The following is a 143503-nucleotide window of genomic DNA, read 5'->3' as shown; positions in this document are numbered from 1 at the left end:
GTCCAATAGCGTTGCCTTGAGGTACTCCTGCTGGAGCTGCATGTTCGATATACGCCTCCCTTTGTTTTCCTACTCGCATTATGAGTGAATTTTGCATTAACTGGGTTGGTTGGTCGTACGCGCCAAGAATATGAAAGTAGTAGTGTACGCCGCGCTTTACTGAGATTTACGCCAATTTCCGCCGCTAGATGGCGCCACCAGAAATGTTCCCGATTTTTCGCGCGTTTTTTTTTTTTTTTTTAGCCGGACTTCGAACCGGATTACCTGTCCGATATATTTCGAACCAGACTACCTGTCGACCGTGTTTATTTTCAAAATGGCGGTATTTTTTATGTCGCTGTCGAGACGTTATCTTGACCATGGGATGTTGTCTGTGGTTATCAACTAATTCCCGATAATTACTACACGCTCATTGGAGTTCAAATCCAAAGTAAAACTAAAAGGGGTATGGGGTCATAGCGTTATCTTGACCAAGGGATGTTGTCTGTGGTTATCAACTAATTCCCGATAATTACTACACGCTCTTTGGAGTTCAAATCCAAAGTAAAACTAAAAGGGGCGCTATATATAACCCCCGACAGCAAGGAAAGACCATCATTCTTAGTTTCAAGCTCGATCGAGATGGATTCCGCTGCAATCTTTGACGAAAACCCATTACCTAGTGATATTGACTTAAAGGCCAGTCGCGGTCCAGGCTCTGTCCCTGATGGGATGTAAGCCATTTACCCAGAAGGGTTGGACCACGCTGGGGGAGGGCCAGCCACGCCGGGCCGGAGGGCCCGGAAATCAAGCCCCCCGGCCCGGCGTCTCCGACCCTCGAATTCTAAGGTTGGTGCTCCAGGCCGTAAGCAGGCCAAGAGGCCCGGCCCTCTTACACCCACTGCCCGGAGCAGTCTTATCCCACAGCTCCCCCCCTCCCGGGCACACCCCGGAGGACCCCACAAACCCAGCAGCCGTCGACGACCCCCCCACCCACACCCTTTTTTTATTTTTCCTTATTTAAAAAATATACAGGATATACAAATGTACACGTTCTCTTCTACACTTGGCAGACCGCTCGCAGCGCGACAGGTGCCCAAGTGGGCGCGGTCTGTTTACAGAGTGCAGCCACTGGTCCGAGACAAAATACAAAGTTTGGACCGCTCATCGCGACATTTGCCCAAGTGGGCACGGACTTATTACAGAGTGCAGCCACTGATCCGAGACAGAACACAAATTTGGACCGCTCATCGCGACATTCGCCCTTGTTGGGCGCGGTTTTGACATTGTAGTTGATCTGCCATCGAAAGAGAGTTTGTGGGGATTTCGATACCTCTGATATGTGACTAGCTAGCCCAGAGGGCTGGGCCACTTCACTTTCAGAGAGTGTCTCTGGAGTTCGTTGATATGTGGTCAGTTCATGAGCTGGGCCGCTTGATTCTCAGTTGAAGTCTCTGGTGTCCATTGGTGTGGGGCCAGCCTATGCTGGGCCACACTTCGTTGAGTTAGATGGCTCTGATGTCCTGCTGATATGTCGTGGTCCGACCAAGCGCTGGGCCACTCTACGTTCAGATAGCTGGCTCTGGTGTTCTGCAGATTGTGATATGACATGACTAGCCCAGGTACTTGGCCGCCATGTTTACGTTTATATGATGCTCTGTCTTAGACCTTTCAAATGAGATGTCTGAAATACTCCCCAGTTTCAAGGGGAACAATTTGTTCGAGGCTCTGTGAAGGATTTCTCTGTGCATGGTGCAGGGCAGAGCCATTACTATATACATTTGTTTTGTGTATACATTGGTTTTGTTTGCGACTGTACGTCAGTGCTGTCAGAGGCTCAGTAAGCTGCCCGCCCTGTTCTTCTTTGCTGTGGGGTGTTAGTCTACATTGTTGCGCGTACAACTGCGCGTCACCATTTGAAGCGTTCTTCCTCTCCGTGGGGGTGGAGCAGTCAGGGATGGTTCATGTTCTGAATCGTCTGAGTCCATCGATGGGGATCTTCTTGTTCTTATCAGTTGCCGTCTTCGCTCGCTTGGAATGAATAGTTCTTGTTGTTGTTCAAGCCTGTCCACCATTAGGTTGATTTTCTTGGTGCAGGCTGTGGATTCCAGCAGTCTCTGAGGGGGCTCCAAAGTGGGGGATATTTATGAGCGGGCATTCGGTTGCGTAATGTATTGGAGATCCTATTTTTCCACATTTGCAGGATGTGCTGCCAATGATCTTAAACCTTTCCAGGTAGGTTGGGAATGGCCCATGTTCTGTGAAGAAGAGGGTCATTCCCCTGGACCAGTTCTGGTTTTCTATTTTCACCTTCGGGAGGAGCTGATGGATTTTCCTCCCTGTTTTCCCCCGGTCCCATCTGCCTTGCCATTTCTGCACCATTTCCCTCTTGAACCTAGCTTTTACCCAGGAGTTGGGGAACGGGAGGTGGACGTCTATTGCCTGGCGCTTTGTGGTTTGTTTAGCCAGCATGTCGGCCTCCTCGTTTCCCCGAGTTCCATCGTGGGCTTTGACCCAAGATAATCTGATCTCGTGGTGGTCACAAAGTAGTGCTCTTATCTCTCTTGCTACTGCTGATTTGGTCAGTGGGTTCAGTATGGCATACAGTGAGGAAAGAGAGTCAGTCTGTATCCTGACTGCGTCATCTCTGAGTGTGGTTACTTTCTTGACTGCTTCCTGTATGGCGTGGAGTTCAGCTTGGAAGACTGTAGACTCATTGTTAATCTTCGCAGACCATTTGTCAGTTATTGTGTTGTGTTCTAAGACTACGTATGCTGCTGCAATACCATCTTCCATTTTAGAGCCGTCGGTGAAGATCTCTATGCCTTCAGGTTTTTTGGTTTGTGTCAAGGATTAGTGATATTGACTGGGATCTAGAGGAAGAGGTATGTTTTCGATACACTTGTCTTTCTCGCTTTATTTTTCATGCCTTTTTTTATACCAATGTGTATCCAATGTATTTTATTTTTTGAGCGAGTTTTTTTATTTTTTCTAGAATGCGTTAATCTTCGGATCGGATTTCCATATTGATGATGTGGAGTGGATTATGGCCGAGAACCCTTTCTCTCAAGAAATCAATTGGACCCAGGTCGAAAAGGTTGGTTCAATTTTGTTTTAAAATTATTTAATATCTCATTTCATTTGTCTCCTTCGATTATTTAATATTGTTTCTTTTCCACAGGATGCCATAGAACAGATAGGTGGTGGTGGTGATGATCCGGGCGAGGGAACTTCGAATTCCGTAAGCATTATTTAATTTATTAATTATGTGTTTTTTTTGTTTTTTTCAACGCTCATTCTATTTTTTTTCTTTTATAGACCCGACGTCCATACGTGCTGCAGGAGCAGTCCCGCAAGCTGAACAAGAAGTTCAATGCTGAGCAAATCACTTATGCTGCCCGTATACGAACCGAAGCCCTAGTGGACCCGTCAACTCGCCTGATAGCTGCCATGGCTTTCTTGAGATCAATGTTGAGGCAGTTGATAGACGAGACGACCAATGGGCTGCACCCCGAAGACCGCATTCGGTAAATATTTATTGGATATTCAGAGTGATTTGAATAATTTTTTTGAATTGAATTAATTTTTTTTTTCTTCAGGATTGTCATGACGTCCGATAATTTCGACAGGCCCATTTCGACATCTCTTGTTCCCGTGGCCTCACTCACTATCGAATCACTCCTGGCTGTGATACTGAAGGTTCTACAGAGCAAGAACGCCATACCCCTGGACGACCCATCTCTCAGGTTTGATGTCATTACGATCCGACTACCACGAGGCGGTGGCAGATGCAAAATCGTCAACATATCGACTGACCGGCTGACAAAAAAATCAGTTACACGTATACCCGAGGACGGACTGTGTTGCAGTCGTGCCATAGTTGTTGGACACGCCATCCTAGACAAGCATCCGAGACTCTCAATGGTAAAAGATGGGCGGATAAATCTGCAAAAAGATATGGCTTTGGCATTACATCGAGTGACTGGAGTTCCTGCTGGACCCTGTGGATTCGATGCTATCACCAAGTTTGCCGAGGTTCTAGACGTCCAAATATTCGTCAAGTCTTCGGAAGAATTTTATCGGGTAATTTATATTATTCACAGATATTTTTTTTAGTCAGGAAGAATTTTTTTGTTTAATCACTTGATATTTAGTATTCTAACTTTTTCAGGTGGTGTTCAAGACACCCAGGAAAGAGAAAAAAATATTTTTGTTGTTTCATAATGGACACTATGACCTCATCACATCTCCCAAGGGATTTCACGGCACTAATTTCTACTGTCCGGACTGCGATAAGGCCTACGACCATGTCCAGTATCACAAATGCACAGTCCGTTGCAACACCTGCTTTGATGAGTCATGCACCCTTGTCACCCCCCAACCATGCGATGACTGCCATAGGACATGCAGATCTGGATTGGATTTTCAATTTATTGGCGCAAGGACCAATTTGGTCAAACTGCGCCAAAGCAAGACATAAAAATGAGAAAAATGTCATTCTGTCATGTCAAAAAACTAAAACATATAAAACGGAACATGAAACGTAAAACAATGACATAAATTGTAAAAACTATAATTTGTCGTATAAACCAATGGCTTTGATGAATTTAAAAATGCGAGATGCATCGCTATTGTCATTTAAAATGTCATGAAGTGAAAGATGACTATGACCAAAAGCGGTCGTAAAATGATGACGATGATGTGAACAAGTAAAAGCATGGGCAATGGTAAATGGACTTTGACAATGGAGGCACTGCGGTTGACTCTCTCGTAGTAAAATATATGATTGTGTGATGCGACTGTGTCCTATGCGTAACCGGGCAAGCAGAACTTCCTCCTTTCGGTTGGTCCTGCAGCTCGAACGCCAGTGTCCAAGTGTGGGCTTAATGGCATGAAGTTTATTATTAGTTTGATTGTTCCAATGATCCTGCCAGCGGCGATGCATCACTTCCCGGAGGATTGAGGAGTGGTCACTGGCAGGTACCAAAAGGCTATTGTCAATGTTAATTGTTGTTCGAGCTGCGTTGTCTGCTTTTTCGTTGCCCGGTATTCCTACATGACTTGGTACCCAGTAAAATTTTACTGTGGTACCGTGATGAATGAGGTGATGCAGTTCATGAAAAATGGCATGAATAAATGGATGAATGTGAAAAGTAAAAGAACACAATGCTTGCAATGAGCTAAGAGAGTCGCTATAAATGATGCATCGTCGGTGGTGTTTGCGTCGTATATGACGTAGAGCCTGAAGGATTGCGTACAGCTCTGCCGAGTAAATAGAAAATATGTCGGGAAGTTTGAAAGATGTCTCCTCACAGCAGATGTAGGCACAACCGACATGCCCAGGGCTCTTAGAGCCGTCGGTATATATGGGAAAGTACCTGTTGTACCTACCCCTGTGCCTAAAGAATATCTGTCGATATATGACATCTGCTGTGGTGGCTCTAGAGTATGATGATAATGAAAGAGAGACATCTGGCAGAGACTGCTCCCATGGTGCCAGTTGCCAAGCAACTGGGGCCACACGACTGATGTCTATTTGTAGTTCTTCCACAAGTGCCCTCATACGAAGACCGTAAGATGGAACACATGAAGGGCGAGCAGCAAATAGTCTATGAAATGAGGGATTAAAAATTACACGATGAAGTGGATGATCTGGTAAAGACTTCATTTTGAAATAATATTTCAAGGAAAGTTGCTGGCGTCTTGATGTCAGTGATGGCTCGTTGCATTCGACATAGAGGCTTTCCATGGGAGAAGTTCGGAAAGCTCCAGAGCAAATGCGGAGAGCGAGATGATGAATTGGGTCGAGCACACTCAGATAACTCCGAGGTGCTGACCCGTATACAATGGAGCCGTAGTCAAGCTTTGATCTTATTAGAGCTTTATACAAGTGAATGAGTGACTTACGGTCTGCTCCCCACGATGTAGACGAGATGACCTTCAAGAGGTTCATCGTCTTCATGCAACGAGCTCTTAATTGCGCAATTTGAGGTTTGAAAGTGAGTTTCTTGTCAAATGTGATGCCGAGGAATTTAGTATTTTCTACAATAGGTATTAGATTGTTATTGAGAAACAATTGTGGGTCATCATGTAGGTCTCGACGCCGACAAAAGTGCATAGCAACAGTCTTGTCAGCGGAGAATGAAAAGCCGTTATTATGAGCCCACATGCTAATCTTGTTGAGAGCGGTTTGTAATTGTCTCTCGGCTGACCTCATATTCACTGATTGGTAAGATATCAACAGATCATCCACGTAGAGTGCGCCAGTGACAGACAACGGGAGTTGGTTCAACACCCCGTTGAGTCTTAAAATAAAAAGTGTTACACTTAAAATGCTACCTTGAGGTACACCTTGTTCTTGAATTTGGGGAGCTGATAATGTGCTTCCGATCCGTACCTGGAAGATGCGGCGAGCGAGAAAGTTCTTAATGAAAATGGGCAAGTTGCCCCGCAAGCCGCTATTATAGAGGTCGGAAAGAATTCCGTGCCTCCAAGTACGGTCGTAGGCCTTTTCTATGTCGAAAAATATGGCTAGCATATGCTCCCTCTTTACAAATGCTTGTCTTATTGATGTCTCAAGGCGTAACATATTGCATGTTGTGGACCTGAACCGTCTAAAGCCGCTTTGATGTTTCGATAAAATATTGTTAACCTCAAGGTAGTGCATAAGGCGATAGTTGACCATGCGTTCCATGAGCTTACATAGACAACTGGTCAAAGCAATAGGTCTGTAACTGTTAGGTTGCTGAGGATTTTTGCCAGGCTTCGGGAATGCAAGAACAATGGCTGCTCGCCAGGTGTCAGGAAATGAATGGCTGACCCAGATCCGATTGAATAATATGAGTAAATGTGAGAGTGATTCTGGTGATAGATGCCGAATCATGGAATAATGAATAGCATCGGGCCCTACAGCTGAGTCAGGACTTCGCTGCAAGGCCGTCGTCAGTTCATGAAGGGTGAACAATGAATTGTACCCCTCCGGTGTAAAAGGCCGGAAGGTGTACGATGTACGTTCGGCTGATGATTTAATGGGATGAAACGATGGGGGATAATTCGCATCACTGGAAACAGCGGCGAAATGAGCGGCGATGGTATCCGCAATATCCCTCACATCGCTGATGATAGTGCCATTGGTGTTTAAAATGGTAAGTGGATGAGACTGATAATGACCATTGATTTTTCGGATCCGGTCCCAAATGATTTTGGATGAAGTTGATGAATTGATTCCCGTCGTAAACTTTTGCCAGGACTCGCGTTGAGCCTGGCGCCTGGTTCTTCTCGCCATCGCCTTTGCTTTTAAAAATGCCAACTTGTTGTCATGGGTAGGATACCGCCGGAACCTACTCCATGCTTTCTTTTGTGCTTTAATAGTCAGATTACATTCGTGGTTCCACCAAGGTTTAGGAAATTTAGGAAGTTTCGAGGAGACTTTGGGTATTGATTCATTTGCTGCAGAGATGACACAACTGGTGACAAGGTCGACACAGTGGTCGATGTCGGGTTGCGAAACCATATCCTCCGTGATTTCTGCCTTGACCGTGAAGTCTGCCCATCGGGCGGCCACAAGCTTCCACCGAGGAGGACCCTCAGGTATGCTATGGCTTCGATCAAGGCACTTAACCACTAGAGGAAAATGATTGCTCCCGTGGAGGTCCGGATCAACCGACCAGGACCAGTTGGGCAAGAGTGAAGGTGAGCATAACGATAAATCTATTGCAGTGAAACTATTGTTTGGGGCATGGAAATGAGTGAAACTGCCATCATTCATGATGGCAAGGTCCATGTCATCTAACAGTCGTTCAACCATTTCCCCACGTGGATTGGATTGGATTGGATTTTGAATTTATTGGCGCAAGGACCAATTTGGTCAAACTGCGCCAAAGCAAGACATAAAAATAAGAAAGATGTCCTTTTGTCATGTCAAAAAACTAAAACATAAAAAGGAACATGAAACATAAAACAATGACACGAATTGTAAAAACTATAATTTGTCATAAAAACCAATGGCCCTGATGAATTTAAAAATGCGAGATGCATCGCTATGGTCATTTAAAATGTCATGAAGTGAAAGATGACTATGACCAAACGCGGTCGTAAAATGATGACGATGGTGTGAACAAGTAAAAGCATGAGCAATGGTCAATGGACTTTGACAATGAGGGCACTCTGGTTGACTCTCTCGTAATAACAAATATGATTGTGTGAGGCGACTGTGTCCTATGCGCAACCGGGCAAGCAGAACTTCCTCCTTTCGGTTAGTTCTGCAGCTCGAACGCCAATGGCCAAGTGTGGGCTTGATGGCATGAAGTTTATTATTTATCTGATGATTCCAATGATCCTGCCAGCGGTGATGCATCACTTCCCGGAGGATTGAGAAGTGGTCACTGGCAGGTACCAAAAGGTTATTGTCAATGTTAGTTGTTGTTCGAGCTGCGGTGTCTGCTTTTTCGTTGCCCGGTATTCCTACATGACCTGGTACCCAGTAAAATTTTACTGTGGTACCATGATGAATGAGGTAATGCAGTTCATGAAAAATGGCATGAATGAATGGATGAGTGTGAAACGTACAGGAACACAGTGCTTGTAATGCGCTGAGAGAGTCGCTATAGATGATGCATCGTCGGTGGCGTTTGCGTCGTATATGACGTAGAGCCTGAAGGATTGCGTACAGTTCTGCCGAATATATAGTGAATGTGTCCGGAAGTTTGAAAGATGTCTCCTCACAGCAGATGTAGGCACAACCGACATGCCCAGGGCTCTTGGAGTCGTCGGTATATATGGGGAAGTACCTGTTGTACCTACCCCTGTGCCTAAAGAATATCTGTCGATATATGACATCTGCTGTGGTGGCTCTAGGGTATAATGATAATGAAAGAGAGACATCTGGCAGAGACTGCTCCCATGGTGCCAGTTGCCAAGCAACTGGGGCCACACGACTGATGTCTAATTCTAGTTCTTCCACAAGTGCCCTCATACGAAGACCGTAAGATGGAACACATGAAGGTCGAGCAGCAAATAGTCTATGAAATGACGGATTAAAAATGTTACGATGAAGTGGATGATCTGGAAAAGACTTCATCTTGATATAATATTTCAAAGAAAGTTGCTGGCGTCTTGATGTCAGTGATGGCTCGTTGCATTCGACATAGAGGCTTTCCATGGGAGAAGTTCGGAAAGCTCCAGAGCAAATGCGGAGAGCGAGATGATGAATTGGGTCGAGTACACTCAGATAACTCCGAGGTGCTGACCCGTATACAATGGAGCCGTAGTCAAGCTTTGATCTTATTAGAGCTTTATACAAGTGAATGAGTGACTTACGGTCTGCTCCCCACGATGTAGACGAGATGACCTTCAAGAGGTTCATCGTCTTCATGCAACGAGCTCTTAATTGCGCAATTTGAGGTTTGAAAGTGAGTTTCTTGTCAAATGTGATGCCGAGGAATTTAGTATTTTCTACAATAGGTATTAGATTGTTATTGAGAAACAATTGTGGGTCATCATGTAGGTCTCGACGCCGACAAAAGTGCATAGCAACAGTCTTGTCAGCGGAGAATGAAAAGCCGTTATTATGAGCCCACATGCTAATCTTGTTGAGAGCGGTTTGTAATTGTCTCTCGGCTGACCTCATATTCACTGATTGGTAAGATATCAACAGATCATCCACGTAGAGTGCGCCAGTGACAGACAACGGGAGTTGGTTCAACACCCCGTTGAGTCTTAAAATAAAAAGTGTTACACTTAAAATGCTACCTTGAGGTACACCTTGTTCTTGAATTTGGGGAGCTGATAACGTGCTTCCGATCCGTACCTGAAAGATGCGGCGAGCAAGAAAGTTCTTAATGAAAATGGGCAAGTTGCCCCGCAAGCCGCTATTATGGAGGTCGGAAAGAATTCCGTGCCTCCAAGTACGGTCGTAGGCCTTTTCTATGTCGAAAAATATGGCTAGCATATGCTCCCTCTTCACAAATGCTTGTCTTATTGATGTCTCAAGGCGTAACAAATTGCATGTTGTGGACCTGAACCGTCTAAAGCCGCTTTGATGTTTAGATAAAATATTGTTAACCTCAAGGTAGTGCATAAGGCGATAGTTGACCATGCGTTCCATGAGCTTACATAGACAACTGGTCAAAGCAATAGGTCTGTAACTGTTAGGTTGCAGAGGATTTTTGCCGGGCTTCGGGAATGCAAGAACAATGGCTGCTCGCCAGGTGTCAGGAAATGAGTGATTGACCCAGATCCGATTAAATAAAATGAGTAAATGTGAGAGTGATTCTGGTGAGAGATGCCGAATCATGGAATAATGAATGGCATCGGGCCCTACAGCTGAGTCAGGACTTCGCTGCAAGGCCGTCGTCAGTTCATGAAGGGTGAACAATGAGTTGTATCCCTCCGGTGTAAAAGGCCGGAAGGTGTACGATGTACGTTCGGCCGATGATTTAATGGGATGAAACGATGGGGGATAATTCGCATCACTGGAGACAGTGGCGAAATGGGCGGCGATGGTATCCGCAATATCCCTCACATCGCTGATGATAGTGCCATTGGTGTTTAAAATGGTGATTGGATGAGACTGATAATGACCATTGATTTTTCGGATCCGGTCCCAAATGACTTTCGATGAAGTAGATGAATTGATTCCCGTCGTAAACTTTTGCCAGGACTCGCGTTGAGCCTGGCGCCTGGTTCTTCTCGCTATCGCCTTTGCTTTTAAAAACGCCAACTTGTTGTCATGGGTAGGATACCGCCGGAACCTACTCCACGCTTTCTTTTGTGCTTTAATCGTAAGATTACATTCGTGGTTCCACCAAGGTTTAGGAAATTTAGGAAGTTTCGAGGAGACTTTGGGTATTGTTTCATTTGCTGCAGAGATGATACAACTGGTCACAAGGTCGACACAGTGGTCGACGTCGGGTTGCGAAACCATATCCTCCGTGATTTCTGCCTTGACCGTGAAGTCTGCCCATCGGGCGGCCACAAGATTCCACCGAGGAGGACCCTCAGGTATGCTATGGCTTCGATCAAGGCACTTAACCACCAGAGGAAAATGATTGCTCCCGTGGAGGTCCGGATCAACCGACCAGGACCAGTTGGGCAAGAGTGAGGGTGAACATAAGGATAGATCTATTGCAGTGAAACTATTGTTTGGGGCATGAAAATGAGTGAAACTGCCATCATTCATGATGGCGAGGTCCATGTCTTCTAACAGCCGTTCAACCATTTCGCCACGTGGGGTGTTGCTGTTAGAACCCCATATCAGGTTATGTGCATTGAAGTCTCCAAGAAGAAAAAATGGTGGAGGTAATTGATCAATCAGATCTTCTAGATCTCTCTGTAAGATGGTGTCATTTGGTGGCAAATAAATAGAACAGATGGTAATTCTTAGGCCTGTAGAGATTTCCACCGCGATGGCTTGCAGGTTCGTGCGCAGCGTTAGAACGCGCGACGACACATGATGTGGAACCAGCAGAGCAACACCGCGGCAGGCTCTACTCCCGTCATCGTAGTCAATACGGAACAGGGAATGTCGCCTTATGTTCCATGTCTCCGAGGGCTTCGTGAAAGTTTCCTGGAGTGCCACGCAAACAGGATGATAACGATTGATCAAATCCTTGAGATCTTCGTAATTGGATCTAAGACCACGAATGTTCCATTGAATTATGTTGGCCATAAATTTAAATTTCAAATAGAAGTAGACGGTTCAAGGTCCTTAAATTTATTCCGGTCAATCTTGCGGCGGGTAGTACCGGATTCTGTAGTATTGTCAAGATCCATGTCACCAATCGATGTCTCATCGATAAGTGACAAATTTTTAACGGTGGGATGTGTCAAAGCTCTCTGTATGGCTTTTTTGGAATACCCCGTCTTGAAAGGTTTCTTTTTTGTTTTATTTCCAGAACTAATTTTCGGTTTGGTACCAGTAGATATTTTGAATGTGTTTGCTGTTGCTTTTCCCGCTTCTTCTTCGGAGGTAGTGGACTCCCTCCGGAATCCAGCGGAGCAACAGCAGCCACAACTATTGCATGGTTGATTGGATGAAGTTTGAGTGGATGTGTTAGCAATTGGTTCGGTCTGAGTTGTAATAGAAACTTTTGTTACACTGTTAATCTTGTTAGTAGTCGGTGATTGTGAAGTCGTATTTGCGTATGATTTACCAACTATTGGAGCTTGGTTAGATGTTATGCGACGACGTGCTTCGATATACGAGATGTTATTAAGGACCTTGATCTTCTGGATCTCTTTTTCTTCATTCCATTTCGGACACTTCCTGTCAAATGCGGGGTGAATGCCACCGCAATTGACGCACTTGAATGATGTTGAAGTGCAGTTGTCCGAAATGTGGTCCTTCTCACCGCATTTCGCGCAGGTGGGTTGACTTCGGCACGCCGTTCGTGAGTGACCGAATTTCTGGCAGTTGAAACATCTTACGGGGTTAGGTATGTATGGGCGGATTTTGAGACTATAATAGCCTATCTTAATATCTTTCGGCAATGTCGGTGATGAGAATGTCAGAATTATGTTACGTGATGGAGCTGGATTGCCATCTTTGCGGCTCATGATATGTTTGGCAGATGTTACGCCTTGAGACGCCAGCTCCTCTGTTAGTAGTTCTTCATCCATATTAATCAAGTTAGTATCTGAAATCACACCACGTGAATAATTCAACGTGGGATGGATTTTGACTATTATTGGAATGTCTCCGAGAGATGTGAGCTTTTGAACGAGTTCGGATTGTTTAGGTGTGTTAGTTTCAATGAGAAGGTCTCCTGAACGAAGAGCCTTCACTGATTTTAATGTGCCTATTGCGCCATAGAGAGCTTTGTCTATTATGAATGGTGACACTTTGGCCAGTGGTTTATCAGTGTCAGTACAATGCAGGAAGAAAAATGAAACAGTAGGAGCAGGATCAGTGACAATAGTTTCGCTCATAGCAGTTCTTTGACGTTTTGGTGCATTTTGATTTTTCCCCATTTTGGAGATAATGTGTTCGGCCCCTACCGACCATGCCCACCATGGAGCCCTACAAGGGGACGCGCACACGTAACCGATGAAGGTTAGTAGCAACGCCAGGTTAGGTAGGAGCTATACACCACCGAAGCAGGCGAGCAGACGCGTTCAAGATCCAAGATCGCCGTGAAGCAGCACCAACAAACCTCAACGACGTCCGGCAGGCCCGGCCCCTCTACCTGCCCAGTAGTGTAACCCCTTTAGCCACCGAGGCGACCAGCCGATTGACCCAGACGGGGCTAATCCAGGCCTCCCGTTTCGGCTGAATCCGAGGCCAAAGCTAGCGCATCAGGCTAACCAGGATCCCCATCTCCAGCCTTACGGGTCTCCACGCACGGCAAACACGCAGGTAGACAGCGTCCCGGATGGAGCATACGCTAGAAGCAATGCCCCATCCGGGAGGACCCCTCCCCGCCTGAGCGGGGCCCACAATGAGGGGTTGGACACAAAAGACAAAAACATGTACAGGACAAAACGAGACGCAAGACATGTACTGCAAGATGTGTCGAAATAAACATGTAATTTGGGCTATTGAAGGTGAAGTATATGAGCACAAAAAGCGATGACAATGACGTGTGATAGATTTGGCGTTACCCAGGGTGCACCACGAGGAGGCCTATCACATTACACCCCTTTCCCCACGTGGGGTGTTGCTGTTAGAACCCCATATCATGTTATGTGCATTGAAGTCTCCAAGAAGAAAAAATGGTGGAGGTAATTGATCAATCAGATCTTCTAGATCTCTCTGTAAGATGGTGTCATTTGGTGGCAAATAAATGGAACAGATGGTAATTCTTAGGCCAGTAGAAATTTCCACCGCGATGGCTTGCAGGTTCGTGCGCAGCGTTAGAACGCGCGACGACACGCGATGTGGAACCAGCAGAGCAACACCGCGGCAAGCTCTACTCCCGTCATCGTAATTGATACGGAACAGGGAATGTCGCCTGATGTTCCATGTCTCCGAGGGCTTCGTGAAAGTTTCCTGGAGTGCCACGCAAACAGGATGATAGTGATTGATCAAATCCTTGAGATCTTCGTAATTGGATCTAAGACCACGAATGTTCCATTGAATTATGTTGGCCATAAATTAAGTAGAAGTAGACGGTTCAAGATCTTTAAATTTATTCCGGTCTAGTTTACGGCGAGTAGTACCGGAATCTGATCTATTGTCAAGGTCCATGTCACCAATTGATGTGTCATCAATTAATGACACATTCTTCATGGATGGACATTTGAGCGCTCTCTGTACAGCTTTTCGTGAATATCCGGTCTTGAATGGTTTCTTTTTCGATTTGTTTGCAGAGTTGATTTTTGGTTTAGTATCTGTAGTTATTTTGAATGTGTTAGCCGTTGCTTTTCCCACTTCTTCTTCGGAGGTAGTGGACTCCCTCCGGAAACCAGCGGAGCAACAGCAGCCACAACTATTACACGGTTGGTTAGATGATGATGTTTGAGTTGATGTATCAGCTATTGGTTCAGTCTGAGTTGTTACGGATGCTTTGGTGACATTGTTAGTCATATTAGCTGATGATGGATTTGTTACCATATTAGAATATGATCTATTACCTATTGGAGTTTGGTTAGAGGTTATACGACGGCGTGCTTCGATATATGAGATGTTATTGAGGACCTTGATCTTCTGGATCTCTTTTTCTTCATTCCATTTCGGACACTTTCTGTCAAATGCGGGGTGGTCGCCACCGCAATTGACGCACTTGAATGGTGAATTAGTGCAGTTGTCCGAAATGTGGTCCTTCTCACCGCATTTTGCGCAGGTGGGTTGGCTGCGGCACGCCGTTCGTGAGTGGCCGTATTTTTGGCAGTTAAAGCATCGAACAGGGTTAGGAATGTATGGCCGGATTTTGAGGTTATAATAACCTATTTTGATATCTTTCGGCAATGTTGGTGATGAGAATGTGAGAATTATGTTTCGTGTGGGAGCTGGATTGCCATCTTTGCGGCTCATAATATGTTTGGCAGATGTTACGCCTTGAGACGCCAGCTCTTGTGTTAGTTCTTCTTCATCCATGTTAATTAAGTTATTATCTGAAATGACACCACGTGAATAATTCAACGTGGGATGGATTTTGACTGTTATTGGAATGTCTCCGAGAGATGTGAGCTTTTGAATGAGTTTGGATGTGTTAGTTTTGATGAGAAGGTCTCCTGAACGAAGAGCCTTCACCGATTTTAAGGTACCAACTGTGCCATAGAGAGCTTTATCTATTACAAATGGTGATACTTTGGCCAGCGGTTTTTCGTTATCTGAAGAGTGCAGAAAGAAAAATGAGACAGTTGATGAAATTGAAGCAGTTACAGTGACATGTGTTTGGTTTGAAGCAGTTCTTTGACGTTTTGGTGCATTTTGATTTTTTCCCATATTTGAATGGGTATTGTTCCACTCCCACCCACCATGCCCACCATGGAGCCCTACGAGGGGACGCGCACACGTAACCGGTGAAGGTTAGTAGCAACGTCAGGTTAGGTGGGAGCTATACACCACCAAAGCAGGCGAGCAGACGCGTTCAAGATCCAAGATCGTCGTGAAGCAGCACCAACAAACCTCAACGACGTCCGGCAGGCCCGGCCCCTCTACCTGCCCAGTAGTGTAACCCCTTCAGCCACCGAGGCGACCACAGCCGATTGACCTGGACGGGGCTAATCCAAGCCTCCCGTTTCGGCTGAATCCGAGGCCAAAGCTAGCGCATCAGGCTAACCAGGATCCCCATCTCCAGCCTTACGGGTCTCCACGCACGGCAAACACGCAGGTAGACAGCGTCCCAGACAGAGCATACGCTAGAAGCAACGCCCCGTCTGGGAGGACCCCTCCCCGCCTAAGCGGGGTCCACAATGAGGGGTTGGACACAAGACATAAACATATACAGGACAAAACAAGACGCAAGACAAGTACTGTAAGTTGTGTAGAAAAAACATGTAATCTTGGCTATTGAAAGTGAAGGATATGAGCACAAATAAGCGATGACAATGACGTGTGATAGATTTAGCATTACCCAGGGTGCACCACGAGGAGGCCTATCACATTACACCCCGACATGCAGATCTGTCGAATGTTTTGCAAGGCATAAGAGTCTCGGAGGCAAGAACAGAACATACTGCCAGCAATTCTACGAGTGTCCGACATGCAAGAAATTTCTTGTAGAAAAAGAGCGATCCCGAGACAAACACGTTTGCGGGGAAAAGTATTGCAGCAACTGCAAAAATTTTCATCAAGATGAACATCATCTCTGCTCCCTCAAAAAGAAGAAGGTGAAGACCCCCTCCGACAAGCTCGTTTTCTTCGATTTCGAGACGGATCAATCAACGGGGGAGCACGTGATCAACTTTGCAGTTGCTCAGTACTCGGACGGAACTGAATTCGTCTTTCGAGGGTATAACGCCCTCAACGAATTCTGCGCCTGGCTCTTCCGCAAAGAACATAAGGGGTACACTGCCATCGCACACAACATGAAGGGGTTCGATGGCCAGTTCCTGCTCAAGTAAGTTTTTTTTTGAAAAAAAATAGCATGTTACTGTTTTATTATGCATGCATTTTGTAATTTTATAACACATGTGTTATTTTTTCTTTACAGATATATCCTAGAGCAAGGAATAAAGCCTTCTGTGGTGCCGTGTGGATCCAAAATAATGGCTTTGCGTCTAGACACCATCAACATCCGGGTTATCGATAGTCTTAACTTTCTCCCGATGGCTCTGTCCAAACTGCCGAAAACATTCGGTTTAGAAGAGTTGAAAAAGGGTTTTTTTCCTCATCTCTTCAACCGATCGGAAAACCAAGACTACAATGGGCCCCTCCCTTCCAAGAACTTCTTTAATCCGGAAGCTTTCACCGTCGAAACGAAGGCGAAATTCGACAAGTGGTACGAGCAGAGGAAAAACGAAAGTTTCGTCTTCCAAGACGAAATGTACGAATACTGCAAGTAAGTTGTTTTCTCCTCCTTTATTAAATATTTTATTCATTGTTGTTTTTTCCATTCTTTTAACATTTCTACACTATGTTCTTAATTTTTAGGTCAGACGTCGATATTCTACGTCGATGCTGCTTGCAGTTTCGGAAAGAGTTCTTGGGATTAACCGGCGTCGACCCATTCCAGTACCTCACCATAGCCTCGGCCTGTATGGCGACCTACACGTCGAAATACATCGACGATGGTGTCATTGGTATGGTGCCTGCCAACGGTTACGTCAACAACACCAATAGCAGTCGCCTAAGTATTGAATGGCTGTCATACCTAGGACTGAACATTCAACATTCCAGAAACGGGATGGGTGAAAAGAGAGTGCTTGGTCTCAGCGTGGACGGGTTTTGTGAGGAAACAAACACCGTGTTTTTATTTGATGGTAAGTAATATTAATTAATTTTATTACTTTGTTTGCTTTACTACATATGTTTCATTTTATTTATATATGCTTTGTTTCTTTTCAGGATGTTATTGGCACGGGTGTCCACAGTGCTTCGAGAAAGACATGGTGAACCCCTGCACCCAGACATGCATGTGGGAGCTCCACAGGAAGACACTAGAGCAAGAACAAAAGATCCGTCAAGGCGGTTTCAATCTTGAAGTCATGTGGGAACATGATTTCAATGCTCTGAAGAAAACTGACGCTGCCCTGAAAAGTTTTCTGGTGGACTTTCACTATGTCGATAGGCTCAATCCAAGGGATGCTTTCTATGGTGGACGAACTAATGCCACTAAACTTTTCTATCAAGGCACCGCAAAATACATCGACTTTACGTCTTTGTACCCGTGGGTCAATAAATACTGCAAGTGAGTGCTTTAAAATCTATATAACTTAACAAATATGGCTACCTTTACTTTTTTAAAAATTTTTTTTCTTTCATTGCAGATATCCGGTTGGACATCCCCAAGTAATTACTGAGAACTTTGGAGACCTGGGGTCGTATTTTGGCATCATTAAATGCAAAGTTCTGCCACCAAGAGCATTATATCTGCCCGTTCTCCCTTACAGGTATTATTATAATTTTTTTATAACGTGATCTTCACGTATTCCCAATCTAACATATTTTTTTCATAAAGTTTTTATTATTTTTATCATAAAATATTTCATTTTTTATAGATCCGGTGGAAAATTGACCTTTCCCCTGTGTCGTTCGTGTGTGGAAACAAACTTTTCTTCCTCCGCCGCAATCTTAAACACTCTACTCGGGATATCAGACTTCTCTGTTACCAAACTTATATATCCCCCGTCCTCTCCTACGCCGCTGAAATCTGGGACCCTTACACCTCCAGTAATATAGACAAACTTGAATCTATTCAAAATAAATCCGCCCGATTTGTTCACGACTGCTGGTCATCTTTCATTTCTGTGTCCGAACTTAAAAATGAACTTCATCTCCTCCCTCTCTCTACTCTTCGTTTCATCTCTCGATTAACATTGCTTTATAAAATTTTCCATGGTCAGTTCAACATGGATACTTCTGGTATCTTAGCCAAACCATCCTACATCTCTAGAAGACTCGACCATTCCCTTAAAATAAAACCTATTTTTGCTTCCACTGACTGCTTTAAATACAGCTTCTTTCCTCATACCATTGGTGAATGGAACAAACTCCCAAGCTCTATTGTTGAATCTCCCTCTATCACTAGTTTTTTATCCAACATCAAACAATATCTTTGTCATTCTCAATCGCATCCTCTTGTATAGGCCCAAGGGCCAACAATATTGTATAAATAAATAAATAAATAAACACGCATCAAAGAATGCCAACACAACGACGAGGAAAGATGTATCACGGGCACTTGGGTTACTGAAGAGCTCAAGAAGGCTATCGAGAAAGGATATATCGTGAAGAAGATATACGAGGTATTTTTTTTTCTAACCCATAATTATTTTTGATGTTTTCTACGATTATTTTTGTTTTTAATTAGGATTGTTTTTTTACTAGATTTATCATTTCGCTGAATCTAGAGAGGGTCTATTCGCCCCCTACATCAACGCCTTCCTCAAGATCAAGCAAGAGTCCTCTGGATGGCCGTCAAACTGCGTCACGAATAATGACAAAGACTCGTACCTGAAGCAGTATCAGCAAATTGAAGGCATAAAATTGGAGCCTGGAAATATCCAAGTCAATCCAGGTCGACGTCAAGTGGCGAAACTTTGTCTGAATAGGTAATTATCATTTTTAACGATTGAAAATTTTTGAAAACCATGCTTTTTTTATGATGAAATAATCATTTCTTTTTTTTTCAGCTTCTGGGGTCGCTGGGGCATGCAGGAGAACAAGACGCAACTGTCGTACGTGACAAAAACAGCCGATTTTCACAAAATGATGAACGATCCTTCTATTGAGGTACTTTTTTATTTTTAATTATTATTATTTTTTAAGATATTTGATTTCATCAAACTAAAAAACAATTTATTTTTTTTCAGGTCAAGGATTTGTATCTCCCCAGTGACAACATAGCTGCAATAGAATGGCACTACAAAACAGATTTTATACCACAGACCGACCGGACAAATGTCTTTTTGGCTGCCTTCACGACAACGTGGGCCCGTTTGAAGTTGTATTCCGAGATGGAAAAACTAGGCGATGCGTTGCTCTATTTTGACACCGACTCGTAAGTTCGCAGAAAATTTTTTTTGTTTCATTTAATTTTTCAATGTTTTATCACTTGACTTATTGGTTTTTTAAATTTCAGAATCATCTATGCTAGCAATGGGACCAACGATCCACCACTGGGCGACTTCTTGGGCCAATTCACAGATGAGCTCGATGGTCATCACATTACGGAGTTTGTGTCAGGTATTTTTCTCATTCTCGTTATCAAACTTTAATTCATACTTTAATTTCACAGGTTGAGACGTTTGTCATTATATATATATTTGTTTTTGAAAAAATGCTTATTTTCAGGTGGAGCCAAGAATTATGCCTATAGGAGGTCAGATGGCAGGACATTCTGTAAAATTCGGGGCTTCACACTCAACTTCAAAAACTCGCTAGAGCTCAACTACGACACGATGAAGGCCCTGGTCCAGTCCATGGATTTTGCAACGAAGATCGCTATCGTCGATACCCACAAGATAGTGAGGGAGGCTAAGAGAAGGCGGATACTGACCAGACGAGAGGAGAAAAAATACGGTCTTGTGTACGACAAGAGGGTTCTTCTGCCCGATTTCACGACGCTGCCTTATGGGTATTAATTTTTTTTCACGTCAGAACATGTTTCTTACCGCAAAGTCCCTTATGTAAATACGCCTATTTCATGAATAAATTATTTATTTATGTTATAGATTTGTTTCTCTCGTGTGTTTTTTGGTATTTAATGTTATGCAAACAGGCTTAACTGTCATTTGCGATGGAGGAGCTAAAGCTTAAACATCCTTTTGGATGTATAGTGTCTGGACCGACTTCTTCGGGAAAAACTCGGTTTGTTTCGAGACTCATAGCCGAAAAAATGATTGATCCATTTCCTACGGAAATTGTCTGGTTCTATGGTATTTATCAATCGTTTTATGAACAGATTTCAGGTGTCACATTCGTAGAAGGTTTACCTACAGATTACGAATCTTACATAGGTTCGCGAACGTTATTTGTTATCGATGACCTGATGTCGGAGCTAGGCAACGACAAGCGATTAACTAATTTGTTTATTCGCGGAAGCCACCACAGAAACCTTTCCGTGATATTCATCGTTCAAAATTTCTTTCATAAAGGCAGTCAGATGCGAGAAATATCTTTGAATGCGCATTATCTCGTCTTGTTCAAAAATCCGCGAGATAGAAGCCAAGTTCAACATTTAGCTAGGCAGATGTATCCGGGTAGACAGGCATTTTTTCAAGAGGTTTTTAACGATGCCTGTAAACCCGCTTATGGATACCTATTGATAGACTTGAAACCGAACACGGAAGAACAATTACGCCTGAGAACCGGTTTTTTCCAAAATGATACATATTACGCTTACCAACCCAGATAAATTCATTTCGTGTCAAGCAGTCGAAGAGGTCACATCATGGAAGGGGGTCTTATCATAGACTTTGAAGGTTTCCAATGTACTTCGAGAGGTTTTATAGTTAAAGAACTGGCCTACTTTTCGTTAGATGGCAGTAGTTACGGGACTTATACTTTTCAACCACCTTATGACTGGTTCGAACTGAGCGGTAAAGAAAGGGCGTCTGCTACGTGGGTGATGTCTAATCTACACCACATTTCATGGGAGGGCGGCAACATGCCTTATGAAAAATGTTCAGAAATTCTCTCATTGTTGTCGGATTCATATTCTGAAATTTATTGCAAAGGACTTGAAAAATGCAAATTCATTGGGCAGATGACGGGGAAGATCTGCCACGATCTCATTGGCTATCCTACATCCCCCTCTTTACCAAATCCCAAAGTCCGCTGTTTCAAACACGGCTTTAATTTTCCCCATTGCGCACTGATCAAGGCCGTCAAATACGGTATGTATATACGAGAAAGAGGTTTCGACTGTCAGTGACGATCAAGATGTCGAGGTATGCACAACGAAATTTAGAGACTCTTAAAGAGCTCACCTGTTGTAGAGGCAAGAAGCGTACTGATCTGATAAAGAAAAGTAGCAACAGTGTCATACGGGCTCTATGTGAAGTGTGTCTTAACGTGTTAAAAGGCAACGTTCCCGTCACGAAATCTCAGAAAGCGAAACTCAGTCGTCATAAGAGGAGTCTGAGAAATTTGTCTAAGAAGAATCTCCCACTATATAAAAAACGGCGTATTTTAGTCCAGAGAGGTGACGGATTTCTCAGTCTACTTTTACCAGCCGCAATATCCGTTATCTCCTCCCTCATAAATGGAGCACGCTAAAAAATACGTCATCGTTCCGGCAGATAGACATTTGAACGCTGTAGAACAACAGCTAAGCAAGTTAGATGGTGATATCAACATTGTCCTCAAGAGAAAAGGTCAGAGACGATGAAAAAGCGAAACAGTATTTGCAGGTATTGCAAAGGTACCTAGCGCTCACAGAAAATTCGAATACTGAAATTTTAGGAGAAAAGAAAGAAGATGATATAAGACCCGATTTCGAGAACATGATCATACGAAAAGCTGCTCCGAGTCACAAGAAAAGAGCTAGAGAACTGGTTGACACCATGAAAGTGAACAACAGACAGCTGTTTTGGAATGAGGACGGCGAACTTGTTCAAGATGGCGTTGTGGTCCCGGGAACCAATATCGTGGAACTCATAAGACATAATCTGAGAAAGAAGAAATTTGGAAAAGTACCTAGAGGAAACGAAGCATTTAAAAATTCCGTTGAACAAATAATGTCTCCTCAATGGTTATGCCTGTAACTTTTTTCAGAAGCAATAAAGAATGTGAAAATTTAAAAACCTGTGTTATTTTTTCTAGTATATATTCTCACACAATATAATTATACTCTCATTTGCTAATGAACAGAGCTAAGAAACAGGTGTGTTTTAGCGATAACGTATCAATATTCGTAGTTGGAGGCGAGGATAGAAGAGGGTTTTGGCTCGAGGATGCGATAAGATTTAGGAAGAAAATATCCGATTCTGAAAAAATATGGACAAATATACAAGTCCCTCCGAACCGGCCAGTTTTGGCGGAATCAACGCGTTTCACAGGCGTCTTAGAGAAACCGGAAAAAACGTAACTTTGAAAGATGTCAAAGAATTATTGCAGGGTAACGAAGCATATACATTGCACAAACCATCCAGAAAGAATTTTAAGAGAAATCGGGTGATAGTGGGTGGTATAAACGAGCAATTTCAAGCCGATTTGGTAGACATGCAGGCCCTGAAGAAGGAAAACAAAGGTATCAAATACATACTTACCTGCATCGATGTTTTATCAAAGTTCGCTTGGGCCATACCGTTGAAAGATAAAACTGGAAAAGAAGTTACCGAAGCGTTCAGAAAAATTTTCAGAGGCCGCGTATGCAAGTATTTGCAGACTGATAAAGGTACAGAGTTCAAAAATAAAACTCTACAAACTTATCTAAAATCGATGAATGTCATGCATTTTTCAACAGAAAGCGAGAAAAAAGCCTCTGTTGTCGAGAGGTTCAACAGAACTCTTAAACAAAAAATGTTCAAATATTTCACACATAAAAATACGCACAAATACATAGACGTGTTAAGCGAACTAATGCATAGTTACAACAACACATGGCACCGCAGTATAAAGACTAAACCCGTTCTTGTTACCGAAGGGAATCAATCGGTCGTTTGGAATGAACTGTATAAGGATATCTTGAAACCCGTGAAGACAAAGTTCAAGTTTGACATCGGAGATACGGTCCGCATAAGTCGCGCAAAAATGGTTTTCGAGAAAGGATTTGAACATAACTGGACTCGTGAAATTTTCACTATTAAAGAGAGACTCGAGCGCTTACCTCCAGTGTACAGGATAGCCGACTCTGGTGGCGAGAATGTCCATGGTACTTTTTACGAATCTGAATTGCAGAAAGTGAAGCGGAGCGAGTATTACCAAGTAGAAAAAATTCTAAAGAGACGCAAGGTAAGAGGTAGGATGGAGTATTACGTAAAATTTAAAGGCTACGACAGCAAGTTCAACGTATGGGTTAGTCATCTCAAGCGCATATAAGTGACAGTGTTCACACAATTATCGGTCATTCAACAAGATGTCGTTCTATGTAACACTTCCCAGCGACAGTTCAGGGTCATACTATCCTGAAAATACTATATCTCATTTTGTCACAAGATTGCCATTTCCAATAAGTTTGACTGGCGAATGGGAGTGTGCGCTTTCGGAGATTGTTTATTCTCACACGTGGTACAACATAACCGAAAAAAATAATCTGTTCGGGTTCGATCTTGGTGATGATAAATTGCAGGGAAGAAACGTACCAGTCGGATATTACAAGACAGTTCCAGATCTCTTGAATGGCTTGAAGATACCAGCTTTAAGAAACAAAATATTGTTCAATTACAATGAAAACACCAGGAAAGTGAAAATAACACTAAAAGATGGGGCAAAACTTCTGTTAAAAACTGGCATTCGAGCCAACGCTGATCGAAGAAACTACCGAAAGTCCTTACGTTGCTGACACAAACGTGTTTTTTCCAGTTTTGTACATCTATTCCGATATTGTGCAGCCTCGGGTTGTGGGAGATGTGCAAGCTCCTCTATTGAGAGTCGTTCGCGTGAAAGGAAAAGATAACGAGGTTATAAGCTCTCATTATGATAGACCTCACTATCTCCCTATAGCTCGAAAAGAATTCCAGACTATAGAAATAGAAATTCGAGATAGTTCGGGAAATCACATACCTTTCAGTAGAGGAAAGTCGATTCTGATTCTTCACTTCCGCATGAGACAGTTCTTATAAAAACACTGGTCTTATCGATCCGTTGTCATTTACGAACTAGATACGAAAGATGAAGGTTCCATACCACTGTTGCACTAAACAGTTTGAGGACTACTATGTCCAACAAGCAGGACAAGGCCTGCCGTATTATTCGGGTGCTGTAATGCAGAGAGGATACGGTCTAGGTAGTATATTCGGAAGTCTTTTTAGAGTAGCCATGCCTTTTCTTAAAAAGAGTGCTAAAACTGTTGGTAGACAGATTTTGCGCTCTGGCGCTGATATAGTTGATGACGTAATGAAAGGTGAAAACGTTAAAAGAGCAGCGAAAAGACGAATGGGTGAAGCTGGAAAGATACTGACAGAAAAAGCAGTGGCCAAAACTCGGTCCATGTTTGGATTGGATTGGATTGGATTTTGGGTTTATTGGCGCAAGGACCAGTTTGGTCAAACTGCGCCAAACAAATATAAAAATAAGAAAAATGTCCTTTTGTCATGTAAAAAACTAAAACTGTGCATGACAAAAAGCAATATGAAACAATGACATGAATTGTAAAAACTATAATTTGTCATAAAAACCAATGGCTTTGATGAATTTAAAAATGCGAGATGCATCGCAATGGTCTGATAAAATGTTACGAAGTGAAAGATGATTCTGACCAAAAGCGGTCGTAAAATGATGACGATGGTGCGAACAAGTAAAAGCATGGGCAATGGTCAATGGACTTTGACAATGAGGGCACTGCGGTTGACTCTCTCGTAGTAAAAGATATGATTGTGTGATGCGACTGTGTCCTATGCGTAACCGGGCAAGCAGAACTTCTTCCTTTCGGTTGGTCCTGCAGCTCGAATGCCAATGACCAAGTGTGGGCTTGATGGCATGAAGTTTATTATTAGTTTGATTGTTCCAATGATCCTGCCAGCGGCGATGCATCACTTCCCGGAGGATTGAGAAGTGGTCACTGGCAGGTACCAAAAGGCTATTATCAATGTTAGTTGTTGTTCGAGCTGCGTTGTCTGCTTTTTCGTTGCCCGGTATTCCTACATGACTTGGTACCCAGTAAAATTTTACTGTGGTACCGTGATGAATGAGGTGATGCAGTTCATGAAAAATGGCATGAATGAATGGATGAGTGTGAAAAGTGAAGGAACACAGTGCTTGCAATGCGCTGAGAGAGTCACTATAAATGATGCACCGTCGGTGGCGTTTGCGTCGTATATGACGTAGAGCCTGAAGGATTGCGTACAGTTCTGCCGAATAAATAGAGAACGTGTCGTTAAGTTTGAAAGATGTCTCCTCACAGCAGATGTAGGCACAACCGACATGCCCAGGGCTTTTGGAGCCATCGGTATATATGGGGAAGTACCTATTGTACCTACCCCTGTGCCTGAAGAATATCTGTCGATATATGACATCTGCTGTGGTGGCTCTAGGGTATAATGATAACGAAAGAGAGACATCTGGCAGAGACTGCTCCCATGGTGCCAGTTGCCAAGCAACTGGGGCCACACGACTCATGTCTAATTCTAGTTCTTCCGCAAGTGCCCTCATACGAAGACCGTAAGACGGAACACATGAAGGTCGAGCAGCAAAAAGTCTATGAAATGAGGGATTAAAAATGACACGATGAAGTGGATGACCTGGCAAAGACTTCATTTTGATATGATATTTCAAAGAAAGTTGTTGGCGTCTTGATGTCAGTGATGGCTCGTTGCATTCGACATAGAGGCTTTCCATGGGAGAAGTTCGGAAAGCTCCAGAGCAAATGCGGAGAGCGAGATGATGGATTGGGTCGAGTACACTCAGATAGCTCCGAGGTGCTGACCCGTATACAATGGAACCGTAGTCGAGCTTTGATCTTATTAGAGCTTTATATAAGTGAAGGAGCGACTTACGGTCAGCTCCCCACGATGTAGAAGAGATGACCTTCAAGAGGTTCATCGTCTTCATGCAACGAGCTCTCAACTGTGAAATATGAGGTTTAAATGTAAGTTTCTTGTCAAATGTAATGCCGAGGAATTTTGTATTCTCTACAATAGGTATTTGACTATTATTTAAAAATAATTGTGGGTCATCATGAAGCTCACGACGCCGGCAAAAATGCACAGCGACGGTTTTGTCAGCGGAGAAAGAGAAACCGTTATCATGAGCCCACTTGCTGATCTTGTTGAGAGCAGTTTGTAATTGTCTCTCGGCTGACCTCATATTCACTGATTGATATGATATTAACAGATCATCCACGTAAAGTGCGCCAGTGACTGACAACGGGAGTTGGTTCAACAACCCGTTGAGTCTCAAAATAAAAAGTGTCACACTTAAAATACTACCTTGAGGTACACCTTGTTCTTGAATTTGGGGAGCTGATAATGTGCTTCCGATCCGTACCTGGAAGATGCGGCGAGCGAGAAAGTTCTTAATGAAAATGGGCAAGTTGCCCCGCAAGCCGCAATTATAGAGGTCGGAGAGAATTCCGTGCCTCCAAGTACGATCGTAGGCCTTTTCTATATCGAAAAATATGGCTAGCATATGCTCCCTCTTCACAAATGCTTGTCTTATTGATGTCTCAAGGCGTAACATATTGCAAGTTGTGGACCTGAACCGTCTAAAGCCGCTTTGATGTTTAGATAAAATATTGTTAACCTCAAGGTAGTGCATAAGGCGATAGTTGACCATGCGTTCCATGAGCTTACATAGACAACTGGTCAAAGCAATAGGTCGGTAACTATTAGGTTGCTGAGGATTTTTGCCAGGCTTCGGGAATGCAAGAACAATGGCTGCTCGCCAGGTGTCAGGAAATGAATGACTGACCCAGATCCGATTGAATAAAATGAGTAAATGTGACAGTGATTCTGGTGATAGATGCCGAATCATGGAATAATGAATAGCATCGGGCCCTACAGCTGAGTCAGGACTTCGCTGCAAGGCCGTCGTCAGTTCATGAAGGGTGAACAATGAATTGTACCCCTCCGGTGTAAAAGGCCGGAAAGTGTACGATGTACGTTCGGCTGATGATTTAATGGGATGAAACGATGGGGGATAGTTCGCATCACTGGAGACAGCGGCGATGGTATCCGCAATATCCCTCACATCGCTGATAATAGTGCCATTGGTATTTAAAATGGTAAGTGGATGAGACTGATAATGACCATTGATTTTTCGGATCCGGTCCCAGATGACTTTCGATGAAGTAGATGAATTGATTCCCGTGGTAAACTTTTGCCAGGACTCGCGTTGAGCCTGGCGCCTGGTTCTTCTCGCTATCGCCTTTGCTTTTAAAAATGCCAACTTGTTGTCATGGGTAGGATACCGCCGGAACCTACTCCATGCTTTCTTTTGTGCTTTAATCGTAAGATTACATTCGTGGTTCCACCAAGGTTTTGGAAATTTAGGAAGTTTCGAGGAGACTTTGGGTATTGTTTCATTTGCTGCAGAGATGATGCAACTGGTCACAAGGTCGACACAGTGGTCGACGTCGGGTTGCGAAACCATATCCTCCGTGATTTCTGCCTTGACCGTGAAGTCTGCCCATCGGGCGGCCACAAGCTTCCACCGAGGAGGACCCTCAGGTATGCTATGGCTTCGATCAAGGCACTTAACCACTAGAGGAAAATGATTGCTCCCGTGGAGGTCCGGATCAACCGACCAGGACCAGTTGGGCAAGAGTGAAGGTGAGCATAACGATAAATCTATTGCAGTGAAACTATTGTTTGGGGCATGGAAATGAGTGAAACTGCCATCATTCATGATGGCAAGGTCCATGTCTTCTAACAGCCGTTCTACCATTTCCCCACGAGGGTTGTTGCTGTTAGAACCCCATATCATGTTATGTGCATTGAAGTCTCCAAGAAGAAAAAATGGTGGAGGTAATTGATCAATCAGATCTTCTAGATCTCTCTGTAAGATGGTGTCATTTGGTGGCAAATAAATAGAACAGATGGTTATTCTTAGGCCTGTAGAGATCTCCACCGCGATGGCTTGCAGGTTCGTGCGCAGCGTTAAAACGCGCGACGACACATGATGTGGAACCAGCAGAGCAACACCGCGGCAGGCTCTACTCCCGTCATCGTAATCAATACGGAACAGGGAATGTCGCCTGATGTTCCATGTCTCCGAGGGCTTCGTAAAAGTTTCCTGGAGTGCCACGCAAACAGGATGATAACGATTGATCAAATCCTTGAGATCTTCATAATTGGATCTAAGACCACGAATGTTCCATTGAATTATGTTGGCCATAAATTAAGTAGAATTAGACGGTTCAAGATCTTTAAATTTATTCCGGTCTAGTTTACGGCGAGTAGTACCGGAATCTGATCTATTGTCAAGCTCCATGTCACCAATTGATTTGTCATCAAGAAGTGACACATTCTTCATGGATGGACATTTCAGCGCTCTCTGTACAGCTTTTCGTGAATATCCGGTCTTGAATGGTTTCTTTTTTGATTTGTTTGCAGAGTTGATTTTTGGTTTAGTATCTGTAGTTATTTTGAATGTGTTAGCCGTTGCTTTTCCCGCTTCTTCTTCGGAGGTAGTGGACTCCCTCCGGAATCCAGCGGAGCAACAGCAGCCACAACTATTGCACGGTTGGTTAGATGATGATGTTTGAGTTGATGTGTCAGCTATTGGTTCAGTCTGAGTTGTTACGGATGCTTTGGTGACAACATTGTTAGTCATATTAGCTGATGATGGATTTGTTACCATATTAGAATATGATCTATTACCTATTGGAGTTTGGTTAGAGGTTATACGACGGCGTGCTTCGATATATGAGATGTTGTTAAGGACCTTGATCTTCTGGATCTCTTTTTCTTCATTCCATTTCGGACACTTTCTGTCAAATGCGGGGTGGTCGCCACCGCAATTGACGCACTTGAATGGTGAATTAGTGCAGTTGTCCGAAATGTGGTCCTTCTCACCGCATTTTGCGCAGGTGGGTTGACTGCGGCACGCCGTTCGTGAGTGACCGAATTTCTGGCAGTTAAAGCATCTGACAGGGTTAGGAATGTATGGGCGGATTTTGAGGCTATAATAGCCTATCTTAATATCTTTCGGCAATGTCGGTGATGAGAATGTCAGGATTATGTTACGTGATGGAGCTGGATTGCCATCTTTGCGGCTCATGATATGCTTGGCAGATGTTACGCCTTGAGACGCCAGCTCTTCTGTTAGTAGTTCTTCATCCATGTTAATCAAGTTAGTATCTGAAATGACACCACGTGAATAATTCAACGTGGGATGAATTTTTGCTGTTATGGGAATATTCCCAAGAGATGTGAGCTTTTGAATAAGTTCGGATTGTTTCGGTGTGTTAGTTTCAATTAGAAGGTCTCCTGAACGAAGAGCCTTCACTGATTTTAATGTGCCTATTGCGCCGTAGAGAGCTTTGTCTATTAAGAATGGTGATGCTTTGGCCAGAGGTTTATCGGTGTCAGTAGAATGCAAGAAGAAAAATGAAACAGTAGGAGCAGGTTCAGTGACAATTGTTTCGCTCATAGCTATACGTTGACGTTTTGGTGCATTTGTATTTTTCCCCATTTTGGAGATAGTTTGTTCGGCCCCTACCGACCATGCCCACCATGGAGCCCTACGAGGGGACGCGCACACGTAGCCGGTGAAGGTTAGTGGCAACGCCAGGTTAGGTAGGAACTATACACCACCGAAACAGGCGAGCAGACGCGTTCCAGATCCAAGAGCGACGTGAAGCAGCACCAAGAAACCTCACGAAGTCCGGCAGGCACGGTCCCTCTACCTGCCCAGTAGTGTAACCCCTTCAGCCACCGAGGCGACCAGCCGATTGACCCAGACGGGGCTAATCCAGGCCTCCCGTTTCGGCTGAATCCGAGGCCAAAGCTAGCGCATCAGGCTAACCAGGATCCCCATCTCCAGCCTTACGGGTCTCCACGCACGGCAAACACGCAGGTAGACAGCGTCCCGGATGGAGCATACGCTAGAAGCAATGCCCCATCCGGGAGGACCCCTCCCCGCCGGAGCGGGGCCCACAATGAGGGGTTGGACACAGAAGACAAACATGTACAGGACGAAACGAGACGCAAGACATGTACTGCAAGATGTGTAAAAATAAACATGTAATTTGGGCTATTGAAGGTGAAGTATATGAGCACAAAAAGCGATGACAATGACGTGTGATAGATTTGGCGTTACCCAGGGTGCACCACGAGGAGGCCTATCACATTACACCCCGGTCCATGTTTGGAGCGGGACATAAAAGGAAACGCAAGAAGGCGAAACGCATCATTTTAGCCAAACGACCCAGCGGGAACACACACGATATTTTCGATCCGTGATGGCTTTTCTCTTGAAGGATTCTCCTCAACTGGCAAAATCTGAACTCAACCTTTTCACTCTACCCGGAACACAAACTACCATAGAAAGCGGAAAATGGGTCACCTATTACCCGCTTTCAAACGTCTCCGATGGAGGCCCTCTGGAATTTAACATTGGAGGAAGTGGTGATGAGTATCTGGATCTCTCTCAAACGTTAATTCATGTGAAAGCTAAGGTCGTGAAAGGTGATGGGTCTTTTCTAGATAAAGAGAGTAAAGTCGCACCCGTGAACCTTTTCTTGCAATCCATGTTTTCCCAGGTTGATGTTTCTCTGAATGACCGTCTGATATCATCTTCCAGTAACACGTACCCCTACCGAGCTATGATAGAAAAACTCTTGAACCACGGTAACGAAAGCAAAACCACCCAACTGACAACTGAACTCTTTTATAAAGACACTGCCGGAAAAATGAGTGATGTGGACCCTACGTCAAAGGAGGTTTAATACAGCGAGCATCGTTCATCGAAGAAAGTAAGACCGTCGACATGATTGGTTCGATTCACGGGGACATATTTTGTCAACAGCGACTCTTGCTGAATCTCGTTTCTCTAAGAATAAAGATGATTCGTAGCAAGTCAGAATTCTGTCTGCTTTCGCCAGACAAAAGTGCAAACTTCAGAGTTGTTCTCCGTGACGCATGTTTATACATAAGGCACGTCAAAGTGTCTCCTGGTGTGCTTGTAGGCCATGCGAAAGCTCTAAGTCATACTTCAGCCAAGTATCCGATAGACAGAGTAGTGTGTAAAGTTTACTCGCTACATCAGGGAAGCATGTCGTGGGTTCAAGACAGTGTCGTCGTTGGACAACTACCCAAAAGAGTGGTAGTCGGAATAATAGACAACGACGCTTTTTCGGGATCGTATAGCAAATCGCCGTTCGAGTTTAAACATTACGACCTTAACTTCATAGCCACGTATACTGACGGACAGCCAGTTCCTTTCAAGCCTCTAGAGCCCCCCAATATGATCAAGGATTATATGTCAGAGCGTATCATAGTTTGTTTTTAGGGACTGAAAAAGCCTGTCAAGACAGGGGTATAGATATCTCTAGAAGTGAGTTTCCATTGGGATATGCTATCTACGCCTTTGATCTAAGCGCCGATCTCTGCCAAGGCGATCATTTCAATCTGATCAGACACGGCAACCTACGACTGGAAACAAAGTTTAAAGCTCCGCTCGTCCAACCAGTTTCCGTCATTGTCTACTTGGAGTTCGACAACGTCATAGAAATAAATCAGGCACGAAACATCCTCTACGATTTCAGCAGTTAAATATGTACTCATCTCAAATAAAAACAATTTTAGAACGCGAAACACCATACTTCATCGATGTGTTTCCATGTGACATGCTACCTGTGCATATTCAAACCTATCCGGCGTCTTTAGTTGTGAACGCGGATAAGCACACAGAACGTGGTTCTCACTGGATGGCAATCAACATTCCGGACAGGAACACCTTGGAATTTTTCGATTCATACGGACAGAAGCCAGAGACTTACGGAAAAGAAATGGCATCATTTACAAGAAGATATAAAAACATTTTATGGAACTCGACTCCTCTACAATCACCTACCTCCAATGTATGTGGACAATACGCTGTGTTCTTTGTTATACAGAGAAGTAGAAATGTAGCTTTAGAAAGTATTGTTAAGAAACTAAACAGAAAAGGAAATGATTTTGCTGTTTATCAATATGTAAAGAAAAATTTTGCTGTACGATTATTATTCAAGAAATAAAGTATTTAGTCTAAAAAAAAAATTGTCTAGCGTTGGTTATTTAAAAACAGTACACAAATGAAACACAACCAATTGAAAATAAGAAAAAATTTATTAAATGAGATAAATAATGATTATACAATGAATAAAGATCAATAAAAGGCTAATAAGGGTTATACATGAGGGAATAGGGTGTTTGCATAAATCGTCGTTCAGCCTCCTTAATCAAATCGGAAATACGAATCGATGTAGTCTGCGACACGTATGCCACCAGAAAATTCAATAATTTCATTTTGATCATTGTTTGATATGATAGTGCCCTTGAGTTTGGAAGCGAAATCGTCCAAGTTCATGTATATAAGTGCACGGTAAAAGTCTTTCGTTGAAGCACCGAGGGTGAATTCAAAATCATTCCAATCAACGTTTCCGAATAAAATACGAAAAACAAAATCACAGAACACATCTTTCACAAATTGGTGGAGAATAGAAATCTGGTCTTCTCCAAGTTCTAAACTTTGATGAGGGGGGTCATATACCGATAATAAATCGGCGTCATTATGCACTAACAGGGTTATACTAGAAAGTACGTTATTTTCAGTAAAAATTAAATTGTTCCACTGATCTTCAGACAACACAATACATGTGGAGACACCCTTGACTTTCTCTATGAAAACAGTCTTACCGCGAACGCGCACTTTTACGTGATCGTTAATTGAATTTTCGTACTCACCCTTGTCGTATGCTAGAGACCGGCGGATCACGTCATCACTGTCACATAATTCCATAAAGTCCTCTTTCGTGAGAGTGATACCATCTTTCGTAGGGTAATATTTTTGTCCATATAGAGCGTATCTTCTCAAATGGCAATATACATCACTTCTAAAATTGCACACCTTTACGTACATCGCATTACCCACTTCATAATGATGCTGAGGCACATCGGATGGTGAAAAAGCACCGTCATCCTATAATAATATATATAAAAAGGGGATATGAGTAAATCTCATCAAATGAAAAGCTCAGAAATAAAACATCATTATGAAATTGAAAAGTTTGAAAATTCGCTTACCTTCACATTTGTCTTTAACTTTTTCATCGGTGGTGGTGAAACATCAGGACCGTTGCACATCTTACGGAACGTCAGGCTGACTCTTGCTTCCTTTACCTCGGGGGCGGCAGGAATCCCGTGTGTCCAGAATCGATTCGTTGGCGCTTTCATTGTTAGTAGGGAGTTGTCCTGAAGAGTGTACGCAACGGGGTCAAAACCTTTACGGGTGAACATCATCTTTCTTTCAGCTCCAAGTGATACCGTTGCTATCGGATAATCAGCCTCCAGGTCAGATTCATCGTCTCGATGATTCCCGATTCGACGAGTCCCGTCAGCATAGCGGTTGATGAGGACGAAATTGAATAGGCATCCCGTAGCTGTTTGTATAACGTCTCTCACCTCTTGGAGAACTGGCAACCAAGGCTTGGCTGTCAATCTGAGACCGCTAAAAGAATACGTAAGTCCGCTATCGCCATAAGCAGCATGCTGTCGTGGTATTGGGTGCTCTTTGCCACAGACGACGACTTTGGAAAGTTCTGGTGGCAAATACTCGACTTCTTTTTCTAATGTATCTAAGATTTTTTTCGGAGATTTCAGAATTTGAGCCTTGTAGTCCACGTTCAGATCCATCTTATCAGCTACAGAACACGAGCAGAAATGATGAGAAGCACAGACTACGAACAAGGTTTCAAAGAAACGGGGTCGCACTGAGTGAAATCAAGGAACCCTCGCAATTGGACGAGTAAGATCCCGCCCCTTTCAGTTTTACTTTGGATTTGAACTCCAATGAGCGTATATTAATTATCGGGAAGAACCCCGTGAGAACGGAAACATCCCATGGTCAAGATAACGCTATGACCCCATACCCCTTTTAGTTTTACTTTGGATTTGAACTCCAATGAGCGTGTAGTAATTATCGGGAATTAGTTGATAACCACAGACAACATCCCATGGTCAAGATAACGTCTCGACAGCGACATAAAAAATACCGCCATTTTGAAAATAAACACGGTCGACAGGTAGTCTGGTTCGAAATATATCGGACAGGTAATCCGGTTCGAAGTCCGGCTAAAAAAAAAAAAAAAAACGCGCGAAAAATCGGGAACATTTCTGGTGGCGCCATCTAGCGGCGGAAATTGGCGTAAATCTCAGTAAAGCGCGGCGTACACTACTTATGAATTTTAACACCTTTTGTCGTGAACATGACATGATTTGTGACCGTCGCTTGAGATGACGCGTTCATGCTCTCTGTAATTTCCAAATCATAAAAACACGAGTATCCCGTGACGGCCCGTACTTCATAAGTCCTTAAATGATCAGGGACTAGGAAGGCTCTATAAAACAAACAACCTTGGGAGTCAATGATTGTGCATGTCGAGGAACCCGAATCCATCTCTATACATCTATTTATTCCTGGGTATTGTTTAGACTTAGTCGTTTCCGCAACAAAACTTTTAGCTGGAACACAATGCTCACCCCATCCACACATAGTGTTTTGAGGACACGCTACTTGGGCGACGGTTTTCAGTTCGGTAGGAAACGTGAGGATTGTCTCTGGGTATTCCAATTACACCTGACCTTGTTCAATTTTATACTTAGAGAAAATATATTATTTTTGTTTTCATCTTGGAACCATAAACACTGGGTGAATTTCAAATTCTCGAGGGTAATCGTAGCGTGTGTGGTAAGTTTACAAGTGTCTTTGTCATGCACATTTTCACATTCGGTAATCGTTGAAGTCACTATTAAATGCATGTGGTGTCTAGCGAGCATACTACCGATAATAAAGCGAACAGCACCAACATGGTCGCGGTTTGGTTAGGCATTCCAATCCCGTTTAAAAATTGTTGCGTTTGATTAACGGAGTGACGCAACCGGCGACCGACATGCCCCTTCAATCATTGTTAATCTCGCTGTACCTCTAATTATGCGATAGGTGTGGTACACCACGCTGAAAACCGATTTGATAATTGTGAGAACAGTCGTCAATGCTGTTTTGAGATATATGACCATAATAGAAGTCATTAGTATACACAACGCATACACAGTATATTGTATGGTCGGTGGCAAACATCGTAAATGTTCAAAGGCCGCTACACAGAAAAGACATGGTAATTTCCGGCAAATGGTTCTACCATTGATTCGTAATTCTTCTCTCATCGTTAATCCGCCCTGTTCAGCCACAAATATAAATTGAAGGAGTCCCGGAAATCTGAGGAAATTCTCGGGCACCACTGCTTGCTTAACGGAATTATTGAAATGAACAATTTCTTCTAGTCCTTATTTCCTTACTATTAAAATAAATTGTCCGTTATGATTGAAAATGGCTTCTTCTTGATCTAACAAAGCGATGGCGCTTGTGCACACTATCATGATCTACACGTTGATCACAAAAGGTTAAGGAAATTATACGCGGATCTTCGATAACGTTGAATCCATTTACGTGAAAAATAGTGGATTTGCCGTGTTTGATTTCACAAAAACACGTCGCTGGGTTTTTACACGTCATTTCTTGGCAATATTCGGCCGCCCCATTGCATGGTGTGCTAGTGGAGCATCCGCATGGGAAACCGTCTCTTGTACACTCGAAAATTTTAGTAGTTCCCGGAGCAGTAAGATTCTGCTTCATTACGAATTGACGGGGTTGTATTAGTTTTTGTGCTGTGCGCGGAGACCATATATAGCTTTTCCACACACGTACACAATTTTGACATCGTTTGGTCACTGCACAACTAGTCGCGGCCAAGTGCGCATGCTGTGCCTTGGATAACACGTGTGAGAATCTTTGGATGGCATCCTTCATTTCGTGTGTCTCGCCATTGCGCTGCTGCTGGTGAAAACTAGGAATATAATCTAGAAAGAGAAAAGTTGCGGTGTTTTTTTTTTTTCACTGGTCCTTAGTGATTAAGGAAAGTCACCTTCCTGTATACAAACCAGATTATATTAGATATCTCTCTCCATGAATATATTAAAGTTAAAATGGCAGCAAAATGTTACCATTTACTATTTTCTTATTAATTAATAGTAATGACATTCAATAGTTTCTGAGCTAGCGAATCTGCGATTCGTCCAGAACAGTCTTTTCGGATTCTTGGTAATCACTTGGTTGTGATATCCAAGACATGAATTTTTCAGCCATGGTTGTATCGTTTTCTACATGACTGTTACCGCTATTGGACGCATTAGAATTTTCTACCGAATTACTGTCCGTCCTTTGATCAATATTTTATATTTGATAATATTTAACTTCTGTACTCGACCATATTCATCCCGCGGTCGAAGATTATAATGGGACTCTTCTCTTATAGTTCCGGAACTTTCCCTTTCAATGGATTCTTGCTCACCCCCCATTTCATTTTCGTCTATAAAAGGAAGGTCATCCCAAGCAATAGAAAAATTCTGTGGGGTGACATTCGGTTCGGCGTCTGTGTTGCCCCCTGGTCATCTGTAACTGGTATTGTGTTATTTTTTGGGTATTGGTATGAATAGAGAAACTCGGGGAGATCCAAAAAGGCATTGTCGTCATTGTTGCTTTCTGTAGCTTGCGGTATTTTCGTCCTCAGTCATTTCTTGTCCTTCGTCTGCGGAATTCTCATCATCTATTATTTCCGGGTAAGGTTCATAGGGTCTTTCTAATTGAATTTTCGTTAATCTGTCACTATGTACGCATTGACTAGGTTTCTCTGGTTTATAAATATGTTTTATACAAAATAGTACTGGTGATTTTTGTTCAACAATACGGTAAGGACCTGAAGATAATCTGCATAATTTACGATTAACTCCTTTCTTAAGTAAACCTGGATTATATAAATAAACCATATCACCTAATTTCAACTTTTTATCGAATGCGGTTTTCTCCCGATATTGCTCTTGCTGCTCAGCCGCTGCAAGCATACTTGTCCGCACAAATTCGTACGCTTTTTGCAACTTAGGTAGCAATTGAAGAACATAATCTTCATGCGTATAGTAATTAAAAGTTTGGGGTTCTTTCAATAACTCCTCCGCTGTATTCATGTCTTTCCCAAAAAGGACAAAATATGGACTTTCTTTCAGTACCGCATGTACAGCGCTCCGGTAGGACATGAGAACATGGGGTAAAAGATCATCCCATTCATTTGATTCGTCTAAAAGGCATGATAAGGTATGCGTTAAGGTAGCGTGACACCTCTCATTAGAACTATTCGTTTGCGGATGCAACGCGGATGTTGAAAGTGGTTTTATTTTAAGCTTTTCCAGCATTACTCGGAAGACTGACTTATGTAAGTTGGATCCCCTATCAGTGAGACAAAATTGCGGTCGGCCATAACGCGCAATTATTTCCGAATAAAATGTCCGTGCTAAGGTCTCGGACTTGATGTCAGGTAACGCTACTGCTTCAATAAATTTACTATCCATCATCACCAATATGTATCTATTACCGTGCGAAGTTATGTGAAAAGGACCCATTATATCAACCGACACTAATTGAAATGGCTCCGTAGGGATAAAATTACGTTGTAATGAAGCCTTTTTACGTGGGTCATGACTACGCCTTTCTAAACAAATACGACAAGTATTGACATGGATTTGACAGTCTCAGTATTTTTGGCCCGGCTATTACAGACTCCTGAGGCGCTGAAAAGTTTTGTCAAATCCCATGTGACTGCTTAAATTGTCGTGTATTTCCGTTAATATTTCATTATGCAAAACTAGGGGTATTACCACCTGTTCGATATAATCATCCCTGATGGGACGGATATCTTTAGACGCATAGTGACATAACAGACCATTTTTCATGAAATAAGCGTCACCCATCTTTTTAACTGGTTCCGCGTTTTGCCCAGTTAACATGTCAATAATAGGTTTTAATTGAGCATCGCGTCTTTGCTGTTCACGGATTCGTTGTTCTAATGATGAATGGTCGGTCGTTACAGTATTTATAGCACGGCTCAGACAATCTGGTGCTTGATTCGACTGTCCAGTAACGTGCTCGACTTGAAAATCATATTCGGCTAAATTCAAACACCACCTGGTTAACCGAGGGTTTTTTGTCTTAAGCGAAATTAGGTATTGGAGTGGTCGATGATCGCTCTTTACCCGAAATCGTCTCCCAATTAAATAGGGCCTAAAATAGTTTATCCCCTCCATGATAGCAAGTAATTCTTGCTCCACTGCTGGATAATTTTGTTCCGCGGGTTTAAATTTACGGGACATGTACGCTATGGGGTGATTACCTCCATCATACTCTTGATACAAACAACACCCAATTCCTATTTTGCTGGCATCCGCGGACATAATAAATTCCTTGGTAAAGTCAGGAAATGCCAGCACGGGTGGATTTCGTAGCGCTTGCTGAAGATGTTTAAAAGCTTCTTGCTGCCTTTGGCCCCATGTAAAGTTTACATTTTTTTTAGTTAATTCAGTAAGGGGTTTGGCAATGTCAGAGTAAAATGGTATGAACTTCTTAAAAAAATTACACATGCCCAGGAAACGTCGAACTTCCTTTACCGTCCGTGGTTGCGGAAATTCGTCGATAGCTTTAACATTATCCGTGTGGGGACGAATTCCATTTTGCGAAATTATATGACCTAAATATTTAATCTCGGTTTGAAAGAATTTACATTTCTTCGGTGCAAGCTTTAAATTGTACTTCTCGAGTAATTTAAATACTCTGACCAATTTCTGTAAATGTGACTCAAGATCCGGACTAGCAATTAATATATCGTCAATGAAACAATGTATATAATCATCATTTAATTCTGATAGAAGACTATTAGCCAATTTTTGGAAAGCCACAGCACTATTCTTCATCCCCATGGGTAAACAATTGAATTGGAAACAGCCCTCCTCATTACGGAAGGAAACTAGGGGTCTATCCTCTTCGGCGAGTTCAAGCTGATAATATGCACTACAAAGATCCAGGCTGCTAAAATATTTGGCTCCCTTTAATTGTGCCAAAATGTCCTGGATTAAAGGTAATGCATACTCATCCGATTTGATTGCTTCATTTGTCCGTCTAAGATCGACAACCATGCGGTAGGTATTTTGTTCTCGTTTTCTCACCATGATTGTCGGTGCGGGGTGAGAACTGACACAAGGCTCAACGACATGTTGCAGAGTAAAATAATTAATTTGTTTCCTCATCTCTCCTCGTAAGTGATAAGGTGTCCGATATATCGGCGACTTTTTTATTTCCTGATCCGACCACGAGATTTTATATTTTCCAAGAGACGTGCGCCCAATTTCACTGATATCGCGGGCGAAAACATGGGCATAGCTCAAAAGCAAAGGGGTTAGTTTCCTTTTGATCCCTGGTGGCAAGTCACCTAAGTCAAAGTCCTGTTCTGATAATTTATTTAATTTCTTATTCTCCAATGGTATTGGAGGTTCACCTATTTCGTCACAATCGATTACTGAAACTCTTCCCAGCTTCGTACCTTTACTTACATGTTTATGATGTTGTGACACATTGGCAATTAACACATTAATTTTCCCATGCTCATCGACCTTTCCCACTGAATGGGCCACCCATACTGAATTTGTCATATTCCTATTTCTTGGCGAAACTTCTACCTCATTTCCACATTGAAGTTGTGGAACCTTCACTGATATAATTTTAGACGATCGTGCCGGTAACCAGTTTTTCGCTCAATGTGATATTTACACTACTACTGCCATTAGGAGTCGCACCTGGTGTACCTACTATTAAGGGGATATTCGTAGACTGATTACGCAAGCATCCACTTCCTACATCCAAAATAAACTTTCCCGATTTTATGAAGTCAAAACCTAAAATGACCTTATACTCTTTACTGAGCTCATAATCGGAAACATATACTTTCTGATTAATTGTAAAAGATCCAACTTCTATAGGTACACTAAAACATGAATTATGGGGCAGTGTTTGTCCCGTGACACCACGAATTTCAATCTTATCATTTAGTATCTCTTGACATTGCGCATTATTTACAATTCTTTGCATGAGAATGGGGTCGATGACACTTATACAAGCCCCGGAATCCACGAGAGCGGGGAATTCGAGTGAACCCACTCGTACTATTATAATAGGTAGGTAGCCTAAAATTCCCGGTTGGTTAAGGAAGGATACGCAGTTTTTGTGTAGTTGGCCTCCCCTACCCAAAAATTGTCACTGTCTTTCCCTTTGCTGACCGTTCCTGCTCTGACTTCTATAATTCCCTCTTCGGGAGGAAAAGTTTGCTCTATTCATTGGAGTAGACCTCCTCGGAAAAACGCTGACATTCGGACAATGCCGTGGTGGGTTATTGTATCGTTGGGGAAAGTTACGAGTGTGGGATTGTTGATTATGAATGGGAGCGAAGCTGCTCCTATTGTGAGACCCTTTTACCTCTCTCATCTCCTTGGAGAGTTCCTCAAGTTTAGTACGCTGTTGTACCGACTCATTCATAATTTCGGCCATCATTGATTGCAAAGAAGCGAAATCGAAATTTGACTGCGGCTGTTGACTCGAGGCTACATTAACTGTCCCGAATGAACGGCAAAGACCTTCGTTGTTTTCTATTAACGTGGCGATTTTAATCGCCGTTGCTAGATCTTGGGGATCCTGGTTTAACACACTTTTTTGAATTCGGGGATTTAGTCCCGCCAGAAATTGGGATAATTTTGTGCGGTCGGTGAGACGCTCCACTTCCGGGATAGAAAAATTTGCCCCTTCAAGGAAACCGAAAGCCGCATTCTTGATTCGTGAAGCGAATTCTTTGACGTTCCCATTTGCCTTCTGTTTACAACCCGTGAAATTTTGCAAATGATATGTTAAGGGAAATTCGTTGTGGAAAAACTTCAAAAATTCAGTTTTGAAACGTTCAAAATTTGTTTCCGATCTCAGTTCCGGACTGGTGGCAACAAATTCGGCAGCACATCCTTTCAATTTTGATTTCAGGACAATTAATTTTTCATTATCCTGCCAGTCTGCTAATTTTGCGGTATCCTCTAGGGATTCAATGAAATATTCGGCCGAAAACGACGGTTCTGAACCGGAAAAATTTGCGATTAGCCCTAAATAGCCAGTGATTGTGTTGACCTTTACTTGGGGTGCTTCGCCCGATGAATGCACCACACTACTATCACCGTGATTAGGCATTGTAATATACCGCTTACGAAAAGTTCTTGAATATTAATATGAAATTACGTTATATATTAATGCAACCTTGGACTCACATTGACACGGTACTGGTCTGAGGCACCATTGTTAATGTGTGGCCTGTTTTTATTGTAAACGGGTGTGACCCTACTGCAACATTGATTCTAATCATCCCACTAATGTAAACATCCCAAAATGCCGTGATCGAATTTTATTCATAATCTTACGAATTTTGTGCTCCATAGATATCATTGCGCTGTGAAACTAAGTCAATAACCAAAGGCCCGTGTAAATGACAAGTCCAAGGAAACAAAGATAAAACAAGGAAACAGTTATTTTTCGGATATTATGCTGAGGTGACCTCGGAAACCTTGCATACCTTGGTATGCAAGAGGGCCTGGGTTCGAGTCCCGGCGGAGACGTGATGACTTTTCTTTCCGAGGTCACCTCAGCATAATATCCGGAAAATAACTGTTTCCTTGATATCTCTGGCTGAGAAAAAAGCCATCTATATCTCTCTAAAGATAAAACAGTTAATTATTCTTTAATTATTAGGCTACTATAAATAAGGGCATTAAATATACGATTTACAAATAGAAGCTAGGATAGTGCATTACATAATTTCAATTTACATGGAGAGTGATAAATGGTTCGTAAAATCGGAAGTGTGACTTACCCCAAATCCGGTGAAGATCAACTTCACTTCTTCGGTGGTGCCCATCTCACACTTATCTGGTGGACTTCCACAACCTCTCTCTATCTCACTCACTCAGTCTCTGTATCTCTCTCAAACTTCATATATATATTTTTCTTTGGCTATCCGCCTACTCCTACCTATATTCCATAAACTTCATCTCATTCGCTAATTTCGATTTTCTTTACCGAACTTCTCTTCACTTTACATTATTGGATAACATTTTCCTATGGACATGCGTTTCATTGGCTACTGCTATCCCTTTGGTTCGGTTGACGTTCCTGTGGGAACTATTCCCGGAATCCGCAAAACTCATTTCACCTAAAACCATCTGCTCTAACCCTGGACTTTCTCACGCTTTTACATGTATACAAAATTCTGACCAGCTGCAAATATCATTGAAATATGAGCGCGGCCGCTGAATTTTATTACCATATTCTTCTTATACAACTTATACCGATTTCTTTCATAGTGTCCTGCACCCTTTATGCGATTCATTTCAGTCCCCATATTTATAGATCTGTTTATCGCTACTTTTTATACTACTTCTTCGATTCTGTATTCCTTACGTGCTACGCGCCAAATTTATAGGTTTCTTTCATGATCCATATTCTTTGGGACTCTAACACCTGGATAACACCTGGCTGGTATGGCTTTGAAGTACGTAATTTCAAAGTCCATCCTTTCATACCATTATTCAACTTTGCTAATTCCTTTACAGTGTAACACAAGTGCCCTCATACGAAGACCGTAAGTTGGAACACATGAAGGTCGAGCAGCAAAAAGTCTATGAAATGAGGGATTAAAAATGACACGGCAAAGACTTCGTTTTGATATGATATTTCAAAGAAAGTTGTTGGCGTCTTGATGTCAGTGATGGCTCGTTGCATCCGACATACAGGCTCTCCATTGGAGACGTCCGAAAAGCTCCAGAACAAATCCGCAGGGCGAGATGGTGGACTGGGTCGAGCACACTCAGATAGCTCCGAGGTGCCGACCTGTATACAATGGAGCCGTAGTCGAGCTTCGATCTTATTAAAGCTTTGTATAAGTGGAGGAGCGACTTACGGTCAGCTCCCCACGATGTAAAAGAGATGACCTTCAAGAGGTTCATCGTCTCCATGCAACGAGCTCTTAGTTGCGCAATATGAGGTTTGAAAGTGAGCTTCTTGTCGAATGTGATACCGAGGAATTTAGTGTTTTCTACAATAGGTATTAGATTGTTATCGAGAAACAACTGTGGGTCATCGTGTATGTCTCGACGCCGGCAAAATGGCGTAGCAACAGTCTTGTCAGCGGAGAAAGAAAAGCCGTTATCATGAGCCCACTTGCTAATCTTGTTGAGAGCGGTTTGTAATTGTCTCTCGGCTGACCTCATATTCACTGATTGGTAAGATATCAACAGATCATCCACGTAGAGTGCGCCAGTGACAGACAACGGGAGTTGGTTCAACACCCCGCTGAGTCTTAAAATAAAAAGTGTTACCTCAAGGTAGCATTTTAAGTGTACACCTTGTTCTTGAATTTGGGGAGCTGATAACGTGCTTCCGAGCCGTACCTGAAAGATGCGGCGAGCAAGAAAGTTCTTAACGAAAATGGGCAGGTTGCCCCGCAAGCCGCTATTGTAGAGGTCAAAAGAATCCACTTTGGTAAGATGCCAGTCTTATACCTTAGACTGGAAGATAAGGACCCTTCGTAGTCCTACGAACTTTCACTGCCTCATAGGTCTTGTCAGGTTTCTGGAGCAGAACGTTCACCATATGCACGACAAAACCAGAGGAGCATGTGAACCGAGAAGAGGCACCGACCCGACGTATGTGCCATCAAGTGTAACGTATCGGGATCCGATCCCTCTACGTTAATGGTGATCTTGTCGTTATGTGGGAAATTCCTTCTTATTTTAGACCCCAGGGACCTCTCAGTTACCGGAAACCACCCGAGGACCCGCTGGCAAACCGGTAAGGGCCAGAATGTACGCTTGTCGGCGGGTGGGGTCTTTCGGCTGTCAAAGAGAACGGGCCAGAGGTCGGGCTACTGATGTCCCACATAAATTAATTTCCCTCATGACGACGATGTCGCTATTTTCGTGGAGGGGTTTGGTCTAGAATATGTATAGTTTGGGCGAAGCTTAAGGGTTTGCCCGGTTAATTATTTTTATTTTTTATTAAAGAACCTCCCGGCGGGAGTTGTTACAAGTGTCGTTATACGGAAAATATAGTGTTGTACTCGCTTATTTTCGGCGGGGGGCTGCAGATCTCCGTCGGAACATTTCAATTCTTATTGTCTTGTTGGTATTGTTTACATAATCGGGAGAGTCTGATCAGCTCTCCGGATTGTGTCATGTTGCCAGATTCCAATGTAATAATTAAATTGTAATGTTTATAATATAGTGACGCATGAATATGTAAATCCGATATTTTTGTTGAGGCGAAAAGGCCTTGGGAGGACATGTGGTCCCAAACTTCTTGTGAAATAGGAATATAAATTCTTCCCTCTTTGTCTCTCACAGCGCGTTCATCGTTCTATTCAACTGAAGCCCTCTAGTAGGATGGTTCATCGTCTTGCTACCGTATCCATTGGCCTTAAGCTGATTAGTTAAAATGCAATAATTTACAGTGTTTGAATCCGTTTTCCGGCAGGTCCGGAATCGAAAATATTAAATAATCTTCACAGTCAAAGTTCTTCATTGCTGATCAAGATGGTCCGGCCCTCAACCGAGAGGCCCCCTGGAGCTGATCAAGGTGTTCCGGCTCTCAACCGAGAAAACTTCTCTGATACTTGCGGGGAAAGGCTAATAACATCGGATGTCCGATCAATATAAAAGTTGACTGTTGATCATCATCAATTGGTGAGCCAGTATCTTTCTGTTAACGTCAAATAGAGGGCTCCACGTTATACTAATCTATTGTTAAAATTGACTAACTTTATAATTAAATTGAATAAATAATATTTCATGCGAAAGTTTATTTGCAATCATTTTCCACTTGTAGTTTGCCACTTTATTACTGGATATTTTCGAACCGGGCAAGACACTCCCATAAGGGACGTTGCACAAGGGAGTGCAGCAGTCAGGTGAGACAGTACGATTTGCGGCCAAGACCGAGAGGAGTTACTACTTCACCAAACACCAACTCTGGCCATATCGCTATATTGCAATTTACTGCCATTAGTGAGATGGGTTGGAAGTGAAGGCGCTGTCTATCGGTGGTCGCCTCGAGTTCGTTAGAAAATATCTTATCTATATCCTCCCTTGGGTTCGAACCCGGGACCCTGACAACAACCTTGGCGATGGTAGACGAGCATCTCACCACCATGCCACTTGGGCAGAGAGGAGTTACTGACATCACGCACCTGCCCTCGCGAGAGAGCAGCAGCCAGGCGATGATTTACAACTTGCGGCCCAGATGACGGCGGACCGATACCGACAATCGAACTGATATATGGGAGCTGGACAATGGATGGCTGTGATTAGCTGATTTACTCTGCGATTTGAAATTTTATATTTATTATTGACAATCATTCGATTAACTGACGATGGCAAGATTCTTATGGGAGGGCTATCATCGCATAATCTTGTTTATAATTTCAATTGTCGTTTGATGTTTCGAGTTTAATCACCTGTTATATGATTTTAGATTGACGATCGTCTTCATATATATATATATTTTTTTTTTGGTTGCCTTCGTATGAGGTGACAATGTTTTGTCTTTATAATAAACCTTTCCGGATACACCCACCCTTCGGGAACACTTCGATATCTCTATGAGATGGGAAGCGGGGTGTGTCCGGTCGTCAAAGGTCTATCTTATTGTCAGAGACTTCAATTTCTGGGTTTACACTCGCTGGAATGGCGTAGAATCGCTGCAGATGTGCTACAAACTAGTCCACCAAATTGTTTATCTACCTTTCTTTGAGATCATAGACAGGCGAATTAACCCACGTAGGCATCGCTTCCAAATAAGAATACCAACGGCCAGAAGAGATTGCTTTTTCCACGGATATAGATGCCGGTGTGGCGAGAATATGGAACAGTCTTCCATCAGAACCCTTACCTCCTACATAAGATTTGCTTCCGCTATTGAGGATTTTGGCCTGACTCCGTATGCGAAGTGCTTCCCATTCTATTTATTTTTCTTCCAGTATTAGTGCATTTCATGCCTTCTGGGTTTATTGTAAATAAATAATGTTTTAAAAAAATTTACAATAACAAAATATTTATCTCACATATTCAACATTTTCCCATAAAATATATACTGTGATTAGCAGAAACTCTTCATTTCCCACTCATCTGCAATTAGTATGCAACAATGCTTTCTACTTTTGTGGTGATGTTTTTGTAAAAATTAACGATGTCTCATACTCAGGATCTTCTCAATTTTTCATACTTTTCTCGATGTAATATGGTCACAGATTCCTATGAAGTTTTTATTTTTATGTCAGGTGACACCTCTTTAAAAAGCCTGTCATTTTGACAATGGCAAGCCCAAACACGTTTATAAATCTGGCTTTTCACAGTGAGAAAACGTTTCCCCTCCATCCGAACCTATCAAACAACGGCCAGTGGACGGAGTCAGAAATCAGCTATAGTCACGTTTTGACAATAGAAAATAGACACAATGTAAGAAGTATAACTTTCCGCTCCTTTTGGGGTAATTTAAGAATAAGAAGTCTGGAATATAAAGAGTTGACTCATTGCCCTCAATCTTAAGCCAGGTCCACCCTAGGTATTGGGTACTTAATCTGGTAACCCTAGGCACACTTCTGGTACAACTCATTTGGTTGCCTATGGTGATAGACCAGAGTTGTGTTCAGTTTGAAATAAAGAAAGCATGCGACCAAAAGAGTGACCTAGTCAATGACAGATTAAAAGAATGACCTACAGAGCACTTAGGCATGGGAATGCCCAAAAAGTGACCTAAAGAGAAAGGGATCAGATTGGTGAATCAGTGAGCAACCGAAACGGAAAGTATAAAAGTATGTGAGTGATTAAAAGAGTGACTTAGAAACAGAGGTGTATTTACACAGGTTGTGGGGTGGGGGGAGGGGGTTGCTCACTAGGGTGGAAAATTTAAAGAATCAGTGATCAATAAAATTAGGGTTGAAAGGCAGCAGAACCATAAATCCACCTGTCAACAAAGCCACCTATTCTATAGTTGAAAGTGAAACTATTCTAATTAACCCTGTGGCAACAGAATGAGAGATGTGTACAGTTTAGAAGAACAACTGTTTTGCCCATTTCTCTCAGGCTCATTAATCCAGCAATTCTCATTCCTCTTTTGTGACAACTTTTATCCGTCTCATATGACACTTGGATGTCTCTTTTATAGAAGCCAAACAAACATTAACAAAATAACTTCCACCTAAATCTCACATTTTACGGCTTCCAAGAATACTAGAAAATATTTATATAATAGATATTTTTAATGTTTATAACAGAATAAAACATTAAATAATGTTTCATGGAATAACAAAAAACATAAATGTTCAACTTCCACATCGCAACTCACACAGCTTTTCTGCTGCTCGTTCAGACTTCTTGATAGATTCACATCTTGCCCGGAAGCTCAGAGGAATCACTTCAAGACCGTGGTAGGCACCAGAGATGCTGCCAGTCATAGCAGCTATGGTATCTGTGTCTCCTGCAACTGACACAGCGTGGTACATGGCACGTACAAACTGATTCGGATGCTGCAACGAAATCATAAGAATACTATAGAAGAGGAAATAGCATGTGAAGGAATATGAAATTGTCTCATTCCTTTTAAACAGTAGTTCTCAAGGTATGTGTTGCAGCACAGTGTTACACTAAACCAAAGATATTGACATATGCCAACATAATGATTAATAGGGAAGCAGCTAAAGAGCTTAAATTACTCACCGGGTAGTAAATTGCCCATGGCGATAGACCTGGGTTGTGCTAAGTGTGAAAGAAAAAAATGTCTGCGTACATTTCAAAAGCACTCGAAAACTTAACCATTAAACTACCCGACACCTGTTAACAGACCTTTCGGTAGTCGGTAGGCGATTCGTGGCTAAAGCCACTGATAAATTATGACTGAGAAAGGCAGCTGGTCAAGTATAGCCTCAATGGTGAACTATGGCATTTCCCGACGAAACAATGGCAGAGGCAAGGAAGCCACTAGGGTTAAAAGTTTGGAAACCACTGCTTTTAAAATTCCAAAATTTACCTCGAAGTCTTCAGATGGCTGCAGACTTTTCAGGAAAGAGTAGATCGCCGTGGGGACCGACTTCTGAGCAGTAACTCTGTTCCCTAAATTCAGAGGAAAAATTACGATTAACTACATCAATGATTTTGAAACAAATTTCATTGTCATCAAACAATAGCTGATCAGTAGGGCTCGGATGTCTTCGCATAATTTTTTTGCATATTTTGCTATTTTTATGTGATACAGCACATTTTCAAAATTTTACAGCATATTTTGCACATATTTCATGATTTTTGATAAAAAGTAAATTTTTTCCTCGCTATTCCAATCCCGCTTCAGACTGGTTTTTGCGGTTCCTGCCTCTGACGAGAGCTCTTAGGGCTAGGGTTTTTATGTGCTAAAAATGAAAGATCATTGCTGATTGGAAAAAAATCCTGAAATTCAGGTTTTTGCAATCAATCGGCAATGGCATTTAATTTTTCAGAGCATATAAATACTAGCTCTTCATCGACATTGGTGTGTGGCTGTAAATAGATTAATCATTTGAATCTGTGATGGTAACATGTGGGACAAATTGACTAAAATTGGTAAATCTGGGGGATTTTTAGTGCTTGTGGGAAATTTTGAGTTTTTATCAAATAAAAAGAATTTTATTTTTCCTTTCTAAAGCTAAATATACTACTTGGCTAGGTATTATCAGATGGCAGAACATTAATTCTGAATTTGTAGGGAAAAACTTGCTCAAAAGGGAAATTTGAGGAAAATTTTGGCTCGATGAGATTAGTTAGTAAAACTAAGAATTTCTGTTCATACAATTAGTAATGGCTCAAAATAGTTAAGACAGCATCAACACCTCTCATTACATTATTATTTTGCTAAAACTAATGTTATTTGAGCTAGGAATAAAAAATTTCTAGGACATATTTACAGTTTTCAAGAACATAAAATGCATATTTTATAGAGCATTTTTTAGAAGTGTTTAGAGAGAGCACACATAAAAATCCTAGCCCTACTGATCCCTCAGAAACTGTATAATTCATTAAGTAATGTAGTGTATTGAGAAAACATACCTAGCACTTTGGCTACTTCTTCCGGCGATACACATTTGGCAGTCTTGAATATTTCCCTCATCCACTTCAGACTATCGCAATATGGCATAACATTGCTTTCTTTTGACAACCTACAAAACATTGAAAAGACATGTGCCAAGTCATCCTAATGTGTTCCAACTTGTTTAAGTTTTGTGAACATCCATTAGCTGTCAACTTAGGATAATGGAAGTGACGAAGATTTCGGTGTGAATCCAAATTCCATACAAAAGTGAGTTTTTTAAAAACAAAAAGAGGGATTCCCCCTTTAGGAAAAAATATGACACTGTGCTAGTTACCAGTTATTGGCAAACCATATGGTAAATTAATGAGTGCCTTAATCTGCTTCAAAGTGCTAATTAATGATTGTATGTCATTACTATCATGGCAACAAAAAATCACCACTGGGCCAAAATAAACATCCTGACGAGTGAGCTGCCCAATTTCGAAGTGCTTGATAGTGAGGATGATGGACGACTGGTCTGGAAGATGATGACTGCTAAAACTACTAGATGGTGATTGCTTGAATGAACGCAGTGTACCTGCCAGCAGGTTGCCATTCACATTGCATACGTATCCCCTGGCAAGGGAAAAACAGGTGTATTTATATGGACTCTCTGATTCCTTTACTCCTTGATGCAGGTAGGAGGACAAATTGTAAATGTTAAAAAAAAATCAATTGATGTAATAAATAATTATTCCAGTGGAAAAACTTTTTTTCATGTGGTGTTCAGTTTGTGTGGTCCTCATTGCTGTCTGTCGGCCATTTCATTTGGGAATAACTAAATTGTACAGGAAGTGCATCAGGATGTTGCAAATGATATGACATGGCCAAAGTTTTATCTTGTGGTTGGAAGACTGTGTGTGTGAGAAGGATTTTCATCAGTGAAACGGAAGTGTCAAGCTATAAAGAAAAAGACTTGATTTTTTTGAATATGTTTACTACATTTACATTGGAGGAAAACAGGTGTCAGGACATGTGATTAAAGTGTTTAAAATTTTCAACAGGACGGATATCATGAGTTATTAATACACTGCCAATGACTTGCTTTGACAAGGTTACAATTTTAGGTTGTGGTGTCGCAGGGAGTTTTTCTCTAATAGGGTTGTGAGTAAATGGCTTACTTCTGGAGGTTGTGAACTCCAGAGGTAAGCCATAAATATATTGGTAGAAATATTGTGATAAATAGAGAAGCTATCCATACTTAGGAGATTTTCTTCCTGACGTTTCGCCCACATCTGTGGCAGGCATCATCTGAGGTTATTTGGACGTAAGTCTCCGCGGCAAGCGAGAAAGGCTTCGTACATCTACTGTCATAGACTTGTTCTCTATATGCATTTCTGAGACTTGATCGGCCGCAAAAGAATCGCATTGGTTGGCTTGTGTGGATGTGTTGTGCGCCGATTGGCTGCAAGTGGTGTCTGGCGACGATTGGCTGTCGAGGTCATTTTCTCTCTGGCATTAATCGGGGGCACATCTCGACTCTCTGCGCCGCTGAAGTACCGGGACCCAAGTGGGATGCACCTTCATCATCTCCTCCTTTCGATTCATGTTGTGGTGCTTGAATATTTCAATGGCTTCTCTATGAAGACGAGCATGGTAGTGCACCTCCGACGATATTACCTCGGTCTTTTTAAATTTAATTTTGTGGCCGGTTTCCCACATACGTTCTGCAACGGCTGAACTTTCCGTTTTACCCAGGCAGCAGCTCCTCTGGTGTTCCTTTATTCTTGTAGCAGTACTTCTTTTTGTTGTTCCTATGTATACTTTTTCACACGAGCATGGAATCCTGAAATTGAAATATTCAAGCACCACAACATGAATCAAAAGGAGGAGACGATGAAGGTGCATCCCACTTGGGTCCCGGTACTTCAGCGGCACAGAGAGTCAAGATGTGCCCCCGATGAATGCCAGAGAGAAAATGACCTCAACAGCCAATTGTCGCCAGACACCACTTGCAGCCAATCGCCGCACAACACATCCACACAAGCCAACCAATGCGGTTCTTTTGTGGCCGATCAAGTCTCAGAAATGCATATAGAGAACAAGTCGATGACAGATGTACGAAGCCTTTCTCACTTGCCGCGGAGACTTACGTCCAAATAACCTCAGATGATGCCTGCCACAGATGTGGGCGAAACGTCAGAAAGAAAATCTCCTAGACCATGGCCTAATAACCCGGAAACCGTTTGCAAGTCATTTAACGCCGGCCATGAACGCCTCAGACAATATTTAAGCTACTTAATCTAGGTACTGAAGTTATGAAATAGGCTCCCCCACTTTAGTGAGTGCGCAGGTGTAACTATTTATCACTCTATCAACATCATTTCACACATCCATTCCTCTGAATACCTCAGACAATGTTAATTATTAGTTTGTGTTTTCATGATCCATATGTTTATATTATATTGGGTTGCTGTATTTTGGTTATACTTGACATCCATATTTTTTATGGGCATGATTTTCAGTCCCTCCCCTTGTTGAGCAATTTGCTTGCTGTGGCCTCCTTTGTACAGTAAAACCTGTCTAAGATGGACGCTATACGAGATGAAAACCTGACTGAATAATCAATGAATAATTAATGTTTTTCAATATTAAATATTGAAAAACATTAATTATTTAGTTTTCTGAGCAAAAATATTATTTTTGCTCAGAAAACTGCCTAACATGGAAACGGAAGGCATATTTAGTCTATTTGTAGACACAAAACCTATAGGAAATTTTTTTTGGCCCAGTTCAAGTTCTTGTCCTCTGGATGGGAGGAAAGTCAAGTTATTCTAATCCCCTATTTTTGTTAGGTGCTTTCCTTTCTCTTCTTAGAAAAACAATGAATGCCTATTATCTATCTGAACTGGTTCTGGGGATCAGGTTTGAGAGGAAGCGGATTTACTATTCAAAATTTAGTGAAAGCTTGTTTAGCATTTCATTCAAAAAATTGGGTTAATAAAGTCAATAACTTTGCTAATAAAGTCAAGCATGGCCTGACTTTAATTAGAAAACACTCCTATTTCTTAGAAAAAGTTTGATAATTTCAGGAGAGTAATACGTGAGGGAGACTGAATTCCATATTGTTCACAATTTGACAACACAGTGTTTTGGTTACTGCAGCGATTTCCATTCAGTGTAGAGATGGCCACCAGCAACAAGAAACGCATATTGAATTCGAACACAAAAGTTTATAGAAGTAGGCGTGATGTTCTCAAAACCTAAGTCTCGCAAAGCAATAGAAATATAAATCACTGCACATATTTTTATGTGAACCTCTATAAAACGAAAACCTGACTCTTGACTTTCAGTTTTAGACAGATTTCACACTGTATTTGTATTAGAAATTTCAAAACTTTACCCGACACCACTTGAAGGTTCCTCCTCCTCGATCTTGGCCATCTTCTTGATGAGGCTATCAATAAACGCCAATATATCAATCCTCTCATCTGGATCGATCTTGAGGGCTTGTCGGATGGCCAGGCACTGTAGTATTGCGCCATTGTAGCCATTTCGGTGCGTGTGAGTGATCAGGGATTGTTCTTTGGCAAGCTACAGCAAGAACGTTAGAATGCACATAATTATTAGAATCGACAGAAATTTGTGACACATTGATGATTCAAAAGTCACGCTAAATGCGTAACTTTCAATGAAACTTTGCAAATGCTACACCCCCACTATGTTAAAACCTTGCTGAGACCAACGATTTCATGCCAACATTAACAATGGCTTTCCTCCTGCCTACCTCCCTTCATGGTATATCTGGTTCAACGATCTCTAATGATCGAATGGTTTGTACTCAATTGACTAGTTGACTTCAGTATTCGGCAGGCCACCAGAGAGTTAATATGAATGTGGGCACCCACATTTTTGGTAAGAAAACTCCATTTATTCACAAGCCGTATTTTCGTAAATCTCTGTGATGGATAGAAGTGTCAATCAATTGATGTTTGCGAAAACGTCTCAAGCTAAACAAAAAAAATTAATTGATAATTGTAAAATTTCACATGAATAAAAGAGCTTATGGTCGAAAAATTGAATTTGCTTCTTTTCATTTTGTTGCCTGTCAGTTGGAATACTAAATTCGGATCTGGGAGTATACAATTCGGTCAGGGTTGGTCTGAGTTCGCCAAACATCACACCTATCTAGACAAGGTATGCATTGAGCTACTGAAAGAGGCAAAGAACAACAACTTCGTAATCTGCGAATTCGCTAACAATCCCATTGATCGAGTTTATCGATAAAAAGTGAAAAAAGAATGAAACCAAGGACACTTCCTTGAGGGACTTCATTTTTGACACCTGTCCGACCAGAAAATTTTTTGTCCATCGTAACCCTTTTCGACCTATCTCTCAAACCATGATTCTATCCAATTTAACAATTTTCCTGCAGTCCCAATTTCATGTAAATGTCAGATATGGCTGGCAGGACCAGGTGAGTGTCAGTGGAAAACGTAGGCTCTTGAATTTTCTTTTCCAGCTCTTGCATTCTGTTCAAGAGATTTTCATAGATCGCAATCACTTGTTCCTGTGACAGAGTTCATCCATACTACTACTACTTTACCAAACACCAACTCCGGCCATATCGCTATATCACAATTTACTGGGTTGGAAATGAAGGCGCTGTCTATCGGTGGTTGCCTCAAGTTCATTAGGGAAAATATCTTATCTATATTCCTCCCTCAGATTCAAACCCGGGACCATGACAGCAACCTTCACGGTGGTAGACAAGCATCTTACCACCACGTCACTTGGGCGGTTCATCCATACTGTCCATTCTACTTTGAACCAAATTCCCTGAACGGATCATGCTGATCCCTTGGGAAGGGATATAAAAAGACTCAATTCAACCATCACAACAAGGGAAAACTGCAAATTTTAACTCTGGCCCCTGCTTCATCGAACACGGATTCAACCTGTGAAGAGTTCAATGTCACTGAATATGCTGTGCGAAAAGCACGAGAACTTTTAAGAGACTAGTGCATAATAGCTTTGCCTGAACCTAGAAAAGGGCATTCCCTGGATAAAAGTGTAATAAATACAGTCATAGAATTTTACCAATGTGATGAATACTTACGAATTGTGCCAGGGTCAAAGGATAAAGTGAGCATTGGAAAAAATGTATACAAACAAAAACTATTTTTATTCAGCTTTTAAGTTGGAACATCCAGATCTAAAAATAGATTAGTCAAAGTTCTGCATGCTGCGACCCAAATGGTGTGCTAGCAGGTTCTTCTGGTACGCATTCTGTTTGTGTGCGCCATTCATCAGAATGTAATACTGTTCCTCCATGCTTTCTCAATAGAACAGACTTATGACCTGATTGTTGAATTAGTGTGCTCTATAAATAACCAAGATTGTATGCTTCATCATTGCTCTAAGTGTCCATCAAATGAAAGTCTGAAGTGCTTCATAAAAGAAAAATTTGAAGAATGGGATCCTGATGATCAAGTCACATATAACTCTTGGATATACACTGATAGAACTGAACAAGTTTAGGTCACTGTGACTTTAGAAGAGTACTTGCGAAAGTTGATGAAAAGCCTTGAAGTACTTGTACCACACTCATTCATAACCAAATCCCAAGCCAAATATTTAAAGGAAAAGAAGGTTAATCTGAAAACTCATGAGGCTATTGTCTTACTCGACTTCAGTGAAAATTACTCATTTGTCATCCAGGATGAAGCACAAGGTTACCATTGGACATACAACAGTTGTTCTCTCCATCCAGCTGTACTTTATAATCGTACAGCAAATGGTGAAGATCTAGTTATTTCAAGTTTTTGCATAATATCAGACGATTTAGAGCATGATGTTGCTTTTGTGCACGAAACACAAAAATAATTGTAAAATGCATCAAAGAAACATTTCAGAGCATAAAAAAAATCAGTGATGGGTGTGCGGCACAATATAAAAATTGTAAAAATTTTATCAATCTCTGTAATCACAAAACTGAATTCATGTTAACAGCCAAATGGTCATTTTTTGCCACAAGTCATGGCAAATCTCCTTGTGATGGTATTGGTGGCACTGTAAAATGCTTGGTTAAAAAAGCAAAGTCTTCAGATGTGCCATTGATTCAGCTGAGAAATTTATTTCTTTTTGCAGAACAAAAATTGAAAACATCAAATTCCAGATGATTACAAAAGAAATGCTAGTGGAAGCAGTTAGAGATTTGTTTCGCAAAACCAAAAACAATCCCTGGCACACGTAGTTTTCACCACTTCACACCACTATCAGAAGATGCCATTGGAACAAAAATAATTAGTTTTGATGAAAACTTTTGTACTATCTTTAATTTCTCAAACAAACAGCCATTAGTGAGGATGTCACATATCAGTGCGCATAACTACATTGCATGTACTTATGATGATCATTGGTTTTTCGGTATTGGATTGGATTTTGAATTTACTGGCACAAGGACCATTTTGGTCAAACTGCACCAAAAAATAACCATATAAAAACAACAAAAATTGTCCCCTTGTCATGTCAAGAAAATAAAACTGCGCATGATAAAAGCAATGTGAAAAGCAAAACAATGATGTGGCTTGTAAAAACTATAATTTGTTGTAAAAACCAATGGCTTTGATTCATTTAAAAATGTGAGATGCATCGCTATGGTCATTTAAAATGTCGAGAAGTGAAAGATGACTATGACCAAAAGCGGTCGTAAAATGATGACGATCATGTGAACAAGTAAAAGCATGAGCAATGGTTAATGGACTTTGACAATGAGGGCACTCTGGTTGACTCTCTCGTAATAACAAATATGATTGTGTGAGGTGACTGTGTCCTATGCGTAACCGGGCAAGCAGAACTTCCTCCTTTCGATTGGTCCTGCAACTCAAACGCCAATGGCCGATAGTGGGTTTGATAGTACATAGTTTGTTATTTATTTGATTGTTCCAATGATCTTCCTAGTGGGCCATGCATCACTTCTCGGAGGATTGAGAAGTGGTCACTGGCAGGTAAAATTAAAATGATAAAATTGAAAATTCATGCTGTACATCCAAAAATTGTTTTAGAAAAAAAAATTTAAATGACTTTTTTCGCTCAAAGGTTTAAATTTTCTTTCCTGGTCATCTGCATTTTTTTGGGAGCATTTTAATGAAAACTTCATTTTTGCTTGAATGGTTAGCCTTAGAGACGTCATTTGTGGGGTTAGAAAACATTTTTTTCTCTCAAAAAGATTTTGGCATGTGTACATGAAAGGTCAACAAGGATGGTAAAAGCAATAAACAAAAAATAATAATTAAAATCAGAGATTATGGTTTTCATTTCAGTACCTAGTTGAATGATTTGAAAGAGGAGGGACTTATTTCGATGAATTTTGTTTTGCAAGCCAGATTAAATATATATCAACAGTAACAAAAAAAACCATTATTTTTTTGCCCAGTCTTTTACTTCATATATTTAGGAGAAATTTAAAATAAAAGTTGTTTTGGTAACTGCTGTGCCTCTGGTCCAAAAATACGTTAGAAAAAATGAATTTTTTCCTCACAAAAAATTTCATAAAAACAAAGTTAATTTTTTTACACATAAATTTCAAATGTAAGTGTATGAATTATTTTTATTCATATTTTGTATGTTTTTGTGAACAATTTAGTGAAAGTTTCAATTGAATATATTGGAAAAGTTATGATTTATTTTCTCAAACAATACGTCGGAAACGTCATCTTAGTCATTTTTTGATAAATTTTTACTTTTTGAGAAAAAAAAAGTTTTAGACATATGCAAATAATATTTCGCACGGTTAGTAAGGATGATGAAAGCAACAAATAAAATGAAATTTATAAAAATCTGTGACCATGGTTGACATGGATCGAACCTTCTTGCAAGCACTTGAAATGGCAAGGTACGGAGCGATTTCATGGGCAGTACATTTATTTTACAGAACAGCTATGTACACATATTCACAAGCAGTGGTTTGTAGTACAACCTACAAATAAGACTCGTCTTATAATCAAAATTCAACAAACTACTAGTTCTGCAGAGGCGGCGTCACTTATAACCAAAAACTTCTACAATAATCTCAATGATTTCCACGTGATCGTTACACTTCTCTTGGAGCTATGACATCGCCAAATCAGACTTGCCAGATATTTCACCAATTTGGCGAGAGTTGATCATCAATTATGTTGTCATCAATTTACACAGATTAATACATTAATGGTTACTTATAGGCAAAAATGTTGCAATGCATGATAAAAATTACCACCATTTACAAAACTTTCGTAACATTCGCTGCCCTGATTTATAACAAATTATTTTCCACTATATCTCAGAAAGTACGCAATGCAAGTCAAAAGCAATGGTATAGGCAGGTACACATAGCAAAGACAAATCTAATTATATCACTCCGGTTCAAATATCTCTTACCGTCTGGGCACCATGCTCCCTGCCCTGATTCGTAACAAATTCTTTTCTACATCTCGACCAGTTTACAAATGTAGACAACAAAAATAACATCAGTATCATTCAGTAGCTATTTCAAAGGCAAAGCTGATAATAACAACATGTGACGGTCAAGGCCGGCCGTATTCGTGAATATAGGTGGCGCACCCGAAATTCGCTCTCGTGGTGGTCGTGTTTGAATGAGAAAATTGTTGTGATGTTACCACATGGTGTATGTTTTGTTGTAAGTAGGATTTTCCCCCACGATGTAAATTTCTAGTCCCTTCAACGTGAAATATGATGTTTTTTCAACTCGAGGGGAATCGTCAGCGTTCAGCCTGAATGTACCTACCAATTGGTAAGTGAAACTTTCGTCCCAAATGTTCGTTTTCAACCTGAAACAAATTCGTTGTATCCTACGAGGCTACAAACATAATTTCACTATGTAAGTACCTACCACGCTATTCAAGAGACAACAATCTTGAATCGTTATCACGTCAAAATGTATGTATATGGCACAGCCTACCCCAATTTTGTTCTTTTTTAATTTATAATCAAAACTTTTTTGCATCAATGACAAAAACACAGCAAAACATTTACAACTGCTACGAACTTGTTTGCGATCACAGATATAATAGTCACCTTCACTGCATCCTCTTCCGCATCGCTGTAAGTATACAGGGCTACTGGAGCAACTCTCATAGCAGCGCCATTTCCATAAGAACCGCTGCCGTTGAACTGTTGGCTAGCTGGCATGAATGGATCTGTGAAGTTGGTCTTCCTCAGTTTTTCGAAAACGTCAACAACGTGAAGACCATATCCCCTTTCTTGATTGTTCTCGTATTCCTCGACGAACCTTTAGTGAAAGAAAGAACGATCTCAGCCGACATAAAGAAGATTATGGTGATCACGGTTGCCTAGTGCTGCGAGAATTTATGAAACATTCATAGGCAGTAGTTTGTAACCAGTGAAAGAGTGAGTGATCAAATGAGTTGGTGGCGATGAGCTAGTGAATAAGCTAGTGAGTGACAGACTAAGCTAGTGAGTGACTGTATGAACAAGGAAGCAACCATATGAATAAGCAAGTTAGTGACAGCATAAATGACAGAGTGAGCGAATGACAGCACCATAGAATAAGCAACAGAGTTAGTGACCATATGAACAACTGAGCGAGTAACTGTCTAAGTAACCAAGTAAGTGAGTGTAAGTAACCATATGAATGATCAAGGGAGTAAATTTATGAGTAACCGAGTGAGTGATTGTATGAATAACAGATGAGTCTGTATGATTCAGTAACTGAGTAAGTAAGTATACATATGACTGATCGAGTGAGTCAGTGACCCTTCTCACTACCCATTCACCTGCTCACTCACAAATTTTCTCCCAAGTTAACTCACTCGCTCATTTTGTAACCTGCTTGCTCTTTTTGTTCGTTTGTTTATCTAATCATTCACTTGCTCATTTTCTCGCCTGAAAATTAATTGTACTTTCACGAGGGCTCTTAACATCATACATCGTATTTCACATACAAACATCAAAGAAACATACACGGCATGACATCATGCAAAAGATTATTACCTGGAGGCCATATCTTTCGCAGCAAAGCCCTTGTTTTCAACGAGCGAATCTGCTATGCATAATGTCATCGCCGTATCATCCGTATAATTCTCAATCTCGCAAACAAAGAATGCATCTGCAAAAAATCATTAATAATGTTAATTTCAGATATTACTGCCTTCGAAGAGTGAAGAATTCTTCAGAGAACATTTGAAGTTAATCGATAAATGAAAAATAGTTCGGAGGAATCTCGGGACAGTCCAAATTTATTAGCTCACATTGGTTGTCAATAGCTTGCCCATGCTCCAGGTCACTCTTTTGATATCTTACTGACCTGACCCTCTTGCGCTCCAGGTCACGCTTTTGGTTACTCGCACACTATCAAAATCTCAAGGGTCACCCAGTAGAAAAGCGAAGACTTCTCTAATACGGTTCAAACTTTGCAGACTGGGTAAGAGAAACTTAAATATTTTTCCTTGTGAGAGAACACCAATTGTGATCAGATTTCTCTGAAGATAATATTAATGAAAAAGTCAAGTGTAAGAAGTATGTTCTATTGGTGAAACCTGACTTACGTCTATTCCTTTTGCTGTCTGTCAACTTGGGAAAAACATTAAGAATCTGGGAGTAAAAGAGACATTACAAGCGCTTCTAGCCACTTAAATTATCTGCAAATGTGCCACTTACTTGATTTTTACATAATCAGGTTTAAGGACGTGGGCCACATCAGACCTGCAAGCCATGGGTTGAGTAAGCGTAGTGTATAGTTACCCCAGGCAAAGACAGCATGGCTCCACATCTGAGCTGGGATTTTCGGTGGACCTATCTATTGTGAATTTATAGCTTGAAAAAACAAATACAATTAGAATCGTCCAAGGCCTTTAGGCTGGAGCCCTGTCAGCTCACCCTTGTGAGGGAGGAGGTGCCCATGAGAACAGCTGCAGTCAAGGAGATTTAGTTCGCCAGTGCATGGCCCCACACAAGCTGACCATAGGCAGATAGGATGATTCCGTTCACTACACACATTTTCAGTAATATTTCTTCCCTTCCTTCTCTTACACATTCAAAGGGCCCGTGCCCCCTTATTAAGCTGACAAGACCTTCAATGACACCTATTACTTCACAACGCTATACAACCCCTACAGCAGAGCCTGTCAAACATATCAGCCAAGGGGGGCCAGAGAATTCATCAAAATTAGATGTCACCTAAATTATGGAGCCCTGGGAAAATCATCTACGAAATTAAACCTATGTATATCTCATGCGGAAATCGATTGTAATAGGGGTGGGGTCCTCGTACATGATGTCAGGGAATAATGTACTCATATTTAGAGAGAAAAATAAACAATCCATACCAACATTGCACTCATTAAATTTTCATTAAAAGGAAAAAAATCTGTCATTAAATCATGTTTGATACGTAACCTTCGTCGCTCTTATCTGTCGCACCGCCCTCCATCCACTTGGCGACGTGATCGGAGAGCTGTTCCCTCGTGATTTTGCTCGGCCTGTCTTCGAAAGGCGCGCCAAAACAATCGCCGACGTGAGACCCGACCAGACATCCTCTGAATTTCGAAGCTAATAAACCACGTGAAGGTAGCGCCATTGCCGCGTTATGTATTTCGTTCCGCCTTCGATTTGGACGACTTGGACTTTAGTCGATTGTACTAGGGACGGCTTTGACTGAACTCGTCGTCTGACATTCCAGGAAGGGAGAAAAAAAAAAAACAGTGATACACATACTGTACGTATAGTTGGCGTGACCACAGTGGCAGCTTGTAGTCGGATATTTTTGGGGGGCGGCGCAGATTTCCAAAAATATACCGCCATCTATCGGTGATAATATGTATCCAAGTACATGCAGGGCCGTAACTAGGATTTTTGCCGCCCACACTAATTTAAAATGCCTCTCTCCTCCCCTAACAATAGAGGAGCGATAAGAGCAGAGAGAAAGAAATAGCCACCAGTTACCAAGGTAACAGTGCAACACAGACAAGAGATGGCAACAGAGGACACAGACCCGTTGCCTAGCAACCCACAGCGCAGCGGGGAAAAAAAAGCCGCAGCTGATAAGGGAATGTAAATAAACCCCCCCCCCCTTTTCCTTTTCTTCTTTGACGATTCCGTTTTTTCTTTTGAACTCCTTCACTTCACGCCCTGGGCTCGTCCCCCCACACCTACCTAAAGGGCCCTACACACGCTCAGTTATGCCTGTACAGACCAACTGTGCAGGCATAACTGAGCGTGTGTAGGGGCCGTCAGTTGACCTGCACAGGCGACCTGAAGGGAATGGTTTTTCGATTCGGTATAACTGTACAGTTATGCCTCGTGTGTATGGGCCATCAGGTATAACTGTGCAGTTATTTTTTCCCGCTTTCTTATATTCGCCCTTCTTTCTTCCCTCTTCTTTTTTCACTGATAATGTAATAGAACAATAATAACTTGTTTTGGAGAGGGATTCCATTTAATTAGAAGAAATTTTTCTAATGGCGTAATTTTCACGATATTTTCTTACAATTTCATATCGAATAAAAAAATCGAAATAAAATTTTAGAAATATTTCCACCACTATTAAAATTCGCAATTTTGTTTCTGAAATCACTTTTTCAATAAATTTGCCCGAAATTATGCACCGAAACACACAAACTCTATATTCAAATAATGTGCTACGACTATTAATTGTTTATTGATTATTTAGAGAGGAGGTTTTTAACCAGGGTTCTTGGAGATTTTAGGGGCCCCGTGACATCAGATTATTTTGGTATTCTTTCACATGTACTTCCCTTAGAAATCAAGCAGGTGTTTATACGAGTCAGTTAATGTTTGCAATTTCAAACGCAGGATTCCCACTCCTTTCTCCATCGAAAACCAGCAAGCATCAATAGGACAAAAATCACTGTAATTTATTATTTTCTTTTACATTTAATGAATCTCATTGAATTTGTTTTTTGGACACATCTCGTCAGATTGCAACGAATTTCAATTTTCAGCTCAAACATTGAAAGAAAAAAATTCAGATGAAATTACGCTAGTTAAACGTAAGAAAACAATCGAAAAATTCTTTGAGAGAGTATGGGCCGCTATCACAGCGGCGATTGGGACCCAAAAAATATCTCTTTTACAAAAACTTACTATTACATGGTTGGTATGTCTCCCATGCGATGAAATACAGTCCGTACAACTCCTAGGCGTGCTGAGTATAAAATTATCGATCTGATCTTGGGGAAGATCACTCCACTCAGCAAGCAATGCTCTCCGAAGTTCCGGTACACATGTAGGAGGTGGTTGACGGGCTGCAACTCGTCGGCCAAGCATGTCCCACACATGCTCTATCGGATTCAAGTCAGGTGAGAATGCTGGCCATTCCATACGGGTTATATCCTCAGATTCAAGGCATTCGTTTACGATGTTTGCTCGGTGAGGACGGGCGTTGTCATCCATAAACACAAATTCTGCGTCCATGGCACCCCTAAACAAATGTACATGTTGTTCCAGAATGATGTCCCGATGAATTTGGGCTTTCATGGTTCCGGTTTGAACATGCAGATCTATTCTGGAACCCAGTATAATTCCACCCCAAACGAGCAATGCTGCACCACCGTAACGGTGTCGTTCAATGATGTTGTCTTGGTGGTAACGGGTACCTGGCGTTCTCCATGTGAAAGTCCGGCGTGAATCAGACTGCAAGCTAAACCTGGACTCGTCGGAAAACATCACACAAGCCCACTGTGACGATGTCCGTATTGCATGTTCTCTACTCCAGGCTAATCCCTGCCGACAGTGAGTTGCCGTGAGCGGAACACATCTGACAGGCCTGCGAGCATATAGACCAATATCTCCCAAACGTCTGTACACGGTTTGCCTTGAAACTGGTGCCCGTGGCTGCAGATAGCTGACGAGACAGGTCGGATGCTATGCTCCGTCTGCTTCTTTTGGCAGTTACTGCCAAATACCGGTCTTCATTCGGCGTTGTAACTCGGGGGCGACCTGTACTGTAACGTCTACTGACATTTCCGTTATCTTGGAATCGTTGCCAAAGCCTAGAGATGATAATTCTACCACGTAAAAAATAATCCACATGCGTCCTCTGTGTCATAACCATTCGCTTATGGCACTCTTGTTAACAATTTCACTTCTTTGCCATCATTCCTTATATACCCACCTCTTACACTCTCGTCATTGTGACGTACTATCGGCATCATCTGGTGGCTTCCTGAAATTTGCATGTCATTCTTGCAGATGTGTGTGATAATTCTACAGGTGAAATTTTTACTTTAGATTTCGATTTCCGTGCGATTCTGAATTATCCTTCATTTATGGACATGAGTGTACATAGAATAAATCAGATTTCATGTTCATTTGTAAACATTGGATTGAACAACGCCGTCAATTTGCTATTAGCTTCTCGATTCCCAATGTCAATCGTTTGTCTTGGATGAATTTATTAAAGGCGAATGCTGAACAATTTGTTCATGCTTTTAAAAATATCTGTATGCATGTGTGGTGTCTCACGCAGACGACCCCCCAAGAGTCGGGTCAACGACCTCGAGTGTGTCACGTGATCCCGGGTACTGGAGACGACCGTCTGGGAAACAGCAGAGCAGAGAGTCACTGCACACGAAAGCGTGAGGTTCAAAAATTTCTATGCCTGTCTTTCTCATTAACCCAGATTATCATGTTTGTGTCGTCGTAATAAATGTTTATTAAGAAGCTGTGGCTCTGTGTGGTGACTCCGCAGTGGTGACCAGCGACGTTTAGGAACATTAACCATCAAAAAAAGTCCATCTTCATTGAAGATTTAATCTCATGCATTTTCGGAAATTTTCTTCTTTCCGAGCCTCCATTATGTCTGTGGTTACGACGACTCGATTCTTCCCTCAAAGAGGCCCCTGAAGAACAGACCCCTCTCACCCACGCATCATCGTCTGGTGTGACCTCCTCCTCTCTCTCTCGTCTTCTCTTTTTTTTCTCTCTCTCCCGTTGGAACTGAGCGATGGCGGAAGAAAATGCTCAAGTTTCGGGGATTTGCTCAATTGTTTCCGGTTGCTTGAAATCGAGTGCAGCTCGCACTTTGTCTGGACGAGGTGTGATACCCGATGGTTTGATCACATGTCCCAGAAATTCTAGCTCAGAAACACCAAATATGCATTTTGACACATTTAAAACTAATCCATACTGTTGAAGACGTTGGAATATTTGTTTTAAATGAATTTTGTGTTCTTCGGCATTTTCAGAAAAGCATAGAATGTCATCAAGATATACATAGCAGAATGGTAAACCTCGTAATACTTCATGCATGAACCGCATAAAAGTTTGAGCGGCATTTACGAGACCGAAGCTCAATCTTGTATACTCGAATAAACCCCAAGGGGTTGTGATTGCGGTTTTTGGTATATCTTCTTCGGCAATGGTAATTTGATGATATGCCTTGAAGATGTCTAGTCTAGAAAAAATAGACTTACCATGCAATTCTTGAGAAAAGTCTTGAATATGGGGTATCGGGTAAGAATCAAATTCCGTAACACTATTTAGACGACGATAATCACCGACAGGACGTACAGTACCATCCGCCTTGGGCACAATATGTAACGGTGAGCTCCAAGGGCTTTTGAAGGGCCGGATAATCCCTTGTTCCAAAAGGAATTCAAACTCGATTTTCACCTGTTGTTGAATTTTTGGATTGAGACGGCGAGGCTTCGAAGCCACCGGTGGTCCTCGAGTGATGATATGGTGTCGCGTCACATGTTTCACTGTTTTACCGATCTGTGAAGGGTTGAAGACATCTGGGAATTCTTGAAATATAGCACTGTATTCAGAATCTCCAATGGTAGTGACGGAAGTTTGTGTTGTGGGCTTGATCGATCCGAGTACCCGTAATGATGTTTGCGAATCGATGAGTCGTCGGTTTCGCACATCAACGATTAGGTTGAAGTTGCTGAGAAAATCAGCTCCAAGTATTGGTGAAGTGACGTCAGCTACGAGAAATGTCCAGGAGAAAGGTTTCCGGAGACCTAAATCAAGTTTCTTGACAGTGGAACCATAGGCAAGAATCTTGCTGTTGTTTGCGGCGAACAAATGGAAACTTGGATGTAGTGCTGACGAATTTTTTTTAGATGGGATAACAGAAACTTCACTGCCAGAGTCAACAAGGAAACGATCACCCGTAACTCTGTCAATCACGAAGAGCCTGCTGGATTTGCTGCCCGATTCCATCATACCAGCGATGATGGAAGGTCGTCGTTTTTTTTCTGGAATTTACATGGCTGACGGCAGTAGCGGGCTTTCTCACCGAACTTGTTGTGATAGAAGCAGATATCCCGTGCTCGACTTGAACGAGATGTTGAACGCCTAGCTCGTCGCTGTTGGGAGCTATTACGATACCTCCCTCTAGAGAGTCGATTCACTGTAGCCGTTAGCTCTGCTACTTGTTTGGTGAGCGTTTCGATGGCTGATGACGAATCGTTTCGATCTTGAGTTGACTGCATTTGCGATGATGATGATGGCTGGATTCGACACACATAATTTTGGAGTGTGACTTCAGCCACTTTGTCGGCTAGGATAGCAAGTTGATCTAATGGTTCACTGGAAACTGACAGCGCTGTCTGAATATTTTGCGGTAAGCGTTGCATCCACAAGGTGCGCAAGAACTCGTCAGTGACTTTGTTGCCGGAGAGTTCTTTCATCTTTCGCAGCAGTTGACTTGGCTTTTGATCACCCAGCTGTAGCTCGTTCAAAAGTTCCTTGACTTTTTGATGTTCCGTCGCGGCGAACTCCTTTATGAGGCGATCCGACAAGGCTTGATAGCGGTTGATTGCCGGCGGATTTAATATCAGATCCGAGACGAAAGACAAGCATTCTCCGTCCAAGGAAGAGACCAAGGCTGCATACTTCGTATCATCGTTAGTGATTCCACTGAGTTGAAAAGCACTGTTGCACTGTTGAATCCATAGTTGCACATTCGATTTCCAAAACGGAGGTAATCGAAGTCCAATCCCCGAAACTTGAGCAATTTCAGTTCCTGGACCTCTCGATTTTACTGTCATCGCTGAGCAACAAGAGAGGGATAAAGAACTAGAGGAACTTTTAAAGAGCAAATCAGCTTTGCAACTGAAGAAAGTATTTCTTCCAGACGCAGCTAAAGCGCTCTACTGCGATTTATCAACAGGTGCTGTTCGACCTTATATTCCAGAAAAATTTCGATATGATGTGTTTTGGAATATGCACAAACTCTCACACCCAGGAATTAGACGCACTATTGATTTGGTCAGAAAGCGATTCATTTGGCCATGTCTAGCTAAAGACTGTGCTAAATGGACAAAAGTGTGCATACCATGCCAAAGATCCAAAGTGCACAAGCATACGAGATCACCACCACAATCGTTTGTGGAACCTTCCCAACGATTTCAACATATTCATTTGGATATCATTGGCCCACTGCCCATTTCCGATGGATATTCTTATTGCCTAACAATGATAGACCGGTTTTCACGATGGCCAGAAGCGGTACCTATCCGCGACATTACAGCAACCACGGTAGCTGCAGCTTTTCTTTCCACCTGGATTTCTCGATACGGCACACCTTTAACAGTAACAACTGATCAAGGTCGCCAATTCGAATCGCAGCTATTCCGAGAGCTGTCCAAATTCATCGGAGCAAAACGGGTTAGAACAACTGGATACCATCCACAAGCGAACGTTATGTTGGAAGAGTGGCATCGCCCTCTCAAAACCGCGTTGAAATGCAACCAAACTCATAAATGGACTGAAGCATTACCTACAGTTCTACTCGGTCTTCGGTGCTCTCTGAAACAAGATTTGGGGTGCACACCTGCAGAACTACTGTACGGAGAAACTTTACGATTACCTGGTGAATTTTTCCAAGCACGAGCTAATTCCAACTCAACTGACGCTTCCGAGTTCCTACAAATGCTGAGAACTCACGTCCAAACTTTCCAGCCACGACCAATCAAACGGCATGGAGGACATCCTACATTTGTTCACCATGATTTGAAAACTACTTCTCACGTTTTCGTAAGAACTGATAGGGTGAAACGTCCTCTGGAACAGCCATTTGAAGGACCATACAGAGTGATCAGCCGGACCGACAAAGTGTTCAACGTGGACATAAGAGGAAAATCAGTGTCAGTGTCAGTCGATCGGCTTAAACCGGCATTTCTTGTGAATCCGACGGTGGAGCCGGTACCTGTATCTCCGAACGTACCAACTGCAGTTACGTCGACAGACTCGCAGCTGATTCTGCTATGGAACCAGTCAGAACCACTCGTTCTGGACGTACTGTCCACTTTCCAGATCGCCTGCAGTGCTCGTGATCACTGATGCTACTCCATAGTACGCGATCACCTATTATTACTCGTGATCACTGGGGAGGGAGTGTGTGGTGTCTCACGCAGACGACCCCCCAAGAGTCGGGTCAACGACCTCGAGTGTGTCACGTGATCCCGGGTACTGGAGACGACCGTCTGGGAAACAGCAGAGCAGAGAGTCACTGCACACGAAAGCGTGAGGTTCAAAAATTTCTATGCCTGTCTTTTTCATTAACCCAGATTATCATGTTTGTGTCGTCGTAATAAATGTTTATTAAGAAGCTGTGGCTCTGTGTGGTGACTCCGCACATGTAACAGATTTTAATTTGCGTTGAGAAATGAGATATTTCTGTATACCGCAGTTATTTATTTTTTACAATGTGAGAAGCATTTGAATGGAAAAGAAAATTCGTAATTCTTGTTTGTGTGTGGGTTTTTTTTTGTTTTTATCTCTCTGAATATTTATATTTTGCTTTCTCTATGTGTATTTTTTGGTTAGAATTTCCAAGTGTGATTTTTCCCCCATCCCTATCATGTAAGATTTGTGCAAATTTTGCATTCATGTACTCTACGTAGTGTAAATTTTTGTTTTAAAGCGGTCCTAAAGCCCTTGTAGGTATAAAGGACGTAAAATAAAGTGTCATGTCCTGCCGGGTTTTCCTAGGAATATGTTTTTTGCGCCGCGTGAACCGAACAAGAGCAATTTGCGTCGGCAGAAACGGGAAACTTCATCACGCTACGCATTAACGTTTTCCTAGAGTGACGTATCAGCTGTTCTTCAATATGAGGCTTTCTCGTGCAAGACGTGTTGTTGAGTGTGCTTTTGGTATAACTAATGCTAAGTTTCGTTTAATTAAAAACTGGAGAAATCATCTGCTCGTCAAACACTGTATCTAGAGCTCATTAGTCAGTACACCACTGATATTCGGCACGTATCAGGTGAAGAAAACATTATTGCTGACACATTATCAAGAATCAACGAAATAAAATTATCGGATTTAGACCTAGATTGCTAACATCAAACACCTACTGGTAGTACACCCATCTATTGTGGTGCTTCTAATGGACGTGTTGGACCTTACGTTCCAAGTAACCGGCGCAAGATTGTCTTCGACAAGATCCATAGTCTGTCATATCCTGGTGCCAAAGCCACTTTCAAGCTCCTGCAGCAACGTTTCGTGTGGCAATCCATGAGACAAGATTGCTCTACATGGTGTCGACAGTGCATTTCATGCCAAAAGGTGAAGGTTCACAAGCACACGCGGTCTCCTCTTGCAGAGCATCTGACAGATTTCGACATGTCCATCTTAACATTGTCGGCCCTTTTCTGTCATCCAATTGGAATTCCTACTTGCTCACTTGCATCGATAGATACACACGCTGGCCTGCACCATGTGAACTAGTTTTCGGAACTGTTCTCAGGCTTCCCGGGGAACTCATCCAAAGTTCTGACCAGCAGCCAGTTCCAGCACCTATATTCGTCGAGAAGATTCGTCAACACGTCCAAACTGAGACCAACACCGTCTAATCATGCCAAACAAGTAGTGTTCTCACGTTTTTCTACGGACTGATGCTGTGAGACGTCCATTGGTTCCGCCATATCATGTCGTATCTAAAGACTAAAAATTTTTGCTTAGTAATAAGAAAGTTTTTGTTTCTATAGATCAGGTAAAGCCTACATATATCCAGCAAGAATCCAACACGTCTTCCTTTACCAGTCAGTGTTGTTAATGTGCCCATGCGGACGTTTAATCGACGGGGGGAGTATTGCTGTTGCGACGAACGCGCCCTCTCCGGCTCTACTGTCGTCTCATGTAACCTGTATAATATTCCAGAGTCTCGTTGTTGTAACTGTCAGTCGCGTACAATTTCGCTCTCAAGTTAATTGAATAAATGTTAATTATTTGTTAAATTGCTCGTACTTTTTATACCATGAAGTAGCTAAAAAGGTTTCGTCTTTATGGGAGTCAGCTCGACTCAAGATTTCGCCATGGGTCGTCCAGACTCGAAAAGTGCGCGTCCATGATAAATATGAATCGCGATAAGTGTTTCTGACTGAAAGTACATTGCAGTGTCATTTACGTGTAATTGACTTGAGTTTACCTTATGGTGATGTTCCCAATTTGAGCACTGTATATGCATATATTATTGTCTTCATTTATTTTGAAAACTCATCCGCATATGTCTTATTTGGCACAGGGTATCAAAGAGAACTTGAAGGTGCTCACGAGTGAATTGGGGTTGGACACAGCTTCTAATTTAAAAATCGTACATTTCAAGAAAACCATTCTTGAAAGCAAAGAATATGATGAGTTTTGCAAAGAGTTGCTGAAAAATATCATAGATGATTTAGAAAGGAAGAGCAGAAGAGAAAAAAAAAGCTGAGAGTGAGGAGCAACGGAGGAGAGATGCGATTCAAGAACAATGTACGAGACTGAAAATTAAGGTAGAATCCCGATCAGATGGAAGGACCCAGTTTGAAAATGCTAAAAGCCCAACGGAGTTCCAAAATCTGATGCAAAGGTTCAATATGAGTCTACCTAGTGCTCCTTGAGTGACAAGCTCGCTGGGTATCGCTGCCAAAGAAGGAATGGGTTACTCATCTTCTAGGAATACAACGTTACGAGATAAATCAACTGATTGCTCGAGAACCAGAAGAGAATGTGGAGAATTATGACCTTGTAAAAGAACTGTTGATGAAAGGATTTAAACTGACGGCAGAAAAGTTTCGTCAGCTGTTTGTCTAGCATCAGAAGAAGCAAACTAGTACTTGGCGAGACTTTCATCATAAATTACGCGCATATTTTCATGGCTGGACATCAGCTTTAAGAATAACAACATTCGATCAGTTGAGAGATTTGTTTATCACGGATCAAATTGAAAAGCGAAGCCCAGAGGATTTCCGAGATTATCATGTAAACTTACCAACTCGCAAAATCTTCTCTTCAGTGCTTCCTGGTTCGGTTCGTAGACTTAACTTACTCTGTATCTTCACATAAGCATATTCATTTTAGTATCTTTGATAAAAGCGATCTCATCCCGATCTCACCTTCGTTCAAATTTCGTACTTATCAAAGACTTCACAAGCTTCAAACGTCTCTGGCTTCTACTTCCATAAATGTACTACCATTCTGGGCTTTAAAGCTACAACTACATAAAAAGAAGAGACTATGAGCCATGGAACGAAAACTCTACCGTAGGAAAAAACTTGGACTGAACACCGATGACTTACTCTTACAACTTCGAAGAACTCAAGCTCAGTTCAAGAAAGCAGTTCGCACAACCAAAATTAACTCCTGGCAGAAACTTTGTTCTCGTTCCACGACAGCATATGGCACACCATACAAAGCTGTTTTTTGGCCACGACAGCCTACAATCTCACCGACCACCACAACTGCTAAGGACTTAGCTACACAACAGATCAATGACCTCTTCCCAGCAGTATCATCATTCATCCCTCTTCAAAATTCTCACCGTAATAGCATGCAACTCGAAATCCACGAAATCTTAAGAGTTGTTAACAAACTAAATTTGAAAAAAGCAGCTGGTCCGGACAACTTGTTTAACCGTTTAGCCCAAGCAATCATCCGGCCTCATCCATTATTTTTCAAGAATTTCTTTGATAAATGCCTCTCTTTTTCCACTCTTCCGGATGTATTCGAGACAGGCAAACTTGTTCTTTTGCCTAAAAAAGGAATTGGTGCTTCTAAAGCCGTTCGACCGATTACTCTACACTTGGGCAAGATCTTGGATAAACTTCTTGTACAAAGACATGTTTTACGTCGAACGAGATGCCCTCCTCCCTCCACACCAATTCGGATTTCGCTTGAGCCGTTCAACGGATGATGCTCCCCAACATCTTATGAATCAGTTGGAAGAAAGAAACGTCTACTAACTGCAGTTAATTCATTAGATATAAAGGGTGCTTTCAACTGTCAGACACGAGGTAATTTCTAACAACCTCCGAAATCTTCCTTTCCTATCTCATGTTCACTAACGAAAATTCTTGGACATTTTCTGTGACCGGACAATCACCCTTCACATAGGTTCGGAGGCTCTTCCAAGAACTTTGAGCAGAGGATGCCCTCAGGGCTCGTGTATGTGTGGTGTGTGGTGACTCCGCAGATGGTAAACGAATAAAGTCGACCGAAACCGTCAAAATACTCGGCATTATTTTCGACAAAAATCTCAACTTTTTAGCCCATGCTTTCTCACTGTAAAGTAACCAGTACCCTGGAAAGTTTTCGCCGCCTCGCTAGGTCGAATTGGGGTTTCCAGAGAAATCTTAAATGGCTTATGGTGCTCCATCAGCCAGACTTATGGCCAAAATAGACGTCGTACAAAGGCTTGCCCTATTATTTATTTCCGTGATGTTCCCTTTACTGAATCTCTCACTGATATTGCCCTGGAACTTGAAGACGATGGAATTGTCCCACTTACAATTAGAAGTTTTGTGAAATCCGGTGTATCTTTGCCTACTGCCCTTGTTACTACCCCGGGATCAGATATTCCGGTTCAAGTGAAACTTTGGATGACAATCTTCCGTCCTCAACCATTCATTGAACTTCCTAATGTGTGTAGCTGATGTTTCAAAATTGGACATAGTCTCAGTGACTTCACAGAATTTTCCCCTATGTCAAAATTGTGGTCTTCGGGATCATTCGCTAGAAAATTGCGAGAATGATGCAAAATACATAAATTGCAACTTAAGTGGCCATAGCCAATTGGATAAAAGCTACCCTAGTTTCGTCAAAGACATGATGATTTTAGAGCACAAAAATATTCATCATGCCCCATAACACGTTTTAAAACCTCATTTCAATTCTAACGCGACAAAAGCATATGCTACTAAGACCAGTATGTCCTCCATTTCTTCAGAAATCCAAAATTAGGTTAAACAAGATATTAAGAGTAGTTTTCACGTGGCTATTTCCGAAGCGATTGCAGCCATTTTGCCTAAGATTATATCAACTGTCGTGGAAGAATAGGGCGCATTAGTGGTGACTTCACGACCGGCAGCGCTCATTCTAAACAAACATGAGCTGCGCGAGATTATAAGGCAAAGCGCAAATTGAGTCGCGGGTAGGCAGGATTCGAGCGCGATGACGTCAACACGTCCCACGTGTTGCGAGGGGATGCGCATATTGAAACGCCGTTTCGTTCCGCAGTAGGAGAAAAAAACCGTAAACAGATCGGTCCAAAAATGAGTAGCAATGTTGAAAAAAACTTTATTTGAATTTCGCAATTTCAGAATCAGAGAGTGATGCCGAGGAAAAAGAAGAAATTTTGATTTATTCAAAAAGAAATAGTAATAGAGAATTCTCGATAAGCTCGGAATTTTCAGATTCCGTTTTCATTACTTCCGAATGAATCGCAACCAGTTCAAAGAAATACACGATATGAGTCTCTAGTTTCAGACGGATGCAATGCTCAGAAGCCAATCGGCACTGAAGAAAAATTAGCAGTGTTCTTGAGGTAAGTGATACGACATTTTTGTCCGAAAAGAATATTTTGAAAATAATAAAGGCATTACTTACACACATAAACGTAGAGAGAAAAAATCAAAATATTATCATTGTTTTTCCTTCAATATTCCGCATGCACTTCACTCAAAATTGTTGATATAGTACACCAGACGCGAACTGGTTTATTTGATCGATTAAGACAGGCTCTGCTTGGCAGACTTGCGTCAAAATCTGGATATCGGATGAAGTTTGCGGCGGTGGATTTGAGGACGGATAAACTGGAGATGCAGCATTACATGAATCCGATTCGTGAGAAGATAATGTAAAAGGGGAGTGTTCAGATGTGGTGCTCATAATGGCAGCTTCGGTCACTGCCTGGAAAAGTTCTGATCCAATGCTGATAATTGGAAGGCATATTTTTAGTTAGTTGATACATCGATATAAAAAAAATTAGAAAGAGGGTCATCCAAGGTGCTCTTCTGTTCTAATAATATTTTTGTGTTTTTCACTCACTATATACAGTGCCCTCTCTTCTCGCTGTTGCATAGATCACTAATATTCCACATAAGTCGTTATTTGTTTTTTTTTCGAGTTGGTCGTGAGGGGCGAAAATTCTGTGCGCCTGCTGTCTTCACTATCAACGTGAGGTTGCTCAACTTCATTTTTTTTCTTCTCGTCGACTTTTGGAATACTTCCAACAGGACACACTGTTAAACACCCATCTCTTTCACGTCCGTGATCTACTTCATCTAAGTAAGTTCTTACTTTGTGTGCTTAAGAGAAGTTCTAAATCATCGCTGTCGTGAGTATTTTCTTCACGTGGTCCAGAAGTCATATGTGGTTCAAGAAATGGCATCTGCTCCTGAAGCCTCTATGGCTTGATATACTCAGGAGCAGCTTCACTTCTGAAGCATTTTAGTTGTCGTCGCCATGCATCTCGAAAATTACCTCTCAATTTCAACCATAGAATTTTTGATTCTTCCCCTGCAAGACAAATGACGAATTTATTAATTAAATTTCATTTTAAAATAATCCAGTCATATCATAAAAATTCGATTTAGCCTAAAAATGTTGTAAGAACAATCACTAATGCCACCTTTTTTTAATCGCTAAGTATGTTGATTTTCAACTCCTTTTTTTACTAATAAATAATTCTGTTTTGTTTTAGATATCTATCTTCTGGGGACAGCTACAAAAGTATTGCTTACAATTTCAGAATGGGGGATAGAACAATTTCCAACCATCCTATCTTCCCGAGTCAACAACACAAACATAGCAGTCAGCTGCTTACCGAATCAATCAACGATGGCAATTCTCGCACTGCGTTGGAGCAGTGGACGGAAACATGTTGTAGTTAAATCACCGTTAATGTTGGTGCAATGGGAAGATTTAGCGACGGAAGCGTATTTTCTAGCAGTGCTTTGATTAAAAAATGACAAGGCACAATTTTACAACTTCCTGCAGCTACATTAATTCCTTCAATTGCAGATCCAATGCCCTACGATTTTGTGGAAGATGAGGCTTTCCCTTTATTAGAAAATCTCATGAGGCCGTACACAAAGAGATTTTTGACTGGGAATTATGAACACCACAAAAAGTTTTCAACGCACGACTTTCTCGAGCTCGGCAAACCGTGGAATGTGCCTTCGCGGTTTCGTGCATTTAGAAGACCGTTCGAAATTAAAGTCAGCTAGTGTTTTGCAACACAAGCATCAAATGCCGATGTAGATGACATTGAAAAATTACCACAAAATCAGCTGCTGCCACTACGTGGTAATAAGGTGAGAAGTTCATTAAATGCCTTCAGAGTATGTATAAAATTCACCGAGTACTTTAACAACTGGGGAGCAGTTCCATGGCAATATCAAACCGTCATGCTTGGAAATTACTGATTTGTGGATAAATATCAGATTTACTGTTAATGAGTGTATGTATATATGTGTAGAATACAGGCTAAAATCATCAATAGGCTCCAATGTACGGTAGTCAGGGAATTTTAGTTTTATGCTAGTGTAGCGACCTCTACTTGAACTTTTACCGATTGCGGAAAAATAATGACGTCGCACTTCGCAATTTTCTGGTGCGAATATTTGTTACCTAGCAACGCAAGTTGCGATAAAAAAATCGAATGTTTTTCTTCGCAGTCGGCAAGCAACCATTGTTATGTGATGTCTTTCATTTTTATGTGTCCGTACCAAATTAAACATGTATTATTTAAAACCTTCTGATTGTTATTATATTTAATAATGGAGCTCAACAACCGGTCCTACAGATAGGCGCCTACACACCGGTGCCCAGCATCGGTCCCTAAACTAGTTAAGAAAGCATTACTAACTGTATAAAAATAAAATTTGTAAATATACATCCGGCATATTTTTAATGAGTAAATTTAGATGTGATTCTGCGCTAAATTACTCTTTCAGTTTTTATTTTACAATTGTATGGCAAGCAACAGAGTATCTAGGCATGGCCGAAAATACAGAGGAGCAGGTGCCCCGGACCAGAGGGGGCGCATATTTCATCTTTTAACCTCTCCTTCAACATTACAATAGATCGTCAAAACTCGTACTTGCCCCGACTGACAAGAATCTAGGACAGACTTTTCACGGGCTCCCTGTATACTAAATTTAAAGCGTGAAAAAGAGATAAAAAATATTCAAAAAAAAATTACAGTTCCAGGCTATATAGCCCTGTCAGTGGGGCATGGTATAACATGAGCAATTTCAATACTTTATGATGTAGAGCAACTGACCGTCATTAAAATCCAAATCCTTTGCGATGGCACACTAAATCCTCGTTTTCAACGCTGGTTTCATATAATTTAAATTTCTGGTATTGTACAGCTTCAATGAGTTTTCCCTCAACCATTTTACATAGAAAAGTAAACAACGCAGTATCTTTTAATTAATTCGAAAATAGCCGGAGATGACTACTGAACGTGGGAAAAGAATCTACGGCTGGTGAGCAAACATGATTTAGCGAAACTCGCAATTTGAGCTGTCCTTCTGATTTCTATTGGCTGCAGAATAGCGTGCTGCCCTAGGCTCAATTTGTGCCTGGCCTAAAGGAAAACGCCATAGGAGGTAGATGTGTGAGCCTCTGTTTTTCTAAAAAAAATATGATAAAATAATACTTCAAACTCTTGGGAACATGCAATGTTAAAAATATAAGTAGTACGTCTCTAATTAGCTATGAAAGCTTTTTATTTCTCGCATGCTATCCGTTCAGGCGCGTTTGGCCTAATTGCTCTGAATATACAGTAGAACCTCTCGATAACGGACACCCATGGGACCAAGAAATTTTGTCCGCTAATGGCGAGTAACGATATACAATGAATTTTTATTTATTTTCCAATAACACATTAATTTTTTTTGATTAATTCTGAAAGTATCATTTCCATTAAGTATGAAATTATTTCTTTCAATAATTCTGCAACTGCAATTATTGCTTCCAGTAGGGTAGCAACACAGCGATCATACTGACAACCCTACTTACATACGCGAACATACTTGACAACCATATTTTTATGGGCATCTTTTTATCAGCCACCTCGTTGGGCATTTTGCCTGTTGTGGCGTTGTATTTGTATTTGTATTAAGACGCAAGAATTTCTGTTGTGCAGATTTAGGCCAAGCAATCGACATTTTGAAAATTATTTTATTTATTATTATTACTAGTTTATTTTTTGGGTGTGTGTGGATCTCGTGGTTTTCAAATATGTCTAAGCAAGTGAATGCTAGTTTTTCCCCTTCCGTGTCGACTAAACGTAAAACTCTGTCCCCTGTAGCCGATAATTGGAGCCTTTCATAGACGACCTTGCGGTTATCGGATCAAGATGTGGACAATGATCAGTCGCTGTTAATTTTTCAGGGTGATTTTGACAAAAAGCATGACTACTAGGCCAAACGCACGTAAACATATAGCATGCGAGAAATATAAGACTCGAATCTGCTTAAGCCAAAGATTGAAGAATATCGAATGTGTAGTCATGTTTGGAGCGAAGTAGAGTCCCTGCATCAAACATCGTTTGAAATACTGTTCAATTATTGAGTGAATACCTGTATGTTGACGACTTCGTAAGCGGGGCTCACTCAGAAGAAGCTCTAAAAGTGTACCACGAAACAAGAGATCATGGGAAAAGCTTCCATGACTCTCACTAAATGGAACTCTAATTCGGATGCTCTCAGAAAGAAATTCGAGAATTTTGGACTGCCTGATTCTGAGTCTCCAAAGTTATGGGGCTGTAGTGGAATTCTACGAAGGACATTTCCGCCTTCACAGCACAAAATATCGTTGACTTTTCGTTTGTCTGTTTGACATTATAGCGAAGTATCCTGTAAGCTTCGTCAAGAATATTTTACCCATTAGTCATCCAAGCTAAAATCATTTTCCAGAATGTGTGGCTTGCTGGAATCGACTGGGATCACATCATTCCTGAAAATATCCAGATCAAATGGAACAGCTGGTATACTTGCTGGATCTTGCGACGATAGAGATTCCACGTTGGTATTATTCAGATGGAGGTAACAGTTTTCATGCCAGGAATATCGAACTGCACTGTTTTTGTGACGCGTCTCAAAATGTATATCGAGCAGTTGTATACGTGAAGTTTCGAGAATCCAAGAATCCTGGTGGTCCTTTGGTGATGGAGAAAGCCAGAGTGGCGCCGTTGAAAAAATTGACACTGCCGCGTCTGGAACTGATGGCTGCAGTTTTAGGTGCACGACTGATCTCCAACGTCGAAGAGCACTTTCCACATACAAAGGTGTACTTGTGGACAGATTATCTCATCGTAATCCATTGGATAACACACACATCATGGAAGACCTTTGTGCAAAATCGTGGTGCTGAAATTCAAGAGAAAACCTCTACTCAGGGACAATGACGGAACTGATCTGGAGATAATCCCACGGACAAAGTTACCCGTGGTGTGACTGTGTTTTCCCTAGTGACTGGCCATGTATGGTGGCGTGGTTGGCACGTGAAGACGATGAAAACTTGTTGATCGACTTAATTTCTACATAAAGGTACCGATACTCGGCAATAAGATCTGCATGGAATCAAAAAAATATAAAGTTATGACAAAGGTAGCAGAGAAAAATTATCGCCTTGTCTATGACAAACGCGTCGTGAAAGAAGACACTGAAATCTCGCTTGTCTCATTTGGACTACTTCTTTAGGAACCTTATCAGTATCCAAAAGGTACACTCTCGTGCATGAAGCTGGACAAGGTCCTTCTCAGGGCCAAAAAATATTGCAAAGGTGCAGCCAATTCACATTCCTGACGTTCGAACTTTTTGAAGAGAAGAATTTACGGCTCTTTTCAGAGCCGTAAACAATCAAGAAAGTAACTCTTTTTTTGCAATCCTGACTTTTGAGAGCTCAGATAAGAATCAGACTTTTTAATAAAGATAAAATTTTTAGTGTATATATATATATATTTCCTCACTCACAGGTTAAAGACTTTAAAGCAGATCGCAGATGTCGATAACTCCCATTTGACGTGGATGTGCCGCTGAAGCTTCAACATCCTTTCACAGCTGTTTGTTCGGGTCCTACCTCTTGTGGTAAAACTAGGTTTGTATCAGGGTTGCTTGCAGAGCAGATGATAAAAACCTTTTCCAACAAAGGTAGTTTGGTTTTACGGGGCCCCCTCAACAAATTCAACTCCTACATCGGTCAAACAACTTTATTTATCATAGGCGATTCGATATCAGAATTGGGTGAAGACAAGCGATTAACAAATCTTTTCACATGGGGAAGTCATCATAAAAATCCGTCGATAGTGTTCATAGGTCAAAATTTCTTCCATAAAGGAAGCGAAATGAAATAAATTTTCCTAAACGCTCATTTTTTTTTTAATTTTATTCAAAAACCCTACAGATCGTAGTCAAATACAACATTTAGCAAGACAGATGTACCCGAGTAATAGGAAATTCCTGCAGGTTTTCGATGACGCAACCAAACATGCGTATGAGTACTTGTTAGTGGATTTAAACCGGTTACGGAGGAGAGGCTTAGGCTAGAAACCGATATTTCCCGAGATGATATACACCAAGGTTTCTAGAATATATAAGGTTAAGTATTAGCAAGCGCGCGCTTCAGAATGAAACTGGTTTTGACGTCACCACATGACCCCCTCAAACGGGAGCATAATGTAAAATTGTTGGTTTTTCATGAATTTTTTCGCATAGTTTTCACTCTCATAACTTCATCATTTTTTTTGAGCGGATGCCACAAAAACCGCTTATTGTCAAAATATTTTTTTTTTATTTTTAAAAAATTTATTTGATTTTTAATGAATTTTTTTCCCAACTCATGTATGCAATGTTAAGTCAATGGAAGCAGCTTCTCTCTTCCACGAGAGGGAAATTATCAGGAACGCGTCTTTACGGAGAAAAAAACATTAGATACATTTGAAAGTGTTTAATAATTTTGGTTGAATTAAAAAAATTTCTTGATAATAAGTTATTATTAATTATTACTATTTATTATTATCATTATTTTGAACTCGCCCACACCTGAACTTGTTTAAACAGTTATAATGTAGTGAAATTGATTCCCAAACAAGATGCCACGGAACCGTGGGTAAGGGACAATAACAAGAGGAAGGGTTTTCGTTTGTTTTTTAACTGCATTAAAAAAAAGTAATCGCGCTCTTTCCTAGTGTAGTCTTAACGCATGGGCCCACCCGGACACGGCCCGGGGGGTCTCACGCATGATTATGAGATATCGTTCGAGATTAAGCATGCAAATTGGTAAGCAATCACGGGGCCGCAAGGAGGGGGGGGGGAGCAGTCATGTCTGGTGCCCTGGGCGCTGAACCAGAAGGGGTACAAATTTCAACCTTTAACCTCCCCTTCAATATTAAAAGGAGACACTAAAATGCGTGCTTGCTCCGACTGACCAATCATCTAGTTGTGGCACTGTGTAACTATTTCTAGTAGGGAGGTCTTAAAAAAATCAATGTCGTCCAAGATGCTCTTAGGACGACTCTGCTCTTCCCTCCGAGTACGGCAGTGCCGCGAGAATGTTAGGGATTATATTGAGGCAATGACGGGGCTGTGATTCCCGAATGGTGAGCCACATCATCTTGAGATGCCATTGCTATTTGTACCGCAAATATTCTGCTGATACTTTTATTGAAAATTGTCTTATTACTACATATAGGCGTACGCAAGATTTTCTCAAGGGCTGGGGTTTCATTTTTTTTTTCTGATGGGGGTGGGAGGCCCGTCATTTCAATATTTCCTGGGGGAGGGACGACGACAAAGAACTTATACTCAATATATGTATACACATATATCGCTTGTAGTGCATTTTTTAAAGCCGGGGAAGGGAGCAAGATTTCCCCCGGACCCTCCAAATGACGGGCCTGGAGGGGGGGGGGATGAGACGGGTGATCTCCGCCTAGTCAGTTAAAAAATTGTATTATTGGTATATGTGGGAGGGTCCGAGTGGCCTATATCCTCTAATGATGAAAGTATCATCATGAGATCAATACTGAGTGCCGTGACGTACTTTTAAATTGAATTCTAAACAAATTTATTAGAATAGCTCATGGTATTCATAGCCAATCTAATGGCAAATCATTTTGTAATTGGAAGTTCACTACTTTCATCGCCATAGGCAGAGATACATTTCAAAGGTTGGGTGGGTGGCACGATGATGATGCTGGGGAGGGCAGGATGATGTCAGTTCATATACATGCACATGCATTATAGATCCGTCGGTTCAGTCATTGACGTAGGGAATGCATTGCTCTCCCCCCCCCCCCGTATCTCCATCCATGTTTGCTGCAAAACGCGACATGCCGTTTGAGAATCACATCTTTATAACAGCTGCACCCTGGGGTGTTTAGTTTAAGAATCACAGCCCAACTATACTGTAAATATGGCTAATATAATTTTATGCCAAAAATATCTACCCCTCTTCTGTCACTATAGTTATTCAGGATGGTTCACTATGGTTTCGGGTGATCAAAGATAATCTCTTTCGAACATTTCAGTCTTTTACGTACTTGAAACACGTTATACCGTCAGAGTAGGTGCCCCGAAAATGTAACACCACTCGTCTAGGCTCCTCGGAAATGTAACACCACCCGTTTAGGCGCCACAACAATATAACATACATGTGTAAAATGTTTTTTCCGTTCTGAGAATCTATAAGCGAATATTCTTTGTATAGTTTGCCATTTCCAAACGCATACTCTTCTCATTCAAAACGGTTCTTTCTTCCGTCCAGAGAAGTCGATTTCTCTCGAAATAACGTGTGTACGATAGTCATAAGAAATTATTTCGCTATTGATATTTGTAACTATCCTATCAACGCTTATCATCGCTTGTGAATTTACTACAGCAAAATAACCAAGTTGTGCTGTTGCGTCTTGCACAAACACTTATGCAAATACTAGTGGAAAAGAAATTAAGTTTCACAGGTTTCCCACGGATGAAACTGTAAGAAAAGAGTGGGTAGTGAGGTGTCGAAGAGCTGACGAGATTAACGTGAAAAATGCTGTTGTTTGCTCGGAACATTTTACTGCTACTGATTATGAACGGGACTTGAAATCAGAACTTTTGGGAACACCACATGCCAAAAAGTTGAAACCAACAGTGATTTTACCTTCAGTGATATCTCCATCAATTTGCAGTGGTGCAGTAACTCCTACTACATCGTCTAAATTTTCAAGAAGCACAAGAGCAGAGATGCGTGAGGTAAGACAGCGTGCTTTTTTAACGTTCTCTAATTTGTCACCAAAAAAGATATCTAAAGATAATCTCGATGCATCGTTAAAAAAAAATCCGCAAAATAGCATAAAAAGAGCAAATACCGATGAGTTGCATAAGCTACGTGTAAACAAAAGAAGTTGAAAGATAAAGTTTAAATCTTCAAATGAAAAAATAGAGAATGAGACGCAGAATGACTGCGAGTGAACGCAAAGTCAAAGGATGCGAAATGCAATTTTCTTCCAACGTAAATGATAAAGTGCAACAGATTCTAGGGGGCGTTTTTACTGAAAATCAAATACAGCGTCTGGTTGAAGGTAAGAAAAGATCAAATTGGTCTAAGCAAGACATCAGCAAAACTCTAGCTATTAGAACGTTATCGAAGAAATGTTACGCATACCTTCGGAATACGTTAAAATACCCCTTGCCTTCACCTTCCACACTTAGAAAATGGATCGCACGCTCTTTCAGATGTTATCCCGGAATTTTATACGAAGTCATTAGTTTAATGGAAATTCGTATCCCCAACGTTTCTGTGACTGACCGCCTTTGCGTTTTATCTTTTGATGAGATGAACATCGACTCCAGAATACAGTATGACAGAAGCGTTGATAGGATTCTTGGACCATATAGCCAGGCTCAAGTCGCGATGGTGCGGGGTCTGTTCGCAAAATGGAAGCAGCCCGTCTTCTACGAATTTGACCAGCAGATGACTGCCCTGCTTCTCAAAACTATAATAGCAGCTGTACATAAAGCAGGTTACGAAATCGTAGCGGTAGTGTCCGATATGGGGGGGGGGGGGGAAATCAAAAATTATGGAAGGAACTAAATATCAGTGAAAGTAATTGTAGCTTCCCACATCCTGTGGAAGAAAACAAAAGAGTGTGGGTTTTTGCTGATTTTCCCCACCTATTAAAGCTACTGCGGAACCATTTTTTAGATAGTGGATTCACACTTTCTAGTGGTAAAAAAATTGAACGTGCATTGATGGAAAACCTGCTCGCTTTAGACAGCACAGGCGAATTAAAGCTATGTCACAAATTGACGTTAAATCATATCACTGTTGCTAGCCGAGACCGCCAACGAGTTCACCTTGCGGCAGAACTCTTCTCGAATACAGCTGCTAAAGCCATAGAATACCTGTTTCCAGAGGAAAAAGAGGCTGGAGATTTTTTTTTCCCTGGTCAATGACTGCTTCGACATTATGAATTCCAGAATACCGAACAATGCCGTTCCCACAGCATGTGGATACGGAATGCATATTGAGTCTCAAAATGAAATTTAAAAAAAATTTAAACATATGGCTGAAACTATGAGAGTAGGCCAACGAAACAACCTCATGCCGTTTCAGAAGGCTTGTTCTCTGATATGAAGGAAATTGGTATCAAGTACATATTGACGTCAAGATTGAACCAAGACTCCTTGGAAAATTTCTTTTCGAGAATCAGAGGACTTGGGCAGTTTTACGATAACCCACTGCCGGTCGAGTTTAAACATCGCCCGAGACTCTCAATCATCAGTCCAGAACTTTCCGCATCAGCATTATCCGCTACACTACCCGTGCTTGATGACGACCAAATAATGACAACAAAATTTTTTTCTGGACTTCTGCCGGATATGTCAGAAGCACTAAAGATGGTTGAAGGTGAGGAAGAACTCGCAGATATATCGTTAGAGGAAACTTATAACACGGTGTCTTCTTTTTCATCAGAATCAGCATCTGAATGTTCTTCCGAAGGCCTCCACTATCTGGCAGGCTGCATTGCTTTCAAGTGCCGAGACATCGATTCCACCGTGGGAACTCCATCTGGGCAATTGATGAGAACACCTTGTCAAAGTTCATCCCGATCCGGATGGATTTGCAAACTTTCGAGAGGAGGACTCCTAATTCCATCCCGAAATTGGCTTGAAAAAATCAGAAACTGGGAAATCATTTTTGCTGGACTGCACAGAACCTCGTTCTGCTCTGAGAAAAAAATAAATCTCTGTGCGAAACAATATCATCAAAATATCCCGAAAGTGAACGAAAAAATTATAAACACTTATCAGAATAAGGCAAGTAAATCTTCAGACGAAAGCTTCGGAAAGAGCCCAAAAGAAAACTCTTAGATGGCTAGCTTAAAAAAAAATGAGTGAGTAACACAATATTTTAACCTTCGCTTCAATTCCCCAAATCTTTAAAATAGTTCTTTCATTTCATCTCATTTATCTTTAATAGTGTTATTTTTCTTTTCCATATATAAAGAAACCTCGCTACAACGATATTAGATACTGCGATAAATTCCTCTTCCACGCTATTTTCTCAAGTCTGGTTTGGAAATGTCTATACTCTAATGTTGAACTGCTGCCTCTCGATTTAACAATAATCCTTATGAAACGATATTTTTTCTTGTCCCACATTGTATCGTTATATCAAGGTTCACTGTAATTTAATGCATAGCTGCATAAACTTCGGCCCGCAAGCCAGTCTGATCCACTCAATAATTTTATTCGGCTCGCTGTACGATTTCGAAAAAAATTATATTTACAAATACGCGTTAAGACAGGCATCTTCAACCAGTTGCTCGCGAGTACCATGGTGCTCCCTGAACCACCCAGAGCGCTCAATACTCGTATCCGATGTCGTGCTCACGAGCACTTGATTAACAATTCCAATTAGACACCTTGTACACATTGTATTCAAGGATTGAAATCATCGTGATTTCATGCATTCGTATGTCAAACTTGCTGTAAGGGTGCTCTTCTTTTGATGATGAGTACAGGCAGTGCTCGCGACTAGAAAAAGGTTGAAGAACCCTGCTTTATAATACGTTTGGTTAAACCTAGCGTGCACAACTTCCGGCCCTCAGGGGCGAAATTAGTCAGCTGCGAATATCGCACCGGGCCGCAAAATATTAGGGGCTGTAAAAATGGGTTTTACTGCATTGATTATGTATAATATTTTACGCTAATTTGAAAAGTCAAAACTTGAAATTTTATTGAATCCATTGATGAAAAATACGTCGATTTATTAAAAGACACACACATCCTTGGATGGGGGCCTTAATTTTTGAAAGGACCCCCAGACTAGCTTAGCTGGTTGAAATTCAAGAAAATTTATATTTTTATATATAAACATAAGACCGAAAACTAAAGCCCCCACAGCCCGGTCTGCCTTTCCCATAAATTGGCCATGGCTTTAACATCGTGATGAGCCCTTGGTGCGCCCGTCATCTCGATTCAAAATCTTGTTTCAGAGTATTAGACATCAGGGCCGCAACTAGATGCTTGGTCAGCCGGAGCAAGCATGCATTTTGGCGCCCCCCCTCATAATGTTGAAGGAGAGATTAAAGAGTGAAATTTGCGCCCCCAGTTGCAGCCCTTGTAGACATATATTGTTTTACATATTTCTCGTGAACGTGAAGCTTTGTAACCACCTACACTGCCCATGCGCTAATACGGCCCTACTTACTGGGGCCTCCTCCTCGGAAAATTTTTTTACGGATCCAAATTCGAAGACCCCCACCCCGCCCCTAAAAGAAATTTCGGTGGATTTATAGAGCAAAAATTAGTTAACTTCAGAGCCTAACCCCTATCACCAGGACCACAAAACTGTTCTTGCACCGTGCCGCTGAATGACTAAATCCGGCCCCGTCCCCGGGCCAAAGGCACTTCAACCTGGGGTTGAAGATGTTTGAGCCCCTCCCTACTAAATTGTGCGAAGGGGCTGAGCCCCCAATGATTAATAAATATATAATGCAACGTACCACTGCCCCTCCAGTCCAGGGACAGTGGGACAAGAGATATCATCCGGCTCCATGAAAGTGTTGTTAAGTAAGTACCGAGTGCTTACAACACGATAATTGTATCACTTTGTGGGCCGCAGACTAAAAAAGTACACGCCTGGGTAACACGTATACGGAATCGAATTATATTACATAATGCACTAATGCCTGTGGTACAGTAGTAACTATGCAGAAATTATTCAAGCATCACTTAAACATTTTGAAATTAAGTTTATCCCTATTTTCATCCGCAAACCGAAGAGTCTGAAATCCGTGACCTGGATCAAAGATGTTTTGTTAATCATTGAACGCATGTTGTTTAAATATTGGCGCTCCCGGGCAGGGCCGTTGTCAACAGACGAGAAGCCTCAGCACAATAAATGCCCACAAGGCGAAACTTCTTGGTGTTTTTATAATCGTGCAATTGCAGATGGTTCCACTCATATGTATAAAAACATGAAGCTGTAGTTGCAAAGATACTCCTGTCGTGTACCAACGACTTGCTTCCAATGAACTATTAATGAGGTGTTCCGCTGCTAAAACACAAAATGCTAACGAGAGCCTCCACAATCTGATATGGACATACTGTCCTAAAGAAATCTTCGTTTCATTGAAACGTTTGCATATAGCAGTTGTTTCTGCAGTGTCTCAGTTCAACATGGGATGCGAGAGCGTCAGAATATTAAGTACTCCTGCGTTGGAACTGGCCAAGCAGTGAGATGGAAGACGATTGACGCAAAGCACCAGACGCTCTACTAGATACTACAAGTGCAAACATTTGGCAAATAAACACCATAAAAGCACTAAAGAAAGAAATAAGATGAAGGACCTTCACATGGAGCGGGGCAATTTTAATGTTAAAAAAACTTGATATCGCATTCATGAAAGTACACAAAACTTTAACGTTGATTTTCTCAAAACTGACATTTGGGTAACTGATTGTTATGGGAAAAGTCCCTTGCGCATTAGTTTTAATCATATTGTCTTAAAATTTGGTAGTTATGTAAAAAAAACATTGGTGCTTTTAAATAAAATTTGAGACGCAAGGGACAAAAAAATCTAGATTTTGGTTTGGCGCCTTTTGGTGTCTAAATAAGTCGCCAAGCTTGCTGATACACATATTTTTAAACTAAGAGACCTAAAGTTATTATTACATGTGCATTGAAATGTCATTGAAGCATTTTTAGTAAGAAATATACAGTATTAAAAAATTTACATTTGAACGTCATGTGTCCCCTTAAAGCGATCACTGTATGGACTGAAACAATCGGGAAGACAGTGGTACAAGAAATTGGACGAAAAATTGAAATCTTTGAATTTCTATCCTCTAAATTCTGATAAGTGTATGTATGTCAAGAAAACATCTACCACAGAAACAATTATCATTGTATATGTTGATGATCTAATTGTGTTTATAAATTCCAAAGAGAACTACAAAATCATTAGGGATAATCTCGCAAATTCTTTCAAGATGATCTTGGAAAGCTGTATTATTGTCTGGGCATCGAGTTTGAACAAACCATGGACTCAATCAAAATGTCTCAAAAGAAGTACACCGAGGATATCCTGGAAAAGTTCAAGATGCTAGGCCTGTATCTACACCGATGGAAAGCGGCATCAAGCTGACCAAAGAGATGTGTCCCGTAAATGATGTGGAAAAATCCGAAATGAAAGACGTTCCGTACCGAAGTCTGATTGGTTCTCTGATGTATCTATCTGTGGCAACTAGACCTGACATCACGCATGCTGTGAATTTTCTCAGCCAATTCAACAACAACCCCGGAAAATGCCATTGGGTTGCAGCTAAGAGAATCCTGAGGTACCTCAAGGGCACCATGGATCAAGGTCTTACATTCAAGCGTTCGGGAAAGCCATTGACTGCATATGTGGATGCCGACTGGGCTTCAGACATCAATGACAGAAGATCATACTCTGGATACGCGTTCACACTCGCTAGAGGAGCCGTGACCTGGGAATCCCGAAAACAATGAAGTGTCGCGTTATCATAGACTGAAGCGGAGTATGTGACATTATCCGAAGCTGCGAAAGAGACTGTATATTTGAAGAATTTCATCCTTGAACTGTCCCCAAGTTCATTGACTGCACCCGTGACTGTGTTTTGTGACAATCAATCAGCAGCAAAGCTTGTGCAAAATCCTGTGTTTCATGCTAGAAGCAAGCATATTGATATACATTATCATTTTGTTTGCAAAGTTTATGAAAATTGTATTTTTGATATAAAATATTTATCTTCTTTGGATATGCCAGCTGACATGCTCACCAAAGGTTTTGGCAAGACTAAACATCAAAATTGCTGTAAGCTGCTGGGATTGTATTTTGTGTTGCATGTCAATTGTGTTTATGTTTGTTGCATTATGTCACAAAATTATGTTGATCGTTATATGTTTAAGAGGGGAGTTTTGTATATGAATATATAACTTGAATTTTATGTGAAATTTGTTTTGCATATGTTGTAAAAGAAAACTTTACATTAAGAGGGGAATTGTTGAGATATTTACTGTAATGTGTTTTCTTCACCTCTTACCTCCTCTGTAACTCAAGTGTCTGATGTAGCAGCGAGAGAAAGTAGGTCATGGATGTTTTCCCGCCAATATAGAGAGTAGCTTGTTAGTCGTATTGTGTTTTATCGTGTGATTATATTAATCTCTATAATAAACTAGATATTTCGTTATTTAATTGATGAGCAGTTCATGCTTTGAAACGACATCTCTGCTAAATTCCCAACAGACATAACAATACTATGGAGACCAAAAAATTATATTGTAGAAGAGGGATATTATATCATATTATATGGAGACGCAACAGTTTAAGATTGGAGTATAAACATTTCCAAACAAGACTTGAAAAAATAGAATTTTAGAGGAATTTACCGTTACATCGAGTATTACTGTACCACGGTTTCATTAGAAATGTTTCTTTTTTTTTTTTGCATGTTTGTCAGAAGTTATTTGAACACTTTTCTTTGATTCATTTTTCTATTTTTTGGTAACTCAAGTTTAATTTCAATGGCATTTTCTTTTTAAACTTGGAAATCTCACATCCCTTGTTTTCCCACAAAAGTTCGACAACACGATTCAGAAATAAAACTGAAACATGCAAATAAAACACAATACAAAATGAAAGTAATAAAAATATAACAAAATCAAACCACCCACATTATACATACAATACAATAAAAAATACAAATTTAAAAACTCTATAAAACTATCAATGAATGCCACATGGAACGTCAATGCCAAACAAAAAATACAAAACATAATTTCTACACAATCTAAATTTCTACATAATATTTTCCGATACATAAACTATAACAAGAAAGAAATAAGGAAAAAACCCATAATGAACCTCAAAAACTAATAATTTTGAATTAATTTTTCCAGTAGTTTCGGTCGCCATAGCTCATCAAGGGTATCACGTCAACTGAAGGATATTGACATGCACCTACCTACATAGTGATGTCAGTAGAAATAAGAATTTACCCAACTATTCGCATAAATCTGCTTTTTGAGAGCATCACAATTATAAGAAAAATAGGGCAAGGACCTGATGGCAAATTAGGGTAAAGAACTTCAAGTAAATGATTACTGGGGTATGGGACCCACGGATATGACTTATGGCGAGGCAAAAATGGATAAATGTGGGCTAAGGTAAGGGAACAACGGTTAAATGGTCGCTGTGAAAATGGACCTGAGAGATATAGAAGTATAAGGAAAACCAAATCTGCCCATTAGTTTTAATGATTATATGTACCCATATGGCAATTTCAACAAAGGACACACAGGTATATGACTATTATAGCAAGGAAGCCTTGGGTATCAAAGCGTCGTGGGTGTGTGATTCTTTGACAAGGGAGCAGTGGATAAATGCAGGCTAAGGTAAGGGAGCAATAGGTAAATCATCAGGACCTAAAGGTATATGAGTATTAGCGGCAAGGGAACCGCCTGTTTATTTCAACAGTCATGTACACACATGGACAGAGGACCCGGAATCCCCAATATGTGACTATTATGACAATGGAGCCACGGGGTATATGACCTTTTTGACAAGGGAAAAAGAGTACAAATGAGGGCTAAGGTAAGGGACTCACTGGTTTATGACTGTTAGGGCAATGGGGGTAAAGTTAAATAACCACAAGAGCAAAGGAGCTGTGAGTGAATGGTTTTTAGGCAAGGGAACCGCAGGTGCCAAAACTGTGAGCAACACTTCTATTGGGAGTTTTTCTCTGGCTAATGGCCTGTTAAATATTGTAACACTTTTCGCAGTTGTCAGCTTACTAATATAAAAATAGGGGGGGGGGGCTTCTAATGAACATCAGTCTGATTGATTGCCGTCTACCCATACTCATAATAATCAAATGCACCAATGAAAATGCATTTCCTCATTTTCTAGAGATTTTTTTTCTGAGCCAAAACCTTAGATACGATACAGGATTCTAATTACAGGAACTCATTAAAATTTTTCACGTAAACATATTTTTTTTACATTATTTCAATACTGCACTTAAAACAATACATATATACAGTCGAATCCTGTTTTAACGAATACCGTTATAGTAAATATCTTGTTTTAACTAACACTTTTCTAATCCCTCAATAAGTTTACATAAGAACAATGCTATGTAACCTGGAATTCCTTTATAACGAAATTTCGTTTTAATGAAGTGATTCCTCCGGTCTCTTGGTTTTCTTTAGGCACAGGGGTAGGTACAACAGGTACTTCCCCATATATACCGACGGCTCCAAGAGCCCTGGCCATGTCGGTTGTGCCTACATCTGCTGTGAGGAGACATCTTTCAAACTTCCAGACACATTCTCTATTTATTCGGCAGAACTGTACGCAATCCTTCAGGCTCTACGTCATATACGACGCAAACGCCACCGACGATGCATTATCTATAGCGACTCTCTCAGCGCATTACAAGCACTGAGTTCCTGTACGTTTCACACTCATCCATTCATTCATGCCATTTTTCATGAATTACATCACCTCATCCATCACGGTACCACAGTAAAATTTTACTCGGTACCAAGTCATGTAGGAATACCGGGCAACCAAAAAGCAGACACCGCAGCTCGAACAACAACAACCAACATTGATAATAGCCTTTTGGTACCTGCCAGTGACCACTTCTCAATCCTCCGGGAAGTGATGCATCGCCGCTGGCAGGAGCACTGGAACAATCAAGTAAATAATAAACTGCATGCCATCAAGCCCACACTTGGCCATTGGCGTTCGAGCTGCAGAACTAACCGAAAAGAGGAAGTTCTGCTTGCCCGGTTACGCATAGGACACAGTCGCCTCACACAATCATATTTGTTATTACGAGAGAGTCAACCAGAGATGCCCTCATTGTCAAAGTCCATTGACCATTGCTCATGCTTTTACTTGTTCATATCATCGTCATCATTTTACTACCGCTTTTGGTCAAAGTCAACCTGCACTTTGTGACATTTTAAATGACCATGGCGATGCATCTCGCATTTTTAAATTCATTAGGGTCATTGGTTTTTATGACAAATTATAGTTTTTACAATTTATGTCATTGTTTTACGTTTCATGTTTTTTTATATGTTTTAGTTTTTTGACATGACAAAAGGACATCTTTCTTATTTTTTTGTATTGCTTTGGCGCAGTTTGACCAAATTGGTCCTTGCGCTAATAAATTGAAAATCCAATCCAATCCAATCCGGTCTCTTGGCATTCGTTATAGCAGGGTTCAACTGTATATATATACATAGAAAAATGTACATTATGTTATAAAATTAATTTTTGTTGAAACTCACCAATACCAGCACCATTGGCAGCTGTAATATGCAGTGTAGTGTAAAAACATTAAAAATTCATCGTTTAAAAGGAAAAATTGAAAGTTGTATATCAAAATTGAAAAATTCAAAATTGAAATTAATCAAAGAATTCAATTTTCTTTTCATTCAAAAGCACTAAAAGCAATTATTCGATTGAATTGAATTCTTCAATTAATTTTATTTCAAATTTTTCAAGTTTCATTACAGCTTTCAATTCAATTTCATCTCATCAATTTTGTTTTCAATTTTTCATTTTAAACAACAAATTTTTAATATATATATATAGATATATACACATATAGAGGGTGGTAACTATCGACCGCCCAATAATTTTACACTTGATTCCTTGTGAAAAACTAATTTAGGAAAGTGTTTTCCATTTTTGGATCAGACGAATATTAAGTGAGTTATAAGGTTTGAAATTTTGTGATGTGTCATTTTTCTAACAGTCAATTATATACCAAACTCCGAACAAAAGTACATTTCTCCGCCAGCAGCGAGTTGTCGCTTCTTGAAAATGAACTGAAATATTCAATCCCATTAGAAGCCAAGTTCTGCCTTCCTTCGTATTAGCTTCGTTCCCTATGTTGGCAAATTTATCACCAGATTTGTAGTGTTAGCTGAATGAGATCGGTTTGAAATTTTTTTTAGCCAAATCAACATTATTTTGCCAAAATGTGACAATTTTTTACCTTCCATATCAAGTCAAATTTTTTGAGGGAAACAGTGCATACATGTTTACTGTGTGTGTGCACGATCATTATTTTACGTTGATTTAATCATATTACATGTTGATTAATAAAATGGCAATATTTCTTTGGAGTTTTTTGAACTTTCATTGAAACTGTTGCGCGTAAAAGGCTTCAATAAAGGATGTAAAAAATTTAGCTTGACGAATATGTGACTGGTGGAAACAGTAAAATAATAACAATTTTTAGTCGGGAACTTTTATAATATCAAACTTATGTTATGACTTGACCTATTCAAAATAGTTTTTGGTTTCAGATTTTTTTCTATTGATTACGCAACTCAATACTGATTTTATTCTAAAAACATTTTCAGTGATTTTAAGGTGCTTTTGGGACACTGATTCTGAATCTGACATTGGTTTAATCAGATCGACTCCGATTTTTGGGATAAAGTGAAAGTTGAATTTAGATGGTAATATCATAAGCCAGGTGCGGATCTATGGGGGGACCGACCACCTTCCTCCAGCAAAACGTGATAATGCATGAAATTTTTGCAACTTTTATATGATAATATTCATTCAAATCAATCGGTTGAAAACTACCTGTATAAACGTTTTTGATTCAATAAAACTTCAACTAAAAAATAAGAGAAACCAGTGTAGATTTTTTCAAAAAATTCCGAAAAATAACAGAAAAAATCGGATGTACAGTATGGTCAACCTATTCACACTCATTTTATTTATTCATTATTATTTTGTAAAATCATCCCTCCCAACAACGAGCTCTGGATCCGCTCGTGCCACAGGCAGCTTATAAATCACATTGAAACTGTAAGAAATGTAAATCATTAATAAACTTAATATGAATACGTAAAGATCACTGATGTCTGGTAATGATATGTTAAATAAAATAGCAAAGTAAATAAAAAGTTGAAAGAAAAACTTCCACGCAAAAATTAGTGGCTGCAGACTATACTGAAATATTGATATTATGCATTATCTCTCAAGAGCTAGAGCCGATTCGGCAAAACTAACACCAGTTTTGAAATCAGCAGCCCCAATTTACCCTAAAACCATTAAAATTTCCTTTGGGAACATGAAAAATAATTTTTTTTTCTGGCCTAAAATTTGGCTATTTGGATTTACTCACAAACGTTTAGTTTTATGACAGTTGTTCGAGCGAGTAAAAAATAATTTTGAAGAATAACTTCATCCCTCTCAAAAATTTCCAAGGATAGTTCAGCATACAATATTCTTGTACAATGAATGCAGGGCTGCAACTAGGGTGGAGCAGGCGGGTCTTGTTCCCTAGGTGCTAGACACAAGTGGGGGGAGCAAATTTCATTTTGAAACCTCTCCTTCAACATGACAAGGGGGCATCAAAACGCGTGCTAGACCCGGGTCACCAAGCATCTAGTTGCGGCCCTGGATGAATGCCATAAAATTAGAAATTATAGCAAACAAGCAAAAATCAATATAGACATAGTACTTTCTAGAGAATAAAGTAAAATGACTAACGCTTATCTATAATCTCTGTAAAGCTGGGGTCGTGTGATGCAAAGAACATATTTTGATTGACTTGTAAAAAAATTTTTTTTTCTTTTCTGAAAAGTGTGAAGAGAAAAAAACTTGTTTTTAATATGCCTTTCGTTTTCTGGATGTCTGTGTGGGGAGGAGTTAATGTATTTTTAGCGTTTCCAAAAACGCTGAGTTATACATTTGGTGAATTTGACAGGATTTTGAAGTGACATCAATTTTTAAAGCGTTATAACTCATTAATTATGGGTCAGATCAAAAAAACTGAAAACACTTTTCCATATTAGGTTTTCACAAAGAATCACGTGTGTAATTATTGGGCGGTTGATGGTTACCACCCTGTATATGTTTAAAGATTGAAGGCCTTTTTTTTTCCTCATCGAGAAACCGGGTGATAAAATTTTAAAATCATAAGTTAATATTTATAGGTAAAATATAACTCAACCAATAGGGCGAGTCAAATAAAAGCAGCATAATTTTGGTGATTGCAATATTTTAGCATGAATAAATGTGCCACACCTATGAAAATAGCATAAATTTTTATCAAAATCAGTGAATATCTTCTGTCCTCATCCAGTGGTGTATTTACTGAAAGGGTAGGGGCTTGGTGGGCTACAGCCCAGAGTAGCAAATTTGAGAGATTAATGGCCACGAAAGTGTATAGAATGGGAGAAGGGCAGAAAAATTTGTATAAATCTCAATAAATCCGCCTCTGCCCATACAGCAAGGGACTAGGTTAGTGAGTGACCAAAAGAGTGGCCTAGAGTGTTTGCAAGTATGTGGGTGAGCAAATGCGTAACTTACAGCATGAGAAAGCATGTGAATGACCAAAAGAATGACCTAGAGCATGTGTAAACATGCAAATGATCAAAAGAGCAACCCATAAAGCAAGGAACCATTTCAGTGAGTTACCTATAAAGCAAGGACCCCCATGTCAGTGAATAACCAAACGAGTGACCACGACAGTGTGTGAGCATGGGAGTGATAAAAAGAGTGACTAACATAGGTAAACTTGCAGGAGTATTGGGGGAGATGCCAAGTGGGTTGTAGCACAGGGTAACGAATTTGAGGAAAGAGTAATCAAGAAAATTAGACTAGAATGGGAGAAGGGCAGTAAAATTTTCTGTAGCCCAGATATTGGCAAAACCATAAATGCCCCTCTGTTCTCACCATGGTCATAAATTTGAGCTAAAACAGGATTTACTCATAAATTAGCATGAATAAATTTCTTGAATAAAATTTTAACCTACGAGAAAGAGAAAAACATGCAACATTCCAATTTATTTGGATTGATATCTTCAAACCCTGCCATCATGGTTGGACAATGTTTCATGAGATATTATTTTCTTCAAAAAAGATACACAGTACTATTCCTAAAATTTTGCACATTTCTCATCGGCACAACAGCTCATGTTTTCTGAAATTTACTTAACAGTCACGAAAATGGTTTTTTTTCTTGTCGACCGACCTACCCTAATGAGCAGTCCTTGTTAAACTCGTGTTGATGTTTGCTGCATCAGCTGAATATTCTGTCGCTGTCACAGAATTGGGGGGGAGGGGCGAAGAAAGCCCACTATGCCCATCACAAAAGGCCATCACCTAAAGTCATCCTCTTACATCTCCTGCCATAAATACTGGCTCATGAATTAATTCCCCAGCTCCATTGATTTCATTAAATCCTGCAATGAAAGTATTTGACAATGAATAATGTGGGTAAGTAAAAACTTCTTAAATACGTTTCACGCTACCTCCGTTATAGTTATAATTTACAATGCCTAGGAAATATAAGTTACAATCGTTATAGCTAAAGTTGAAATAAACAAACACAGTAGACTCTCAATAACCAGGTGGTGTCTACGTCATGTACGGCACAAACGCCACCAACGATGCATCATTTATAGTAACTCTCTCAGCACATTGCAAGCACTGTGTTCCTGTACATTTCACACTCATCCATTCATCCATGCTATTTTTCATGAACTGCATAACCTCATCCATCATGGTATCACAGTAAAATTCTACTGGGTACCAGGTCATGTTGGAATACCGGGTAACGAAAAAGCAGACAATGCAACTCAAACAACAACCAACATTGATATAATAGCCTTTTGATACCTGCCAGTGACCACTTCTCAATCCTCCGAGAAGTAATGCATTGCTGCTGGCAGGATCATGGGAACACTCTAATTAATAACAAACTACATGCCATTAAGCCTACTCTTGGTCGTTGGCATTCGAGCTGCAGGACCAACCGAAAGGAGGAAGTTCTGCTTGCCCGGTTGCGCATGGGACACAGTCGCCTTACATAATCATATCTATTATTACGAGAGAGTCAACCAGAGTGCCCACATTGTCAAAGTCCATTCACCATTTCTCATGCTTTTACTTGTTCACATCATCGTCATCATTTTATGACCGCTTTTGGTCATGGTTATCTCTCACTTCATGACATTTTATCTGACCATAGCGATGCATCTCACATTTTTAAATTCATCAAAACCATTGGTTTTTACAACAGATTATAGTTCTTACAAGCCACGTCATTGTTTTACGTTTCATGCTGGTTTTTATCATGCACAGTTTTTTATTTTCTTGACATAACAAAAGGACAATTTTTCTTATTTTTATATGGTCATTTTTTGGCGCAGTTTGACCAAATTGGTTCTTGCGCCAATAAATTCAAAATCCAATCCAATAACCAGGTGGTGTGTTAGTCTGGCTTATCCAGTAATCCCACGTTTTCTAGGCAAGATTTCTTTGAGTATAGAAAACATTATTATGAACAGAAGTTTATATTATTTGAATAGGCTTTTTCCCCGCCAGCGTCCATAAAAAAACGTTTTTACTGTGTTCAAATTTTTAATGTGATGTATAACCAAATAAAAAAACATACATGCTCAACTTCCACAACATAGCTCATACAGCTTGTCCGCCGCTCGTTCAGACTTCTCAACAGATTCACATCTCGTTCGAAAGCTCTGCGGAATAATTTCTAGTCCGTGGTAGGCACCAGAGATGCCCCCAGTCATAGCACCTATGGTATCCGTGTCTCCCGCAACTGACACAGCATGGTAAATGGCACGCACAAACTGATTCGGGTGCTGCAAAGAATATCAGTGAAACCATAGAGAACATGAATGGAAAAAACATGTTAATGAATACATAATCATCTAATTTATTTTGAAAATTTACCTTAAAATCATCAGATGGCTGTAGACTTTTCAGGAAAGAGTATATTGCGGTAGGGACTGACTTGTGACCCGATACATTGTTTCCTGCGTTCAGAGAAATCACAAGAATCAATTACTTTGACAGTAAGTATCAAGACTCATTCTGTCATAATTGAATGATCATCATTGCCAGGGCCTGACTTAGGCAGGTGTGGAGGGTGCAGCCGCATCAGGCCACAAAATTTTGACACCGCAAAATGGAATAAAAATACTTTGATTACACTGAGTTAGATTTTGACTTCTTGAAATTTTGTACAGGACAGGAACTCCCTTCTTCACAGGTCTAGGGTTTTGACAGACCCCCCTCCGCACATGGCTTTGGTGTTCAGGTGCTGGACCAAATAGAGCATAGAATTTTTCATATTTAAAATTACAAAGGGGATGGGTAGCAAATTACGTTTGCCCCGGCTGAAAGAGCAGTGATCTCTCGCTTGTGTGTCAGTACACGAGAACAAGGAAAAAAAGGTGCATAAATGGGAAAGGTTAGCTAAGTGAATAGCGTTTACTTACATCTACCCCCCAAAGCAGAATGTTTAGTACTGTTCTGCAACGAGTCCTCGGCTGACTGGAAATGTTCTGTGGTAAAAATCCCCATACATGTAATAGTGTTTTTTGAACTTTTTATTAAAATTCTTCCAAATTGTTCTGCAGTAGCGGTAATTGTTCTGCAACGTACGTCACAGATTTCGGCACATTCTGCTTTGGGGCATCTACCTATAAACATGCCTTTGATCAGGAATGCAAAAAATAGTCTTATAACTGAAAAAAAAAACAGAAGTACGAGGGTGCGTAAGTAAGAGATATCACTATATTTGGTTTGAGCTCTGGGTAGATGATCCATTGTCTAGTCCTGACAGCCTCTTTCATTGTGATGCCTTGAGCACAAATACTGTAGTATATGGGCCAGGCTGTGATCTTTCACAGGGTGAAGAAACAAAATTGATCTGGCCCCTGGGCTGGAGCCCTGCCAGCGCCATTCTTTTGGGGGGGGGGGCATGATTGTAGTGTAATCATTCCCAACCTTCAAGTGCTTGAAGGCAGTACTTACAATTTTTCTCATTGGGCGATAAGCCGGTATTTATTGCCAAACAGCTTTTGTGTTAACATACATATAGTATGTAACACATAGTTCGATAGTCGTTCCCTGGTGCTAATATAAGCCTGTTGTGCACCAGGGCGCTGGGGGGGGGGGGGCATTGGGGAAATTAAGGAAAACCATTTTAGAGGGCAGCAAAATTAGTTTTGCACTGGGCCACGAAATATTTAAGCTTGCCCCTGTTCATTGCATTATGTACTCAAAATAAAACAAACCTATCTCTTTAGCTACTTCTTTCGCAGACAAGCATTTGGCAGTCTCGAATATTTCTCTTACCCTCTTCAGACGAAAGTGATATGGCCTCAATTTCTCCTCCTTCTCCAACCTGCGAGAATTCAAAGACAAATGCAAGTCAGCAACAACATAAAATAAAGTTGATATAAACTAAAATAATGAATTACCAAAACAAAAGCGAAAGTCCCTTGTCCTACCAAAAACTGGGACCCCCCTCTCTCCCTACCGATAATTTATCTGGAACTCTTCTTCCACCAATCATTTGTCTAACATCTATCACCTCATCCTACCAATAATTTACCTGGGACACTCTTCTCTTACAAATCATTTATCTGGGACTCTCTTCTCCTACCAATTACTTATGAGTCTCTTCTTTAGGGACGCAACTAGATTCTTTGTCACCCGGGGCGAGCCAGAATTTTGGCGCCCTTTGCATGTAGAAGCAGTTAAAGAATGAATTCAGCACCCCTCCTGGTTCAGCGCCTGGGACACCAGACCCGCCTGCTCTCCCCTAGTTGCATCCCTGCTCTTCTCCCACCAATCACTTATCTGAGACTCTCTTCTCCCACTAATCACTAACCTGAGATTTCCTCAAATAAAAAAAGTGGAAGCTGTCATGGAAGCCAAGAATCAAGTGAAAGTGTTCGCACCATCTTTGACCAAACGTTTCTTGGGACAAGGGAATCTTGATGCTGCAAACCACCAGCATGATACATTCTGGTTTTGATTCTGCAAGTTGACGCCATTACAGATTAGTTCAAAATAACCTGAACTTCATGTTTTCAACCACATTGTAACGCCACCTAAATTCCATAAACTAGCCTGCACCACTATGTTTGTACCTCTAAGGAAGAGATCAAAGGGGGGGGGGGAATTAACTCATGCCCATGACTCGCAACATCTCTCTCGATTGATTAGGCATGTTTTCGTTACACAAACAGGCATGACCTTACTCTATGCTGCTCTCAGGCTCCTCAAACGGCACCATCTTCTCAATAAGGCTGTCAATGAATGCAACAGGATCGATACCTTCAGTCGGATTCGTCTTCAGGGCTTGTCGGATGGCCAGGCACTGGAGTATAGCACCATTATAACCGATCTGATGCGTGTGAGTGATAAGAGACTGTTCTTTTGCAACCTGCAATGAAAAGAAAAGGCATCACAAGGTCACATTCAGAGTTACTATAATTTTCAACAAGTAGAGCAACACCGCTTAAGTGACTTGAAAGACCTTGAGATTTCTTTCTCAGTCAATCGACATAAAAATTTTGTGGCTTTGTTAGTCAGAGAACAAAGAAGCATTTATCCAATCCATGAATTGTTTGTCAATTTATTGCAAATTAATATAGTCACCTTTGTCACATCCTCTTCAGCACTGTTATAAGTATATAAGGCCACGGGAGCGACTCTCATAGCAGCACCATTTCCGAAAGAACCGGTGCCTTTGAACTGCCGTTTTGCAGGTCCCAATGGATCCTCAAAGTCAGTGTCTCTCAGGGCTTTAAAGACATTGACCACATTGTGCCCATATCCTTTTAATGGACTGGCTTCATATTCTTCAACGAACCTTGAACAAAAAAAGAAAGGGGAAAAAAGATTAGTAAATTTGCAGAGGGTATTGCCGAAACATTTCGAAAATGACACTTAAATCCGTGCAAGAAACTATTCAATTTCATTGATCTGAATTTCTAAATTGAAAAGCACCAGTTTCAGAACATTTGTACCATTGGCAACCCTGCATTAGTAATGCTTCATCTGAGGCTCCTTCGTTCTAGCGATTATTTCTCTGAGATCACCTTGCTCTACAAATAATTTATATTAGGGCCAAATATATTGTACTATCAATTATTAATCTGGGAAACCTTTGCCATAGCAATCATCTATCCTAAGCTCACTTGCCGTAGCAACGATTCATCGGAGACCCCTCTTATTCTAAATTATTCATCTTGGCTGACCTTGGCTCTATCAATCATTTATATGGGGCTCATATTGTCCTACCAATCATTTGCCAGGGTATTTCTTTACACTAGCAATCATTCAATCAAAGTTGACTTGCCCTGAAAATCATTTATCCGAGTCTCCCTCATTCTGAGAATAATTTATCTGGGATTACTTGGAGCTGCTTCATCTTATCAATCTTATGGGGGCACTTTGTCCTACCAATCATTTATCTGGGTTGCCCTTGTCCTAGCAATAATTTATCTGAGATCACCTCACTTCAACAATCATTAACACGAGGCTTCCTTTGTCCTATCAATCATTCATTCTATCATCAATCATTCAAGGCCATAAGCTGCCTTGTCCAATAATCATTTATATAAGGCTTTCTTATCCTACCAATCATCTATTCTGGGGTTCCTTGTGCTGTAATCATCTATTCTGGGGTTCTTTGTGTTACCAATCATTAATTTATTGTTATACCGATCATCTATTCTGGGGTTCCTTGTGCTCTAATCATCTATTCTGGGGTTCCTTGTGCTCTAATCATCTATTCTGGGGTTCCTTGTGCTCTAATCATCTATTCTGGGGTTCCATGTGCTCTAATCATCTATTCTGGGGTTCCTTGTGCTCTAATCATCTATTCTGGGGTTCCATGTGCTACCAATCATTGATTTATTGTCATACCAATCATCTATTCTGGAGTTCCATGTGCTTTAATAATCTATTCTGGAGTTCCATGTGCTTTAATAATCTATTCTGGAGTTCCATGTGCTTTAATAATCTATTCTGGGGTTCTTTGTGTTACCAATCATTAATTTATTGTCATACCAATCATTTATCTTGAGCTCTTGTACTAACAATCATCCATCTGGGATAGCCTCATCTTACCAATTATCTATCAACATCAAAGAAATGAGCCAATTCTCGGATCCCCCCCCCCCAACTAAAATAGGTGTAACTATAAGAAAAAAATCATTACCAAGGTATGAACAGTAACTACCACATTATATGATTGTTCTCCCCCTAAAAGTCTACCTCACCCACTTAATTCTGGGACAGTTCTATCTTACCAATAATTTATCTCCCAATCATTTGTCTGTGACCCCCACCCTCCATTCTTCCTAATGGCTAACCAGATGCACATCAATAATCTCTGACTGATGTGTTGCCCATGACATTGTTCAGCAGGAACCAGTGAGGCACAGCAAGACAGCCAATGTCCCAATGGAATGAGTTTTGTGTCAGTGGGTGCTGCCATCTATCATTGGAATCAGTATGATGTTAAAACTAAAAAGAACATATTTTTGGAATATTTCCAGCTCATAACAGCACTCGAGTGTCATATTGTATATGAAAATAATCAGAGAAATATGTGAGAGAGAGATAACGCAGATCACCTGGACGCCATATCGTTCACATCAAAGCCTCTGTTTTCAACGAGCGAATCTGCTATGCACAATGTCATCGCTGTATCGTCTGTGTAGTCCTCCTTCTTTGAACTCAACAAATCATCTGAAAAGAGTTAACGTTATCGATACAATTTATTTTTGAGAATACCACCTTCAAGTTAAAAATAAATATACATCACAGAAAATTTTGAGCTGACTTTGAAGACACAAATCAGGACTTTTAAGTTTTTCCGAGTTTTTTTCACACAGGGTGGGCAAAAAGCTCGTAGAAACTTTACAAATGCATAAAAACCAAAAAAATAACTGAAATAAAAAATGGCTTGCAGGGTTAGCATCGCTAGGTCACAGGAATTTTTTTAAGATGGGGGGGGGGAAATAACTCAAAAAACAGCCAATAGATGACACTGGTATGAGCAACTTTGGTGGAAATATGCAAATGAAACGGTTATAAGAACTTGCATTCCTAATACACAACCAGTTCACTGTAATAAACTGTGTATGTGAACAAGGATGCTGAGTGCGAAGGATAAAGCTTTGTTAATGAAGTTGTTTTACGTGAACCAGGGATCAGCAACCATTGCCTTGTGTAAATTCAGAGTTCAGAAGACTGTGAGGACTGGAAAAACACCTTTAACAGCGACAGGCCTCATAAAGCTTGTTCAGTGGTTTGGGGAAACTGGAACGCTGGAGAAACGTGTAAGAGCCGGACGACCATGTTTAAGGAAGGTACGTTCACCTCATGTTGCAGCCGTGCTTTGGCGTCCAAATCAGCTGCAGGAACCAGCAGTGCTCGTGAAGCTGCCAGACGCTTGGGCTTCCCACCATCCTCGGTATGCAATATGCTTCATGGAATACTTGATCTGTACTCATACAGATTGCAGTCGTGCCATGAACTTTCACCAATGAATACCGTACAGAGGGAAGATTTGTGAGGTGGGTTTTTCCAAAATCGAACAGAATTCCATCTGGGTTTTTAGCATCTTCCCCAAAGCAGAATGTTTAGCACTGTTCTGCGACTAGCCCTTGGCTGACTGGAAATGTTCTGTGGTAAAAATCCTCATATATGTAATAGTGTTTTTTGCACTTTTTCTTAAAATTCTTCCGAATTGTTCTGCGACGTACGTTGCAGATTTTGGCACATTCTGCTTTGGGGAGCATCTTGTGGACATATGAAGCTCATTTTTTGCTTCATGGTGACATTAATACCCATAACTGTCGTATCTGGGTGACGTCTAATCCACGTGAGTACACGCAGAAACCATTGCATTCTCCAAAAGTGACAGTGTGGTGTGGGTTCACAGGTTCGTTCATCATAGGACCCTTCTTCTTTGAAACGCAGTGCCCAGTAAATGGGTGGAAAACGGCTACAGTGAATGTGGAGCATTATTTCACGCTTCTGCGTGAGAAGATCGTGCTATGTTTGTGTTAAAGATATGCACTTTCTACCGTCATGTTTATGCAAGATGGAGCAACTAGTCACACTACTACTCTGGTCAAGGCATTCCTGATACCGACATAATTTAATCAGCAAGAGTCAGGGCCTGTTTGTTTCTCATAAGTTTGGGCTCTGGGGGAAAATAAGAATTTTTGGGGGCCCCTTATATATAGTATGCTTTAAGGCAGAGGCATACGCAAGGGTAAGGAAAGCATGTGAGCAGCGCCAAAAATACAAAACGCAGTTAATTTTGGGGTACTGAAACGGGCTCTGGTAGGGCGTGCATGGATCCAGGGCAATGTGCAATATTGGATCCAAACTTGAATCGCCTCATATTTTATTGGACAAACTGATACCCCCTCTATATTTACTTTGATTACATGGATTTGATTAAATTTTTGTTTTTGGTATCACGGTCCCAAGCCCTGTTTATTTCGTAAAGATTTCTATTTCTCATCATCTCTATTGTTGAGGTTTGGCTCAAAAGCGTTATGTTATGTCAAAAGTGATTGAAATTTTTAAAAACTTTGGAGACTAACTGAAGTCTACACCGCACCCCCTCACTTAAACCACCCCTGCCATTATGTTCCAATTTTCTTGACCACTCATCGCTCAAATTTACCGCCTTCCCTGGGATAGCATGCTTAACTAAAGTTTCCCTATAAATGCACCTCTGGGGGTTATTCGAGAAACGCCAGTGGTACATTTTGACCGTGATGAAAGGGAAAAAATAATACTATTCATCCAAACATCAGCATTGCACTCATTAAATTTTCATCACAGAAAATACCATCTTTTATATCATGGTTTCCCAACCTTTTTTTTTTTGTCCTATCGCCCCTAAACGCAACCCGTAGCTTCTACCGGCCCCCTGGAACATTCCATCGCCCCCAAGGGGGCGTTAATGCCCACGTTGGGAGAGAATCACTGTTCTTATATCATGAAATTCATAAGAATCGTGCTGTTGTGCATTACCTGGGTCACTGACGTCCTCCGACCACTTGGAGACGCGATCGATGAGTTCTTGGTCGGTGAATTTGGTGTATTCGAAAGGAGCACCGAAGCAATCTCCGACGTGAGATCCCACGAGACATCCTCGGAATTTGGACGCTAATAATAAGGCAGCAGAAGACATCTTGGACATTTATTTTACGTACGGTTCTTCTTCTTCAATTATACAGGGCTTTATGCACGTGCGATTTCGGTCGACTGATGACAACTGATGCCGAAAAGAATAAGCGAGACCTATATACTAGCTGGGGGAGGGGGGGGGGAAGAAGGTATTTCCTATTACATATATTATTTCCTTCCTAAAACGAAAGCAGTTTCGTTATCGCATATCTTTTGTACACTCCTTCCTTTTTTTTATTATTGCATGCTGGTTGCCCCGATGTTGTGAAACATTACAATGACGTCATATATTATTACCATCCTGCCGCAGCGACATCACATTTAAGGCAATCACGTGACTCGGTGAAAACAGTGCGTGCCTGGCAATTTCCCCATAGGAATTGAATTAGGTGACCATACGTCCCGTATTTCCCGGGACAGTTCCGGTATTTTCTGTTTTTTTGGCTGTCCCGACTTTTTGACAAAAGTGTCCCGGTTTTTCCCGTATTTTGCACGAAGCCTACTTGAATTTTTATTCTTTATTGAAGTCAAAGACTAAAATTAGTTTTCAACTTATAAATTATATTATGATAATTACAACTATAAATGAGAATATTAATCTCCCACATTTGTCTTAGTGAACGTTTTTTTTCGTGGAATTCATTTTAATCCACTGCAATTAGCAGTAATGCTGCATTTCCCGCCATTGTGATTTTTCCGTTATTTCAACAATATGTGGCAATTTTGTTCTGTTTTGGTGTCATTTTTGGCAATAATTGGCGATGTCTTGTATTTTACCGTATTTTGAATCCCAATTTCCCGTATTTCTCTCGAGGAAATATGGTCACTTTACATAGGAATGTACGTTCTTCGTCCGTCCAAAAACAAATATTTGGTTTTAAAGATTAAAAAAAACATAGTGACATCTTTTTTCATCTGAAAGTCTTTTTTTTATCTAAAATTTTTTTCTCTAAATCCCTTTTCATCTTTAGATGAAATTAAATTAAATAAATAATTAAATTTTATTTCACTAATACTGGAATCATTTCTTTCATTAATATTCTTTCATTAATGGCTGGAATCATTTCTTTCATTAATACTGGAATCATTTCTTTCATTAATGGCTGGAATAATTTCTTTTGTTAATGTTGAAAAATTTCTTTCATCAATTCTGGAATTTACCTTCATTAATTCTTAGATTATTTCCTTTATTAATTATTATATCTTTCATTACTTCCTGGAATAATTTCTTTCATCAATTCTGGATTTGTTTCTTTCGTTAATTCTGGATTTGTTTCTTTCGTTAATTCTGGATTTGTTTCTTTCATCAATTCTGGATTTGTTTCTTTCATCAATTCTGGATTTGTTTCTTTCATCAATTCTGAAATTATTTCTTTGCTGGAACTATTTCTTTTATTGATTCAGAAATTATATCTCATTATTCTGGAATTATCACTTTCCTTCATTGATTCTGAAATTATATCTCATTAATTCTGGAATTATCGCTTCCATTCATTCTGGAATTATCGCTTCCATTCATTCTGGAATTATCGCTTCCATTCATTCTGGAATTATCGCTTCCATTCATTCTGGAATTATCTCTTTCCTTCATTCTGGAATAATCTCTTTCCTTCATTCTGGAATTACCTCTTTCCTTCATTCTGGAATTATCTCTTTCCTTCATTCTAGACTATTGTCTTTCATCAATGCTGAAATCATCTCTTACATTAATTCTAGAATATTTTCTTTCATTAATTCTAGAATATTTTCTTTCATTAATTCTAGAATATTTTCTTTCATTAATTCTAGAATATTTTCTTTCATTAATTCTGTAATTATCTCTTTCATTAATTCTGTAATTATCTCTTTCATTAATTCTGTAATTATCTCTTTCATTAATTATGGAATTATCTCTTTCATTAATTCTGTAATTATCTCTTTCATTAATTCTGTAATTATCTCTTTCATTAATTCTGTAATTATCTCTTTCATTAATTCTGTAATTATCTCTTTCATTAATTCTGTAATTATCTCTTTCATTAATTATGGAATTATCTCATCGATGCTGAAATTATTTCTGTCATTCATTGTTTTAAACTCCTATTTATGCCATAAGAAAATAATGGGGAATCGTGTGTTTTTTCATCGAGTCACGTGATCTTCCGTCAAATGATGTTGGAAGACACCGTTCTCAGCCAATACCTTCTGCTCTAGAAGGTGTAGTCTCAGCACTGCTGGCCCTGCCTAGAACTCCTTAATACACTTAATACTTATATGAAGGCGTCTTAGCCCTGCCAAGGCGGAGACCGCTGACGTCATACTCTCTCACTTAATATGTAAGACGCCTTCATATACAGCATATAAAAGGGGTTCCAGTAATATCTAGTAAGCTCGATGCTTCATATACGTAAGGTTGTAGCCACTTACGTAAGGCGACCATTCTAGTGGCCATAAATATACGTATATAAAGGGGAACTGGATGATCCCATGGAGGTTATTCATTCCTTCATGGAATGATCCCATTGAGAACCTCACTCCACTAAATATTTCAACTCACTTATGGCTACTCAAATATTGAAAATACTTGTAGTATTTAGAGAAAATGCAAATATTTACATATATGCAGGGCCGCAACTGGGGGGGGGGGGTTGGAGCAGGCGGGTCTCGTGCCCCGGGCGCTGGACCAGAGGGGGCGCAAATTTTATTCTAAACATCTCCTTCAGCATTACAAGGAGGCGCCAAAATGCACACTTGCAACGGGTGACCAAGCATCTAGTTGCGGCCCTGTATGTATACAGTCAAACCTCGTTAATGAGTCGCTTTTGGGAGAGCAAAAAGATGACTAAGTAAGCGGAGTGACTCGTTTAACGGAGTAGCCATAGCTGTGCCAATTACTGCCTGAGGACAATTGGGACTTCCCAAAAGTGACCCGGTAAGCGGAGTGACGTGTTAAGCGCGTGACGTACTAACGAGATTTGACTGTATATATATACACATCACTTGAAATACTGCCAATTCGTCAACTCATAGTTATTGAGTAACTAAAACAGTTTATTTATTTGCTTCGATCTTTGAGGCCCAACCTAGTGTCCGCAGACGCAAAAATGCTTAAAATATAAAAAATTAATATTTTTTAAAACTTTTAATTTAAGTTAATTTTAAATTAATTAAAAATTAAAAATTGAAGGTAGTTAAAAATTAAAAGAAAATAAAAATTTGTTTAATAAGAATTGATATTTTTTTCAATAAGCAACTCATTAAAAAATGCACATTACCAGCTAAAAAAAATTTATTTTAACAGTATCAAGTGCAACTGTACGAATAAATGAAAACTCTGCGGATGAAAAGAAAGCAGAATATCGAAAGCATAAAGGCGCGTATACACTAGCGCTCAGATCTTGCAACGCACGACCCCCTGCAGCGGTTCTAATCCGCTCGTGGGTACACAAACTTCCTTTGTGTTCCAGGTGGGTTCCAGGTTCCACGATTCCAGGTGGGTCCGGTGAAAACAGCTCAAGAATCGTTCGCAACACCGTACAAATTACCGAACAACCAATTGCGAATGCTTTCATTGCATGATCCGCGCGCTAGTGTATACGCGCCTTTGGAATTATTATTTTAAAATGCCCCTAGAAAATCCTATTTCCTACTCCTTTTGCTTGATAACAACTAAGGCTCGTAGTTAACCGGACAAAACAATATACACAAATAAAAATACATCAGAACGTATTCGGTAAATATTTTTTTATGTCAAAGAAGGTAGATACTTTATTAATTAAAATGTCCAGCTTTGAACACCCGATTTATGAAAATTTTTGCGTCGGAAACCCATATTCTTTGTCTTCAAATAAAGTATCCCATACTACCATAGGCGTAAGCAGAATATTCTCGAGAGGAGGGTGAAGGAGGTTTCAATTTTTTTTCTCCTGAAGGGCGGTTACGTTTTCTCCTGCAAAATAACAGTACAATCTCGGCTTGAGGGGGGGGGGGGTGTTGGGGTTCTACCCGCCTTTGCGTACGACAAGGATAATACTACGTATACAGATAGAATCTCAATAATCCGGTGCTTTTAGGTCGGTATTACACTATAAAAGTTTTCTGAAAGTCCTTTTATAAAACTTAAGAAATGTAGCCAATAAGATTATCGGTTGCATTCGCTCGAATGTAACCTATGAGCTTTATTGGTTGGAATTTTTAAGTTTTATAAAAGGGATTTCATCAAACTTTTATGGTGTAATACCGGCCTTACACTATAACACTTTAATAAAATCCCTTTTATAAAACTCAAAAAATTCAACCAATAAAGCTCATAGGTTACATTCGAGCAAATGCAATCGATAATCTTATTGGTTGAATTCTTCAAGTTTTATAAAAGGACTTTTATAAAACTTTCGTAATACCGGCCCTAGGCCGGTTTTCTTCGAGCATAGAAGAAGAAAACATCAGTGCATGTCTATGAACAGAAGTTTATATTATTTAAATGAGATTTTTCAATCAATTTGCAGTAATTCTTCGATTTCGGCACCCCAGCACACCCTGGTGACAGATTAGGGGGGGGGGTCCATTATACTAATAATTAATCTCTTTAGTATAATATATAATTATATATATTAATACTAATATAAACGAAATATTTAACTCGATCTGCGTTTTTTTAAGCTATTTTTTTGTTTTTTTCCACACTCAGGTTTTAAACCCCCGCATGTCACGCTACTGGAGACAGTGGGGGGAGCTTAGTAAGCTATAGTCCAGGCCAGCATGTTCAGAGAGGCCAAGAAAATTAGTATAATGGGAGAAGGGTGGTGAAATTTGTATAACCCCCTATAAATCTACCTCTGCTCAGACAGTAATTGACTAGGTCAGGGAGTGACCAAAAGAGTAACCTGGAGAGTTTGCAAGCACGTGAGTGAGTAAAAGAGTTTCTTAGAGCGAGAATAAGCATGTGAATGACCAAACGATTGACCTACGGAGCGTAAGACCAGTGAGTGGGCTAGAGTCAACCGTCTTAAGCACACACTGGGCCCTCGGGGGCAAAGGGATTTTCTGATTTTACCCGGCGAGACATGTTTACTTACTAAAATTTTATCCAGATATCATCTTCACGAGTTCCCTCCCCCCCACCCGCACTTGAGGTTCCTGCCGGTGGGAGGCATGCGTTAAGACAGCATTGCCAAAAACGTGTGCAAATAACCAAACAGTGACCAAAACACAGAGTAATAATACTATAGAGTGCGCGCGAGGGGTTACAATGTGAAGCAAAGATCCGGAGTCACGTGACTCCGGTCGAAAGGCTGGTCAGGAAATCTCGCTGGCAATGCTTTCCTTATGGCTGTTCGTATGACGATCTCCAAGTGCTGTCTTATTTTTCATTAGAATGGTCACCACGTGTGCAGCTTTCGGATGTTCTAAACGGTTTAGGAAAGGAGGAACATTATCCTTTCACAAAGGAATACTTTTTTGCTTATTTCCCCTTCTTATAAATTAAAAATTGGAATATTAAATTGACGATGCAATGGATTTCTGACGTAATCTCAGTTTTTAACGACTCCATTTTTGATTTAATTCAATTAAAGTTCCAAGTTTTGGTAAAATTCAAATGTCATGAATCATTATTAAATGTTTTAATAGAATTTTTGGCAATAAATGATTGAAATTGTGAGTTTTATGAAGTTTTAACTGAAATATACGTCTCCGCAAGATTTGGCGAGATTTGGCGAGCTAGTGAGTTCATTCGAGTTTTGCTCAACTTGGAAGAAAATATGCTTTTCAGAAGGAGAAATTTATGAAAAATATTCTATTTAAATAGAATGTGAGGAAAACCTCCCCCCTCCCCTCTAGACAATTGCAGTTTTGCATAAAAATGCATAACAACCTCTAAAAATAATAGTATTTTTACCCCTCTTCACACCTGAGATAAAACTATTACAGAAAAGAAATTTTTTTATTCATTAATTTATGTTTGTTGTATCTGAAATTGCCTCTTCAAACAAGAAAATTAATTATTCAATTGATTTTTCGAGTCAATATCTGTACTAAGACCTGAAGTCATATATTGTGTACCTCAGATGTTATCTTGAAAAAGAATCATTCTAAAAACGATTTAATACCTTAAATTAAGATTAACATATGCATACTTTTGGAGCGAAGAGATTACATATGTCACACATATATATATATGTGACATGTGTAAATATTATATTATACATGATAAATTTTATTGCATTTATCCCTTTTTATCAGTGATTATGTACAATCCCCAGTTCGTATTGATAAATGTGATAAATCGTCAAACAATAACTTATATTTTCCAGACATTACGCCCGAACTCCCATCTAGGAAGATGAATTCGATCAGTATAACGGTTATGTTTGCATATGCAGATAAATAAAACAGCAAAAGCCAACATGAACTAAGCCGATGAAAAAAAATCTCTATCTTCGCATTTATTATTAATTTAATTTTTATGGCGAAATATGTGTAGTGCACGCATCTCATACGGACAGAACTAAGTTGTTGAAATAAAGTGATATTTCAGCATGGATTTTTTCCATATTCATTAAACTTACTAACTTCATTTTGAGAATTATTCGATTCATTCGTAAAAAGTGATAAATGCTTCATCAAACTTACTAAAAATATTGGTAATTATGCATATATTTACCAACTATTATGCATAATTTCTGAAGATAACGCGCACTACGGATTTATCAAATTTACAGTAACATAAACATTATATATTTGTTGTATACAATATTTTGTTTCCTGTGTGTGTATAGATATTTAGAAAGCTATTAAAAACTGTGCCAAAAAAATTTATTTCATGAAATTTAGACTGTTTATATTCACTTCCTTTAAATATTATATATCCAATTAAAATTTAAAAACCCATGTGTTAAGAAATTATTAAGAATTATCCCTTAATGGAAAATAAAAAAATTTCGTTTTCCAATATTTGTTTATTTTATAGAATTTATTTTTTCAAATCTGATACTCCCTAAATATTTCACATAAAAATGAGTGAAATTCATTGAAAAAATGAAGGAAAGTTTTCATCAACTTGATCGAATTGAGTCAAATTTCGTTACAGCAACATCCTAGCTTCTGCGAAAACGCGCCAAATGTAATAGCGCAGAACCTGTTCTTTCCCCGACAATACTGCTCATCTTTTCTTCACGTTCGACAAGTTTTATGAATAGCGTGCGCGGTCTATTTATATCTTAAGTCTATGGACCAAAATAGTGTGCAAGCATGTGAATGACTAAAAGGGTGACTTTAACGCATGTGTAGTTGCAGGAGTTGGGGTTGGCAAGCGGGTTATAGCACTGGGTGGTGAATTCGTGGAAAGAGTAGTCACGAAAATTAGACTAGAATAGAAGGAGGGCAGTGCCGTTTTTAATTTGGCATCACCTTATCACGAGTTTCGGAAATACTAATCAAGAAATACAAAACACTGGGGAAACACAAACATACAAAATACTGAATGGTGAATCTGGCTTATGCGAGTAGAAAGTCAAGATAAATTATGAAGTTATTTTATAAATATTCAAATATAACATTGAAAAGTTATAGAAACAAGTTTTTGATAACAATAAATAATTGGTGCATGTTTCAGTAAAATATGTGGGTATAAATCGGTGTGCATAATATTAAGAAAAATTTAAGAGTAAAAAAATTGCATAGTGAAATTCTAATTGCACGATTTAGAATAATGAATTTCTCTTGCGATTTTGTGCAGACTAGGGTTGTCACAAACCTATTCAAAAACACGTTTTTCCGCCGCAGCTACGTTAAATAACAAAAGCTTACCTTCATACAAAATGGAATGATTAGCATTTTGTAAATAATTTATCATGATATTATCAAGTGCACAATATTAATCTTACGATTTTTGTCGGAGACAATTCCTTCTCGTGGTTAAATTTAATTCCCACAGAACATCCGGTACCACAAAATCAATTTTATATAGTGGATTTCGCTTATAATGTTCCTCAGGGCCGAAACTTGTAGGCGGTGGGGGGGGGGATGTTTAGTGCCCCGGGCGCTGGACCGGAGGGGAGCGTATTTCATCCTTTTACTTCCTTTCTCTGTTGCTCTCAACATTACAGGAGGTGGAAGGGAGCAAAAGACTGACCAAGTATCTGATCAAGGGACTGCTCCATGGCCCCCACAAGGGGTGGGCTGACAAGGCTACAGCCCTGGGGCCCAGGATGATTTTCATCATTATTTGTTTTTTCACGCTATAAATTCATCATAAAGTGGCCCGTGTGGGGGCCATGGACTGCTCTAACCTTTTCCCTCTTAGTACGACACATTTTCGTGATCCCATCTTTCACTAATATTCATTGATATTTCTCGTATGAAGCGGTTTTCAGCCTACAACGTTTTTTATGATGGTTTTTGGTGAAATGTTGTAAGCGGGATCCACTTGTAACGTTTAATCCAGGTACTTATTTATTCGCATCTGAAAGATTTCAAATTATTGGATGGAGCCGAGGGGCCTATATTTTCAGATATTATAGGAGGCTATATTCAAAAGCCCACCTTCTGAAGCAGGGCTCTTGAGCTAGGTTTCTTTTTTTTGTGGGGGGGGGGGGGTGCTCAGATTTTTCATATTTTTAGTCCCCACTATAGTGAATTTGTAGACTTAAAAATCAAGAGACGATTAGAATCATCCTGAGCCCTGTTAGTCTCACCATGTGAGGGCCCATGCAGTGGCGTATTTATAGGGGGCTTAACGGGCCAATGGGCAGGGCAGTAAGTTCAAAGTTGCGTCGAATTGGAGAAATGATTGGCTAAGAAAATTGGGGGAAGGGCGGCAAAATTTGTATAACCCTCAATAACCGCCTCTGCCTATACAGCTAGAGGATAGGTCAGTGAATGACCAAAAAGTGATCTAGAGAATTTGTAAGCCCGTGAGTGAGCAAAAGAGTTACCTAGAGTGCGTGCAAGCATATGAATGACCAAAAGCATGATCTAAAAAGTGTGGAATGTCGATGACCAAGACAGTGATCTAGATCCATGTGCAAACTTGTGAACGACCAAAACAGTGACCATGAGTGTGGGAAAGCATATGAAAATTGGCGTACGCAAAGAGGGGGGTCTGGTCCCCTCCCGAAATGTAAGAAAGTGACCGAAAAAAGGGAAAAGAATGCCAAATCTATTGTTCTATCACTTTGTTCCCCCTCCCCCCTGAAACGAAAGTGTTCCCCCTCCGAACGAAATTTCTGGCTACTGGCCTGTAACCCTGTAACCGTATAAATAACAATATGGATTTATTGTCTTGGTGAACGTTTTATTTCGTGGAATCCACAACAACCTACAGTCTACACGGGAGCCGCTGTGGTGTTCGTGTGGTCATAGTGACGGACACGCATGGCGGCGATCCGGGTTCGAACACCACCGTCGCCACATTGGTGGTCGGCTGAAGTTGGTTTTCTGTGGTTCCCAACTTCGAGGCGCAAATGCGAGCCGATCTCCCCGTTGAAAAGTCTCGCCACAGAGAGCAACAGGCCTACAAGCAGTAAAAATATCCAGTCGCTACACTTCACTCACTTTACTTCTGAAACATAGATGGCAGCACTGAAAAATCATACCCAACACTGGATACGCACTCAGACTGTTAGGTACACTCCGGCACAACTCGCTAAGTAGTAAATTGCCCATGGCGATAGACCTGAGTTGTGCTCGGTTTGAAAAAAAAAAAAGTCTACAGCGGAGTTTCATTTTCCAACAATAGACATTTTCAGAGATTTTAGTAATATTTGGCTAATTTACTGTCTTTTGGTGATATTTTTGGCAATAATTGGCAATGTCCCGTATTTCTCTCCCTCCCCCCCCCCCCCCCCCATGTAGTGAAATCACTGAGCTATAAGTTACTTAAAGCCGGGTTTTCCTAGGAGCAGGTTTTCTTTGCCGCGTGCAACGTGAATTGCCCAGCGCGACACGCCATCGACTCACCAATAAGAAAAACAGTATGACTGTTTTCCTACAGAGCGCAACGCGGCTCACGACAGCGTTTTCCCAAGTAGTCGCCTGATGTCAAATATGACGTGAAAATTTGGTCATTTTCTCTGAATGACGTCAGTCAAAAAAAAAAAATCGCGCCATTTCAAAGTCATTTAATGACCACGAACAATAAAGGTCAGGAAATAACGTGATTCTTGATGACCCAAATGAAATATCAGGTCATTTCATGACCTTATTAGCCATGAAGGTCATGAAATGACGTGATTTTTTATGGCGTAAACGATTTTGCGTCATAAAAATCACGAATTTCTTTCCAAGTGAAAAATTCTGTTCCGGTTAAAATATAAAAATTATCCAAAATGTTTGTTAATGAACCTTCAGAGGGTGTTTCAAAATTACCTTAGGCCTATTCGTTACTGGTTGTCACAAGATAAATGAAGTACTTTTAATTGCGATTTTGTTTTGAATGGAAATGCAAAATTTTTCAATGAGTAATTGTTGATATAAATTTATCAACGTACGTTATATAAATTATAACTGCATCCATATCATGTTTTTTACGGACGATCAGAAGATCTGTGAAATCTGTCAAAAATTCAAAAAGATGCAACGAATTCATTGAGCTAAAAAAAAAAAATGAATTTTTTTAAAACTTTTTTTTTCGATAATTATAAATAACGCAAATAATTATATTTATAATTATATTACTATATTTTTCATGGATAAAAAAATAAAATAAAACGAAAAAATAACTGCCATCGGCTAAACTCAGCAAGAGATTAAACGGTAATTGTAATATAATTAATCAATACTTTTAAAGTCCTCATTAAATAACACCAGCTGGCTACTGCTACGATAGCGCAATCGGTAAAGGCGTGCTATACATAGGGACAATCTGAGAACGAACCAGGTTCGACTCCGACCTGTCTCAGAAAGTGAGATTTTATCCCTCTCTCCGAATAGCGCCATCTATCTTCTGAAAGTCTAACTATTTGCAAATGGTCATTTTTGACGTTTCCAAAATGGACATAATGACCATTTTATCACGTCATGTTTGAGACATTTTATGACTTCCAAAAAACGTTTTTATTGACGTCAGGCGACAACTTGGGTTACGTCGGGCGTGATTGGCGGACTGCTTCTGGAGGAGTCAAATGCGTCGTGTGTCGCGCGTTTTGCCGATGTTCTCTTCACTCTTGTGTTTTCTTTCCCTTCCCTTCAAACCGGAGCATGCAGACGACAGAGTAGCTGATGCCATGGCCGTATACTACAATATAGCCGTCCTGATCTGATGCGCCACGCTAGGAAAACACAAACGCGTAGCGTGATTAAGTAACACGTTTCTGCCGACGCATAATTATACTATTCGGTTCGCGGAGCAAAACACCTATTCCTAGGAGCAGGTTTCTACAGCGCGAGCAGCGTTAAGTCACTGATTGGTAAAAAAAAACCCGAATTTCCGGTTTTTAACAAATCAGCATTTTCACGCTGCACACGGCGCAAAAGTTCTACTCCTAGGAAAAGGTTTTCTACGGTGCGTGTAGCGTGAAATGGCTGATTGGTTAAAAACTTGAAATTCAGGTTTTTTTAAACCAATCAGTGTTTACATTCTACACACGGAGCAGGGCTCCTAGGAAAACCCGGCTTTATATTTTCTAGAAACCTTGCGGCTTTATAGCTCAGTGAGTGAGATCCTATACAGTACCTAGTCGTTGTAAAGCCCCGCTCTCAGAGCCCACAAAGAGAAAAAACCGTATCACGTGACGAGTTTCAAAACAAACGCCGTTCCTTTCAGGTGACCGTTTTCTATTTCCTTCGGTGGCGTTCGTGATTGTTGCTAATTTGATTGATCTCCGAAGAAACCATCCGTTCAATCATTAAACGATCCCGTAAGTTTGAATTCAATCATAAAAAACTTCGTCCTGATGATTATATTAAATCATGATTAAATCGATGGTTGTGTACTTTTCGGCCATTTTTTTGCCCCGAAACATGTGAATGGTATCAATTTCTTTCACCCGAGACATTTGATTTCTTTTTTTAATTTGATTGCGTTTTATGCGTTCAAAATACGTGGGTTTTTATGGATCCTACGGTGGAAACGAAATACCTACCCCTTCCCTCGATACAGTGGACTCTCGTTTTAACGAACACTTTTGTAATCCCCCAGATAAGTTTGCATAAGAACAATGTGAAAACCTAGAAATCCTTTATAACGAAATTTCGTTATAACGTAGCGATTTCTCCGGTGTCTTGGAGTTCGTTACAACGGGATTCGAGTGTATAACGATACTTCGGTGACCAAGAGAAAATATAACTAGAGGGGTTATCGTTATATCGAATATCGTTGTAGCGAGGTTGCACTGTATCCAGTTTCGTTGGTTGAGAATTTTATTGTTTTGGATCTCGGAACAGCTTTGGTATAAGGGACACGCCAAATTGGCGACTTTTTTTCCGGCGGTTTTCAAGTGTGTGAATTGGCACCTATGATGTCTAAATAACTGAAGAATAATTATTATTATATTCAATAAGAATTGTTGTGGACTGATAATTTATAATAGTAGTCCAGGTAATTTATAATAGTACAGAATATCATAGCTACCAATTCTCCCGAATTTCTACTCCATCTCCTGGTCTCCCGAGTAATTCTTATATATCTCCCGAATTTTAGCCATGATTGTAAAAAAATCCCTTATTTTAGTGAAAAATTATTCCCAAAAATTTTACTGGGAAGAAACACATGCTTTTGTTTTTAATCTTCTGAAATCACATCACGAGCGTACTGTAAATTGTCACCATTGCGTCAAATAGCAAAGAAAGTACCGTATATACTCGTGTATAAGCCGACCAAATCCGCAATAAATTGAAAATCCGTGTATAAGCCGACCCCAAAAAATCTGTGCATTTTAGAGGAAAAAAAATTCTTATATTTTCATGTAAAATTATTAGCTTCTTACAGAAATTTACGATAGAAAATGGTTCAAACTTTTTAATCCGTTTCTTTTTAAGTCGCCAAGCTCATGGTAATCCATCAGATCATCATAGGGGGTGCGGCATCTTTGTTTTTATCTTCATCTGGGCTGTTATCGACATTGATTGTCACTTTCAAAGAGGATATCATCTTCAGTTCCGTCCATCGCATTGCTGATGCAACACTTTTTGAAGGATCGGGTGATAATTTCGGTGGAAACAGAATTCCACGCCTCATTGTAGCCTACCCGTTAGCACACTAGGCCAATGTCAGGTTTCTTCAAGACACCGCTTTTTGTAGTTTCTTTATCATCGGAACTCATCCATTCGATCCACAAATTCCTCAAATAGTCTTTGAGAGACTTGTTGATGCTCACATCTAAAGGCTGTTCAATCGACGTTAGCCCACCTGGTATCAAAGCCAATGATGTTTTCGATTTCTTTGCCTTGTCTTTGACATTTTCGGGGGTTTGAACATATCCCATACCAATAATGCCGGTTTCTCGAACACTGCAACAAAAATTACTACTGATTGCTGGGTCGATATTTTCTCACCAAATACTGACCTGAGTATAAGCCGACCCCCCCCCCCCCCACTTGAGGAAGGAATTTTTCCACAAAAAAACTCTGCTTATACACGAGTATATACGGTATTTCATTTTGAGGGGGAAAATACAAAATTCAGCAAACAGACAGCGTCAATTCGGTCTTGTGACATCCAAAATTGACGAGATGACTTGTATTTGCTCTGACAATATGTCCTGTTTGGAGCCGATGGCAATATTTTGTTGGCACATGATTTTTTTTTGTTTTTAAATTAAAATGTGATCACGTATTCCCAAGGGATCAGCATGGTCCGTCCAAGGAATTTGTTAGTATTAGTAAACATCCATGCACGAACTGGGATTCAAACCCAGACCTACACAGTGAGAGACTAGCTCCCTAACCACTCGACTGCCAGGCGGCTTTGATTGGAAAGTAGTAAAGACGGGTAATTTAACCTACTGGTTGGTGATGATTGGCGCCTTGGCACTGTTGAGCGATGTTTTTGCACATGGGGAAAATCCTTACATTGTTTTTCGAAAATCCCTTTTGTATAAATTTTCATACAGAGTTTGGATTTGCATAAAAACGTCCCTCAATGTACCATGGGACCAGGGTTTAAGCTACGGTCGCATTTTTCGCAAAATGCGAAAGAAAATCGTAGAATGCGCAAAAAGTAGCAGCCACTTTCGCAAAAATGCATACAGGAGGTATGCAACAAGACGTCCAACCATCAAACATTACATTAGAATTGCAGCATTTTGCTAAAGCTTTTCTCCCCATTTTCGCTTTTTTGCGAAAGGAATTTTTTATCTAGCTTAAACCCTGCATGGGACACTTAAGCAATCTGTAAATGTGCCGTCAAATGGGGGGAAAAAGTAAGTAATGTTTTGCAAGTATGCGAAGTATTGATTCGGCCATTTAATTTTTTTTTTAGATTTGTGCATCCCTGATGCTTTCTTTCACTTTAACGTGGTGGCAAAATGAGCTGCCAGCATACGGGAATGAAATGGCAAACTTGCAAGCTAAAGAGGAAATTGTAAACCAGTAAAATTGTTCGGAGGAGAATATAGCCAACTGTGTGGGGGGGGGGGGAAGATGCAGCAGCAGTCTAGAAAGGAAAAGGGAGATATAGTGGTTTAGTTTCCCCCTCTTTAAGATTTCACATTCTTAGATTATTGCCATTGTTTCAAATTACAAATGAATAATTATAGGGGGGAAGGGGCAAAATTCTCTTGCCAAACGATCTGCATTAGTTCGGCCAATCATCAAGCATTCATTTTGTTTCCAAGAAGTCTTTTTTTTCTTTGATTCGATTATGAGTGTTGTAATGACAGTAATTTTTCCCTCACTGGTGACTTGATTGGTAATGTCATGTTTTCCCAAACAGGAAAATATCCTTATGGTTTTATTTCCTTTTATGAAAAATCCCTTTCTTTTTCAAAAATTCTATTTATATTTGTCATTCATTTTTTGGAGGAATTCTGACATGTGCCGTCTAATTCTGATTCTCCAAGGTTGGCAGCTATGCTTTGTATACTGATGTATTCACTGTTTCATGCCATGCTCCCTTTTTTGTTATCGTTCCAGGTTTCCGAAATCGAAGTGAGACATGGGTAAAGCACGGAGGTCAGTGAGGGGCTCACATCTCAAGGGAGCCACTGCTGCAGACATCACTTACAACTGCGACCTGTGCGAGTCATCCTTTTCCAAGAAGTCTGACCACACGAAGCACATGATGGAGCACGCCGAGCAGAAGTCCTATGCCTGTGAGCAGTGCGAGAAGTGCTTCCGCAGCAAGTATGCTTTGGAGAGGCACATGGTTGTCCATACCAACTTGAAAACAAAGAAGGGTCGCAGGTCTGTCCCGGCAAGGCTACCGAGTGGGCGCAACCAGAGAGCGAGGAGAGCTGAAGACACGGAGACCATGATGAAAACAGCAGCCATGGCCGAAGAAGAAGAGGTGGAAGATGATGGCAACAAGGAGCGAGGGCCCAGCCCCAAACCTCAGTTGAATGTGGATTTCCTTCGGAACACATTTGCGCCAAATCTCGCCAAGGTCAGGAAGTCTGTCGGAGTCGTGTGCAATTCGCTGATGAGTGCCTTTGACCAGAGCATAGATGATGGGAGACGTGTCGATTCTGCAGGGAGGAAAAGCGGCAGGCGGCCATCAAAAGAGTTTGTCCAGAACTTTGAGTGCGATGAGTGCCATGCTCTCTTGCCGACTGCAGTCGCCTTTGTTGACCATATGAAGACGCACAGATCACAGGAGGTTGCAGAACCTCCAAAGAGGTACTTTGTGAGTAGGACTGGAAACAAGGTCGAGCAAGAACTGGTGGAGGTGGAGAATGATGATGAGGAAGAGTTCTTTGAGTGCAACGTCTGCGGTTGTGGGTTCGCTGAGTTGTCTCACCTTTCGGAGCATGTGAGGCAGCAGCACTCTTCAACACACCCGTATGAATGTCCCACTTGCCACCAAACATTCTCTCAAGTGCAGCAGTTGTCTGCTCATGTGCGTTGCCATCATGATGAGGACATGGAGATCGCCTTCGAATGTAACGTTTGCAACAAGATGTTTTCAGACAAGCAGCAGCTGGTGGGTCATATGCTTGAGCACTCTGCGCCAGTCAGTGTCAAGAAGAAGGTTACCACAACTCCTTCGCCCAATGCCAGAAACTTGTTCAGGTGTCATGTCTGTGAGATCACCTTTACCTTGAAGAGTCAGCTTCAGAGGCACGTCGATGAGCAACACAGAAGAAGCCATTTTGTATCCAGTAGATCGCCGGTTTCCAGTAGTGGGGAGGAGTTATCTACCATTCGCTCACCGTCGCAGGCTGAGTCCTACGCTTGTGGTATCTGCCAGTCCACTTTTGGTCGCAAGTTGCAGATGATAAAGCATGTTATGACTCACATGGATGAGGCATATGCTGAAGAGACTGCAGAAGAAACTGCAACGTCGTCGATGTCATCACCAGAGTCGCGGCAGCCGAGCCGCACCCAGAGAATTGTCTGCCAGTACTGCGAGATGACCTTTGAGGATGAATCTGTCTTCCGGAAACATGTGGAATTCCATGAGAAGAAAGAAGAAGAAGAAGACGGCAGGCGTTCGTCGTCGAGACTTCAACAGTCTGAGATATCCATCATCGAAGAACGTTATGTCCCACAGACGAAGAGCGACTTACCTGCTGCCTCTGTGCGTGGTCCGTTTGTGTGCGGGGTCTGTGACAAGCGGTTCAAGACACCCATAAGCCTCAACTGTCATGCTGTGATGCACACTGGCAAGAAGCCCATGAAGAACAGGGGTCCAAACACCAAGGCAGCTGTCATATCATCCATGATGGAGCGCCGACTCAAGTCTGAGGGCAACAACGGGGAGGAGGACGAGGAAGAATCTGTGGTGTTGTTCATCTGCCAGGTCTGCAACAGGAGTTTCACCGAGAAGGCACTGCTAGAAAAGCATGTCGTCAGGTTCCACCCGAACAAGAAGGCTTTTGAGTGCGACCAGTGCAATCGGGACTTTTGGTCCAAGGAGGCATTGATCAAGCACCAGGCGACCCATGCTGGGTCGAGTCGCTTCTAATTCTCAGCTGTCTTTGGGTCTTCTTTGAATGATGCTTTGAGATTTTTTTTAATCATATGACTTGTATAACAGAGCAATCGTGCTTCGTTACTCCAGTCGTGTTGAGATCGTCAACTTTTGATACCCATCCTGACTATGAACAAAAATTCATGTGTATTCTTAAATGCCAATTTGACAGTAACTATGTGCCGTGTTATGTGATCTGGTGGCTTTAATTAAATTTTGTGTGTCGCAGTGGATCTGGGAACAGAGATTGGTTATGAGAGGTGAGTATTCTGGATTTTCACCATATGTTGTTGGATATAGAAATTTGCGAACTTGTTTTTCTTCAATTGGAATAATTTGTGGTGCCTACGATGGCAAGCACAGAATAATCCATATTTTCTTGTTGCTTCTCTGTGGTTTGGGTTCATCACGGGAAGGCATATTTAGCTCGCAATACCTCCCGCAATTCTGTCCCCCCCCCCCCCCCCCCATCTGGCAGTCCCTGTAGATTTTGTTTCTTTGGTGGGAATGCATAGACCATACAGGAAGCACCGTTAGGGATCAGCAGACCATCTATTGTGACATTCGTCAATATATTTACTCCTGCATATTTTGTAAATTATTCTGCAGTGTTGGACAACAATTGTTTTCCTAACGAATTTCGTAATTCGTCTAAGATAGTGCTTTTTTGTATTTACTTTGTGATCCACTTGTGGCTGTGCAGGTGCTGAAAATTTTATATGGTCGTTATTTCGGAGATAATAATGATAGTTGCACTTCAGTGTTCCATATTACTCAAAAGTAGCGAATTCTACTTCAGGTCTCGGAACTTATTAAATACTACCATGTAGTTCTGAGCTTCGTGGTTTCTTTTTCATTTGAGGTATTCACCGCGAGAATTGTGCGATTTCATCCTTCCCTGGCCAGCAGGGCTTGTCCTTGCATCAATGACATAGCTATCAAATTAGGATCTAGAATTTCTTCTCCGTCTCCTGAACTCCCTAAAAATTCTTATGACTTGTGAATTTTGACCGTGATTGCAAAAAATCCCTAATTTTGGGAGAAAAAAAATTACCCCAAAAAAAAAAAAGACAGCTGTATTCATTTTCGGAGGGGGAAGCTAAAATTATGCAAACAGCCTCTGTGTCAGTTCGGCTTTTTGACATCCAAAATTGGGGGAGATGACTTGTACTACTACGTTCAATAAGTTCTGAGACTTATTTTATTGGAAGAATAAATACGGATAGAACCTGTTTATTTGATGTTTCCTTCGAAGTAACTATCCTGTGCAATTATGCATTCTAGCCATTGTTCATACAAAGATGCAAATGCGTATTGTAAGCTCGCTTTTGGCCCACTCTCCAGTGCCTTCATCCTTGCCCGCTTCACTTGTCCAGATCCTGAGAATCGTACACCTTAAGCAAATTTTTCATCCCAGTAAAAAAGAAAAAGTCTCGTGGGGTGAGATCAAGGAATATGCTGGTTGTGGAAGTACCAAATATGACATTTTGGTCTGTAATCTGACTCCAAGAGGGACCTGTGAGCCGGCTCGTTATCGTGATAGAGCATCCACGACTTAGACTTCCAAAGATCTGGTTGCTTGTGTTTCACACAATCACGCATACGGTCAAGGACTCACAGGTCCCTCCTGGTGTTTAGATTACCTGTTAAAACACATCACATTCTGATACTTCCACAACCAGCTTATTCCCCTGATCTTGTCCTTTTGTGACATTTTCTTGTTTTCCACGGATAAAGAATTTGCTAAAGACACAACGATGCTCAGGTTCTGTAGAAGTGTGACAAAGGCACTGGTGGGCGTGAGAAAAAACACAATCCACATTTGTATTTTTGTATGAACAATTGCAAAAATGCATAATTGTGTGTGTGCGTGCGCAGGGTAGTTACTTTGAAGGAACCACCGAATGTGCAGAGTCTATCTGTATTTATTCTTCCATAATAAAATTAAGTCATGGAACTTTTTTGAATGTAGTAGACTATGGCTTGACCATATGTCCCATTTCTGGGTTGATGGTGATTTCTTTTCTTTTTGTCATGATCCGAGAGTAGTATTGACAGCTAATTTAATGTACTGGTTGGCGATGATTGGTAACTTGATGCTAATTGTGCGTAATGTCATGCTTCTGCAAAGGGGAAATATCCCTATACACTTTTACTTTAAATGAAAAATACATATATTGTTTTTCAAAAATCCCTTTCATATTTATTTCTATGCAGAATTTTGAGCCGCACAAAAACCTCCCCTCCCTGATTCTCATTCTCGAAAGTTGGCAGCCATGTAATGAGTTTCAGTCAACAGTTTCCCGAAGATTTGAAAAAAAAAAAAACCCTTTCACATTGAAATTGTGGTTAGTGCGGCTAAATTTTATTTTGATTTGTCAACCCCTGCGGGCAAGTAGGCAGCCGATTCCTATTGTTATATATGTCAAGATCCATTGCGGCATTATATTAACCAACACCTGTTCAAAAAAAAAAATGTCCAATTGATTATGATCTTCCAAACCTGCGTTGCCTCTAATATTCTATTCTCGTAATATCAGTTTTCTCTCTTACGAGGGAATTTTTATAGTGAACCGAGTTTCTTTATTTTAAAGCATCGTGGCAGTTGTCTGAGCTCCGTTATCTGGATTTTGCATTCTAAGTTTTGAAAATGATTAAGGGTTCGTGTCAAAATGTTAACTTCTCATCAGTTTGCGTTGTTGGAAGGTTTATTGGGGTTTTGAACGAGAGTGGCATGGCGTTATCGATTCTTTGTATCGTACTGCAATATTTTCATTATTATTTTTTTATTCTAGTGTTTTTTTAATGTATGAATGTAGTACAAAGATTTGTATGTGCTTGTTTAATTTTTATCTCTCATTGGACAAACATTACACTGTTTTGGTTTAGTTTTACATTTTAGCATGATCACCGCTTACATTATTTCTTTTATTGATTTGAATCGTGCATGGCGTTTTGATGATTGTATTGCACTCTCGGAGGGTATTTTTGAATGTTAGAAACTGTGATGCTGCTGCATCCTTTTATATATGTATATGTATGCATTCTATTCTAATTTTTCCTTGTAACCTGAGCGATTAAAGTAAATTTTTTGTGTATATTGTTGTTTTGATTGTATGATGCTGTTGTACAGTGAAACCTGTTTAAGACAGGCACTGTATGAGACATAAGCCTGTCTTGAACAGAATCAAAATATAGTCTGTTCAATTATTAGTGCTTTTACAGAATATTATTTGAGTTTTGATGTTCCGTTTTAGTTCAGTGTTCATTGCAATTTCTATGAATGAGTTCGTGTGCTCTGACATGAAGGTATAATCAGACCCAGATATGGATAATTCCTATATGGATCCCCCCCTAGATATGGATTCCCGGCATGGTGATCGAGAAGTAGTACGGCTTGGGCCTGAAGATGCGAGTCGTTTGCGAAGTCCTCTCGGGTTCTGCAATTCCATTCTAGTCGTCCAATTTCAGCAGAAGGCTTCGCACTAGCAGAGCGAGCGGCGATTTTATTTGCTAAAGCCAGGTTTTCCTAGGAGCAGGTTTTTACAGCGCGCGCAGCGTGAAAACGCTTATTGGTCAAGAAAACCTGGATTTCCGGTTTTTAACCAATCATCGTTTTCACAATGCACGGGGCGCAAAAGTTCTACTCCATGGAAAACCCGGCCTAACGTTCTTACACACAGCGAGTTCGGTAGCAGCAAGTAGCTAGTAAAATGGCCCAATGTAATTGAGCCTTGAACTATATGGATTGATGCAATTGGATAATATAAGACAATACGGAGACATTAATTCTAATTTTTGCGCTTGAGAAGATATAATTAAAAAGTTGAAATCAATGTGTTATTGCACGGATATCCACCTCAAAAATGGGTCTGGCTCAATATTTTATATTTAATTTTCTGGGCTTCGTATCTCTTAAGCGAACTCAATATTTCGGAAATCAAAAATTCAATTTTTAAAACTATGACTGTTAATGACGTAAGCAACCTTCAAACACCCCTTGTCATCAAGAGTCAGCAAATCTGAAACCCCCTCTCCCCCCCCCCCCCACTCGATGCTGACGTGATACTTGAATGACCCCCTTAAAACGTCTATTCGAAAAGCCTCATAGCTTCCTTTGACCCCTTTTCTAGAGGGTGATATTGCGCACTTTAAGAAAACTAATTTAACGTATAGCCACTAGAATAAGGGCCACCTTATCAAGTCGCCTTAATTTAACGTATACATTTTCTAAAGGAAAAAATCCAATCACAATGAAAATTCGAGAAAACGATACTCTGTAGACACCAATAAAAAATATCGTTGTACAGAGATTATTGCTATATCGAGAGGTAGTAGTGTAATACTAGAGTGAAGATATTTCCAGACAAGACTTGAAAAAATATCGTTGTAGAGGGATTTATCTCTCGTTATATCGAGTGTCGTTAAAGCAAAGTTCCACTGTAAATGATGAAAAAAAAGATGCTCGTTTTTGAAGGCTAGAGAGTGTAACGTGCAGAGAAGTGATATTGAAACCATATGGGTTGAACTTGGGAACAAAAGACGTCATAAACTTATTGTTGGGGTTTCTTACAATCCACCGAATAGGGATCAAAACTACATCGCCAAATTGCATGATGAAATTTCCTTAAATGTGTAAGCGAAAGAGGGTTCTCATACTAGGGGATTTCAATTACCCAGGTATTGATTGGGAGAACCTTTCATCTGGAAATCAGTATGAAAGAGACTTTCTTAAAATGGTGCTCGAAAATTTTTTGTATCAGAAGCCACTAGGGGTACTGCTATTTTGGATTTAGTTCTGCGGATCTAGTTGAATATCTTTCCGTGCGTAAGAGTTTTCTTCCAGTGATCATCGTATCGTCAGATTTCACTGTAACTTTTTCTCGGGTAAGGTTGATAACAAAAGACTGGTTCCTTGTTTTCGGAGAACTAACTTTGATGTTTTGAGAAGAAGGTTAGCGGAAGTTTTCAAAGACAGGTTGGAATCAGTAGGGGTGGTAAGTCAGTGGGAAGAATTTAGTACGAAGCTGTCCTCTGTTTTGCACGACGTCATACCCTTTGTTCGAAAAAAGCGTGTTTGTACATCGCACCCTCTATGGTTCACGGATAGCGTGCGGAACCTTTATCTTGAAAAGAAAAGAGCATTCAGAGGGTATAAAAGTGGACGAGGTGAGCTATCATTGTTTACTGATAAAAGAAGACTGTTGAAGAAAGGGATAGTATAAAAAGGCAGTTGAATCTAGGTTGGCAGATAACATTGGCTCTGGCCCAAAATCATTTTTTCGATATGTCAATAATGGATGTAAGGGGACAGTTGGCCCCCTCTCGATAGGAGGCTCTAGGGTAGAGAGCAATGTAGGCATGTGTAGTGCTTTCCATGACTTTTTCGCGTCGGTTTTTAATGGAGATAATGTTATTCGATATGTGGGTGTTGCATGGGGTAATGAACCCCTCAACGATATTCAAGTAGAAGACGTGGAGGTCCTAAATCTTCTAAGAAATGTATGTGCAAGCAAAGCACCAGGACCAGTTGATATCTATCCCAGGGTCCTCAGGTAATGTGCTAATGAATTGTTGGGGCCAGTCGCACAGATATACAGGAGTAGTGTTGCTGAAGGTATCGTCCCAAGAGATTGGAAACTTGCTAACGTTGTTCCGATATTTAAGAAGGGTAGTAGAGAAGCGGTGTCAAATTATCGTCCAGTGAGTTTGACGAGCTCCCTCTCGGAAATTTTGGAAATTATCATCAAAAGGCAGTTTGTGAAGTGGATAGACGAGAATAATTTATTGTCAGATAATCAGCATGGGTTCAGGAAGGGGAAGTCATGTGTAACTAACCTCCTTTGCTTTTATGATTACGTGACTTAGGCTTTGGGTAAGAGCAAAAATGTCGACGTTGTTTACCTTGATTTCCAGAAGGCATTCGATCGGGTCCAACATGGTAAACTCTTGAAGCGTTTACACGAGATTGGAATTGGGAGGCAACTTGCTGAATTGGATGGAATCGTGGTTAAGAGATAGGTCACAACGAGTTATGGTGAACGGGGAATTCTCTGGTTGGACAGACGTCACAAGCACAAGTGGAGTTCCTCAGGGAAGTGTCCTTGGCCCCATATTTTTTTCACTTTTTATCGACAAACTCGATCAGGGTACCGATGGATTACTAGCAAATTCGCAGATGGTGTGAAGCTAATGGGGGTAATCGGGAATGAAAGCGATAGGGAGTTGCTCCAGACCAACTTAAACAGGGTTGCAGCATGGGCAAATGAATGGAGCATGACGTTTAGCGTAGATAAGTGCATGGTCGCTCATTTTGGTTCGAACAACCTCGGTTCTCTTACGAGTTGAATGGTGTCACTATCCCGGATGCAACTAGGGTCATCGATTTGGGAATTCTCATTGACGAGCGACTTAGGTTTTCTGAACATTGTTCAGCGGTGGTCAAAATATGGAATAGAATGCTTGGTCTTATTTTCAAAAACGTCTCTTCGCATTCTCTTAAAGTCATTCTTCCGCTTTTTTGAGCCTTAGTTCGTCCTGGACCGGAGTTAAGGTTTTGGAGACCCATACCTACAGAGGGATATAGACTTGGTTGAAGGGGTGCAGAGAAGAGCTACGCGTGTCCTTATTGGCACACGGCTTGAGTTATGAAGAGAGACTTCATCTTTTGAATATGTTTACATTGGATGAACGCAGGTGTCGAGGAGATATGATCGAAGTGTTCAAAATTTTCAATAGGATGGACCATGAACTTTTAGTACACCGCCAATCGACTGTTTTTACAATTGGACACCAGTATCGATTGGTGAGGGACAATGCAAGGTTATGGTGTCGCAGGGAATTTTTCTCTAATAGGGTTGCTAATAAATGGAATAGCTTACCCCCGGAGGTAGTAAATTGTAACACAATTGACACGTTTAAAAAGAAATACGATAAACATGTTGGGGTGAATCGAGAAGCTATCCATTCTTAGAATAAGACAACCATAAGTATTCTTTATGGGCGTTGTATAATATTTTATCATGTGTATATATTGTTTATAATTTGTGTTAATTGCATTTTTAGTTGGGTTGCTGTATTTTTGAAATATATAACATCCATATTTTTATGGGCATCTTTTTATTAGCCACCTCTTTGGGCATTTGTCTGTTGTGACGTTGTATTTGTAATAATCGACGCCTCCAAAAGCCATAACATGACGTCATGCTTCACAACTTTTGGTGAAAGGAAAGAACCATACGGCACAGACACGAAGGTGAAACCCATCGAAGCGGCAGGCAACTATAAACAAGGATGTATTTACTAGCATCGGGGTCGGGGAATTGAAACAGCTGAGAGAAGCAGTAGAGATGATACTGAGGAGAGACGCCAATTAACATCGACCCTCGATTTTTGAAATATGCATTTATAAACACCTTCAGATGGCGCTTCTCGCGTAAATTAAATTATTTGCCGACACGGTGAGTTGTCTCATTTATTATTTCACACAGTTTTAACCCGCCGCCAAATAACGATTTATTGGCGATCAGGTACAATTTATGTATTTTAATATGCATATATACGCCATGGTACAGATGCAGGATCCTTTTTCGTCGCCAAGTTTTCGACTACCCCAAAACAGCGCGCCAACACCATCTTCTCTGGCACATTTTTAAACATTATCAGTTGTTCCTATCGTTCCGTCGGTAACCCTAGCAGATAGCGCCAAATCAAGTCTGGCGATCGAAAAACAGTCGCCAAGCAGCTGTGGTGTATCACACATTGGGAATTTATCTCTGTGTAATGTGTATGCCCATAATGGTGGCTTGATTTTTATATCGTCATAGGCTATAAAACCACAGGCCAAGACCTCTTTTGCGAACCTCTTATATCTATTTTTTAGTGAAATTATAAATACGTAAGATTAATTTATGCACACTCTTCACTTGTGGGGTGTCCCTAAACGTTCTACAACAGTCTTGGTAATTATTTTAATAATGATCACAATAGATTGATGAAGATCGATCCCGATTCTTTGTCTTTCCCTCCTTCAGAATACGTTACCTTACTGGATAGGAGAGAGAAAATGAAAGGTAGGCCGCAGCCTTGAGGAACTCTGTGCGCAGGTTCTCTGGCCATGAATAATGCTATAAAAATTGTTGCAAGTAATTTTATCAATGGGACAATGTAGTAGGTGAGGGAAGTCGACCAGAGGTGCCGACATGAAGAAAACATTGATTGAAGGGACATTGAGAGGGACTGAAGGTTGCTATTGGGACTCAAGCCTGTATGGGCGGGTGAGGTGCATTGCATTGTATGTCCATTGATTATTGAAGGGGGCTGAGGCCCCCCCCCCCCCTCCACAAAATGGTTAGGAGGGTAGTCCCTACAGGTTCTGGCGCTATAAAGCTGGCAAGATGGATCCATAACTCTCAGAAAGGTGTTTGCTCCATGGGCAGGCTTTTTGGCAGTGGTCTGCAGCAGGTTCAGGACGGCGAGACCATCCATTCTGACAAATGCAAGTTATGCCCAGAACAGCATTAGTGCTATCCTGTGGAATGCTGTGTCAGGAGGGTACACGCCCAAGCCCTATTGGCAGTTGGAATGCTCCCACATCCTGAAGCATAGCCCCAAGGCTACGATTTTTGATGGACCCCCTACCCAGACTTTTCATGGGTCCCTTTATGGTAAATTCATAGTGCTGCTGTGCGGTCATGAGGCATTGTGCCAAACTCATGTTCTGAGGATCCAGGTTCAAACCCTGTTGACAGCACAGTGTAGTCAGCTGAAGTTGGTTTTCTGCAGTTTTTCCAGCTATTGAAGCACAAATGCGCAAGCCGGTCTCCCATTTGTAAAAGTCTCTTCGTAGAGAGCAGGCAGACCTACATCACTATACTGACATAACATGAAAATTCAATCATTTCTATTCTAAAACAAGTACAACTTGACAATATAAATAAGTTAGGGCCACACATATATATATACACACACTTAGAACACACATTGTGGCATGTGCCGATTCATTAGAAATTCTGTAGAGGAAGTAGCAGTAAATTCATAGCATGGAAAAACAAAAAATTATGCGAATCGTCCAGGGCCCCAGGGTTAGAGCCCTGTCAGCTGCCCCCCTTCCTTGTGCGGCCCATGGCTGTTGGCCTCATAATTTTTGATATCGTTCTAGCATGGGGTAGATTCTTTCTCCGGTTCTCTATCATACACACTTTTTTTGATCCATTCGGATCAGCAAGAGTTTTAGCATATTTTCATGTAATATCTACAGTTAATGTCTATGCTCATGACAAACTTGGCGTGTTTCAAGGTCAGGGGGGACCTTCGTATTATTTATAACGACGACCAAAATTTTTAATGTTATTTTTAATATTATTAGAGCCTGGGTGTTTAGGCACTGAAAAAAGGTATAGTTAATGGAATAAAGAAAAAAATGACTAAAAGCCTAGACCAGCGGTTCTCAACCTTTTTTGACGCGGGGAGTCCTTTTAAGTAAACAAATTCTATGGCGGAGCCCCATAGGCCAATTTTTTAATTATTCACTAAAGTTACTGATTTATTCTTACTATTTAAAAATATTTATAATTATTTTTTTTAATTTTCCTCGAGTGGCCGTGGAGGCCCTTTAGAGTGCACAAGGAGCACCGGTTGAGAACAGCTGGCCTAGACAAAGTGTTCGAAAACTAACTAAAAATTGGTTGTACTCACTGCCTCTACTGTGTTTCAATTATCGCTCATTATAACTGCATTATTTTTGATATTAAATTGATTTTGTGCCGAAATAAAGTGTTTGTAGCCCCTCAAGATGATGTTAATTTCCGAGCAGCATTACTAGACACGGAGCCCACAGAGAAAATGATCCGTGAGGCTCCTTCGAGTTACGAATGATTCTCGTTTATTTGTTGCATTATTTGGAAAACTTGTAATCATTTTTATGGTTGAAACACAACCACCATGTTATACTGTTGCCAAAACAAAAAAAAAATTGTTCATATTACCACATATGTGAATATATAGGCCTACTTTAAGGGTTTAAAGGCAGGGGACGGTGTGGGGCAGCATTTATCAGTGTTGGGACAGATTTAGCAGAGTTTTGTACTAGCACTGTCCTAAATACAGTACCTGCTTCATAATCATACATGAAAAATAAGATGTGAAGTACAAATTCTTTCTAATTCACATTGACTTTACTCTTATTCTATGGGTCCAGATTCAAACTTTTTTCACAAGTACTTCCGAGATGAGTCACACAAATACTCTTGCAGTCAGGGACTTTTGAGCTACAGGTCCTGATTCGAATTTAATCCGCAAGGGCTTTTGAGATGGTTCATAGAAATCCAGTTACAGCCAGGAATTATTTAGCCATTGGTGACAACCTAGACTTGATTCACGGGGGTCTTGTACGAACCTACCTACAATCCTGTTAGAAATGCACTTATTGCATCATTAGTTTTACCAATTTCGAAAAATAAATAGTCCCATGGGTCCGGAAGCTGATCTTGCTGATTTTTGGTTACGGCTGAAAAAGGTTAAAAATCGCTGTGTTAATGAAAACATGCGCCTTTTTATATTAATGATCAGTCCCAATAGCAACACTTAGCTCAATGTTGCTCAAAACTTTCAGTTTTTCATAGTGTAATTTGAAAGTGATCAAATTTGAAATAAATAGTTTCCGAAGATTAAGATATTCATCTTCTTAATGTATGTTGTGTCTTTGTAATTGCTCAATTTCTGATGAATGATTTGCATTACATTAATTTTCTGTGCTTTACTATGTTTCCAGAGTCTACAGAGGTTCAGATTTTTTTATGTGGCAGTTTTTTTCTGCATGTTTGATGGAATATTCAAGCCATCGATCTCGTATCCCTAACCCGCTATGTCTTATGAATGCGAAGAATGTCATAAAACATTTGCTTCTAGGCGTAGCCACCGTGATCATCTCCGTATCCACAGCGGGGAGAACCCATACGTTTGTGAAGTGTGTCAAAAGGGTTTCAGCAAATCTAGTCACCTCCTGGAGCACTTGAGGATCCACACAGGAGAGAAGCCGTTCCAGTGCGAAGTGTGCGATGCCAGTTTCAGGCTCAAGCGTGGCCTCATCGAACACTGTAGGGTCCATACTGGGGAGAAGCCATACAGCTGCGATAAGTGTGGTAGGACATTTGCCCAGCGTGGGGCTCTGTTCAAACATAAACAGGTCCATACAGGCGAGCGACCTTTCAAGTGTAGTGTTTGTCACGTGTCATTCTTGCGGAAGAGCCACCTGAACACTCACAGCCAGAGCCACACCGGAACCAAACCGTACTGCTGCGAAATATGCCACAAGACTTTCTCGAGTAAGTGCAGCTTGAGCTATCACAGCACGATCCACTCGGGAGACAAGCCATTCAAGTGTGATGTTTGCGAGAAGACATTCTCGCATTCCTCTTTCCTTCGTTCCCACATCAGGGTCCATAGCGCCGACTCGCATGAGTGTCCGATGTGCAAGAAGAAGTTTGCGCTCCAGCGGTACCTGAACCAGCATATAAGAACCCACACGCACATCAGCTCGTATAAATGTCAAATCTGCCAGTACACTGTCCTGCATAGGGACAAGCTGAAGGAGCACATGAAGACGCATGAAGCAGACGAGGAGGAGACTGCAGAGCTGCCATTCGAGTGTGAGCTGTGCCCAAGGAAGTTCTCGAGAAAATACTACCTGCTGCAGCACGCCAAGAGCCACTCGAAACCCAACTCATTCGTCTGCGAGATTTGCCGGTACACTGTTCCCGATGAGAGCCAATTGAAGGAACACTTGGCGGCGGCCCATGGACTAGAACTACCTTATGAATGCCAGATATGCAAGAAGACTTTCGATAAGTTGTCTGCGTTGAAGCGGCACACCAAGAGACATGGAGACGTCATGACCGTATTGATAAGGCAGCATCTGGAGAATTCCGTGGATGGTGAAAAATAGGAAAAGAAATTCTACAAATGGTAAGATTTCTCATCCCACTGTGCCAGGGTGGGAAAAAAATTGTGCAATATTCTTGGAATTGTATTTGATTCTACACTCAATGTTGCTGTTTTAAAAAGTTATTTATGTAACCATATATATATATTCAGAAAATTATATAGAAATAGGTGTTATTACATGTATTTTTATGCCCGTTTTCGTTGAGTTTGGAGGAAATATCTCTGCATTCTTACCGGTAAAAAAAGAGCGAAACTAGTCAACCCGATTACCGATAATGACAGAAATAGATCTGCCATCTAGATGGTACTCAAAGATGCTCCTCGTTATCGTGATCGTGACCCAATGTAGCTTGCTTACTTCTTCTTCGCTCTTAAAGCGGGCATTTCACAATTTTGGACCCTTCCCATGAAGAACAAATCCGAACATGATATAATTGATGTTGAATGGATTTCAAATCGAGATTCATTACATTGGTCGTGATTATTATCCATACTTTTGATATTGTAAGCTGCTTTATTCTGGGCAGAGTCTTGAAGTAAAGATGGCCTGTAAATGTTATCGGAGTATACCATTGGACATTTACTTGACTGAATCATGATTCGTGAATCGAGCATGAAATTAGTTTCTCTGGGTTTTTTGAAGTCGTAAATCCCAATCATGTAGCAAGAAACTAATCAGTCGCTATTGATGTAGCAATTACACGCGCATGTACACGTGAATCAAAAATGAGATTCAAATGGAAATCAATGACATTTATATGATCTTAATCTCGTCCGAAATGCATTTCTATTTTTAGCAAGACAAACCATGTTGTTTAACCTAGAGTTTCTTTTATGTCATGACAGGTCATTTCTTGAATATTCTTTAGTGTTTCATTGTAGTGTATATATATATGAATTTCCTAGATGATAGCCAAAGTATGTTCGTTACTTGTCCTTTTTTTTAAAAGTTTATTTAGTCATGGCCGATCAGTTTCCTTTACCGAAACATTTGGAATTACTAGTTAGAACTAGTAGAAAAAATAGTGATGATGTATCTGAACCTCTGAAGTGGCAACAACTTGCATGAATGAGCGACGCTAGAAGGAACATGGAGGGGTTCCTAGCTTTGCTCATTGGACTTATCCCCACTTGCCAAGATCTCTTACAGCCCAGCTTCGTGGCAGAGTCCAGAACACTTTATTTTGAGTCAAGAAGAAAAAGACATTTAATAAACGTACAAAATTTTTACAATACATTTTCCCCGGATGATTGGGTACTGTTGCGATTAACAGATTTTGTGCTATGCCACCATTATCAGAGGTGGGGCCCAGTGGGATAATAATTTCAGGGCTCGTTAGCCTCGATTTAATATATTTTCTGGAAGGGGGAATTGGCATCCAAAAGAAAAAAGATTCATGTTACCACGAAATATACAGGAATGCTTGTACATGAAAAAAAAAATAGATATGAAAAATATCTATAACATTTACAATGAAAACTCAGAATTAATCAGAGAAAAAAATCCCAGAATTGATAAAAAAAAGCTCAGTATTAATGAGAGAAAAAGTCCCACAATCGATGGAAGTTCAGAATTAATGAGAGAAAAAATTCCAGAAAAGGCGGAAATTCGGAATTAATGAGAGGAAAAGGTCCCACAATATCAATGGAAATTCAGAATTAATGAGAGAAAATCCCACCATCTACAGAATGTCAGAATTAATGAGAGGAAAAGGTCCCACAATTGATGGAAATTCAGAATCAATGAGAGTAAAAAATCCCACAATCGATGGGGAAATTCAGAATTAATTAGAGCAAAATCCCACTATTGCATTTCATAGGTCACAGTGTGTTATGGTGAACAGGCAATTTGTGATTGGACTTGTGTGACAGGTGTAATCCCTCAAGGAAGTGTTCTTGGTCCTATACTCTTTTCTCTTTTTTCAATAAATTTGATCAATGTATCGACAGGATTGTTAGCAAATTTGCAAATGACATGAAGCTGATGGGGGGGGGGGGGTTAGTTGGGGATCCAAGCCACATGGGCTAATGAATAGAGCATGACTTTTAGCATTGACAAGTGCGTAGTTGCTCATTTTGGTTCGAACAACCCACGTTTCACTTATGAGTTGAATGGTAAAACTATTTAGAGATGCAACCAGGATTACCAATTTGGGCATTCTCATTGTAAAGCTGCTTAGATTTTCTGAACATTTGTTTGGGCGTGTTAAAATAGAGAATGCTAGGTTTAATTCTTAGAAAAGTGTCTTTGCATTCTCCTAAAGTAATTCGTCCACTTTTCTAGAGCTTAGTTCATCTTGGAGTGGAGTATGCAGTTAGGTTTTGGAGACCATTCTTACAGAGGGGCACTGAGTTATTCTAGGCGATGCACAGAGAAAAGATTCACATGTGCTGTTGATGGCACACAGGACTTAAGCTATGAGGAGGGAATTCATTTTTTGAATATGTTTACATTGGAAGAATGCAGGTATCTGGGGATATGATAGAAGTGTTTAAAATTTTCTACGGGATGTATAGGACTGACCACAAGTTATTAATACACAGACAATGGACTGCTTCTATAAGGGGACACCAGTATTGTTTGGTAGGGGATGACTCTAGGTTGTGGTGTCGCAGGAAATGTTTCTCCAATAGGATTGTTGGTAAATAGAATAGCTTACCTCCGGAGGTCGTCCATCATAATACAATTTGCAGGTATAAAAAGAAATATGATGCTCATAATGGGATGAATCGAGAAGCTAACTGTACTTAGACAAGACAACCATAATTTTTATGAGCTATAGATAATATATTCCCATAGTAATATATGTATATATTTGTAATAATTGCTCTTATTGTGGGTCGCTGTATTTTATTGATACTGGACATCCATATTTTTTCTTCCAGCCACCTACCTTGTTCGGTATTTTTCCTGTTGTGGCCTTTGTATTTGCATTTCATATTGTAGCCAAGGGCGCTGCTCTCAAGAGACTAGGTCATAACACTGTCGGAAACCTAAGTTTTCTATTGCCCTTTTTTCATAGCTGATAGTGGTACACAGTGCTATGACCAACAGGGTCACTGTCAGAAATCCTGTTTGCTTATTGCTTTTTTTTTTATTGCTAATTGTAGTGCTTTCTAGGTCATAACACTGTTGGATACCTATTGTGTCTATTGCTTAATATATTACAGCAAGCAATAATGCTTTTGAGAGACAAGGTCATAATACTGTCAGTTAGGCAGACTGTCCATTGTTCCCCCCCCCCCTTCTATTCTAGCCAGTGATATTGCTGTGAAGAAATAAGGTTATAAAGCTCATGAAAATCTGGTCTGCCTACTGCTTTTTTATGACTGTAAAGAGACAAAGTCATAACACAAGGCAGAAACCCAGTGTGTTGACTGGTAGCTTTCTCTGTTACAGCTGTTGAGGGACAATGGATTTCTGACAGAGTTATTGTCATATCGATGTCATGACACTGTCAGAAGTTAAGCATAGTTCCCTCATGAGCCAAGGTTGCAACACTGAAAAATGTGGTATACACTTTGCCTTTTATACCCAATAGCATTGCTCAATGACAATTTCATAAAGCTTCCGAGAATTTTGGTCTGGCGACTGCTTTTTACATCATATCCAACATTACTGCTCTTGAGAGACAGGCTCATAACACTGTCAGACAGTGACATATTTATGGGGGGGGGGGCTAGCAGGCTATATCCCAGGGTGGCAAATTCGAGGAATGAGTAGCCAAGAAAATTAGTAGACTGGGAGGACGGTAAAATTTGTATAAATCTTGATAAATCTGCCTTTGCCCAGACAGCAAAGGACTAGGTTAGTGAGTGACCTAGAGAGTTCGCAAGCATGTGAGTGAGAAAAAGAGTGACTTAGAGCGTGAGCAAGCATGTGAATGACCAAAAAAAAGTGAGCGAAGGACTTAGTGAGCAACCAAGAGCCTGTGTAAGTGTGTGAATCCTAAAGAGTGTGAAAGCATGTGCATGTCTGAAAAAAATGATATAGAGCATGTGTAGAAGTGCAAATGATCAGAAGAGGGACCTAAGCAAAGGAATCAGTCAATGTCAATGAGTGAATGAATGAATGTCAATGAGCAACCGAAAGCTTGACTTAGAGCATGTGCAATCATGTGAAGGACTAAAAGAGTGACTTAGAACGTGTGACCGTGAGAATGACTTAGGTGTACTTGCAGGAGGGAGGGGAGGAAGGCCACGTGGGTCATACCAAAGGGTTTCGAATTCGAGGAAAGAGTAGTCAAGAAATATATAATGAGGAAAGAGGTGGCAAAATTCATGTAGCCCACAGGCAGCAAATCCATAAATGTGCCTCTGTTGTCAGATACCTAGTCTGTACATATTATAGTCAATAATGGGTGCTCTCGAGGGAAAAAGTCATGAGAGTTTTCAAAACGCAGTCTGTTTCTCACATTATAGCCAGTGATGAAGGAGGATTTCTTTAATCTTTCTTTCCTGATTCCACAAACATTATTTTAAAATACATTAAGTATACGAGTGGTTTTTGTCGGTTTCTGCCAGTTGTTGCCATTTCTCTGCCTTGTTCAACCCTTCAAGCAGGTTCAGCAATTTAAATGCTAGTTCCTTATTTGTGTGGTATTTAAATTTTCAAAAAAAATTAACTCGTCTTTTCCAATTTTAATAAAAAGCTGTGTTATAGTAAAGCGTCTATTTCCCGAATAAAAACGTTATTATAACTATTTTAAAAAATGATCAGGTGGTAAAAAATTTCACCATCTGTGCCATACCACATACTGATGGGTCAATCTCCAGTTATCACCAGCCACGAGCATGGTGTGAACTAGTTTCAGGTTTTTTTTCTTTTTTGATTATCTTAGATTTTTTTTTAGATTTATAATATTAATTGTTATTTAATTTGTGAAATATCTCTTTATTTTTTTTTATTCTTGCTCAGTTCCGAAGAAGTTTTTATCATTTTTATTTTTGAATGTCGGTGATATTATTGTCTTTTACGGCAGCTTTAGTATATATGTATGTGTAGATAGATGTATTTCATAGTAATATATTTATTATATATAAAAAGAAATTTTTTCTATTATTTATGTAGTATATACAACTTTGTGTTCAAGGATTTGATGATTGAATGTTGTCCATGTAGAAAAATTTGTTTGTTTTAGGTTTAAAAGCATTCACTATATATATATAAGAATGATGACGCTGTATAACAAAAATAGTGCTTGTAAGTTATAGAGTCGTCTGCTTTTTTTTTTTTTTTGGGGTCCTTTCTAGACATCTGTGGTCCTAAGGTCAGAGATTGGTGCATGGCCACCATGTCATTGTTATAGAATTTTGTGACCATTTTCTAGTGCGCCCTGGTAAAGCAGGTTCCACACATCTACTGTAAGGAAAATTTGCCCATTGTAATTCTCAAACCAGAGTAGTTCAGATTAGTGTTTTTAACTTTCTTTTCAGCCCACGCTCCCCCCCCCCCTCCTTTGGCCCTTCCTGTCTTATCCAGGAACAAAGCCATCTCCTACTTCTTAAACTGATTTCTACATGAATTTTTATTGCGAAAGTAATTTTTGAACTAAGGTTGATCTCTGGACCCTCCATCATCAAATTTAATTCCATCGCCCTGCCTCTTCTAGAGGAGGTCTACCGGATAACTAGTTACTTTTTGACGGCATATTTCTCTTAAAATGTTCAAACACCAGTGTTCAAATGTTAAAAACAATCTTTTTTTCCACAGCTCACTGTGCCCCCCCCCCCTTCAATCACCTGCCATGACTTCCTTTTCTGTTGATTTTCATCTTTGATGTCCTTAGAATATGGAGGGGGTGGGGGCTGGACATATGAATTTTTGTTTGAAAACGTTGTTCTAGATAAAGATTTTTAAACTTTTTGTGTTCCAGGAATCTATTGAGCCAACAAGATAGAAAGACACCTAGGCCCCTTTCCAGAACAATATTCAATATATTATTCTCACCCAAGCTTACGGACCCCACTTTCATTTTCAAATCTTCCCAAAACCTTCTGGTTCAAACACCCCCCTCATATGATGAAGTTGAAGTTTTTTCTTTTTCATGTGTAATGCTCCTCTACTTGCACTTGCCTTTTTCTGGTTGTACTAGCTGTGTGTGTGTGTGTGACCCTACTGTACTCGGGCGCATTAGATAATGTTTGTCTTGTGTCCGTTGATGGAACAAGGCTGGGAACAAAACCAAAATGTAAAGTACATGCAGACCATACTGTGCTTTATATATGCTTTCCATTTTTTTTGTTTTAGAAATGCTTAGAAAACATTGCCGAGTATGCAGCTTTTTTTAGTTATTCCAGACCGCGTTATACGAGCTTGTTGTGAAGAATAGTTTGCTTTTTTATGGCGTCAGGGACCAGATATTAACTATTGTATAACACGTCCATGGCATCTGCTCATTGAAACGTCATGATCCGTCAAATCAGCCAATGGTGAATCAAACATTCGTTTCAAAATCAGGCACTGACTCAGCGAAGGGGCAATCACTGCCCTCCCAAGTTCCAGTTAATACGGGATGTTAGTGACCATAAATACATATTTACTGCCCCCCCCCCCCATCCGCTATAAACACATTACTCTTGATCCGCTCTTCCTGTAAAGATCGCCTTTGGAAGGTACTAAGTTGTGTGATCGATAACTGAATTCAGCATCAGTGCAAAGTAGCCCTGGATTACGGTACACAATATTTTATTTGAACCGCGAATAGCATTCATAGTGTGCTCGGTTGGAAGGGTATTGCAGGGCTGTAACTAGGATTTCTGTGAAGGAGCAAATATGGTTCAGCCACTCCCACACAGCATTTTTGTTCTCCCTAAAATTTACCCCCCCACAAAAGTTTTCTTCCCAGGCAATTGCCCTTTCTGCGCCCCCCCCCCCCCCGTTCCGGCCCAGGGAGAATGATTTTAGCATCCCAAGAGTCGCTGGTTTGAATCCAGCTCGTATAAATTTCGCTTTTTTCCCCCACCTCTTTCATCTTTGATTTTTTAATGATATTTGATTTATTTTACTTCGTGATTTTGTTTAAACCGTTGCACTAGTTAAATGCGGTTCATTCTTAATGCTGTCACGTAACTAAGCTTAGGTTTGCTGGTATTAAGCGTCCCGATATTCCCCGGAGGGATGTAGGGTTATAATGCGCTTGCTGTGTGGGATGGTTGATCAACGCACGTCGCCGCTCCCAAGCGTTACCGTGAGCAGGGATTCGTCATGATAAAAATGAAAGCGAAATCGTATCACTCATATAATTATTACAATTATTGTTTCATTATTTTGTTTTTGAGTGAGTTCACTCATGGGCATTGCTTGTTTGCATTGCGGTGCAGCCAGCTACTGCAACATTATTGGGAAATGATAAACGAAGGAACGCTGATTATAAAGGCATTCGATGTTTAACAGCATGGGTTCCAACTCGGGAAAAAAACCCAACCAACTGAGCAATCGGTGATAAGATGCCATTTCATTCGAAGAAATGCCTATTCAACTCTACGCATGCGCATTCTGAAAAATGTGTCACTGGTGAGACTTTCGTCTTGTTCGGAAAATTATTTGAAAATGTGAACGCGAAACACACACATGCTGCAGCTGTTTCGGTTTCCGTTTTTAATTTCCTGCACTTATTTTAGTCAACAGAATGATGCATGTCTTGTCACCTGCTTCTATACAGTAGAAGATAGACTTGGCAAAAGCAACATCATAGTCATCGTATGATATAAGAATATCACTCTGTAGTTACTAATCTAAATGGAAGTCGTCCGATTTTTTTTTGGCACTAAGTGGACTTCTTTTGGCAGCTGGAAGGGGAAATTTGATTTGCCCCGTTGGGACGAAGTTATTTTTAATTTTCCATCATCTTTTTTTTTACCCAGCTAACGGCGTGATCTCGAAATTTTTTAGCAGTAGAAAGATGAAAACTTCTATAACGATTATAGTAACCACTTTGGCTGATTGACAGATATTAACCAATCCAATCAGCGGAAAGAAACTAATTCTATACCCACCTTCACTTTTGATGTCCATCTGTTTCCAGAACTATCTCTCGACCAATGAGAAAGTAGCTGACCTCGTTGTTTTAGTCCCCGCGTTTTCTTTTTTTTTTTTTATTGGTTCGTTTTTGAAGGAAAAATTAAAAGCATTGTTATTTATTCGTGTTCAAAAGTGGGACATGAACAAAATCGATGTTTGGTCGTCATTTTGTTTTCGTTTCACCTCGATATAGCTACTTAAAACTGTCTGTTATAATTTATTTTAATGCCGTATACAAATTATTAATGTGCGTGTTCGCGCGCGCGTGAACAATTATTGTTGATGGAAAGTCACCGGATCAGTATTAATTAAATTAGTTATTGGGAATTGTTATTGTTTCTCTCCTGGAACAATTCTTTTTACGATTAAACTAGTTTTTCTCGTTCAAATATTGTAGGAATAGTTGTACATGTAATTATAAGATGAAATATGTATATCCTTGATGTTGTTATATTGTTATTGACATATCGTATTGTACTACAGAGAGATCTTATAATAGCTTTTCTGTAACTGCAGTATATACTGATGATGATGTATTTGCTAGTCTGGTTGTTGTTATTATTATCATAGTAATTGTCGTCCTCAAACTCCCGGTACCTGATGGAAGTAGAAGTTCGTTCTAATCATTTTATCGCTTCTATTTATGTTGTTGTTTTTAGAGTCAGAAATAATATTAATAATAAAATTGTGTTATCATGAAATTGTGTTGTAAGGTGTGTGTGTGTTTTTTTTTCTCGCTTTTCTGTGCGGTCACGTGGAGCGTAGCTATAGAAGAGGTGCCAAATCAGGAGTAAAAGGGAAAAATAATAGAAAACTTAATTTCTTTTTCTGACGAATTCAAACCATGAATACATTGGATGGAATGATTTTCGTTGCATTCCATCTATCAATCAGTTTTATTTAAGCAGGGTTATTGGATACACCAAGACTCCGTCGCTGCGTAGATAGACGTTCCAAGAAAAAACAAAATTTGAACTGCCATAAAACTTCATAAGCAAAAAAACTAGAAAGATATTAAAATCAAAAGGGGGGAGGAGAAGAAGTGGGATTTTTCTTTAGCTTCACAGGGTGACGATAGAGCACTTAAAAGATAGAAAGGCCCTCTATATTTCAATCATGAAAGTACAGCTGGAAAATTCAATCGAAACGATGTGAAGCCCCAATAAAATTATGAAACAAACTAATAAATAAACTGTTTCCTTGATATCTCGAGATGAGAAAAAGCCATCTATCTCTCTCTAAAAATGCTTCTTTGTTCGCCAGCTTTTTTCCTCAGCCCAAGATATCAAGAAAACAGATATTTTCTGGATATTATGCTGAGGTGAACTCGGAAAGAAAAGTCATCCTTCTCCGCCGGGACTCGAACCCACACCCTCTTGCATACCGGGCAAGCATGCTGCCATCGTCTACCTCATCATGCTACTTCGTCATATCTCCAGTGATATAGATGGTAGCATGCTTACTCGGTATGCATGAGGGCCTGGGTTCGAGTCCCGGTAGAGACAAGGTGACTTTTCTTTCCGAATTCACCTTAGCATAATATAAACAAAATATCTGTTTCCTTGCTTCTTAGTTCCTGTTTCTTTCCCCTTCATTTTTAAAGAATCAAGAAAGGTCACCTCCGGCGGCCCTGCTCTAACGTGATACGGAAAAATATAAAAAACCTACGTTCTCTAGTCAGTCAAGAAATGTTTGATGTGGACGAGAGATTATGGCGTATTTCTGCAGTGAAAAACGAATTCCCCCCCCCCCCCTGAGAAAATCCTGCGTACGCTACTGAATGGTGCCACACATTTCTTCAGTGCTCGTGGTCTACATTCTCACATGTCATAAATAATCGTCTCCATATGTAACCGAACACACTTCTGGGGATCACGTGGTATTTTTTCGATCGAATGGCATCTTCAACAGTAGTTGAGTACCTTCGGAGTTTATATAACTCTCCGTAGGTTTACTGTATGTAGTTGTATATGTCCGAGAAGACAAAAGAATAATTCTAAAGAAAGAACAAAGGAAAAATTGCATTTTTTCGTGGAAACAGGAAACTAATGTCACGTATTTTTCATAAGAACATAAACCTTTATTTTTCTTTCTTAAAACGCAAGAAGAATGGACGGATCTTCATCATCGGTGATTTCATTGTGTGTTTTTTATCTGTCTTTTCTTTCTTTTTTCTAAATAAAGATAATTTTTTTTCCTTGCTGAATCGTTATCTTCCAAAAGAAGAAACTTTTTTTTTATTTGTTTCTTTTTTATAATATATATTGAGATATTACCTAACTTTTGCAACTAAAATATCTACGCAGACAGCAGGA

The 143503-nt window shown here is 40.5% G+C and overlaps 13 protein-coding genes and 1 pseudogene across 21 annotated transcripts; 9 read left to right on the top strand and 5 right to left on the bottom strand.

The window, feature by feature from the left end:
* Positions 1-2037: 2037 nt before the first annotated feature.
* Positions 2038-2775, bottom strand: LOC149067928 (uncharacterized). Its single transcript, XM_089252123.1, has one exon. The coding sequence runs from the start codon at positions 2773-2775 to the stop codon at positions 2038-2040; it is 738 nt and encodes a 245-aa protein (XP_089108249.1).
* A 250-nt stretch (positions 2776-3025) lies between these two features.
* On the top strand, positions 3026-12919 carry LOC149067927 (uncharacterized). The gene is made up of 6 exons (XM_089252122.1): positions 3026-3076; positions 3161-3220; positions 3298-3506; positions 3579-4062; positions 4151-4348; positions 12791-12919. Exons 1-6 carry the CDS (start codon positions 3026-3028, stop codon positions 12917-12919), a joined length of 1131 nt encoding a protein of 376 aa, XP_089108248.1.
* Positions 12920-15957: 3038 nt separating this feature from the next.
* LOC149067926 (uncharacterized) lies at positions 15958-19138 on the top strand. The gene is made up of 8 exons (XM_089252121.1): positions 15958-16481; positions 16575-16922; positions 17015-17343; positions 17429-17771; positions 17851-17973; positions 18082-18113; positions 18725-18828; positions 18911-19138. Exons 1-8 carry the CDS (start codon positions 15964-15966, stop codon positions 19136-19138), a joined length of 2025 nt encoding a protein of 674 aa, XP_089108247.1. The 5' UTR covers positions 15958-15963.
* Positions 17603-20215, top strand: LOC149067925 (uncharacterized). Of its 2 annotated transcripts, XM_089252087.1 has the most exons (7): positions 17603-17973; positions 18082-18828; positions 18911-19134; positions 19216-19315; positions 19396-19583; positions 19665-19768; positions 19877-20215. In XM_089252087.1, the coding sequence occupies exons 4-7, from the start codon at positions 19235-19237 to the stop codon at positions 20164-20166; spliced, it is 663 nt and encodes a 220-aa protein (XP_089108213.1). In that variant the 5' UTR covers positions 17603-17973; positions 18082-18828; positions 18911-19134; positions 19216-19234; the 3' UTR covers positions 20167-20215. The 2 variants fall into 2 exon arrangements, with proteins under 2 accessions (XP_089108213.1, XP_089108212.1); XM_089252086.1 differs by having other exon boundaries at positions 18082-19134.
* A 10372-nt stretch (positions 20216-30587) lies between these two features.
* Positions 30588-31073, top strand: LOC149067924 (uncharacterized protein F54H12.2-like). Its single transcript, XM_089252120.1, has one exon. It carries the CDS (start codon positions 30588-30590, stop codon positions 31071-31073), a length of 486 nt encoding a protein of 161 aa, XP_089108246.1.
* A 41-nt stretch (positions 31074-31114) lies between these two features.
* Positions 31115-31636, top strand: LOC149067923 (uncharacterized protein F54H12.2-like). Its single transcript, XM_089252119.1, has one exon. It carries the CDS (start codon positions 31115-31117, stop codon positions 31634-31636), a length of 522 nt encoding a protein of 173 aa, XP_089108245.1.
* An 862-nt stretch (positions 31637-32498) lies between these two features.
* LOC149067922 (uncharacterized) lies at positions 32499-34021 on the bottom strand. Its single transcript, XM_089252116.1, has 2 exons — positions 33412-34021; positions 32499-33307 (listed from the first exon to the last, which is right to left on the bottom strand). Exons 1-2 carry the CDS (start codon positions 34018-34020, stop codon positions 32564-32566), a joined length of 1353 nt encoding a protein of 450 aa, XP_089108242.1. The 5' UTR covers position 34021; the 3' UTR covers positions 32499-32563.
* Positions 34022-47587: 13566 nt separating this feature from the next.
* LOC149067921 (ADP-ribosylhydrolase ARH3-like) lies at positions 47588-62641 on the bottom strand. 4 transcript variants are annotated; one of them, XM_089252021.1, is made up of 8 exons: positions 62507-62641; positions 59396-59510; positions 58460-58673; positions 52785-52975; positions 49420-49529; positions 48371-48453; positions 48061-48099; positions 47588-47870 (listed from the first exon to the last, which is right to left on the bottom strand). In XM_089252021.1, exons 2-8 carry the CDS (start codon positions 59461-59463, stop codon positions 47667-47669), a joined length of 909 nt encoding a protein of 302 aa, XP_089108147.1. In that variant the 5' UTR covers positions 59464-59510; positions 62507-62641; the 3' UTR covers positions 47588-47666. The 4 variants fall into 4 exon arrangements, with proteins under 4 accessions (XP_089108147.1, XP_089108144.1, XP_089108146.1 ...); XM_089252018.1 differs by lacking the exon at positions 62507-62641 and adding an exon at positions 60800-61427; XM_089252020.1 differs by lacking the exon at positions 62507-62641 and adding an exon at positions 60730-60807.
* Positions 62642-65586: 2945 nt separating this feature from the next.
* LOC149067920 (uncharacterized) lies at positions 65587-66417 on the bottom strand. The gene has a single exon (XM_089252118.1). The coding sequence runs from the start codon at positions 66415-66417 to the stop codon at positions 65587-65589; it is 831 nt and encodes a 276-aa protein (XP_089108244.1).
* A 6818-nt stretch (positions 66418-73235) lies between these two features.
* Positions 73236-104456, bottom strand: LOC149067917 (ADP-ribosylhydrolase ARH3-like). Of its 5 annotated transcripts, none has more exons than XR_016195259.1 (9): positions 104023-104455; positions 101601-101715; positions 99616-99829; positions 99216-99400; positions 98244-98353; positions 96895-96977; positions 96596-96803; positions 95175-95381; positions 73236-74147 (listed from the first exon to the last, which is right to left on the bottom strand). XR_016195259.1 is itself a non-coding variant. In XM_089252024.1 (8 exons), the coding sequence occupies exons 1-7, from the start codon at positions 104189-104191 to the stop codon at positions 96600-96602; spliced, it is 1080 nt and encodes a 359-aa protein (XP_089108150.1). In that variant the 5' UTR covers positions 104192-104456; the 3' UTR covers positions 73236-74147; positions 96596-96599. The 5 variants fall into 5 exon arrangements, 3 of the variants coding, with proteins under 3 accessions (XP_089108150.1, XP_089108149.1, XP_089108148.1); XR_016195260.1 differs by lacking the exon at positions 73236-74147 and adding an exon at positions 88515-92995; XM_089252024.1 differs by lacking the exon at positions 95175-95381 and having other exon boundaries at positions 104023-104456.
* Positions 77617-78048, top strand: LOC149067919 (uncharacterized). The gene has a single exon (XM_089252117.1). It carries the CDS (start codon positions 77617-77619, stop codon positions 78046-78048), a length of 432 nt encoding a protein of 143 aa, XP_089108243.1.
* LOC149067918 (uncharacterized) lies at positions 87258-87644 on the top strand (annotated as a pseudogene).
* An 11400-nt stretch (positions 104457-115856) lies between the features above and the next one.
* LOC149067916 (uncharacterized) lies at positions 115857-124320 on the top strand. Its single transcript, XM_089252082.1, has 2 exons — positions 115857-116012; positions 119227-124320. Exon 2 carries the CDS (start codon positions 119249-119251, stop codon positions 121214-121216), a length of 1968 nt encoding a protein of 655 aa, XP_089108208.1. The 5' UTR covers positions 115857-116012; positions 119227-119248; the 3' UTR covers positions 121217-124320.
* A 4191-nt stretch (positions 124321-128511) lies between these two features.
* On the top strand, positions 128512-134662 carry LOC149067915 (uncharacterized). The gene is made up of 2 exons (XM_089252235.1): positions 128512-128682; positions 131994-134662. Exon 2 carries the CDS (start codon positions 132087-132089, stop codon positions 133164-133166), a length of 1080 nt encoding a protein of 359 aa, XP_089108361.1. The 5' UTR covers positions 128512-128682; positions 131994-132086; the 3' UTR covers positions 133167-134662.
* Positions 134663-143503: the final 8841 nt, after the last annotated feature.

The sequence above is a fragment of the Pholcus phalangioides genome, unplaced genomic scaffold (assembly GCF_987345545.1).
Source record: "Pholcus phalangioides strain wild (caught in Gottingen) unplaced genomic scaffold, Ppha-v1.0 ptg000028l_1, whole genome shotgun sequence".
Lineage (NCBI taxonomy): Eukaryota > Metazoa > Arthropoda > Arachnida > Araneae > Pholcidae > Pholcus > Pholcus phalangioides.
Note: the sequence above shows the minus strand (reverse complement) of the source record. Positions and strands in the feature narration are given on the sequence as shown.

Bases quoted from the DNA above. Each gene is read 5' to 3' on its own strand.
- LOC149067925 (XM_089252087.1), top strand. From the start codon at position 19,235: ATGCAGGAGAACAAGACGCAACTGTCGTACGTGACAAAAACAGCCGAT. The intron at 19,584-19,664 runs GTAAGTTCGCAG...TTTAAATTTCAG, and splicing joins CTCTATTTTGACACCGACTC to AATCATCTATGCTAGCAATG. The intron at 19,769-19,876 runs GTATTTTTCTCA...GCTTATTTTCAG, and splicing joins CATTACGGAGTTTGTGTCAG to GTGGAGCCAAGAATTATGCC.
- LOC149067915 (XM_089252235.1), top strand. From the start codon at position 132,087: ATGTCTTATGAATGCGAAGAATGTCATAAAACATTTGCTTCTAGGCGT.
- LOC149067916 (XM_089252082.1), top strand. From the start codon at position 119,249: ATGGGTAAAGCACGGAGGTCAGTGAGGGGCTCACATCTCAAGGGAGCC.
- LOC149067926 (XM_089252121.1), top strand. From the start codon at position 15,964: ATGACAATGACGTGTGATAGATTTAGCATTACCCAGGGTGCACCACGA. The intron at 17,344-17,428 runs GTAAGTAATATT...GTTTCTTTTCAG, and splicing joins CACCGTGTTTTTATTTGATG to GATGTTATTGGCACGGGTGT. The intron at 17,772-17,850 runs GTGAGTGCTTTA...CTTTCATTGCAG, and splicing joins TGGGTCAATAAATACTGCAA to ATATCCGGTTGGACATCCCC.
- LOC149067928 (XM_089252123.1), bottom strand. From the start codon at position 2,775: ATGGAAGATGGTATTGCAGCAGCATACGTAGTCTTAGAACACAACACA.
- LOC149067922 (XM_089252116.1), bottom strand. From the start codon at position 34,020: ATGGATCTGAACGTGGACTACAAGGCTCAAATTCTGAAATCTCCGAAA. The intron at 33,308-33,411 runs GTAAGCGAATTT...ATATTATTATAG, and splicing joins AGTTAAAGACAAATGTGAAG to GATGACGGTGCTTTTTCACC.
- LOC149067917 (XM_089252024.1), bottom strand. From the start codon at position 104,191: ATGTCCAAGATGTCTTCTGCTGCCTTATTATTAGCGTCCAAATTCCGA. The intron at 99,830-101,600 runs GTGATCTGCGTT...TTTTTGTTCAAG, and splicing joins GTGAACGATATGGCGTCCAG to GTTCGTTGAAGAATATGAAG. The intron at 99,401-99,615 runs GTGACTATATTA...TTTTCATTGCAG, and splicing joins CTGAAGAGGATGTGACAAAG to GTTGCAAAAGAACAGTCTCT.
- LOC149067919 (XM_089252117.1), top strand. From the start codon at position 77,617: ATGGAACAGCTGGTATACTTGCTGGATCTTGCGACGATAGAGATTCCA.
- LOC149067924 (XM_089252120.1), top strand. From the start codon at position 30,588: ATGGCTTTTCTCTTGAAGGATTCTCCTCAACTGGCAAAATCTGAACTC.
- LOC149067927 (XM_089252122.1), top strand. From the start codon at position 3,026: ATGGCCGAGAACCCTTTCTCTCAAGAAATCAATTGGACCCAGGTCGAA. The intron at 3,077-3,160 runs GTTGGTTCAATT...TCTTTTCCACAG, and splicing joins ATTGGACCCAGGTCGAAAAG to GATGCCATAGAACAGATAGG. The intron at 4,063-4,150 runs GTAATTTATATT...TAACTTTTTCAG, and splicing joins CTTCGGAAGAATTTTATCGG to GTGGTGTTCAAGACACCCAG.
- LOC149067923 (XM_089252119.1), top strand. From the start codon at position 31,115: ATGATTGGTTCGATTCACGGGGACATATTTTGTCAACAGCGACTCTTG.
- LOC149067921 (XM_089252018.1), bottom strand. From the start codon at position 60,980: ATGGCGCTACCTTCACGTGGTTTATTAGCTTCGAAATTCAGAGGATGT. The intron at 52,976-58,459 runs GTGACTATTATA...TTCTTGCTGTAG, and splicing joins CGGAAGAGGATGCAGTGAAG to CTTGCCAAAGAACAATCCCT. The intron at 48,100-48,370 runs GTAAATTTTGGA...TTTCACACTTAG, and splicing joins AGCCATCTGAAGACTTCGAG to CACAACCCAGGTCTATCGCC.
- LOC149067920 (XM_089252118.1), bottom strand. From the start codon at position 66,417: ATGACAGTAAAATCGAGAGGTCCAGGAACTGAAATTGCTCAAGTTTCG.